Here is a 143,516-nt window from a genome sequence, read left to right as displayed (position 1 = left end):
CCATGGCAGAAGCAAGTTTCCAACATAAGTTTATAAAAATTTTGAGCAATAAGGAATTCTTGAGTGGCAGGTTGATCTAATAGCCGGGTACCATTGACTGCGACCACAATCTCCCTTCCTTCCCAAATCACAGGATGTAACACAGGTGGATCAGGAACACAGGCCCAATAGGTCTCTTACTCTGGCACCTCTGGATGTCCATCAGCAATATCAGGACCAGCATTTCTCTGTTCCATATATCACATTAAACACTCAGGCAGTGAGTGTTTATTTTCTTCCTGTGAAAAACATAAGCATGCCCTCATCCCCACATTAAAACAGTGTTGAGCCTCTTCATTGATTAAAAAAAAAAACCAGCTACTGATCTCAAATGTTTCACACTGATTCAGGTTTTTATATATTCATGCAAATGTAAGTTTTTATTATGATATATGCATACCTATTTATGCATGAAATGTTATACCTATACAATGTTTTAAACTGCTGGAAAGAAACCACAAGAAAAAGGACTTTGATGAAAATTTGCATGTATTCTAAAAAGCAAGAGAAGTCAAAAGACTAAAATTTTAAAAAAATTGTTTATGTCTGGCTGATCCAAAAGAACATGGAAAAAGGCCTAGCCTAAAGATACATGAAAATTACAGAAGGCCAAAGGAGATATAAACTGTACTAACTTCAAAGGAAAACTATAAGATATGTTGGAGATTTAACCACATTAGGTTAATTCTGGTTGGTTTTTAATTCAAAAAATAACTGAAGATTCTGCCTTTTTAATATTTAGAATATATATTATATCCTGAAAAACTAACGCATCAAAAATTTAAAAAAAGGTTAAAAACTTTAAATAAAATCCAGAAGTTATTAGGGGATATTCAATGATTGCAATCTTATTTAAAAATTATCTACTGATGATTTAGAACCTTTAAATAATATTTTAAAGGAGATAATGATCCTAATTCGCCTAGACAATTAACTAAAAAAAAAAAAGACAGGTTCTTTTACAGGTTGAAAGTGTTATTCGGTATCAACAAATACATTACATTGATTACAATCAACCTTGACAAACATATATCCTACCCACTAGACTTACACCTACAGCAATATTATGACAAAACAGTTCTCCTTTATGGCTGCATCTTCCTCTTTCATCAGTTAAAATGTTAAATTCATATTAACAACCTGTAACATGTCTAATACAAAAGAGTCAAATTAAATCTAAAAAATACTTTGGCAAAGAGCCTGAGATTATTAATATGCCATTCACTCAACAACAAATTAATTGGCTATTTCAAAATAATGATTCTTGAGCAATTGCTTTTGCTCAAGTTTTAGGTCAAATTGATAATCATTTTCCTGCTGGTAAATTATTACACTTTGCATAGATACATTCTTTAATTTTCCCTAAAATAATAATACAAATTCCAATAAAAGATGCTGCTTTGATTTTTACTAATGGATCATCTAATAGAAAATCAGCCTATGTAATCAATAAAAAAGGATATATAATCTAGACTACTACTGCTTCAACTCAATTTTTTTGTTGTTGTTGTTGTTTTGTTTTGTTTTTCGAGACAGGGTTTCTCTGTGTAGCTTTGCGCCTTTCCTGGAACTCACTTGGTAGCACAGGCTGGCCTCGAACTCACAGAGATCCGCCTGGCTCTGCCTCCCGAGTGCTGGGATTAAAGGCTTGCGCCACCACCGCCCAGCTCAACTCAAATATTAAAAAAAGAGGAACTGTGGGAGCCCACAGTGACTTAGTTTCCCAATTTGAATCTGAAGTCTATTTGAGTCATTAGAGTTCAGGCTTGCTTGCTCCAGGGCTGTGAGAAAGTCCTGAGTAGCCCATGGGAAGGAACACACTGTCTAGCTAGACACAAGCTGCTGCTGCTGGCCTCAGGCTGCTGACATCCATCTGGGAGGTACATCAAGATAGAAAATGATACAGCCTGCTCCTTGACCCAAGGACAGGGTAAACAATGGTTGAATGCCTGTGCTATGCACTGTTCTACTTCTGCCCTGCAAGTTTGTATATAAGCTGGCTGTGAAATCAACTCAGGCACTGTCCGGCATTGACTGGCCGTCCTCTCGACTCTGTTCTGTCTTCTTCATTGTCTCCACAATCCACAGGCCTCCACACAGCTGCCTGGTCAACTCTGGAGGTGAGGATTGGCTCTAGCTCTCTCTTAATGCCTTCCATTTTGTCTCCCTTTCTTCAGAGACACAAGGCAATCAGAGGTTAAGGGCAGGGTGGAAATCCAGGACATCATCAGGGGTGAGTAGGGTTATGGCTCCTGGGCTTCCTTAGCATGCCCTGGCTGTGCCCACCTCCTGTGGCTTATCTACTTAGAAGATTCACTGATCTTCCTTACCCATGTCTCTTGCTCTTCACTTTGGTCTGAGCTAACCCACTCAGGGCTGGAATGCCCAGGCTTGGGAAGGGCTGATACCCCTCATAAGAGAGGCACATGGGGAGGGACTTTGGGATCAGAAGTGATCATAGAAGCTGGAAGGTCTCTCTTCCAGTTAAGTCTGGTGGCCTTAGGGCCTCTTGGTAGTGACAGAAACTGCTCATGTGAGCTGAGAGCTTTGCAGACCCCAGGTGTGCAGACCCTTTCTTTGGACCTTTGCTCTGCTCCAGAGGCCAACCAGTCCCCTGGGACAGGCCAGATTTTGACTGTCCTCATCAGTGTCCACCTCTAGGGCTCTGCCTTTCTCCTACAGCACCCTAAGGATCTTGGGATCTTGGGTTACTGTTGCCAAGTTTGTCAAATACAAGCACAGTCCCCCAGGTCAATCAAATTGCAGACAAACAGTGAACACTCTTGAAAGGTGTCTTGGCCTGTACAATGTTTAGCATATCCTTATTCTTTAAAAACTGAATATGGGGTACTGAGGAGATAGTTGAGTGAGTAAAAGTGCTTGCTGTGCAGTGTAAGGCCCTAAGTTTGAATTCCCGGCACCCACATAATTCTAGCCCAAATACAAAGCTCCAGGTTCAGTGACCCTGTCTCAAAAAATAAGGTTGGGGAGCAGGCGAGAAGGCCCCACGAGTAAGAGCACTTCCTCCACAAACCTGAGGACCTGAGTTGGGATACCCAGCACTCAGGTTAAAAAAAAAAATCCTGAATGGCTATGAGTATCTATAACCTCAGTATGGGACATGGCAGGCAAAGAGGCAGGCAGATATCAAGAGCGCTTTGGCCAGCCAGGCAGCCCAGGGGAAAACTGGAAGGCCAGTGAGAGACATGTCACCAGGCACTAAGGTAGACAGAGATAAAAGAAGAAACTCTGTGTCCTGCTCTGACCTCTGCATAGTCACATGCATATGTAACATGCATGTGCTCCCACACATGCTCGAACACGTGCATTCATACACACACTTCAGTAATGACAACAGAAGCATATTTTAATTCTGTGCTATGTCTACAGGGTCTCACTATGTAGCCCAGGCTAGCCTTAAGCCTGGATTGTCCATCTCTTCCTCACAAGTGCTGGAGATCACAGACAGGCAACACCACACTCAGCTATAGTTAGACTTTAAAAATGAAACGTTTGGAGCCTGGTTTGTGGTCCAGTCCTGCAATCCCAGGAGGTTGGCACAAGAGGATCACAAATCCAGACCAATCTGGCTACAGAGTCACTTCAAGGTCAACTTGGACAGCTTAGTGGAACTCTGTCTCAAAATATAAAGTAAAAAGAGGATTGGAGCCCGGCATGGAGGCTCATGCCCATAATGTCAGGACTCAGGAGGCTGAGGCAGGAAGGTTTCCACCATGAAGAAGGTCAAGGCCAATCTGTTTAATCTCAATCTGTGAGACCCTGTTTAAAAAACAAGTTAAGTAGGTACATAGATAGATAGATAGATAGATAGATAGATAGATAGATAGATAGATAGATAGATATAGACTGAAAGACAGACTGAAAGACAAACAGAGAGACAAATAGCATATGTCAGGCTCTATTCAACTCTCAGAACTTCCAAATAAGTAGGTGATGGCCTGGAATTACTCTGCAGGTAAGGGTCTTGCTGCCAAGCTTGGCAGTCTGAGGTTGGTCCCTGAGCTTACCCAAGGGAAAGAGAGAACTGACTTCAACAAACTGTTCTCTGACCTCTGCAAGCATGCCATGGCACAAGGTACTCCCCATTCAATAAACAATGTCCAACAAGTAAAAAATCGGTAAATGCCTGGGCTATACTTCCACAAAAATATTATGCATTGGTTATCTAAAATCAAATTGAATTGGATATCCTTTCTGCATTTCCTGTGGAGGCTGGCTGATTTGGGATGCATCTTAGCAAGTACGAACAACAAACCTGGGGTTAAGAATAGTCTAGACGACGTGGAGAGGGGACTTCTCCTCTTTGCTTAGTACAACAGCTGCCAGAGACCTCCAGCTCCCACTGAACAACACCAGGAGAGGAGGTTCTGTCTTGCTGGTCCCAGAGAACGCCCACTGAGGTCAAGGTCCATCTCTGGTCTACTTGCCTGAGCAGAGGGGTCTCACTGTGGCTGGTGCCTCCTTTGGGGTGAAAGGGGAAGAGGCTCCAGATGGGAAACTGTGAGCTGGACAGAGCCTGCAAAAGATTCAAGCTCAGGAGGGTGCTATGGTAGAGTTGGCCACCTCCATACAACTGTCCACCTGGGGCCAGACTTCCTGGGAACTAGAGGATGAGGCATGTGTCCCAGAGAGGTGGAGGCAGAAAGAATCTGTGGGTCCCAAGGAGAGGCTGACACACCAGGGCTAAACCACTTGGTACCTCCTTTTCTTAGGTTATAAAATGGGCACCGTATTGATGCCAGCCTCAGGCTGCCTGGAGAACTGAGGGCTATGTTGAGAACTCTGTCTGCTCAGTTGGTGGGAGCTGCTATGAGCAGTGTGTGGAAGGGATATGCATGGCGCAGGTGTTTTAAGTGAAAACTCTGAAAAGATCTTAGGTAACAACCCATAAAAGGAAGGGCGGTGGGACCTATGCGGCACATTCTCCCAGTACAGACCTGGACCCATTTTTCCCTGAGAAGCCATGAGCAGGATGCATCTGATTTCCCCTCACATATGCTCAGGACTCTGCATATCTCATATGCTGGAGACAATCATATTTCTTGGCTGTAGGAACCTGCTTAGTCTGGATTTATGGAAATCAACAGTGTAACCACATTCTCCCACTTTCAGTTCTGAAACTTCTGTGCCTTGGTGGGATTCAACAGGATGTCCTCTGCAAATGCAGAGGACAGCATGGACTGTGAGGTTCATTTGTTCAAAAGCAGAGATGAGGAACACAAATAGTGTCCCAGGATGTCCCGGATATATACCCATATTCTTGCAGGAAACCCTGCCAAGGGCGGGACTGTGGAGGTCCCACAGGTACAATAGTTAAGTGGTGTCGATATAAAGGAACCACCCAAGGGGCTCAGACCACACAGCACAGGTAAGGAAGGAGCAACAGTCCAGCCTGGTGCAGCAGGAGAGGCCAGAGGGGAAATGGAGGATGGGTTGAGCCAGATAGAGACTGAACCATGAGGGACAGATGGAGGGGTTTGGAACATGGTGTTTCTCCAGGAGTAGCTTTAGACTTTGGGGAGCCCAGTGTGATATGACATCATGGGATCTCTTGCTAAGAGCTGAGTTGGAATGGAAGCACAGTGACATTGGGGGGTTGCAGTGTGGGCATGTGGGGGAAACCATCCCTGGGCCCTTCTGAAGCCTTTAGAGATGTGGAAAAAGAGGGTTCTCAAATGTTCCCTTGTCTCAATCTGGGGTATGGAGGTCCCTTAAATCTGAGTCTTTTCCTCAGAGCCTTTCTGAAGTCTTGTCATCTCCCTGTGGCTCTAAGCACCGGACTTGTGCCCCAAACCCTCAGGAGCCATGCTGCTGTTGCTGACCTTGGCTGTCCTTGCTGGTGCCACCTGCAGAGCCCAGAGTGAGTACCTTACCTCCTTTGTGGCCCTCACCTCCTGTGTCCTGTCCTAGGCATAAGGGCCTCTGAGTGAGAGAGTGGCCCTGAGTGTTTTCTGCCTCACTTTCCCCAGATATACTGGGCAATACAATCGGCAGCTATTTCTACATTCATGGTGAAGAGCAGGGGGAAATCAAGGCCATCCGGATCTTCTATACACTGGCCAGACGCCTCAAGGGGTGAGTAGGGTTCTGGCTCCTTGGCTTCCTGTAGCACTCCCCAGTTGTGCCTGCTCCTGTGGCTTGTCTAGAACCCTCACCTGAGCTAGCCCACTCAGATCTGGAATGCCCAGGCTAGGCCCAGACTAGACAATCCTCAGGGAGGCAGGTGGAGAGGTACCTCCAACTTTATGATTCAGAAAGGATCATAGAGGCTGAAGGGTCTCTCCTCCCATAGTTCTGGTGGTCCTAGTGCTCCTTGGAGGTCACAGGAACTGCTTACATGGTCTGAGAGATGTCCTGGCTTTCACAGGACATGAAATGACCTTCACAGGACATGAAATGATGTGCAGTTCACCCTGCCATTCTGGACCTTTGCTCTGCTCTAGAAAGGCCAGCCATTCCCTAGGGACAGACCAGAGCTTGACTGTCCTCACCAGCTTCTGCCTCATGAGGTCTGCTGTTCTCCTAGAATGCCTCAAAGGCCTTGTGCTATTGTTGCCAAGCTTGTTAAATGCAAGCACAGTCCCCAAGGTTAATAGAATTTCAGATGTGTAGATGGAAGTTTCTCAGTCCTGCCAGGTCCTGCAGGAGCCGTTTTTATAATAATCATTCAGAGGCTTTACATTAATTACAAACTGTTTGGTCAATGGCTCAGGCTTATTGCTAGCTAGCTATTAAATCTTAAATCAACCCATTTCTGTTCATCTATGTATCGCCTTGAGTCTCGTGTCTTTACTGTGTTCTGGTACATCTTGCTCCCTTGGCGGCTTGGAGCATCTCCCCTCACTCTGTCTTTCTTCTCCCTGTATCTCTGCTTTGATTTCCTCCTGGCTATAACCTGTCTTACCACAGGCCAAAGCAGTCTCTTTATTAACCAATGGCAGCAACACATATTCACAGCATACAGAAAGACAGCCCACAGCACAGATGATCAATGGATGTTCTTTTACTGTGTCTCCTGTGTAATACTGAGGTCATCTTAATCCTTTAAACATTTGAAGTTGTGAGACAGGGAGAAGGCTGAGCAGATAAAATGTTTGCTGTGCAAGTGCGAGGCCCTAAGTTTGGGTCCCCAGGACCTGTGTGAAAGCTGAGAACAGCAGCACAAGTCTGTAAACCTAAAGCTGCGGGAGCAGACAGGGAGATCCTGCTGGACTCAGCTGGCCAGAGTCTTACCCAAAATGCAATTCCAGGGTCACTTGGAGACTCTGCCTAGGAAAAATAAGGTGGCATACCTGGAAAAATGGCAGAAAGTAAGCAAGAGTATTTGCTCTGCAAACACGAAGACCTGAGTTGGATTCCCAGAACCCATGCAAAAGGAAGATGGAGGGACTGTGAGTTAAGCACTGGGGCAGCCACAGGAACATCTCAGGAGCTCTTGGGCTGTCATTCTAGCTGCCACACTTAACTTCCGTTCAGTGAGAGACCTTGTCACCAAGCAATAAGGCAGATAGCCAGAGAGAAAGATAGTCAGTGCCCTGCTCTAGCCTCTGCATGCTCAAAACATGCATCACAGACAGACAGACAGACAGACACACACACACACACTCCACCACCACTACAACAACACACACATCACCACACCACACACATCACACACCACAAACATCACATACCACATCACAAGCAAACACACACACACATACCACCACAACACCACACAAACACACCACACACACACACACACACACAAACACACGACACACACACACAGGGACAGTGATCAGGAAAGACACCCAACCCCTAACTTTGGCCTCCACAACACAGGCAAACAGACATGTATACACTGCCAACACACACAATTCAGAACTGACAACATGTTTATACAAATCCCATACCACTTTTGTGGTATTGGAGGTTGAAATCAAGACATACCACTGTGTTTTGTCTATAGCCATCAATTTCATGAGGCAGGGTGTCCCTATGGATCCCAGGCTGGCATTAAGCCTAGAGTCCTCGCTCCTCATCCTCACAACTGCTGGAGAGTCTATGGCCATGCTTTTAAAATCCAATATTGGAGCCTGGCCTGGTGGTGCAGTCCTGTAATCTCAGCTACCTAAGATGCTGATGCTAGACAATATCAAATGTGAGGCCAAATGGTGCTTCAGGGCCCCTCAGGGTCAACCTGGACACCTTAGTAAACCCTGTCTCAGAGTAGAAAGCAGACAGAGGGTTGTAGACCACCATGGTGGCTCATGTAAATAATGTCACAACTCAGGAGGCTGAGGCAGGAGGTTTTCCACCATGAAGAAGTTTAAGGAAATCCTGGCCACAGAGTGAGATCCTGTTTCAAATAAAGTAAAAATGAAAGAAAGAATGGATGGGGAAATGGTACTATGCTTAGTGGCTTACCTAGTACATGAGTGACCCTAGGTTCAGTCTCCAGTACCACTATAGAAGTAAAGGCTGGCAAGATGGCTCTGGCAGGTAAAGGTGCTTGCTGGCCAATCTGACCTGAGTCTGAACCATGGTACCCACACAGTGGAAGGAGAAAACAACATCCAATAGTTCTCCTCTCACCTCCACTAAGGCCTTGGCACATGTGAGCCTGCATGGATAGACATACACAAATACACACACACACACACACACACACACACACACACACACACGTGCACAAAATAAATAATAAATCAATTTCAGTAATAAGCAAATAAACCATGCAACACAAAATCTGCTTACACTGGAAATTACTCCAGTGTAATTATCTTTATAATTAGGGTTATCTGAAATTCTAGTTCAATGGGATATCCTTCAGGCATTTTACCTGTGGTATGATTTGGTATGTATTTTACATTGCAAGAGAAGGAAGTTGGCATTAGCAATAGTGTAGAAGACTTCTTTGCTTGGTAGAACAGCTCCCAGGGCTCTCCTGTTCCCTCCTGACAACACTAGGAGAGATGACCCTGTCTCCCTGGACTCTGCCTGTAAGGTCTGCTGACCTGAGCAGAGGGGTCTCATTGTGGCTGCTGCCTCATTTGGGTCAGACAGGGGAGGAGGCTCCAGATGGGAAACTAATTTGGGCAGACCCTGCAAAAGATTCAGGCTCAGAATGACCTGCAGTGGTAGATCTATCCACCCAGGCACAGATACATGACCTGAGCCAGACTCTATGAGGACCTGTGAGAAGGGTTGTGTGTGGAAGAGGTAGAGGAGGAAGGACTCCAGGCTTCCATATCACAGCTGGGCACCTCTGGAGACTGTATTGTGAACCAGAACGAGGAGAGGGCACACTTATGAGTAAGAACAGGAATTCACCGCCGGGTGGTGGTGGCGGCGGCGGCGCACGCCTTTAATTTCAGCACTTGGGAGGCAGAGCCAGGCGGATCTCTGTGAGTTTGAGGCCAGCCTGGGCTACCAAGTGAGTTCCAGGAAAGGCGCAAAGCTACACAGAGAAACCCTGTCTCGAAAAACCGAAAAAAAAAAAAAAAAAAAAAAGAACAGGAATTCTTGAGGTTGTAATGACTTGATTTGTCTCCAGCATCCAGCTGCAGTTTCAAAATAACTGGAGTGATATCAAAGGAGTCCGTTCAAGCCGTTATGAAGAGTTTCTTCTGAATGATGACGAGTATGTAATAAAGGTTCTTGGCACTGTGGGATTGTGCCTGAACTCCCTGACCTTCATTACCAACAAGGGGACTGAGTTTTCCTTTGGTAAAAAAAAAGGACGTCCAATTGTAGAGAGTGGAGGTCCAGACCAGCATCTACAGACTGTCAATGGGATGCACTCACCTGTCTGCCTCCAAGGGATCGGCTTCAAATGGACCTATAACACAGTGATGCGTCCAGGAGAACCAGTGCCCATCTCTAACACTAACAAAGTGAAGGAAGATATCAAAGACAAATACAAAGTTGAAGACGATGATGATGATGATGATGATGATGATGAGGATGATCATAACATTGATGAGGAGTAGAAAGATGAGAAAAGGTAGTAGAGAGCTCAGATCTCAGTCCTGTATCGCCACATCGTATGACCTCCTCTCAGCCAAGCTCACCCATCTGGAGGGACCAGTGTACCAGGTGACCCTGGGCTGGAGGAGGCAAAGCCTCAAAGACCCTGTATCTCTGTCCAATAAACTCTGTGCATCCATATGAGCCTGAGTGGTCCTTGTCACCAAATGGGGTGGTTTGAGGTCCCCCAGAGCCTCCTGTACCTCTTCACTTTTTGGACCTACACCCGTGCACTGAGTTAGGGTTTACACAGAAAGACCCTTGGTCAACTCAGCAGGCCTGAGGTCCCCAGAACGAGGCCAGCATCCAGCCCTGCCTGTCTTAAAGCCACACAGGGCCTGCAGGAAGAGCTCAATGTGTGTTGACCAAGCTGACGGGGCCTCGCTTTGCAGTGGTCCCATGTAACTGTATTGAGCAGGTGCCATTGTCTCCTATTCCTCTCCAGACCCTCCCATTCTCCAGCCACCTCTTCCCTTCCCTTCTCCTGTCCTGGTCACTATCCTCCCTCACAAAGCTAGGCTGCCTGTGTAAGTGGTAAGTTGTTACCACTCATTTTCATATGTGGTGCACTCAGAGTTCATCAGTTACAGACAAGCAGGAGGTACTGAGCCCCTCTCTCCCTAGCTAGGAGCAGGAAAGTTCCAGGCTGTCTGCTATGTGACTGTACCCAGGGCCATTTAAGGGGCCATCTCAAGCCCCAAATTATTCATCAGATAAGGCTCTGTGTCCTAAACCAGTAGGACAGGAAACTGGGGATGGGCCAAGTCCTAGCCTATGGGAGAAGAGGACAGGAGTTTCCCAAGACTGGAGGACTTTAAGAACCATTGTCCGGGCTGGAGAGATGGCTCAGCGGTTAAGAGCACTGGCTGTTCTTCCAGAGGTCATGAGTTCGATTCCCAGCAACCACATGGTGGCTCACAGCCATCTGTAATGAGATCTGGCGCCCTCTTCTGGCATGCAGGCAGAACACTATGTATTAATAAAAAAAAAAAAAAACAAAAAACAAAAAACAACCATTGTCCTTACAGGCAGGACAAAGGCCTTGTGGTTGGGTTGGTGTCCCAGTCTCCCCACTGAAAAGACTTGCCTGACTACAGAAGATGACCTGTTCAGGTTCCATATCCCCCATATTAGGAGTCTTTGCTAGGGTCACCCTCATAGACTCCTTGGAGGGAGTTTCCACTGCACTAGGTTTCCACATTCCATATTCCATAGACTCCCCCTCCCAATTTCAGTCATCTCTCTATGCACTTTCTCCCTCCACCCCACCCCTGGCTTGATCCCTCCTGTATTCATCTCCACAAGCCCCTAGTCCACCTGCAAAATCTATTCTATTTCCCCCTCCCAGGGAGATCAACATGTCCCCCCTTAAGCCCTTCTTGTAACTTAACCTCTCTGTGTCTGTGGATTTTCTCATGGGTATCCTTTACTTTATAGCTAATATTTACTTATAAGTGAGTTTATACCATGTTTATCTTTCTGGTTCTGGGTTACCTCATTCAGGATGATTTTTTCTAGTTCCATTCATATGTCTGCAAATTTCATGATGTCTTTTTTTTCTTTTTAACTGCTGAGTACTACTCCATTTTGTAAAGTGCCACATTTTCTTTATCCTTTATTTGGTTGACGCACATTTAGGTCATTTGCAACATCTGGGTGTTATTAATAAAGCCACAATGAACATAGCTGAGCAAGTGTCCTTGCAGTAGGATGGAGTTTCTTCTGGGTATATGCCCAGGAGTGGCATAGCTGGGTCTTGAGGTAGATTGATTCCCAATTTTCTGAGAAACCACCATATTGATTTCCTCAGTGGCCATGAAGATTGTACTCTTGCCAGCAATGAAGAAGTGTTCCCCTTGCTCCACATCCTCTCCAGCATGGGCTGTCACTTGTATTTGTATTTTAGCCATTCTGACAGATATAAGATGGAATAACAAAGTAGTTTTGATCTGCATTTCCATGATAGCTTAGAACGTTGAACATTTTTTCAAGTGTTTCAGCCATTTAGGAACCCCCTTGGAGGGAGAACAAGGATTGTAGAAGCCAGAGGGTTTGAGGACACCAGGAGAACACAGTTCACAGAATCAACTAAGCAGGGCTCATGGTGGCTCCCAGAGACTGAAGTGACAATCACAGATCCTGTATGGGTCTTAGCTAGGTCTTCTTTATGTATGTTTTTCTTTAGTTTTGTTTTGTTTTGTTGTGTTTTGGTTTGGTTTTTCAAGACAGAGTTTCTCTGTGTAGCTTTGTGCCTTTCCTGGAACTCAACTCTGTAGCCCAGGCTGGCCTCGAACTGAAAGAGATTCACCTGCCTCCACCTCCTGAGTGCTGGGGTTAAATGTGTGTTTCACCACCACCCAACCTGCTTCTTGGTGCTCTTGTGGGACTCCTAACAGTGGGAGTGGGGCTGTCTCTAGTTCTTTTGCCTGTTCTTGGGACCCTTTTCCTCCTACTGGGTGGCCTTGTCCAGCCTTGATATGAGGGTTTGTTCCTAGTCTTGTTGTAACTTGCTGTGCTGTATTCCACTGATATCCCTGGGAGGTCAGCTCTTTTCTGAAGGGAAACAGAGGAGTGAATCTGGAGCAGAGGGGTGGTGGTAGGTGGTAGGGAGGGGAGTGGAGGGTTGGGAAACTGCCATGATGTAATGTAGCTGGAGTTTTGTCCTGTCCCACCTGGGCCTGCAGACACTCAGACCCAAATAAACACACAATAATTAAAACTGCTTGGCCATTTGCTCAGTCTAACTACTGACTAGCTCTTACACTTAAACTCAGCCCGTTTCTGTTAATCTATATGTCACCACATGTTCAGAGCCTTTAGCTGTATGCCATTACATGCTGTGCCCTGGACTGTATGTTGGCATCTCCTGAATCAGCCTTCCTCTTCCCAGAATTTTCCTTGTCTGCTTATCCTGCCTGTACTTCCTGTCTGGTTAATGGCCAATCAGCATTTTATTAAACCAATGTACAAAAGCATTATCCCACAACAATGTGATATACATGAGAAGAAGATTTTGAAAGTTTGACAATATGTATATAGGTGATCTTACTTCCTTAAACTTTACCATGTGGCTTGGTGGTGATGGTGGATGCCTTTAATCCTAGCACTCAGGAGGCAGAGGCAATGTATTCTGTGAATTTGAGGTCAGCCTTGTCTACAGAATGAGTTCCAGGACAGCCAGACCTACACAGAGAAACCCTGTCTCAAAAAGAACTAAAAAAAAGTATCATGTATTTAATTTGGAGCCAATGCTTGTTTACAGAAATGAAATAATAATTGTGTAAATGAGATAAAAGTTCTTAGAAGGAGATAGGTAAAATATGTTTTTAAAAAATAAAAATGAATTTTATATAATAATATAAGATTTTTACAGAGACTAAAAATCAAAGATGAAAACACAACGAAGAAAAGTTAAAGCTAAAAGCTACGCTCAGAAGATCTGAGCGAGTTATGCAAGGTTTTGGAAATTGACCTAAGAATGGTCTGTGTTTATGATAAAATTCCTAAGATTATACTTGTCCACTTGTGGTAATATTAGCAGAGTCTTTTGTTTTGTTTTGCTTTATTTTTGAGAAAAGATTTCTGTATGTAACAGCTCTGGCTATCCTGAAACTCACTCTGTAGACCAGGCTGGCCTCAAACTCACAGAGATCTGCCAACCTCTGTGAGTCTGGGATTAAAGGTTTGCACTACCACAGCCTAATGACAAAGAGTCTTAAAAGACAATGAATGTATGTCTAATTAATACAATGTCTTGCCTTTTGGTCAATCTTTCTGTTTGTTTTTTTGAGAAAAGGTTACCCTACATAGCCCTGGCTGTCCTTGAACTCACTATGTATACCAAGTTGGCCTCAAATTCAAAGAGATCCACCTGCCTCTATTTCTTGAGTGTTAGGATTAAGGTGTGTGCCAAAACACCTGACCATGTTTTTTGTTAACTATATTAGACTTTAACCACTTGGGGAAATTGAGTCATAACAAAATAAGAATGTAGTGGTTTGAATGAAAATGGCCCTCAAGGTGTGGCCTTGTTGGAGGAAGTAGGTCACTGTGGGTGGGCTTTGGAGTTTCAGAAGCTGAAGCCAGGCCCAGTGGCTCTCTCTCTTCCTGCTGCCTGCCCATCCAGATGTAGAACTCTCAGCTCCTTCTCTAGCACCATTTCTGCCTGATGTTGCCATGTTTCCTGCCATGACAATAATGGACTAAACCTCTGGACTGTTAGACAGCCCCAGTGAAATGTTTTCCTTATAAGAGTTATTGTGGTTGTGACGTCTCTTCACAGCAATACAAACCTTAATTAAGACAAAGAGTTTCCTTAAATTTTTTAAAGTTTTTATTAGTTTAGGTGTGTGAGTGGTTTGCTTGCCCATTTATATGTGCACTGTATGTGTGCCTGGTGCCTTCAGAAGCCAGAAAAAGGTGTCAGAAGCCCCAGAACTGGAGTTACAGATGGTTGTGTGTGGTGATATTTTATTTGTACTGAAATGTGATTTTATTTGTATATTAATAAATAAAGTTGCCCCGGGGTCAGAGCTATTAGCAAGCCATAGAGAAAGTTGGGCGGTGGTGGTGCACGCCTTTAATTCCAGCACTTGGTAGACAGAGCTAGGTAGCTCTCTGTGTGTTCAAGGGTACAGACAGCATTGGAGACACATGCCTTTAATCTCAATACCTACCATAGAAAACCTGGAGGTCTGTACAGACGGCAGTGATGAGGTGGTCATGTGATTAGATTTACAACCAATGAAAAGGCAGAACAGTAACTCTATAAAAAGGACAGACACAGGAAGTAGGTCTCTTTCGGAGAGGTAGGACAACAGCGAAAGTGAAGGGTAAGGTTTTTAGCTCTTAGCTATTGCTCTGACCTCTTGGCTTTCATCTCTGTATTGGCTCTGTGTTTCTTATTTAATAAGACAGTTGGTTACATCTACATTTGGCGCCCACGTGACAAGAATCCATTAAAAACCATTTGGCTTGGCTTGGCAGCAGGTCCGGTTCCCTGCCTGGGCGGCCCAGCTCCCTAGCTTGGGCCCAGGTTGGCTTAGGTCTCAGGCCGAACTGACCCCAAGGGGTTACCCGCAGCTGGAGCTACTTGCTTAAAGCTGGTGCTGCAAACAACTCAGGCCTGCCCTGCCGAACAGGGCCCCTGCCTATAAAGCCAAGGCACGTGGTTGGAGCTTAAGGAAGCTGGAGCCCAGGCTTGACTAGACTGAAGCGGGAACATGTGGCTGATTTAAGCTTTTAGCCAGAACTTGTGGCTATGCTTTCTTGCTCTCTCTCTCTCTCTCTCTCTCTCTCTCTCTCTCTCTCTCTGTCTCTCTCTTTGGATTCACACCTTGGACACTAGATGTCTGTTTTGAAAATCTCTCGGATTTCTACTGTTCTACGCAGACTTGGTAAGTCAATTAAGGTATCAGATATTTTAAAGGAAACTATTTAAAAGAGAATTTTTTTCCACATTAAAAAAATGGGTTTTATGTGTACATTGGAAGAAAATTGGGCTTTGTTTGAAATTTTAGGCAGTCTGACAATGGAACAACTGTATGAGAAGATTAATGTTGATCAAATTATGCACTTTATTACTTTTCTTATCCTCATTTTACTATTTAAAAAGATAGTCAATTTAAGTGCCAGGATAACAGTCTTAGAAAAACCTGTTAAACCTGTTGAAATGAATTATAGAGAAATTCAGATTCAGACAGAGAAATTAATAGTGAAGTTGTTTCAAGATTGGATCATAAGGTTACAGAAAGAAAGCCTGTTTTCACACTATCACCCTTAATTTATCTGGTAGCCGTACAGCAGCTACCTAGTGAAGAGAATGTACAAAATACTTGGATTCCAGTTGAAATGTTAGACTTACGAAGATTTAAGGAGGCAATAGTATCTTATGGCATGCATTCCCCATATGTAAAGCAAATGTTAAACTCCTGGTCAACATATAATAGGATTCTACCACAGGACTGGCGGGAGCTGGCACAGGCTGTTCTGGAACCTGGACAACAGCTCCAGTGGAAAATGTGGTTCAAGGAGGAGGCTAAAAATATAGAAAAACAATGGAGGGATAAAGGAATACAAGTCTTCCAGGATCAGCTTATTGGAGAAGACCAATATGCTTCAGTACAAACACAACGTTTATATGATGTCCAAACCCTAATTCTATGTTGAACGGCAGCCTTGAATGCATGGGACAGAGCTGAGGAACTAGGAAAAAAAACTGAGTCATTTACAAAGGTTATACAGGGCCCAAAAGAATCTTTCACAGATTTCTTACAAAGATTGACTTCAGCAGTACAGAGAATGGTCCCGAATTCAGAGGCTAGTCAGATAATAATCGAATCGTTGGCCTTTGAGAATGCGAATGCAGCATGCAAAATAATAATCAGGCCATTAAAGGCAAGATCTGCACCCTTGGAAGATTGGATTAGAGACACGGTTAATGTTGAGGCTCATGCCATGATAGTATATGGGTAGGAGAAGCAATTTCAAAAGGTTTGAGGAATGTTAGATGTTTTGGATATGGAAAGCAAGGTCATTTGAAAAGGGACTGTAAACAGGTCATCCCCAGAAACAATGTTTCTTCAAGGAACAATGGCAACAGAATGCCCCTTCCTTCTGGAGTATGCAGAAGGTGTGGTAAGGGAAAACACTGGACCAACGAATGTAGATCAACAAGGGACAGACAGAGTAATCCTTTGCCTCGGGCTTCAGGAAACTCCCAGAGGGGCATCAGGCAGGCCCCCACAACAAATCTAGTTCAAAACTTTCCTGCAGTCGTAGAGGAAACACCTACTCAGAGCAATTAAATAACCAAATGCCTATTGGAATAAATCATGCTGGTCAGGATGATGAAACAGAGAGAATAGGAAATTCAGGAAAAAACATAAAGAAAAATTTTTGGCAAACCTCTATTAATGAACAAAGACCAAAATTAACAATAAAAATAAATGGTGTTTTGTTGTCTGGTCTGGTAGACACAGGTGCGGACATTACCATAATTGCACCAGAATTTTGGCATCCAACTTGGCTTCTTGAGGAGGTAAACATTCAACTCTTAGGATTTGGGACATTATCTCAAGTGAAACAGAGTGCAAGATGGCTGGAATGTATAGGTCCAGAAGGACAGAAATGAAAATTAAAACCATATGTGGCTAACATAGCTATGAACCTGTGGGGTTGAGACCTGTTACAACAATGGAATACTCAGATTAACATCCCTCAATCTCAGAAACAAATCATAAACTAGCACATGTTTCTGAGAGAAATATTAGAAGATATTATTCTAATGAGTGCTCACCAGCCATCCATATTATACAAGAACAAGGCACAACAACTGCTGATCTTCCAAAGACACCAACAGCTCTACCTTTAAAATGGTCAACAGACAAGCCTGTGTGGGTTTATCAATGGCCTTTAACAACAGAGAAACTCCAGGCTTTAGAAGAGCTGGTAGAAGAACAGTTAAATGCTCAGCATATTGAAGAATCAACCAGCCCTTGGAATTCTCCTGTATTTGTTATTAAAAAGAAATCTGGTAAATGGAGAATGGTAACAGACCTTAGAGCAATTAACAAAGTAATTCAGCCAATGGGCTCTTTACAATCTGGAATTCCTTTGCCTACTCTGTTACCAAAAGGATGGCCTCTCATAGTTATTGATTTAAAAGACTGTTTCTTTTCAATACCCTTACAAGAAAAAGACAGAGAAAGATTTGCTTTCATGGTACCTACTTATAATAATTCTCAACCGGTTAAAAGATTTCAATGGAGGGTTCTCCCACAGGGAATGTTGAATAGCCCAACTTTGTGCCAATATTTTGTACAACAGTCATTAGAAGTGGTACGTAAAAAATTTCCTAAATCTATAATTTATCATTATATGGATGATATTTTACTAGCTGACTCAAATGCAGATACTTTAGAAAGAATGTTTGAAGAAGTAAAGAAAATTTTGCCTTGCTGGGGATTACAAATTGCTCTTGAAAAGATACAAAGAGGACATTCTATTAATTATTTAGGATATAAAATAGAGCTACAAAAAATTAGACCCCAAAAGGTGCAAATTAGGAGAGATAGACTACAGACTCTTAATGACTTTCAAAGATTATTTGGAGATATTTCTCATCTATGAACCATTGTTGAGGTAAAAAATGATGAACTGAATAATTTGTTTAAAACCTTAGAAGGTAACAAGGACTTAAATAGTCCAAGAGAATTATCACCTGAAGCAGAGAAAGAATTGGCCTTGGTAGAAAAGAAAGTACATGAAGGGCACGTGGATCGTATTGATCCAAAGCTGGATTGCATTTTGGTTATTTTACCTTCTAGGCATTCCCCTACAGGAATATTAATGCAGAGGGAAGATATTATATTGGAATGGATATTTTTACCAAATAAACCAAATAAAAAATTAAAAACTTATGTGGAAAAAATCTCTGACTTGATTTGGAAAGGAAATTTGAGACTTCATCAATTAGCAGGAATAGACCCAGCAGAAATTGTCGTACCTTTAACTAAAGAGGACATTGAAAAATTATGGACAGAAAGTGAACCTTGGCAAAGAGCTTGCAGTAATTTTTTGGGAGAAATTAACAGCAAATATCCCAAAAGCGATAGAATTGGTCTTATAAGGAGCACTGATTGGATCTTGCCTCAAATTGTACGGGAAAAACCCATATCTGGAGTTCGTACATTTTATACAGATGCCAACAAATAAGGGAAGGCAGGTTAAAAATCAGAAAATTTAAGTAAAGTGGTTCAAAGTCCTTATAATTCAGTTCAAAAATCAGAATTGTATGCTATTCTGTTGGTATTAATGGATTTTTCAGAACCTCTCAACATAGTAACTGACTCTCAGTATGCTGAAAGAGTGGCATTACATATTGAGACTGCAGAATTCATCCCTGATGCTTCAGAATTAACTTCACTATTTATTCAGTTACAAGATACAATCAAGAAAAGGAGTCATCCTTTATCTATAACTCATATCTGATCCCATACTGGTCTGCCAGGCCCTCTAGCACAAGGCAATGATGAGATTGATAAATTATTGATAGGAAATGTGCTGGAGGCCTCAGAATTTCATAAAAACATCATGTCAATAGTAAAGGTTTAAAAAAGAATTTTTCCATAACCTGGCAACAAGCCAAAGAAGTAGTAAAGAAATGTCCTACTTGTTCCTTCTACAATCAAACGCCATTACCAGCAGGATGTAACCCAAAGGGTACTCAGAGGAATGAAATCTGGCAGATGGATGTGTTTCACTTTGCAGAATTTGGAAAGTTGAAATATGTACACCGTATCATCGATACTTATTCAGGATTTCAATGGGCAACTGCTTTGAGTTCTGAAAAATCTAATTCTGTAATCACTCATTTGCTAGAAGTTATGGCCATCATCGGTATACCTGCACAAATTAAAACTGACAATGCTCCATCATATGTCTGTGTTAAAATGAAACAGTTTTTTGCTTATTACAATATAAAGCATATTACAGGCATACCACATAATCCTACAGGTCAAGCAGTTATAGAAAGATCAAACAGAACTCTATAGGTTATGCTAAATAAACAGAAAGAGGTAACAAAAAACCCCAGAAATAGACTACATAATGCTCTATTAACTTTGAATTTTCTCAATGCCAATGAGAAAGGAACAACAGCTGCAGAGAGACATTGGATAATAGAAAAAACTACAGAATTAAATCAGCCTATATACTTTAAGGATGTGCTGACCTCAGAATGGAAACCAGGATATGTGTTACATTGGGGACGAGGTTTTGCTTTTGTTTCTACAGGAGAAGATAAGCTGTGGATACCATCAAAATTGATAAAGGTTCTATTTGAATAAGAGACCTCTTAATTAGAGGAGCTGACAGTTCATCAACCAGCATAACCATCACTTTAAAGTAACTTATACCATTAACACATGCCTTTTCATTTAATCAGATAATAACTTGCTGAAAGGGAACATCCCCAAAATTAGTCTTGGGGAAAGGTTTTTGTTTTTGTCTTTTAGGAGAATGAAGGCTAAGGAATCTGAAGAACACTGGACAAATGAGACAACTGAAGAAAAAGGACAAATCATCTATCCCAGGAAACAGAGTAAAATGGCCTATTGGTATATAATAAAATTTTATAAGTCTTCCTAAATGTTTGTTTCTGCTCTTCTCTAAAGACATTTAACACTATTGGTCTTCTTGCAGTCCCAGTTCAATTAAAATTTAAAGCTGGCTTTGGAGTTGGAGAATGACTCTCTCCTTCTTTAAACTCAAGCATGTTGTTAAAAGGAAAATGCAAACTCCCTGTATCATGCCAGAAGTAAAGAGCCATCTTCTGCTATGGGACAGGAGAAAAACCAAATTAATTAAGGGACTATTCTATTACTAATATCAACTCTTTGATTCTATTCTGATTCTTTAAACTTTTCTTAAAGTATGAATTTTATATCAGAATTTATAAGATTAATATATATAGATATATATACACTTTAAACTTTGTTAAGATATGAATATTCATATAGAATACTAACTAATTCTAGAAAGAAAAAAGGCTTCAATTAGCTGCATATATATGTCTTTGTGTTTGAGTCTCTTATCAGTTTTTTTTTTAAAGACTTATTTATTTATTATGTATACAGTGTTCTGCCTGCATGTATGCTTGCAGGCCAGAAGAGGGCACCAGATCTCATTACACATGGTTGTGAGCCACCATGTGGTTGCTGGGAATTGAACTCAGGACCTCTGGAAGAACAAGCAGTGCTCTTAACCTCTGAGCCATCTCTCCAGCCCTCTTATCAGTTTTCTGCAGGAATTCACGGCCAGGCCTAACATCAACTGAAGTCTCCAGGAAGAAATGGGGCCCCACAACAACAACAATTCCACGTGGACAATAATAACATCACTAAGCTGACAAACATCATCTACAGATCAGCTTTGAACTACAAAGTGCTCAGGGCAATTTTGAGAGGGCTAGCTGAGATGATCCAGTCTCAAAGACTACTTGAATAAGGATTTGAGATAAACCCTGAACTTTGGCGTTATACACAGACTGGATAACGAAGGATATAGTTACCTTTCCTAGAATTTGACAATTAACCTAAAATTTTTCTTTTCAGGATAAAGATACCTTCGTCCATATCCAGCAGGAAGCAATTTTAAGAATACGACACCCACATTCCCAAAGAGGTGGGGTGGGTGGGTTTTTTTTTTTTTTTTTTGATCTTTTAATGGGTTTTGGGTCTGGGATAATTTTCATTAATTAAGGGGGTTGGTTACAAGTTGTTGTCAAGGGTTAGGAAAAGGGATAAGCAAAGGAGATTAGATTTAATGTTCTTGTTTAAAAAAAAGAAAGAAAAGAAAAGAAAATGTAAGTACTTTACATTGGATTGGATTGTTTTATATTGTATACAAATTATATATATTGAAATTGATATTGTTAGAAAATGCTGTATGTATATTTCTAATTGTACTTATACCATTCATTTAACAATGTAATGCAATTTTCTGATCCTTGAATGTTATTATTACCAACTATTAGGATATAAAGAAATGAAAGTCAGTAGTTAGACATTATAATAGAACTTGTAGTCATATTAGGTAGGTTTTCAAGATTGAGCAGATATATTTTAGATAGACAGGTCATCTTCAACCCCTTCAGAGATCTACAGAATATGGCATTTAAAATGTTTTAATAACTTAGAAAATTTTTCTTTTTTGTTATGACTATGAGACATGTCGGCTCCTGGCAGTACCAATCTACTTCAGAGAAAATATGGGCATTGAAAAAACTGCAATTGGAGTTAACTTTCATTGTGGCAAAAGTTAGCCACTGGACAACAAAGTATCCTCGAATCAACTGCTGACAACAGGACAGACAGGACACAAAACAAAGCACTACTGATTCTTGCCAAAACAAGTGTGGTTATGGCTTTATCAAAAGGCATCTTCTGAGGCCAGGACAATATGGCACCATCCCTGAAGTGGCCTTCGCAATCCGGAAAAGGTACAGTGCCCTTTTCTTCGAAGGCAGTGGAACAGGCAGTGGGCGGAGGCTCCCAATGTGCAATGGAACAGCAGCTGAAACAGTTATTCTTGAAGAGTAACTGAGCTCACACCTCTCAATGGTAGACTGGCATTTAATAAAGGGATATGGAGAAGAACGGGATGCTGAGATGAAGCCACATATATACAGCCAAGAAGAATGGACAGCTGAATTCAAAAACCATCAACAATTTCCAGAATTTAAAATCCTGAATCATGACATGACACTAGTGGAATTCAGGTGTTTCTGGTACATGGACTGCTCTCACCCAATGTGAGGTTGAACTATTGACCTTGTGTACAGCATACTTCACAAATGAGTCTGTCAGATACGCTAAGCCTATAGGCTGAAGATGATGCCCCAACACTGAGGAGAAACCTCGGTGACTGTCCAGGCAGCTGGCTGTTTCTGTCAACTCACATTTTTTTTTTTGGAGGCTTCTTGCATGCACTTCCTGTTTTTATTTTTTACTAGGTAATATTATTTCCTTCTTTGGTCTCTGAGGGAGTTGAAGATTAGTTAGTTAGATTTGAAGATTAGTTAGTTATAGTTGAAGGTTAGTTAGTTATAGTTGAAGATTAGTTAGTTATAATTGACGATTAGTTAGGATAGAAAGTGAATTAGGTACATTTTGGACTTACCAAAATAGGATAAATAATGGAATTATTTTCTCTGAATTTGTCAAATACAAATAGATTAGACATTGTTTAGGTATTTATTACTTGTATATATGGTATATAGTTATTATACTTTTGTATATAGTTTTTCTTATGTTAGTTATCAGCTTTTTCCTTTTTTCTTTTTATTAAAATAGAAAAGGGGAAATATGGTGATATTTTATCTGTACTGAAATGTGATTTTATTTGTATTTTAACAAATAAAGTTGCCCCGGTGTCAGAGCTATTAGCAAGCCATAGAGAAAGCTGGGCAGTGGTGGTGCACGCCTTTAATCCCAGCACTTGGTACGCAGAGCTAGGTAGCTCTCTGTGTGTTCAAGAATACAGACAGTATGGAGACACATGCCTTTAATCTCAATACCTACCATAGAAGACCTGGAGGTCTGTACAGACAGGCAGTGACTAGGAGGTCATGTGGTTGGGTTTACAACCAATGAGAAGGCAGAACAGAAACTCTATAAAAAGACAGACACACAGGAAGTGGGTCTCTTTTGGAGAGGTAGGACAACAGCGAAAGTGAAGGGTAGGGTTTTTAGCTCTTAGCTATTGCTCTGACCTCTTGGCTTTCATCTCTGTATTGGCTCTGTGTTTCTTATTTAATAAGACGGTTGGTTACATCTACAGTTGTGAGCCACTATTTTGGAGCTGGAAGCCAAACCAAGTCTCAACTTGTTTCTCCTTCAGGTTGAGTCTGGTGGCCAGGACTTTTCAAGACTCAAGGTTCGTGTGTGGCTCCATCCTGAAATATTTTTTGAGTTTCCAATACTATTCCCAACTTACTCCTAGTCAAAAGGACCCAGGATCCAGAAACCCAGAGATGGTTCCATCTTGCCTCTGGCTCACTTCAGATGTTGGAAGATATTTGAATATTTTTTTTTTAACATTTCAATATGTGTAGGTGTGTGACTGCATGTGGGTATGTGCACCCTGGAGCTGGAGTTACAGACAGTTCTGAGCCACTTGAATTGGGTGTTGGGAGCTGAACTTGGGTCTTCTAGAGGAAGAACTGTAAGTGCTCTTACTACTTAGCCATCTCTCTAGCACTTGGGAGGCAGAGCAGGTGGATCTCTGTGAGCACATGGATGCTGGGGACCAAACAGTTCCTCTGAAAGAGCAGCCAGTGCTCTTATCCACTTATCCACTGAGCCAACACTTCAGCCCCTCTGTTCTCTCTCTCTCTCTCTCTCTCTCTCTCTCTCACTCTCTCTTCCTTCATTCCTCCCCTCTTTTCTTCCTTCCTTTAATTAAAAAAATTTTTGAAGCAGGCAGACATATACCCAGATAATACACACATGCATGTAAAAAATAAAAATTAATAAATATTTTTTAAACTGCTAAACATAACCGTGTTTAAAAATTTTTGGAGGCAAAGTTCCTTAGCCAGGTTGTGAACTCTAAGTTTTTCCTCAGTGTCCCAAGTAGCTTGGATTACAGGCCTGTGACACCTAGACCAGCTTATTTCATTTTAGATGCTGATCAAAGGTTCTGGTAGCCTGGAATTGGTGGACAAAAGTCAGGGAATACATTTAACTGGGATGGAAAAAAATTCATTTTATTTGGATCACCCTCTTCTGAAAACTTCCCTCGATATTAATGTCATATTACACATCTCACAAAGACTACCACATCTGTAACAACTGCATGGGCATCTTCAAATTTATACTCATTGACTTAAAATACATGATTCCCGTTAACTTACCCTGGGAGGTATTATATCTAAATTGGGGTATCTAGGAGACTCATTTTTTTTAAAAATAATTCTGCAAAGTGTGTACCTGCTACTTTTGCAGAGAGAGAGAGAGAGAGAGAGAGAGAGAGAGAGAGAGAGAGAGAGAGAGAGAGAGAGAAGAATCCATGGGAATTGGCTGGAGACCTCCCCTGATCATGGCAGTAGTCCACTTAGCTGCTGACTAAATCTGGTATTGGTGATCTCCTGATCTTGGCTTGATGAAACTTACTTTCTATGCTAAGCAGGCTTGCAATTCTTCCTTGTAGACCAGCTAGGGCTATGTGAGACCCTGTCTCATTCATTCATTCATTCATTCATTCATTCATGACTAATAACTAAATAAATGCAAGCTAAGTATATGGCTCAGTGCTATAGTACTTGCTAAGTATTCATGAGGCCCTAGATTTAATCCTCAACTGCTTAGGAGATGCATTTCAGGCAGCCTAGCTTTGTGAGGGAGGATAGTGACCAGGACAGGAGAAAGGAAGGGAAGAGGTGGCTGGAGAATGGGAGGGTCTGGAGAGGAACAGGAGACAATGGCACCTGCTCAATACAGTTACATGGGACCACTGCAAAGCCAGGCCCCGTCAGCTTGGTCAACACACATTGAGCTCTTCCTGCAGGCCCTGTGTTGCTTTAAGACAGGCAGGGCTGGATGCTGGCCTCATTCTGGGGACCTCAGGCCTGCTGAGTTGACCAAGGGTCTTTCTGTGTAAACCCTAACTCAGTGCACGGGTGTAGGTCCTAAACTGGGGAGGTAAAGAAGGCTCTCGGTGACCTCAAACCACCCCATTTGGTGACAAGGACCACTCAGGCTCATGGATGCATGGAGTTTATTGGACACAGAGATACAGGGTCTTTTGAGCTTTGCCACCTCCAGCCCAGGGTCGCCTGGTACATTGGTCCCTCCAGATGGGTGAGATTAGCTGAGAAGAGTTCATAAAATATGGGGATGCAGGACTGAGATCTGAGCTCACTACTACTCTCTCTCATCTTTCTACTTCTCATCATTGTTATGATCATCATCTTCTTCTTCATCATCATCGTCTTCATCTTTGTATTTATTTTTGCTATCTTCCTTCTCTTTGTCAGTGTCAGGGATGGTCGTTGGTTCTCTTGGAGGCTTCTCTGGTCCATGATTCCACATAAAGCCTATCCCATGGAGGCAGATGGGTGAGTACACGACACTGATCATCTGTAGACGTTGGTCTGGACCTCCACTCTTTTCAAATGTATGTCCCTATTTTTTTTTTACCAAAGGAAAACTCAGTCCTCTTGTTGGTAATGAAGGTCAGGGAGTTCAGGCACGATCCCACAGTGCCAAGAACCTTTATTACATGCTCGTCATCATTCAGCAGAAACTCTTCATAATATTTTGAACGTCGTCCATGGATATCACTCCAGTTATTTTGAAACTGCAGCTGGATGCTGGAGAGAAATCAAGTCACTGCAACCTCAGGAATGCCTGTTCTTTCTCAAAACTGTGCCCTCCTGGATCTTGGTTCACAGGTCAGTCTCCGGAAGTGCCCAGCTCTGATATGGAAGCCTGGAGTCCTTCCTCCTTCTGCCTCTTCCACACACGTCCCTTCTCACAGGTCCCCATAGAGTCTGGCTCAGATCATGCTACTGTGCCTGGGTGGCTATATTTACCACTGCAGGTCATTCTGAGCCTGAATCCTTTGCAGGGTCTGCCCAAGTCACAGTTTCCCATCTGGAGCCTCCTCCCCTGTCTGACCCAAATGAGGCAGCAGCCACAATGACACCCCTCTGCTCAGGTCAGCAGACCTTACAGGCAGAGTCCAGGGAGACAGGGTCATCTCTCCTAGTGTTGTCAGAAGGGAACAGGAGAGCCCTGGGAGCTGTTCTACCAAGCAAAGAAGTCTTCTACACTATTGCTAATGCCAACTTCCTTCTCTTGCAATGTAAAATACATACCAAATCATACCACAGGTAAAATGCCTGAAGGATATCCCATTGAACTAGAATTTCAGATAACCCTAATTATAAAGATAATTACACTGGAGTAATTTCCAGTGTAAGCAGATTTTGTGTTGCATGGTTTATTTGCTTATTACTGAAATTGATTTATTATTTATTTTGTGCACGTGTGTGTGTGTGTGTGTGTGTGTGTGTGTGTGTGTGTATTTGTGTATGTCTATCCATGCAGGCTCACATGTGCCAAGGCCTTAGTGGAGGTGAGAGGAGAACTATTGGATGTTGTTTTCTCCTTCCACTGTGTGGGTTCCATGGTTCAGACTCAGGTCAGATTGGCCAGCAAGCACCTTTACCTGCCAGAGCCATCTTGCCAGCCTTTACTTCTATAGTGGTACTGGAGACTGAACCTAGGGTCACTCATGTACTAGGTAAGCCACTAAGCATAGTACCATTTCCCCACCCATTCTTTCTTTCCTTTTTACTTTATTTGAAACAGGATCTCACTCTGTGGCCAGGATTTCCTTGAACTTCTTCATGGTGAAAAACCTCCTGCCTCAGCCTCCTGAGTTGTGACATTGACATGAGCCACCATGCTGGTCTCCAACCTTCTGTCTGCTTTCGACTCTGAGACAGGGTTTACTAAGTTGTCCAGGTTGACCTGAGGAGCCCTGAAGCACCATTTGGCCTCACATTTGATATTGTCTAGCATCAGCATCCTGGATAGCTGAGATTACAGGACTGCACCACCAGGCCAGGCTCCAATATTGCATTTTAAAAGCATGGCCATAGACTCTCCTATCGAAGACTTTGGGGGTCCAGCCCCTTGATAGTCTCCTCCCAGGATCCAGGAATAATCTATAACCAGATACTAATTAATCTTTGATGAAAAATTGAATCTATGTTCTTGAAATTCCTTAGTCCATATACTTTATTTTTCTGTGTCAATTCTCTCTCTACAAGCTTATATTCTGCTCTCATATTTAGCTCCTTTCTTGCCTGTTTTCTCTCTTCAGTTATCTGCGGACTCCTCTAGGTTCTGTCTTAATTCCTTCATTTTGTTCTGCCAGTTCTAGGTTCTCATGCATCTTGTTCTTTCCCATATCAGCTCCTCTCCCATCTCCTTCTCTTTCATCTGTTTCTTCCTCATCTTGTTCTTCTCTATCTGGCTCTTTCTCATCTTCCATCTTGTTCCTCTAGTCCTCTCTTGTAGCCGTTCAATCTAGTTCTTCCCCATCTCAGTTTGTTCCTCTCAAGTTCTTACCCATCTAGTTCTTCCATTCTCTTTTCTCCATCCTCCTGTGCCCCGGAAGTCCCGGTATACATACACTTACAAACAGTATTCCCTTAGCAGTGCAAAGACAGGCTTCCAGGGTCAAACGAAGGGGTGATAAGAATCACATAGAGAGGGGCTGGAGAGATGGCTCAGAGGTTAAGAGCACTGGCTGCTCTTTCAGAGGTCCTGAGTTCAATTCCCAGCAACCACATGATGGCTCACAACCATCTGTAAGGAGATCTGGTGCCCTCTTCTGGCCTGCAAGGACACATGCAGGCAGAACACTGTATACATAATAAATAAATAAACCTTTAAAAAAAAAAAAAAAGAATCACATAGAGAGGCAGTAACCGTTAATTATCATTTGCAACCCAAAAGGGAAGTGACTAATGAGGAAATGAATTAGCTAAAGGCTAAATTCGGGTAATATCTAAAAAGAGGGATCTTATGTGCTCAACTATAACCTTAAACACGATTGGTAGAAAATGTTAAGACTCTATAAGTGGCTAGGTCAATGAGATAAAATAAAACTGCCTTCTTTTTTCCTGTGGCTCTTATCTGTCCAAGCTATCTCCATTTTTTCTGTGAGGGAAAGTGTGCTCGGTTTCTAGGCAACCTGTGTACAGCTAGATGCCTCTGATGGTAGTTAAAGGGAGACCTGGAACTAGAGGTAAGGTTTGGGAAAGGATGAAGTTAAGCTTAATTGGCACATCCGCCAGGCCTGCTCAAATAGGTAGCCTGGATGCTTAAGTCTGTTCGTAGAGAGTACAGAGGTATCTTTGATAAGGTACATTCCTCCATCTGGGTTGGACATGGCCAGATGCTGCCAATGGAGTATGAACTGGGGTTTGGGCTCAGCATACCTGTCAGCACAGAAAGTTATCTAAATATTCCTAGAAGTGGTTAGGTAAGGAGTTAAAGGTCTATAAAATTAGAAAGGCTGTAAGAAAGGAGGGTCCGAGCTAAATTGTGTAAAGCTATTACTTAACATACACCTGACCTAGGTGGTGTCTCCTTGTGGAATTTATCTTAAATCAGGAGACTTGCATGTGGACTGTTATTACTGTTAGTCCTTGAAAATGGTTAAGAAAGATATCTGATTCCAGAAGAAGAATATCCTAAGGCTGTTCTCCAAATACCTGGATTGTGTATGTCCAGAGAGTGAACAGTCCACACTGTTAGCCCTTCTTAGGGAAAAATCAATTGGGAAAACTATGAAGGCACACATGATTTTCATAACAGAAGACAGCTGATATATAACAAGCCAAATAAAACCAAAAGCTCCTTGGAATTTGGCTTCCTCTGGAGGAACTCCTTGATCCCTCCAGGTAGTGACTTTGTCATAACCAGCTGAGTTCTTATAATGTATTCCTGTGGCACACAACACTCCCCAGCAGTTGTGAGGATGAGGTGCAAGGACTCTAAGCTTAATGCCATCCTGGGATCCATAGGGACACCCTGTCTCATGAAATTGATGGTTATAGATAAAACACAGTGATATGTCTTGATTTCAACCCTCAATACCCCAAAAGTGGTAGGGGAAGTATAACCATGTCGTCAGTTCTGAATTGTGTGTGTAGGCTATGTATACATGTCTGTTTGTCCCTGTTGTGGTGTTGGTGATATTCCCTGATCATTCTCCTTGAGTGTGTGTGTGTGTGTGTGTGTGTGTGTGTGTGTGTGTGGTGTGGTGGTGTGTGTTGTATGTGATGTGTGGTATGTGATGTGTGGTTTGGTGGTACGTGTAGAGTGGTGGTTTGTGTGGTATGGTGGTGTGTTTGTTGTTGTTATGGTGGTGGTGGTGGTGGTGTGTGTGTGTCTGTAGAGGCTAGAGCAGGGCACTGACTATCTTTCTATCTGCCTTATTGCTTGGAGACAGTGTTGCAGCTAGACTGGCTGGCCCAAGAGCTCCTGAGATGTTCCTGTGGCTGCCCCAGTGCTTAACTCACAGTCCCTCCATCTTCCTTTTGCATGGGTTCTGGGAATCCAACTCAGGTCTTCGTGTTTGCAGAGCAAATGCTCTTTCTTACTTTCTCTGCCATTTTCCCATGTGTACCATTTTATTTTTCTTAGGCAGAATGTCCAAGTGACCCTGGAATTGCATTTGGGGTAAGACTCTTGCCAGCCAGAGCAAGCAAGCCTGAACTCTATTGACTCAGAATAGACTTCAGATTCAAACTGGGAAACTAAGTCAGTTGTGGGCTCCCACAATTCCTCCTTTTTTAGTTATTTTAAGACTCCATTGAGTCCTTAGATGACTGTGCCTGTCTTAGGTGTTTCCAATCTTACCAATCATGGGAGCATGAGTTCCATCATTCATGTACTTACTGTCTTAGGTTGAAAGGGGGCAAAAAAACTTTCCTGTCTTTGGTTGTCATCCTCTGGTATCATAAGTCAGGGGAATATGTGGAGTTTTACTCCATGAAGTTCTGAGCCCAATTTTCATAGCAAGTTTGTAATCAGCTTGAAAACCATAGGCAAACAGATTAATCCTATTAAGACATATATCCCAATAATTATAATGTAACTTGAGAGTGAAGTAAATGGTGAGCATGATGGAATAACCTTTTTAAATTGTTCCAACATTTTTTCAGCTGTTTTAGCCATATAAAAATCTAATTTAGCCTTTTTTATTTTTGTAATCTCTTGATGCAATTTAGCCAAATCTCAAGATTCATTATAATCGTGCCAACTTCCTTTAATATGTGCCTTAACACTTTCCCATCCAACAACATTTTCATTATATATAGAAAATGTAATATAATTCCATTCATTATTAGCATAACATTTTAAATGTATTCCAGTTTTAGGCTTTGGAGCTCATCTCCCGAAAATTGTGCCATCTCATATAAGGCATTCAATTTATGTTCCATTCTTATATCTATATCTTATTGTGTTTTTAATGTCATAGAAACATTCTTAGATAACTGATTAACAAAACCCACTGTCTGAATGGACTGAGACAAAGCCTTAATAGTACATAATAGAAACAATCATAGTAGTAACCAGCATGGTAACAAGGGCTGCAATTTCTGCTATAACTAATCCAACAACATGCTCTTATCTATCTAAAGCTTTTTAAATCATTTGTAACCATTTATCATCAAATCATGGATCATTTATATATATTGTCTTTATTATAAAAGAAGGTTGTTTGAACATTATTATATGAGTATGACTGTCTATTTGAGAAATATAATTAGTGAAAATGCAATTAAAACATGATATAGTAAACATAGAACTATTTATAAAAGTATTTACCTCTCCAACTAAAAAGACATAGGGCAATGTAACATAAGCTGAAACCGTCTCAATCAAAGGACAAACAGGTTTTTTTTTTTTTTAATGTTTTTTGGTTTTGAAAGACCCTAACCCTTCAGGCTTACACCCCACAAGCCCCAGGAAATGAGAAACTAAAAATCTAGTTCCAAGGGCAGCCTGACTCAGCCATTATTCAACCTGTAACAATGTAACAATGTAAAAAGATTCCTGTTAAGAGAAGTGCTCAACTGTAACTTGGATAGTTGCAAGTGTTCCAGGAAGGACCACTGTGACCTTTGTGTAAACTCCACTCCCGTCCTGATACCCCCCTTGAGGTTTCAGGAAGAATATACATGTGGATGTGACTATACCCACTCTGTGATCAGACCATGATCTTGTGAAACGAAGTTGTATGGGAATTGTAATCTTATGGCTTTTGTGGGTTTTTCCTTTAAAAGCCCCCATGGGGCTGCAGTAAGATGTAGTTCTTGCTCTCAGGACAAGAGTTTGCCTGTCTGTACAGTCGCTTCTTAAATAAACACCTCTTGCTGTTGCATCAACTAGACCTGAGTCTGGGTTCTTGGGGCGCCCACTCGAGACCCTAGATTTTGGGGTCCAACAGTTTTTCGAGATATGGTTTCTGTATAGTTTTGGAGCCTGTCCTGGTTCTTGCTCTGTATACCAGGCAGGCCTCAAACTCACAGAGATCCATCTGGCTCTGCCACCCTAGTGCTAGGATTAAAGGCATGCACCACTGATGCCTGGCGACAAATGGGTTTTGAAGAACTAGAATGTCCTGTCATTGTCCCCATGGCAGGATCAAGTTTCCAACATAAGTTTGTGAAAATCCTGTACTGGAATACCAAATTCCAGCTGACAGTCCTTGGTCCCAAGATTCAGCTGTAGACATAGAATAAGAGTCATTATAATCATCTTGATTTCCAGACCAGTCAAGAATATATTGTTGTGTCCATGTGATGTTGTATTTTAAAGGAACAATGCCTGTACATCACCTCCATAACAAAGTTCTGTTAGACTCTCATAATTCTTTTGTGCATGGAGGAAATCATTGAAGGAGTGAAATATTACTTCCCCAATTACTTTGGGGGAGCAATAACTTTGTATAACCGGTACATAGTTTATCATGCCCCGTTATTTGTTTTGAAAACTTTCCAAGACATCCATCTAAAGTAGTATTTCTTTTGCAAAACATAAATGAATTCTTTTATCATATCCAAAATAACAAAAATTTTGAGCAATCAGGAATTCTTGAATGGCAAGTTGATCTAATCACTGGGTATCATTGACTGTGACCACAATCTCCCTTCCTTCCTTCCTAAATCACAGGATGTAACACAGGAGGATCAGAAATATAGGGCCAATAGGTCTCACTCTGGCACTTCTGGATGACCATCAGCAACATCAGGACCAGCATTTCTCTGTTCCATATATCATATTAAACGCTCAGGCAGCCAATGAGCTTCATTTTCTTCCTGTGAAAACACATAAACATGCTCTCATCCCCATATTAAAACAGGGTTGGGTCCCTTCATTGATTAAGATTAAAAAAAAAGTGCTACTAATCTCAAATGTTTCACATTGATTCAGGTTTTTATATCTTCATGCAAATGTAAGTTTTTATTATGATATATGCATATATATTTATATGATTCTATTTTTTTTGAAATGTTATACCTATACAATGTTTTAAACTGCTGGAAAGAAACCACAAGAAAAAGGACTTTAATGAAAATTTGCATGTTTACTAAAAAGCAAGAGATGTCAAAAGACTATAATTAAAAAAAATTGTTCATGTCTGACTTATCCAAAAGAACATAGAAAAAGGCCTAGCCTAAAGGTACATAAAAATTACAGAAGGCCAAAGTAGATATAAACTATACTAAATTCAAAGGAAAATTATAAGATATGTGGGAGATTTAACAATATCAGGTTAATTCTGGTTGGTATTTAATTTAAAAAATAGCTGAAGATTCTGCCTTTTCAATATTTAAATTATATATTATATTCCAAAAAGCTAAAGCCTCAACAATTAAAGATAAAAAAGATAGGTTGAGGCTGGCTGGTGGTTGAGCACGCCTTTAATCCCAGCACTCAGGAGGCAGAGGCAGGCGGATCTTTGTGAGTTCGAGGTCTAGAGAGCAAGATCAAGGAAAGACACAAAGCTACACAGAGAAAACCTGTCTTGAAAAAACCAAAAAATAAATAAATAAATAAATAATAAAAAAGATAGGTTGAAAACATTAAATAATTTTCAGAAGTTATTAAGGGATATTCAATGTTTACAATTTTATTGAAAAATTATCTACAGATGATTTAGAAACTTTATGTGATATTTTAACAAGAGATAATGATCCTAATTAGCCTAGACAATTAATTAAAAAAAAAAAAAGAGAGGGCCAGGCGGTGGTGGCTCATGCCTTTAATCCCAACACTCGGGAGGCAGAGCCAGGCAGATCTCTGTGAGTTCGAGGCCAGCCTGGGCTACCAAGTGAGTTCCAGGAAAAGGCGCAAAGGTACACAGACAAACCCTGTCTCGAAAAACCAAAAAAAAAAAAAAAAAAAAAAAGACATGTTTTTTTCACAGGTTGAAAATGCTATTCAGTGTCAACAAATACATTACATTGATTAGGATCAACCTTGACAAACATATATCCTGCCCACCAGACTTACTCCTACAGCAATATTATGACAAAACAGTCCTCTTTTATGGTTACATCTTCCTCTTCCATCAGTTAAAATGTTAAATTCATATTAACAACCTGTAACATGTCTAATACAAAAGAGTCAAATTAAATCTAAAAAATATTTTGGCAAAGAGCCTGAGATTATTAATATGCCATTCACTCAACAACAAATTGATTGGCTATTTCAAAATAATGATTCTTGAGCAATTGCTTTTGCTCAAGTTTTAGGTCAAATTGATAATCATTTTCCTGCTGGTAAATTATTACACTTGGGCTGGAGAGATGGCTCAGAGGTTAAGAGCACTGACTGCTCTTCCAGAGGTCCTGAGTTCAACTCCTAGCAACCACATGGTGGCTCACAACCACCTGTAATGAGATCTGGTGCCCTCTTCTGGTCATACATGCTGTATACAAAATAAATAAATAAATCTTTAAAAAAAAAAACTTAAGTTGGCATCTAATAGTGTGCAGTGCCCAAGTGAATCACTATGGCAACCAAGAGTAGAATAAAATGAAAGTCAGATGTTAAAAAAAAATTATTACACTTTGCATAGATACATTCTTTAATTTTCCCTAAAATAATAATACAAATTCCAATAAAAGATGCTGCTTTGATTTCTACTAATGGCTCATCTAATGGAAAATCAGCCTATGTAATCAATAAAAAAGAATATATAATCTAGACTACTACTGCTTCAACTCAAATATTAAAAAGGGAGGAATTGTGGGAGCCCACAGTGACTCAGTTTCCCAGTTTGAATCTGAAGTCTATTCTGAGTCATTGGAGTTCAGGCTTGCTTGCTCCAGGGCTGTGAGAAAGTCCTGATTAGCCCATGGGAAGGAACACACTGTCTAGCTAGACACAAGCTGCTGCTGCTGGCCTCAGGCTGCTGACATCCATCTGGGAGGTACATCAAGATAGAAAATGATACAGCCTGCTCCTTGACCCAAGGACAGGGTAGACAATGGTTGAATGCCTGTGCTATGCACTGTTCTACTTCTGCCCTGCAAGTTTGTATATAAGCTGGCTGTGAAATCAACTCAGGCACTGTCCGGCATTGACTGGCCGTCCTCTCGACTCTGTTCTGTCTTCTTCATTGTCTCCACAATCCACAGGCCTCCACACAGCTGCCTGGTCAACTCTGGAGGTGAGGATTGGCTCTAGCTCTCTCTTAATGCCTTCCATTTTGTCTCCCTTTCTTCAGAGACACAAGGCAATCAGAGGTTAAGGGCAGGGTGGAAATCCAGGACATCATCAGGGGTGAGTAGGGTTATGGCTCTTGGGCTTCCTTAGCATGCCCTGGCTGTGCCCACCTCCTGTGGCTTATCTACTTAGAAGATTCACTGATCTTCCTTACCCATGTCTCTTGCTCTTCACTTTGGTCTGAGCTAACCCACTCAGGGCTGGAATGCCCAGGCTTGGGAAGGGCTGATACCCCTCATAAGGGAGGCACATGGGGAAGGACTTTGGGATCAGAAGTGATCATAGAAGCTGGAAGGTCTCTCTTCCAGTTAAATCTGGTAGCCTTAGGGCCTCTTGGTAGTGACAGAAACTGCTCATGTGAGCTGAGAGCTTTGCAGACCCCAGGTGTGCAGACCCTTTCTTTGGACCTTTGCTCTGCTCCAGAGGCCAACCAGTCCCCTGGGACAGGCCAGATTTTGACTGTCCTCATCAGTGTCCACCTCTAGGGCTCTGCCTTTCTCCTACAGCACCCTAAGGATCTTGGGATCTTGGGTTACTGTTGCCAAGTTTGTCAAATACAAGCACAGTCCCCCAGGTCAATCAAATTGCAGACAAACAGTGAACACTCTTGAAAGGTGTCTTGGCCTGTACAATGTTTAGCATATCCTTATTCTTTAAAAACTGAATATTGGGGTACTGAGGAGATAGTTGAGTGAGTAAAAGTGCTTGCTGTGCAGTGTAAGGCCCTAAGTTTGAATTCCCGGCACCCACATAATTCTAGCCCAAATACAAAGCTCCAGGTTCAGTGACCCTGCCTCAAAAAATAAGGTTGGGGAGCTGGCGAGAAGGCCTCACGAGTAAGAGCACTTCCTCCACAAACCTGAGGACCTGAGTTGGGATACCTAGCACTCAGGTTAAAAAAAAAAATCCTGAATGGCCATGAGTATCTATAACCTCAGTATGGGACATGGCAGGCAAAGAGGCAGGCAGATATCAAGAGCGCTTTGGCCAGCCAGGCAGCCCAGGGGAAAACTGGAAGGCCAGTGAGAGACATGTCACCAGGCACTAAGGTAGACAGAGATAAAAGAAGAAACTCTGTGTCCTGCTCTGACCTCTGCATAGTCACATGCATATGTAACATGCATGTGCTCCCACACATGCTCGAACACGTGCATTCATACACACACTTCAGTAATGACAACAGAAGCATATTTTAATTCTGTGCTATGTCTACAGGGTCTCACTATGTAGCCCAGGCTAGCCTTAAGCCTGGATTGTCCATCTCTTCCTCACAAGTGCTGGAGATCACAGACAAGCAACACCACACTCAGCTATAGTTAGACTTTAAAAATGAAACGTTTGGAGCCTGGTTTGTGGTCCAGTCCTGCAATCCCAGGAGGTTGGCACAAGAGGATCACAAATCCAGACCAATCTGGCTACAGAGTCACTTCAAGGTCAACTTGGACAGCTTAGTGGAACTCTGTCTCAAAATATAAAGTAAAAAGAGGATTGGAGCCTGGCATGGAGGCTCATGCCCATAATGTCAGGACTCAGGAGGCTGAGGCAGGAAGGTTTCCACCATGAAGAAGGTCAAGGCCAATCTGTTTAATCTCAATCTGTGAGATCCTGTTTAAAAAACAAGTTAAGTAGGTACATAGATAGATAGATAGATAGATAGATAGATAGATAGATAGATAGATAGATATAGACTGAAAGACAGACTGAAAGACAGATTGAAAGACAAACAGAGAGACAAATAGCATATGTCAGGCTCTATTCAACTCTCAGAACTTCAAAATAAGTAGGTGATGGCCTGGAATTACTCTGCAGGTAAGGGTCTTGCTGCCAAGCTTGGCAGTCTGAGGTTGGTCCCTGAGCTTACCCAAGGGAAAGAGAGAACTGACTTCAACAAACTGTTCTCTGACCTCTGCAAGCATGCCATGGCACAAGGTACTCCCCATTCAATAAACAATGTCCAACAAGTAAAAAATTGGTAAATGCCTGGGCTATACTTCCACAAAAATATTATGCATTGGTTATCTAAAATCAAATTGAATTGGATATCCTTTCTACATTTCCTGTGGAGGCTGGCTGATTTGGGATGCATCTTAGCAACGAACAACAAACCTGGGGTTAAGAATAGTCTAGACGACGTGGAGAGGGGACTTCTCCTCTTTGCTTAGTACAACAGCTGCCAGAGACCTCCAACTCCCACTGAACAACACCAGGAGAGGAGGTTCTGTCTTGCTGGTCCCAGAGAACGCCCACTGAGGTCAAGGTCCATCTCTGGTCTACTTGCCTGAGCAGAGGGGTCTCACTGTGGCTGGTGCCTCCTTTGGGGTGAAAGGGGAAGAGGCTCCAGATGGGAAACTGTGAGCTGGACAGACCCTGCAAAAGATTCAAGCTCAGGAGGGTGCTATGGTAGAGTTGGCCACCTCCATACAACTGTCCACCTGGGGCCAGACTTCCTGGGAACTAGAGGATGAGGCATGTGTCCCAGAGAGGTGGAGGCAGAAAGAATCTGTGGGTCCCAAGGAGAGGCTGACACACCAGGGCTAAACCACTTGGTACCTCCTTTTCTTAGGTTATAAAATGGGCACCGTATTGATGCCAGCCTCAGGCTGCCTGGAGAACTGAGGGCTATGTTGAGAACTCTGTCTGCTCAGTTGGTGGGAGCTGCTATGAGCAGTGTGTGGAAGGGATATGCATGGCGCAGGTGTTTTAAGTGAAAACTCTGAAAAGATCTTAGGTAACAACCCATAAAAGGAAGGGCGGTGGGACCTATGCGGCACATTCTCCCAGTACAGACCTGGACCCATTTTTCCCTGAGAAGCCATGAGCAGGATGCATCTGATTTCCCCTCACATATGCTCAGGACTCTGCATATCTCATATGCTGGAGACAATCATATTTCTTGGCTGTAGGAACCTGCTTAGTCTGGATTTATGGAAATCAACAGTGTGACCACATTCTCCCACTTTCAGTTCTGAAACTTCTGTGCCCTGGTAGGATTCAACAGGATGTCCTCTGCAAATGCAGAGGACAGCATGGACTGTGAGGTTCATTTGTTCAAAAGCAGAGATGAGGAACACAAATAGTGTCCCAGGATGTCCCGGATATATACCCATATTCTTGCAGGAAACCCTGCCAAGGGCGGGACTGTGGAGGTCCCACAGGTAGAACAGTTAAGTGGTGTCGGTGTAAAGGAACCACTCAAGGGGCTCAGACCACACAGCACAGGTAAGGAAGGAGCAGCAGTCCAGCCTGGTGCAGCAGGAGAGGCCAGAGGGGAAATGGAGGATGGGTTGAGCCAGATAGAGACTGAACCATGAGGAACAGATGGAGGGGTTTGGAACATGGGGTTTCTCTAGGAGTAGCTTTAGACTTTGGAGAGCCCAGTGTGATATGACATCATGGGATCTCTTGCTAAGAGCTGAGTTGGAATGGAAGCACAGTGACATTGGGGGGTTACAGTGTGGGCATGTGGGGGAAACCATCCCTGGGCCCTTCTGAAGCCTTTAGAGATGTGGAAAAAGAGGGTTCTCAAATGTTCCCTTGTCTCAATCTGGGGTATGGAGGTCCCTTAAATCTGAGTCTTTTCCTCAGAGCCTTTCTGAAGTCTTGTCATCTCCCTGTGGCTCTAAGCACCAGACTTGTGCCCCAAACCCTCAGGAGCCATGCTGCTGTTGCTGACCTTGGCTGTCCTTGCTGGTGCCACCTGCAGAGCCCAGAGTGAGTACCTTACCTCCTTTGTGGCCTTCACCTCCTGTGTCCTGTTCAAAGAGGAAGGGGCTCTGAGTGAGAGAGTGGCCCTGAGTGTTTTCTGCCTCACTTTCCCCAGATATACTGGGCAATACAATCGGCAGCTATTTCTACATTCATGGTGAAGAGCAGGGGGAAATCAAGGCCATCCGGATCTTCTATACACTGGCCAGACGCCTCAAGGGGTGAGTAGGGTTCTGGCTCCTTGGCTTCCTGTAGCAGTCCCCAGTTGTGCCTGCTCCTGTGGCTTGTCTAGAACCCTCACCTGAGCTAGCCCACTCAGATCTGGAATGCCCAGGCTAGGCCCAGACTAGACAATCCTCAGGGAGGCAGGTGGAGAGGTACCTCCAACTTTATGATTCAGAAAGGATCATAGAGGCTGAAGGGTCTCTCCTCCCATAGTTCTGGTGGTCCTAGTGCTCCTTGGAGGTCACAGGAACTGCTTACATGGTCTGAGAGATGTCCTGGCTTTCACAGGACATGAAATGACCTTCACAGGACATGAAATGATGTGCAGTTCACCCTGCCATTCTGGACCTTTGCTCTGCTCTAGAAAGGCCAGCCATTCTCTAGGGACAGACCAGAGCTTGACTGTCCTCACCAGCTTCTGCCTCATGAGGTCTGCTGTTCTCCTAGAATGCCTCAAAGGCCTTGTGCTACTGTTGCCAAGCTTGTTAAATGCAAGCACAGTCCCCAAGGTTAATAGAATTTCAGATGTGTAGATGGAAGTTTCTCAGTCCTGCCAGGTCCTGCAGGAGCCGTTTTTATAATAATCATTCAGAGGCTTTACATTAATTACAAACTGTTTGGTCAATGGCTCAGGCTTATTGCTAGCTAGCTATTACATCTTAAATCAACCCATTTCTATTCATCTGTGTATTGCTATGAGTCTCGTGTCTTTACTGTGTTCTGGTACATCTTGCTCCCTTGGCGGCTTGGAGCATCTCCCCTCACTCTGTCTTTCTTCTCCCTGTATCTCTGCTTGCATTTCCTCCTGGCTATAACCTGTCTTACCACAGGCCAAAGCAGTCTCTTTATTAACCAATGGTAGCAACACATATTCACAGCATACGGAAAGACAACCCACAGCACAGATGATCAATGGATGTTCTTTTACTGTGTCTCCTGTGTAATATTGAGGTCATCTTAATCCTTTAAACATTTGAAGTTGTGAGACAGGGAGAAGGCTGAGCAGATAAAATGTTTGCTGTGCAAGTACGAGGCCCTAAGTTTGGGTCCCCAGGACCCGTGTGAAAGCTGAGAACAGCAGCACAAGTCTGTAAACCTAAAGCTGCGGGAGCAGACAGGGAGATCCTGCTGGACTCAGCTGGCCAGAGTCTTACCCAAAATGCAATTCCAGGGTCACTTGGAGACTCTGCCTAGGAAAAATAAGGTGGCATACCTGGAAAAATGGCAGAGAAAGTAAGAAAGAGCATTTGCTCTGCAAACACGAAGACCTGAGTTGGATTCCCAGAACCCATGCAAAAGGAAGATGGAGGGACTGTGAGTTAAGCACTGGGGCAGCCACAGGAACATCTCAGGAGCTCTTGGGCTGTCATTCTAGCTGCCACACTGAACTTCCGTTCAGTGAGAGACCTTGTCTCCAAGCAATAAGGCAGATAGCCAGAGAGAAAGATAGTCAATGCCCTGCTCTAGCCTCTGCATGCTCAAAACATGCATCACAGACAGACAGACAGACAGACACACTCCACCACCACTACAACAACACACACATCACCACACCACACACATCACACACCACAAACATCACATACCACATCACAAGCAAAACACACACACACACACACACACACACACGTGCACAAAATAAATAATAAATCAATTTCAGTAATAAGCAAATAAACCATGCAACACAAAATCTGCTTACACTGGAAATTACTCCAGTGTAATTATCTTTATAATTAGGGTTATCTGAAATTCTAGTTCAATGGGATATCCTTCAGGCATTTTACCTGTGGTATGATTTGGTATGTATTTTACATTGCAAGAGAAGGAAGTTGGCATTAGCAATAGTGTAGAAGACTTCTTTGCTTGGTAGAACAGCTCCCAGGGCTCTCCTGTTCCCTTCTGACAACACTAGGAGAGATGACCCTGTCTCCCTGGACTCTGCCTGTAAGGTCTGCTGACCTGAGAAGAGGGGTGTCATTGTGACTGCTGCCTCATTTGGGTCAGACAGGGGAGGAGGCTCCAGATGGGAAACTAATTTGGGCAGACCCTGCAAAAGATTCAGGCTTAGAATGACCTGCAGTGGTAGATCTATCCACCCAGGCACAGATACATGACCTGAGCCAGACTCTATGGGGACCTGTGAGAAGGGATGTGTGTGGAAGAGGTAGAGGAGGAAGGACTCCAGGCTTCCATATCACAGCTGGGCACCTCTGGAGACTGTATTGTGAACCAGGAACGAGGAGAGGGCACACTTATGAGTAAGAACAGGAATTCACCGCCGGGTGGTGGTGGCGCACGCCTTTAATTTCAGCACTCGGGAGGCAGAGCCAGGCGGATCTCTGTGAGTTTGAGGCCAGCCTGGGCTACCAAGTGAGTTCCAGGAAAGGCGCAAAGCTACACAGAGAAACCCTGTCTCGAAAAACCGAAAAAAAAAAAAAAAAAAAAAGAACAGGAATTCTTGAGGTTGTAATGACTTGATTTGTCTCCAGCATCCAGCTGCAGTTTCAAAATAACTGGAGTGATATCAAAGGAGTCCGTTCAAGCCGTTATGAAGAGTTTCTTCTGAATGATGACGAGTATGTAATAAAGGTTCTTGGCACTGTGGGATTGTGCCTGAACTCCCTGACCTTCATTACCAACAAGGGGACTGAGTTTTCCTTTGGTAAAAAAAAAGGACGTCCAATTGTAGAGAGTGGAGGTCCAGACCAGCATCTACAGACTGTCAATGGGATGCACTCACCTGTCTGCCTCCAAGGGATCGGCTTCAAATGGACCTATAACACAGTGATGCGTCCAGGAGAACCAGTGCCCATCTCTAACACTAACAAAGTGAAGGAAGATATCAAAGACAAATACAAAGTTGAAGACGATGATGATGATGATGATGATGATGAGGATGATCATAACATTGATGAGGAGTAGAAAGATGAGAAAAGGTAGTAGAGAGCTCAGATCTCAGTCCTGTATCGCCACATCGTATGACCTCCTCTCAGCCAAGCTCACCCATCTGGAGGGACCAGTGTACCAGGTGACCCTGGGCTGGAGGAGGCAAAGCCTCAAAGACCCTGTATCTCTGTCCAATAAACTCTGTGCATCCATATGAGCCTGAGTGGTCCTTGTCACCAAATGGGGTGGTTTGAGATCCCCCAGAGCCTCCTGTACCTCTCCACTTTTTGGACCTACACCCGTGCACTGAGTTAGGGTTTACACAGAAAGACCCTTGGTCAACTCAGCAGGCCTGAGGTCCCCAGAACGAAGCCAGCATCCAGCCCTGCCTGTCTTAAAGCAACACAGGGCCTGCAGGAAGAGCTCAATGTGTGTTGACCAAGCTGATGGGGCCTGGCTTTGCAGTGGTCCCATGTAACTGTATTGAGCAGGTGCCATTGTCTCCTATTCCTCTCCAGACCCTCCCATTCTCCAGCCACCTCTTCCCTTGCCTTCTCCTGTCCTGGTCACTATCCTCCCTCACAAAGCTAGGCTGCCTGTGTAAGTGGTAAGTTGTTACCACTCATTTTCATATGTGGTGCACTCAGAGTTCATCAGTTACAGACAAGCAGGAGGTACTGAGCCCCTCTCTCCCTAGCTAGGAGCAGGAAAGTTCCAGGATGTCTGCTATGTGACTGTACCCAGGGCCATTTAAGGGGCCATCTCAAGCCCCAAATTATTCATCAGATAAGGCTCTGTGTCCTAAACCAGTAGGACAGGAAATTGGGGATGGGCCAAGTCCTAGCCTATGGGAGAAGAGGACAGGAGTTTCCCAAGACTGGAGGACTTTAAGAACCATTGTCCGGGCTGGAGAGATGGCTCAGCGGTTAAGAGCACTGGCTGTTCTTCCAGAGGTCATGAGTTCGATTCCCAGCAACCACATGGTGGCTCACAGCCATCTGTAATGAGATCTGGCGCCCTCTTCTGGCATGCAGGCAGAACACTATGTATTAATAAAAAAAAAAACAAAAACAAAAAACAACCATTGTCCTTACAGGCAGGACAAAGGCCTTGTGGTTGGGTTGGTGTCCCAGTCTCCCCACTGAAAGACTTGCCTGACTACAGAAGATGACCTGTTCAGGTTCCATATCCCCCATATTAGGAGTCTTTGCTAGGGTCACCCTCATAGACTCCTTGGAGGGAGTTTCCACTGCACTAGGTTTCCACATTCCATATTCCATAGACTCCCCCTCCCAATTTCAGTCATCTCTCTATGCACTTTCTCCCTCCACCCCACCCCTGGCTTGATCCCTCCTGTATTCATCTCCACAAGCCCCTAGTCCACCTGCAAAATCTATTCTATTTCCCCCTCCCAGGGAGATCAACATGTCCCCCCTTAAGCCCTTCTTGTAACTTAACCTCTCTGTGTCTGTGGATTTTCTCATGGGTATCCTTTACTTTATAGCTAATATCTACTTATAAGTGAGTTTATACCATGTTTATCTTTCTGGTTCTGGGTTACCTCATTCAGGATGATTTTTTCTAGTTCCATTCATATGTCTGCAAATTTCATGATGTCTTTTTTTTCTTTTTAACTGCTGAGTACTACTCCATTTTGTAAAGTGCCACATTTTCTTTATCCTTTATTTGGTTGACGCACATTTAGGTCATTTGCAACATCTGGGTGTTATTAATAAAGCCACAATGAACATAGCTGAGCAAGTGTCCTTGCAGTAGGATGGAGTTTCTTCTGGGTATATGCCCAGGAGTGGCATAGCTGGGTCTTGAGGTAGATTGATTCCCAATTTTCTGAGAAACCATCATATTGATTTCCTCAGTGGCCATGAAGATTGTACTCTTGCCAGCAATGAAGAAGTGTTCCCCTTGCTCCACATCCTCTCCAGCATGGGCTGTCACTTGTATTTGTATTTTAGCCATTCTGACAGATATAAGATGGAATAACAAAGTAGTTTTGATCTGCATTTCCATGATAGCTTAGAACGTTGAACATTTTTTCAAGTGTTTCAGCCATTTAGGAACCCCCTTGGAGGGAGAACAAGGATTGTAGAAGCCAGAGGGTTTGAGGACACCAGGAGAACACAGTTCACAGAATCAACTAAGCAGGGCTCATGGTGGCTCCCAGAGACTGAAGTGACAATCACAGATCCTGTATGGGTCTTAGCTAGGTCTTCTTTATGTATGTTTTTCTTTAGTTTTGTTTTGTTTTGTTGTGTTTTGGTTTGGTTTTTCAAGACAGAGTTTCTCTGTGTAGCTTTGTGCCTTTCCTGGAACTCAACTCTGTAGCCCAGGCTGGCCTCGAACTGAAAGAGATTCACCTGCCTCCACCTCCTGAGTGCTGGGGTTAAATGTGTGTTTCACCACCACCCAACCTGCTTCTTGGTGCTCTTGTGGGACTCCTAACAGTGGGAGTGGGGCTGTCTCTAGTTCTTTTGCCTGTTCTTGGGACCCTTTTCCTCCTACTGGGTGGCCTTGTGCAGCCTTGATATGAGGGTTTGTTCCTAGTCTTGTTGTAACTTGCTGTGCTGTATTCCACTGATATCCCTGGGAGGTCAGCTCTTTTCTGAAGGGAAACAGAGGAGTGAATCTGGAGCAGAGGGGTGGTGGTAGGTGGTAGGGAGGGGAGTGGAGGGTTGGGAAACTGCCGTGATGTAATGTAGCTGGAGTTTTGTCCTGTCCCACCTGGGCCTGCAGACACTCAGACCCAAATAAACACACAATAATTAAAACTGCTTGGCCATTTGCTCAGTCTAACTACTGACTAGCTCTTACACTTAAACTCAGCCCGTTTCTGTTAATCTATATGTCACCACATGTTCAGAGCCTTTAGCTGTATGCCATTACATGCTGTGCCCTGGACTGTATGTTGGCGTCTCCTGAATCAGCCTTCCTCTTCCCAGAATTTTCCTTGTCTGCTTATCCTGCCTGTACTTCCTGTCTGGTTAATGGCCAATCAGCATTTTATTAAACCAATGTACAAAAGCATTATCCCACAACAATGTGATATACATGAGAAGAAGATTTTGAAAGTTTGACAATATGTATATAGGTGATCTTACTTCCTTAAACTTTACCATGTGGCTTGGTGGTGATGGTGGATGCCTTTAATCCTAGCACTCAGGAGGCAGAGGCAATGTATTCTGTGAATTTGAGGTCAGCCTTGTCTACAGAATGAGTTCCAGGACAGCCAGACCTACACAGAGAAACCCTGTCTCAAAAAGAACTAAAAAAAAGTATCATGTATTTAATTTGGAGCCAATGCTTGTTTACAGAAATGAAATAATAATTGTGTAAATGAGATAAAAGTTCTTAGAAGGAGATAGGTAAAATATGTTTTTAAAAAATAAAAATGAATTTTATATAATAATATAAGATTTTTACAGAGACTAAAAATCAAAGATGAAAACACAACGAAGAAAAGTTAAAGCTAAAAGCTACGCTCAGAAGATCTGAGCGAGTTATGCAAGGTTTCGGAAATTGACCTAAGAATGGTCTGTGTTTATGATAAAATTCCTAAGATTATACTTGTCCACTTGTGGTAATATTAGCAGAGTCTTTTGTTTTGTTTTGCTTTATTTTTGAGAAAAGATTTCTGTATGTAACAGCTCTGGCTATCCTGAAACTCACTCTGTAGACCAGGCTGGCCTCAAACTCACAGAGATCTGCCAACCTCTGTGAGTCTGGGATTAAAGGTTTGCACTACCACAGCCTAATGACAAAGAGTCTTAAAAGACAATGAATGTATGTCTAATTAATACAATGTCTTGCCTTTTGGTCAATCTTTCTGTTTGTTTTTTTGAGAAAAGGTTACCCTACATAGCCCTGGCTGTCCTTGAACTCACTATGTATACCAAGTTGGCCTCAAATTCAAAGAGATCCACCTGCCTCTATTTCTTGAGTGTTAGGATTAAGGTGTGTGCCAAAACACCTGACCATGTTTTTTGTTAACTATATTAGACTTTAACCACTTGGGGAAATTGAGTCATAACAAAATAAGAATGTAGTGGTTTGAATGAAAATGGCCCTCAAGGTGTGGCCTTGTTGGAGGAAGTAGGTCACTGTGGGTGGGCTTTGGAGTTTCAGAAGCTGAAGCCAGGCCCAGTGTCTCTCTCTCTTCCTGCTGCCTGCCCATCCAGATGTAGAACTCTCAGCTCCTTCTCTAGCACCATTTCTGCCTGATGTTGCCATGTTTCCTGCCATGACAATAATGGACTAAACCTCTGGACTGTTAGACAGCCCCAGTGAAATGTTTTCCTTATAAGAGTTATTGTGGTTGTGACGTCTCTTCACAGCAATACAAACCTTAATTAAGACAAAGAGTTTCCTTAAATTTTTTAAAGTTTTTATTAGTTTAGGTGTACGAGTGGTTTGCTTGCCCATTTATATGTGCACTGTATGTGTGCCTGGTGCCTTCAGAAGCCAGAAAAAGGTGTCAGAAGCCCCAGAACTGGAGTTACAGATGGTTGTGTGTGGTGATATTTTATTTGTACTGAAATGTGATTTTATTTGTATATTAATAAATAAAGTTGCCCCGGGGTCAGAGCTATTAGCAAGCCATAGAGAAAGTTGGGCGGTGGTGGTGCACGCCTTTAATTCCAGCACTTGGTAGACAGAGCTAGGTAGCTCTCTGTGTGTTCAAGGGTACAGACAGCATTGGAGACACATGCCTTTAATCTCAATACCTACCATAGAAAACCTGGAGGTCTGTACAGACGGCAGTGATGAGGTGGTCATGTGATTAGATTTACAACCAATGAAAAGGCAGAACAGTAACTCTATAAAAAGGACAGACACAGGAAGTAGGTCTCTTTCGGAGAGGTAGGACAACAGCGAAAGTGAAGGGTAAGGTTTTTAGCTCTTAGCTATTGCTCTGACCTCTTGGCTTTCATCTCTGTATTGGCTCTGTGTTTCTTATTTAATAAGACAGTTGGTTACATCTACATTTGGCGCCCACGTGACAAGAATCCATTAAAAACCACTTGGCTTGGCTTGGCAGCAGGTCCGGTTCCCTGCCTGGGCGGCCCAGCTCCCTAGCTTGGGCCCAGGTTGGCTTAGGTCTCAGGCCGAACTGACCCCAAGGGGTTACCCGCAGCTGGAGCTACTTGCTTAAAGCTGGTGCTGCAAACAACTCAGGCCTGCCCTGCCGAACAGGGCCCCTGCCTATAAAGCCAAGGCACGTGGTTGGAGCTTAAGGAAGCTGGAACCCAGGCTTGACTAGACTGAAGCGGGAACATGTGGCTGATTTAAGCTTTTAGCCAGAACTTGTGGCTATGCTTTCTTGCTCTCTCTCTCTCTCTCTCTCTCTCTCTCTCTCTCTCTCTCTGTCTCTGTCTCTCTCTTTGGATTCACACCTTGGACACTAGATGTCTGTTTTGAAAATCTCTCGGATTTCTACTGTTCTACGCAGACTTGGTAAGTCAATTAAGGTATCAGATATTTTAAAGGAAACTATTTAAAAAAGAATTTTTTTCCACATAAAAAAATGGGTTTTATGTGTACATTGGAAGAAAATTGGGCTTTGTTTGAAATTTTAGGCAGTCTGACAATGGAACAACTGTATGAGAAGATTAATGTTGATCAAATTATGCACTTTATTACTTTTCTTATCCTCATTTTACTATTTAAAAAGATAGTCAATTTAAGTGCCAGGATAACAGTCTTAGAAAAACCTGTTAAACCTGTTGAAATGAATTATAGAGAAATTCAGATTCAGACAGAGAAATTAATAGTGAAGTTGTTTCAAGATTGGATCATAAGGTTACAGAAAGAAAGCCTGTTTTCACACTATCACCCTTAATTTATCTGGTAGCCGTACAGCAGCTACCTAGTGAAGAGAATGTACAAAATACTTGGATTCCAGTTGAAATGTTAGACTTACGAAGATTTAAGGAGGCAATAGTATCTTATGGCATGCATTCCCCATATGTAAAGCAAATGTTAAACTCCTGGTCAACATATAATAGGATTCTACCACAGGACTGGCGCGAGCTGGCACAGGCTGTTCTGGAACCTGGACAACAGCTCCAGTGGAAAATGTGGTTCAAGGAGGAGGCTAAAAATATAGAAAAACAATGGAGGGATAAAGGAATACAAGTCTTCCAGGATCAGCTTATTGGAGAAGACCAATATGCTTCAGTACAAACACAATGTTTATATGATGTCCAAACCCTAATTCTATGTTGAACGGCAGCCTTGAATGCATGGGACAGAGCTGAGGAACTAGGAAAAAAAAACTGAGTCATTTACAAAGGTTATACAGGGCCCAAAAGAATCTTTCACAGATTTCTTACAAAGATTGACTTCAGCAGTACAGAGAATGGTCCCGAATTCAGAAGCTAGTCAGATAATAATCGAATCGTTGGCCTTTGAGAATGCGAATGCAGCATGCAAAATAATAATCAGGCCATTAAAGGCAAGATCTGCACCCTTGGAAGATTGGATTAGAGACACGGTTAATGTTGAGGCTCATGCCATGATAGTATATGGGTAGGAGAAGCAATTTCAAAAGGTTTGAGGAATGTTAGATGTTTTGGATATGGAAAGCAAGGTCATTTGAAAAGGGACTGTAAACAGGTCATCCCCAGAAACAATGTTTCTTCAAGGAACAATGGCAACAGAATGCCCCTTCCTTCTGGAGTATGCAGAAGGTGTGGTAAGGGAAAACACTGGACCAACGAATGTAGATCAACAAGGGACAGACAGAGTAATCCTTTGCCTCGGGCTTCAGGAAACTCCCAGAGGGGCATCAGGCAGGCCCCCACAACAAATCTAGTTCAAAACTTTCCTGCAGTCGTAGAGGAAACACCTACTCAGAGCAATTAAATAACCAAATGCCTATTGGAATAAATCATGCTGGTCAGGATGATGAAACAGAGAGAATAGGAAATTCAGGAAAAAACATAAAGAAAAATTTTTGGCAAACCTCTATTAATGAACAAAGACCAAAATTAACAATAAAAATAAATGGTGTTTTGTTGTCTGGTCTGGTAGACACAGGTGCGGACATTACCATAATTGCACCAGAATTTTGGCATCCAACTTGGCTTCTTCAGGAGGTAAACATTCAACTCTTAGGATTTGGGACATTATCTCAAGTGAAACAGAGTGCAAGATGGCTGGAATGTATAGGTCCAGAAGGACAGAAATGAAAATTAAAACCATATGTGGCTAACATAGCTATGAACCTGTGGGGTTGAGACCTGTTACAACAATGGAATACTCAGATTAACATCCCTCAATCTCAGAAACAAATCATAAACTAGCACATGTTTCTGAGAGAAATATTAGAAGATATTATTCTAATGAGTGCTCACCAGCCATCCATATTATACAAGAACAAGGCACAACAACTGCTGATCTTCCAAAGACACCAACAGTTCTACCTTTAAAATGGTCAACAGACAAGCCTGTGTGGGTTTATCAATGGCCTTTAACAACAGAGAAACTCCAGGCTTTAGAAGAGCTGGTAGAAGAACAGTTAAATGCTCAGCATATTGAAGAATCAACCAGCCCTTGGAATTCTCCTGTATTTGTTATTAAAAAGAAATCTGGTAAATGGAGAATGGTAACAGACCTTAGAGCAATTAACAAAGTAATTCAGCCAATGGGCTCTTTACAATCTGGAATTCCTTTGCCTACTCTGTTACCAAAAGGATGGCCTCTCATAGTTATTGATTTAAAAGACTGTTTCTTTTCAATACCCTTACAAGAAAAAGACAGAGAAAGATTTGCTTTCATGGTACCTACTTATAATAATTCTCAACCGGTTAAAAGATTTCAATGGAGGGTTCTCCCACAGGGAATGTTGAATAGCCCAACTTTGTGCCAATATTTTGTACAACAGCCATTAGAAGTGGTACGTAAAAAATTTCCTAAATCTATAATTTATCATTATATGGATGATATTTTACTAGCTGACTCAAATGCAGATACTTTAGAAAGAATGTTTGAAGAAGTAAAGAAAATTTTGCCTTGCTGGGGATTACAAATTGCTCTTGAAAAGATACAAAGAGGACATTCTATTAATTATTTAGGATATAAAATAGAGCTACAAAAAATTAGACCCCAAAAGGTGCAAATTAGGAGAGATAGACTACAGACTCTTAATGACTTTCAAAGATTATTTGGAGATATTTCTCATCTATGAACCATTGTTGAGGTAAAAAATGATGAACTGAATAATTTGTTTAAAACCTTAGAAGGTAACAAGGACTTAAATAGTCCAAGAGAATTATCACCTGAAGCGGAGAAAGAATTGGCCTTGGTAGAAAAGAAAGTACATGAAGGGCACGTGGATCGTATTGATCCAAAGCTGGATTGCATTTTGGTTATTTTACCTTCTAGGCATTCCCCTACAGGAATATTAATGCAGAGGGAAGATATTATATTGGAATGGATATTTTTACCAAATAAACCAAATAAAAAATTAAAAACTTATGTGGAAAAAATCTCTGACTTGATTTGGAAAGGAAATTTGAGACTTCATCAATTAGCAGGAATAGACCCAGCAGAAATTGTCGTACCTTTAACTAAAGAGGACATTGAAAAATTATGGACAGAAAGTGAACCTTGGCAAAGAGCTTGCAGTAATTTTTTGGGAGAAATTAACAGCAAATATCCCAAAAGCGATAGAATTGGTCTTATAAGGAGCACTGATTGGATCTTGCCTCAAATTGTACGGGAAAAACCCATATCTGGAGTTCGTACATTTTATACAGATGCCAACAAATAAGGGAAGGCAGGTTAAAAATCAGAAAATTTAAGTAAAGTGGTTCAAAGTCCTTATAATTCAGTTCAAAAATCAGAATTGTATGCTATTCTGTTGGTATTAATGGATTTTTCAGAACCTCTCAACATAGTAACTGACTCTCAGTATGCTGAAAGAGTGGCATTACATATTGAGACTGCAGAATTCATCCCTGATGCTTCAGAATTAACTTCACTATTTATTCAGTTACAAGATACAATCAAGAAAAGGAGTCATCCTTTATCTATAACTCATATCTGATCCCATACTGGTCTGCCAGGCTCTCTAGCACAAGGCAATGATGAGATTGATAAATTATTGATAGGAAATGTGCTGGAGGCCTCAGAATTTCATAAAAACATCATGTCAATAGTAAAGGTTTAAAAAAGAATTTTTCCATAACCTGGCAACAAGCCAAAGAAGTAGTAAAGAAATGTCCTACTTGTTCCTTCTACAATCAAACGCCATTACCAGCAGGATGTAACCCAAAGGGTACTCAGAGGAATGAAATCTGGCAGATGGATGTGTTTCACTTTGCAGAATTTGGAAAGTTGAAATATGTACACTGTATCATCGATACTTATTCAGGATTTCAATGGGCAACTGCTTTGAGTTCTGAAAAATCTAATTCTGTAATCACTCATTTGCTAGAAGTTATGGCCATCATCGGTATACCTGCACAAATTAAAACTGACAATGCTCCATCATATGTCTCTGTTAAAATGAAACAGTTTTTTGCTTATTACAATATAAAGCATATTACAGGCATACCACATAATCCTACAGGTCAAGCAGTTATAGAAAGATCAAACAGAACTCTATAGGTTATGCTAAATAAACAGAAAGAGGTAACAAAAAACCCCAGAAATAGACTACATAATGCTCTATTAACTTTGAATTTTCTCAATGCCAATGAGAAAGGAACAACAGCTGCAGAGAGACATTGGATAATAGAAAAAACTACAGAATTAAATCAGCCTATATACTTTAAGGATGTGCTGACCTCAGAATGGAAACCAGGATATGTGTTATATTGGGGACGAGGTTTTGCTTTTGTTTCTACAGGAGAAGATAAGCTGTGGATACCATCAAAATTGATAAAGGTTCTATTTGAATAAGAGACCTCTTAATTAGAGGAGCTGACAGTTCATCAACCAGCATAACCATCACTTTAAAGTAACTTATACCATTAACACATGCCTTTTCATTTAATCAGATAATAACTTGCTGAAAGGGAACATCCCCAAAATTAGTCTTGGGGAAAGGTTTTTGTTTTTGTCTTTTAGGAGAATGAAGGCTAAGGAATCTGAAGAACACTGGACAAATGAGACAACTGAAGAAAAAGGACAAATCATCGATCCCAGGAAACAGAGTAAAATGGCCTATTGGTATATAATAAAATTTTATAAGTCTTCCTAAATGTTTGTTTCTGCTCTTCTCTAAAGACATTTAACACTATTGGTCTTCTTGCAGGCCCAGTTCAATTAAAATTTAAAGCTGGCTTTGGAGTTGGAGAATGACTCTCTCCTTCTTTAAACTCAAGCATGTTGTTAAAAGGAAAACGCAAACTCCCTGTATCATGCCAGAAGTAAAGAGCCATCTTCTGCTATGGGACAGGAGAAAAACCAAATTAATTAAGGGACTATTCTATTACTAATATCAACTCTTTGATTCTATTCTGATTCTTTAAACTTTTCTTAAAGTATGAATTTTATATCAGAATTTATAAGATTAATATATATAGATATATATACACTTTAAACTTTGTTAAGATATGAATATTCATATAGAATACTAACTAATTCTAGAAAGAAAAAAGGCTTCAATTAGCTGCATATATATGTCTTTGTGTTTGAGTCTCTTATCAGTTTTTTTTTAAAGACTTATTTATTTATTATGTATACAGTGTTCTGCCTGCATGTATGCTTGCAGGCCAGAAGAGGGCACCAGATCTCATTACACATGGTTGTGAGCCACCATGTGGTTGCTGGGAATTGAACTCAGGACCTCTGGAAGAACAAGCAGTGCTCTTAACCTCTGAGCCATCTCTCCAGCCCTCTTATCAGTTTTCTGCAGGAATTCACGGCCAGGCCTAACATCAACTGAAGTCTCCAGGAAGAAATGGGGCCCCACAACAACAACAATTCCACGTGGACAATAATAACATCACTAAGCTGACAAACATCATCTACAGATCAGCTTTGAACTACAAAGTGCTCAGGGCAATTTTGAGAGGGCTAGCTGAGATGATCCAGTCTCAAAGACTACTTGAATAAGGATTTGAGATAAACCCTGAACTTTGGCGTTATACACAGACTGGATAACGAAGGATATAGTTACCTTTCCTAGAATTTGACAATTAACCTAAAATTTTTCTTTTCAGGATAAAGATACCTTCGTCCATATCCAGCAGGAAGCAATTTTAAGAATACGACACCCACATTCCCAAAGAGGTGGGGTGGGTGGGTTTTTTTTTTTTTTTGATCTTTTAATGGGTTTTGGGTCTGGGATAATTTTCATTGATTAAGGGGGTTGGTTACAAGTTGTTGTCAAGGGTTAGGAAAAGGGATAAGCAAAGGAGATTAGATTTAATGTTCTTGTTTAAAAAAAAGAAAGAAAAGAAAAGAAAATGTAAGTACTTTACATTGGATTGGATTGTTTTATATTGTATACAAATTATATATATTGAAATTGATATTGTTAGAAAATGCTGTATGTATATTTCTAATTGTACTTATACCATTCATTTAACAATGTAATGCAATTTTCTGATCCTTGAATGTTATTATTACCAACTATTAGGATATAAAGAAATGAAAGTCAGTAGTTAGACATTATAATAGAACTTGTAGTCATATTAGGTAGGTTTTCAAGATTGAGCAGATATATTTTAGATAGACAGGTCATCTTCAACCCCTTCAGAGATCTACAGAATATGGCATTTAAAATGTTTTAATAACTTAGAAAATTTTTCTTTTTTGTTATGACTATGAGACATGTCGGCTCCTGGCAGTACCAATCTACTTCAGAGAAAATATGGGCATTGAAAAAACTGCAATTGGAGTTAACTTTCATTGTGGCAAAAGTTAGCCACTGGACAACAAAGTATCCTCGAATCAACTGCTGACAACAGGACAGACAGGACACAAAACAAAGCACTACTGATTCTTGCCAAAACAAGTGTGGTTATGGCTTTATCAAAAGGCATCTTCTGAGGCCAGGACAATATGGCACCATCCCTGAAGTGGCCTTCGCAATCCGGAAAAGGTACAGTGCCCTTTTCTTCGAAGGCAGTGGAACAGGCAGTGGGCGGAGGCTCCCAATGTGCAATGGAACAGCAGCTGAAACAGTTATTCTTGAAGAGTAACTGAGCTCACAACTCTCAATGGTAGACTGGCATTTAATAAAGGGATATGGAGAAGAACGGGATGCTGAGATGAAGCCACATATATACAGCCAAGAAGAATGGACAGCTGAATTCAAAAACCATCAACAATTTCCAGAATTTAAAATCCTGAATCATGACATGACACTAGTGGAATTCAGGTGTTTCTGGTACATGGACTGCTCTCACCCAATGTGAGGTTGAACTATTGACTTTGTGTACAGCATACTTCACAAATGAGTCTGTCAGATACGCTAAGCCTATAGGCTGAAGATGATGCCCCAACACTGAGGAGAAACCTCGGTGACTGTCCAGGCAGCTGGCTGTTTTTGTCAACTCACATTTTTTTTTTTTTTGGAGGCTTCTTGCATGCACTTCCTGTTTTTATTTTTTACTAGGTAATATTATTTCCTTCTTTGGTCTCTGAGGGAGTTGAAGATTAGTTAGTTAGATTTGAAGATTAGTTAGTTATAGTTGAAGGTTAGTTAGTTATAGTTGAAGATTAGTTAGTTATAATTGACGATTAGTTAGGATAGAAAGTGAATTAGGTACATTTTGGACTTACCAAAATAGGACAAATAATGGAATTATTTTCTCTGAATTTGTCAAATACAAATAGATTAGACATTGTTTAGGTATTTATTACTTGTATATATGGTATATAGTTATTATACTTTTGTATATAGTTTTTCTTATGTTAGTTATCAGCTTTTTCCTTTTTTCTTTTTATTAAAATAGAAAAGGGGAAATATGGTGATATTTTATCTGTACTGAAATGTGATTTTATTTGTATTTTAACAAATAAAGTTGCCCCGGTGTCAGAGCTATTAGCAAGCCATAGAGAAAGCTGGGCAGTGGTGGTGCACGCCTTTAATCCCAGCACTTGGTACGCAGAGCTAGGTAGCTCTCTGTGTGTTCAAGAATACAGACAGTATGGAGACACATGCCTTTAATCTCAATACCTACCATAGAAGACCTGGAGGTCTGTACAGACAGGCAGTGACTAGGAGGTCATGTGGTTGGGTTTACAACCAATGAGAAGGCAGAACAGAAACTCTATAAAAAGACAGACACACAGGAAGTGGGTCTCTTTTGGAGAGGTAGGACAACAGCGAAAGTGAAGGGTAGGGTTTTTAGCTCTTAGCTATTGCTCTGACCTCTTGGCTTTCATCTCTGTATTGGCTCTGTGTTTCTTATTTAATAAGACGGTTGGTTACATCTACAGTTGTGAGCCACTATGTTGGAGCTGGAAGCCAAACCAAGTCTCAACTTGTTTCTCCTTCAGGTTGAGTCTGGTGGCCAGGACTTTTCAAGACTCAAGGTTCGTGTGTGGCTCCATCCTGAAATATTTTTTGAGTTTCCAATACTATTCCCAACTTACTCCTAGTCAAAAGGACCCAGGATCCAGAAACCCAGAGATGGTTCCATCTTGCCTCTGGCTCACTTCAGATGTTGGAAGATATTTGAATATTTATTTTTTTTAACATTTCAATATGTGTAGGTGTGTGAATGCATGTGGGTATGTGCACCCTGGAGCTGGAGTTACAGACAGTTCTGAGCCACTTGAATTGGGTGTTGGGAGCTGAACTTGGGTCTTCTAGAGGAAGAACTGTAAGTGCTCTTACTACTTAGCCATCTCTCTAGCACTTGGGAGGCAGAGCAGGTGGATCTCTGTGAGCACATGGATGCTGGGGACCAAACAGTTCCTCTGAAAGAGCAGCCAGTGCTCTTATCCACTTATCCACTGAGCCAACACTTCAGCCCCTCTGTTCTCTCTCTCTCTCTCTCTCTCACTCTCTCTTCCTTCATTCCTCCCCTCTTTTCTTCCTTCCTTTAATTAAAAAAATTTTTGAAGCAGGCAGACATATACCCAGATAATACACACATGCATGTAAAAAATAAAAATTAATAAATATTTTTTAAACTGCTAAACATAAACGTGTTTAAAAATTTTTGGAGGCAAAGTTCCTTAGCCAGGTTGTGAACTCTAAGTTTTTCCTCAGTGTCCCAAGTAGCTTGGATTACAGGCCTGTGACACCTAGACCAGCTTATTTCATTTTAGATGCTGATCAAAGGTTCTGGTAGCCTGGAATTGGTGGACAAAAGTCAGGGAATACATTTAACTGGGATGGAAAAAAATTCATTTTATTTGGATCACCCTCTTCTGAAAACTTCCCTCGATATTAATGTCATATTACACATCTCACAAAGACTACCACATCTGTAACAACTGCATGGGCATCTTCAAATTTATACTCATTGACTTAAAATACATGATTCCCGTTAACTTACCCTGGGAGGTATTATATCTAAATTGGGGTATCTAGGAGACTCATTTTTTTAAAAAAAATTCTGCAAAGTGTGTACCTGCTACTTTTGCAGAGAGAGAGAGAGAGAGAGAGAGAGAGAGAGAGAGAGAGAGAGAGAGAGAGAGAGAAGAATCCATGGGAATTGGCTGGAGACCTCCCCTGATCATGGCAGTAGTCCACTTAGCTGCTGACTAAATCTGGTATTGGTGATCTCCTGATCTTGGCTTGATGAAACTTACTTTCTATGCTAAGCAGGCTTGCAATTCTTCCTTGTAGACCAGCTAGGGCTATGTGAGACCCTGTCTCATTCATTCATTCATTCATTCATTCATTCATGACTAATAACTAAATAAATGCAAGCTAAGTATATGGCTCAGTGCTATAGTACTTGCTAAGTATTCATGAGGCCCTAGATTTAATCCTCAACTGCTTAGGAGATGCATTTCAGGCAGCCTAGCTTTGTGAGGGAGGATAGTGACCAGGACAGGAGAAAGGAAGGGAAGAGGTGGCTGGAGAATGGGAGGGTCTGGAGAGGAACAGGAGACAATGGCACCTGCTCAATACAGTTACATGGGACCACTGCAAAGCCAGGCCCCGCCAGCTTGGTCAACACACATTGAGCTCTTCCTGCAGGCCCTGTGTGGCTTTAAGACAGGCAGGGCTGGATGCTGGCCTCATTCTGGGGACCTCAGGCCTGCTGAGTTGACCAAGGGTCTTTCTGTGTAAACCCTAACTCAGTGCACGGGTGTAGGTCCTAAACTGGGGAGGTAAAGAAGGCTCTCGGTGACCTCAAACCACCCCATTTGGTGACAAGGACCACTCAGGCTCATGGATGCATGGAGTTTATTGGACACAGAGATACAGGGTCTTTTGGGCTTTGCCACCTCCAGCCCAGGGTCGCCTGGTACATTGGTCCCTCCAGATGGGTGAGATTAGCTGAGAAGAGTTCATAAAATATGGGGATGCAGGACTGAGATCTGAGCTCACTACTACTCTCTCTCATCTTTCTACTTCTCATCATTGTTATGATCATCATCTTCTTCTTCATCATCATCGTCTTCATCTTTGTATTTATTTTTGCTATCTTCCTTCTCTTTGTCAGTGTCAGGGATGGTCGTTGGTTCTCTTGGAGGCTTCTCTGGTCCATGATTCCACATAAAGCCTATCCCATGGAGGCAGATGGGTGAGTACACGACACTGATCATCTGTAGACGTTGGTCTGGACCTCCACTCTTTTCAAATGTATGTCCCTATTTATTTTTACCAAAGGAAAACTCAGTCCTCTTGTTGGTAATGAAGGTCAGGGAGTTCAGGCACGATCCCACAGTGCCAAGAACCTTTATTACATGCTCGTCATCATTCAGCAGAAACGCTTCATAATATTTTGAACGTCGTCCATGGATATCACTCCAGATATTTTGAAACTGCAGCTGGATGCTGGAGAGAAATCAAGTCACTGCAACCTCAGGAATGCCTGTTCTTTCTCAAAACTGTGCCCTCCTGGATCTTGGTTCACAGGTCAGTCTCCGGAAGTGCCCAGCTCTGATATGGAAGCCTAGAGTCCTTTCTCCTCTACCTCTTCCACACACATCCCTTCTCACAGGTCCCCATAGAGTCTGGCTCAGATCATGCTACTGTGCCTGGGTGGCTATATTTACCACTGCAGGTCATTCTGAGCCTGAATCCTTTGCAGGGTCTGCCCAAGTCACAGTTTCCCATCTGGAGCCTCCTCCCCTGTCTGACCCAAATGAGGCAGCAGCCACAATGAGACCCCTCTGCTCAGGTCAGCAGACCTTACAGGCAGAGTCCAGGGAGACAGGGTCATCTCTCCTAGTGTCGTCAGAAGGGAACAGGAGAGCCCTGGGAGCTGTTCTACCAAGCAAAGAAGTCTTCTACACTATTGCTAATGCCAACTTCCTTCTCTTGCAATGTAAAATACATACCAAATCATACCACAGGTAAAATGCCTGAAGGATATCCCATTGAACTAGAATTTCAGATAACCCTAATTATAAAGATAATTACACTGGAGTAATTTCCAGTGTAAGCAGATTTTGTGTTGCATGGTTTATTTGCTTATTACTGAAATTGATTTATTATTTATTTTGTGCACGTGTGTGTGTGTGTGTGTGTGTGTGTGTGTGTGTGTGTATTTGTGTATGTCTATCCATGCAGGCTCACATGTGCCAAGGCCTTAGTGGAGGTGAGAGGAGAACTATTGGATGTTGTTTTCTCCTTCCACTGTGTGGGTTCCATGGTTCAGACTCAGGTCAGATTGGCCAGCAAGCACCTTTACCTGCCAGAGCCATCTTGCCAGCCTTTACTTCTATAGTGGTACTGAAGACTGAACCTAGGGTCACTCATGTACTAGGTAAGCCACTAAGCATAGTACCATTTCCCCACCCATTCTTTCTTTCCTTTTTACTTTATTTGAAACAGGATCTCACTCTGTGGCCAGGATTTCCTTGAACTTCTTCATGGTGAAAAACCTCCTGCCTCAGCCTCCTGAGTTGTGACATTGACATGAGCCACCATGCTGGTCTCCAACCTTCTGTCTGCTTTCGACTCTGAGACAGGGTTTACTAAGTTGTCCAGGTTGACCTGAGGAGCCCTGAAGCACCATTTGGCCTCACATTTGATATTGTCTAGCATCAGCATCCTGGATAGCTGAGATTACAGGACTGCACCACCAGGCCAGGCTCCAATATTGCATTTTAAAAGCATGGCCATAGACTCTCCTATCGAAGACTTTGGGGGTCCAGCCCCTTGATAGTCTCCTCCCAGGATCCAGGAATAATCTATAACCAGATACTAATTAATCTTTGATGAAAAATTGAATCTATGTTCTTGAAATTCCTTAGTCCATATACTTTATTTTTCTGTGTCAATTCTCTCTCTACAAGCTTATATTCTGCTCTCATATTTAGCTCCTTTCTTGCCTGTTTTCTCTCTTCAGTTATCTGCGGACTCCTCTAGGTTCTGTCTTAATTCCTTCATTTTGTTCTGCCAGTTCTAGGTTCTCATGCATCTTGTTCTTTCCCATATCAGCTCCTCTCCCATCTCCTTCTCTTTCATCTGTTTCTTCCTCATCTTGTTCTTCTCTATCTGGCTCTTTCTCATCTTCCATCTTGTTCCTCTAGTCCTCTCTTGTAGCCGTTCAATCTAGTTCTTCCACATCTCAGTTTGTTCCTCTCAAGTTCTTACCCATCTAGTTCTTCCATTCTCTTTTCTCCATCCTCCTGTGCCCCGGAAGTCCCGGTATACATACACTTACAAACAGTATTCCCTTAGCAGTGCAAAGACAGGCTTCCAGGGTCAAACGAAGGGGTGATAAGAATCACATAGAGAGGGGCTGGAGAGATGGCTCAGAGGTTAAGAGCACTGGCTGCTCTTTCAGAGGTCCTGAGTTCAATTCCCAGCAACCACACGATGGCTCACAACCATCTGTAAGGAGATCTGGTGCCCTCTTCTGGCCTGCAAGGACACATGCAGGCAGAACACTGTATACATAATAAATAAATAAACCTTTAAAAAAAAAAAAAAGAACCACATAGAGAGGCAGTAACCGTTAATTATCATTTGCAACCCAAAAGGGAAGTGACTAATGAGGAAATGAATTAGCTAAAGGCTAAATTCGGGTAATATCTAAAAAGAGGGATCTTATGTGCTCAACTATAACCTTAAACACGATTGGTAGAAAATGTTAAGACTCTATAAGTGGCTAGGTCAATGAGATAAAATAAAACTGCCTTCTTTTTTCCTGTGGCTCTTATCTGTCCAAGCTATCTCCATTTTTTCTGTGAGGGAAAGTGTGCTCGGTTTCTAGGCAACCTGTGTACAGCTAGATGCCTCTGATGATAGTTAAAGGGAGACCTGGAACTAGAGGTAAGGTTTGGGAAAGGATGAAGTTAAGCTTAATTGGCACATCCGCCAGGCCTGCTCAAATAGGTAGCCTGGATGCTTAAGTCTGTTCGTAGAGAGTACAGAGGTATCTCTGATAAGGTACATTCCTCCATCTGGGTTGGACATGGCCAGATGCTGCCAATGGAGTATGAACTGGGGTTTGGGCTCAGCATACCTGTCAGCACAGAAAGTTATCTAAATATTCCTAGAAGTGGTTAGGTAAGGAGTTAAAGGTCTATAAAATTAGAAAGGCTGTAAGAAAGGAGGGTCCGAGCTAAATTGTGTAAAGCTATTACTTAACATACACCTGACCTAGGTGGTGTCTCCTTGTGGAATTTATCTTAAATCAGGAGACTTGCATGTGGACTGTTATTACTGTTAGTCCTTGAAAATGGTTAAGGAAGATATCTGATTCCAGAAGAAGAATATCCTAAGGCCGTTCTCCAAATACCTGGAATGTGTATGTCCAGAGAGTGAACAGTCCACACTGTTAGCCCTTCTTAGGGAAAAATCAATTGGGAAAACTATGAAGGCACACATGATTTTCATAACAGAAGACAGCTGATATATAACAAGCCAAATAAAACCAAAAGCTCCTTGGAATTTGGCTTCCTCTGGAGGAACTCCTTGATCCCTCCAGGTAGTGACTTTGTCATAACCAGCTGAGTTCTTATAATGTATTCCTGTGGCACACAACACTCCCCAGCAGTTGTGAGGATGAGGTGCAAGGACTCTAAGCTTAATGCCATCCTGGGATCCATAGGGACACCCTGTCTCATGAAATTGATGGTTATAGATAAAACACAGTGATATGTCTTGATTTCAACCCTCAATACCCCAAAAGTGGTAGGGGAAGTATAACCATGTCGTCAGTTCTGAATTGTGTGTGTAGGCTATGTATACATGTCTGTTTGTCCCTGTTGTGGTGTTGGTGATATTCCCTGATCATTCTCCTTGAGTGTGTGTGTGTGTGTGTGTGTGTGTGTGTGTGTGTGTGGTGTGGTGGTGTGTGTTGTATGTGATGTGTGGTATGTGATGTGTGGTTTGGTGGTACGTGTAGAGTGGTGGTTTGTGTGGTGTGGTGGTGTGTTTGTTGTTGTTATGGTGGTGGTGGTGGTGGTGTGTGTGTGTCTGTAGAGGCTAGAGCAGGGCACTGACTATCTTTCTATCTGCCTTATTGCTTGGAGACAGTGTTGCAGCTAGACTGGCTGGCCCAAGAGCTCCTGAGATGTTCCTGTGGCTGCCCCAGTGCTTAACTCACAGTCCCTCCATCTTCCTTTTGCATGGGTTCTGGGAATCCAACTCAGGTCTTCGTGTTTGCAGAGCAAATGCTCTTTCTTACTTTCGCTGCCATTTTCCCATGTGTACCATTTTATTTTTCTTAGGCAGAATGTCCAAGTGACCCTGGAATTGCATTTTGGGTAAGACTCTTGCCAACCAGAGCAAGCAAGCCTGAACTCTATTGACTCAGAATAGACTTGAGATTCAAACTGGGAAACTAAGTCAGTTGTGGGCTCCCACAATTCCTCCTTTTTTAGTTATTTTAAGACTCCATTGAGTCCTTAGATGACTGTGCCTGTCTTAGGTGTTTCCAATCTTACCAATCATGGGAGCATGAGTTCCATCATTCATGTACTTACTGTCTTAGGTTGAAAGGGGGCAAAAAAACTTTCCTGTCTTTGGTTGTCATCCTCTGGTATCATAAGTCAGGGGAATATGTGGAGTTTTACTCCATGAAGTTCTGAGCCCAATTTTCATAGCAAGTTTGTAATCAGCTTGAAAACCATAGGCAAACAGATTAATCCTATTAAGACATATATCCCAATAATTATAATGTAACTTGAGAGTGAAGTAAATGGTGAGCATGATGGAATAACCTTTTTAAATTGTTCCAACATTTTTTCAGCTGTTTTAGCCATATAAAAATCTAATTTAGCCTTTTTTATTTTTGTAATCTCTTGATGCAATTTAGCCAAATCTCAAGATTCATTATAATCGTGCCAACTTCCTTTAATATGTGCCTTAACACTTTCCCATCCAACAACATTTTCATTATATATAGAAAATGTAATATAATTCCATTCATTATTAGCATAACATTTTAAATGTATTCCAGTTTTAGGCTTTGGAGCTCATCTCCCGAAAATTGTGCCATCTCATATAAGGCATTCAATTTATGTTCCATTCTTATATCTATATCTTTTTGTGTTTTTAATGTCATAGAAACATTCTTAGATAACTGATTAACAAAACACACTGTCTGAATGGACTGAGACAAAGCTTTAATAGTACATAATAGAAACAATCATAGTAGTAACCAGCATGGTAACAAGGGCTGCAATTTCTGCTATAACTAATCCAACAACATGCTCTTATCTATCTAAAGCTTTTTAAATAATTTGTAACCATTTATCATCAAATCATGGATCATTTATATATATTGTCTTTATTATAAAAGAAGGTTGTTTGAACATTATTATATGAGTATGATTATTTGAGAAATATAATTAGTGAAAATGCAATTAAAACATGATATAGTAAACATAGAACTATTTATAAAAGTATTTACCTCTCCAACTAAAAAGACATAGGGCAACGTAACATAAGCTGAAACCGTCTCAATCAAAGGACAAACAGGTTTTTTTTTAAAATGTTTTTTGGTTTTGAAAGACCCTAACCCTTCAGGCTTACACCCCACAAGCCCCAGGAAATGAGAAACTAAAAATCTAGTTCCAAGGGCAGCCTGACTCAGCCATTATTCAACCTGTAACAATGTAACAATGTAAAAAGATTCCTGTTAAGAGAAGTGCTCAACTGTAACTTGGATAGTTGCAAGTGTTCCAGGAAGGACCACTGTGACCTTTGTGTAAACTCCACTCCCGTCCTGATACCCCCCTTGAGGTTTCAGGAAGCATATACATGTGGATGTGACTATACCCACTCTGTGATCAGACCATGATCTTGTGAAACGAAGTTGTATGGGAATTGTAATCTTATGGCTTTTGTGGGTTTTTCCTTTAAAAGCCCCCATGGGGCTGCAGTAAGATGTAGTTCTTGCTCTCAGGACAAGAGTTTGCCTGTCTGTACAGTCGCTTCTTAAATAAACACCTCTTGCTGTTGCATCAACTAGACCTGAGTCTGGGTTCTTGGGGCGCCCACTCGAGACCCTAGATTTTGGGTCCAACAGTTTTTCGAGATATGGTTTCTGTATAGTTTTGGAGCCTGTCCTGGTTCTTGCTCTGTATACCAGGCAGGCCTCAAACTCACAGAGATCCATCTGGCTCTGCCACCCTAGTGCTAGGATTAAAGGCATGCACCACTGATGCCTGGCGACAAATGGGTTTTGAAGAACTAGAATGTCCTGTCATTGTCCCCATGGCAGGATCAAGTTTCCAACATAAGTTTGTGAAAATCCTGTACTGGAATACCAAATTCCAGCTGACAGTCCTTGGTCCCAAGATTCAGCTGTAGACATAGAATAAGAGTCATTATAATCATCTTGATTTCCAGACCAGTCAAGAATATATTGTTGTGTCCATGTGATGTTGTATTTTAAAGGATCAATGCCTGTACATCACCTCCATAACAAAGTTCTGTTAGACTCTCATAATTCTTTTGTGCATGGAGGAAATCATTGAAGGAGTGAAATATTACTTCCCCAATTACTTTGGGGGAGCAATAACTTTGTATAACCGGTACATAGTTTATCATGCCCCGTTATTTGTTTTGAAAACTTTCCAAGACATCCATCTAAAGTAGTATTTCTTTTGCAAAACATAAATGAATTCTTTTATCATATCCAAAATAACAAAAATTTTGAGCAATCAGGAATTTTTGAATGGCAAGTTGATCTAATCACTGGGTATCATTGACTGTGACCACAATCTCCCTTCCTTCCTTCCTAAATCACAGGATGTAACACAGGAGGATCAGAAATATAGGGCCAATAGGTCTCACTCTGGCACTTCTGGATGACCATCAGCAACATCAGGACCAGCATTTCTCTGTTCCATATATCATATTAAACGCTCAGGCAGCCAATGAGCTTCATTTTCTTCCTGTGAAAACACATAAACATGCTCTCATCCCCATATTAAAACAGGGTTGGGTCCCTTCATTGATTAAGATTTAAAAAAAAGTGCTACTAATCTCAAATGTTTCACATTGATTCAGGTTTTTATATCTTCATGCAAATGTAAGTTTTTATTATGATATATGCATATATATTTATATGATTCTATTTTTTTTGAAATGTTATACCTATACAATGTTTTAAACTGCTGGAAAGAAACCACAAGAAAAAGGACTTTAATGAAAATTTGCATGTTTACTAAAAAGCAAGAGATGTCAAAAGACTATAATTAAAAAAAATTGTTCATGTCTGGCTTATCCAAAAGAACATAGAAAAAGGCCTAGCCTAAAGGTACATAAAAATTACAGAAGGCCAAAGTAGATATAAACTATACTAAAGTCAAAGGAAAATTATAAGATATGTGGGAGATTTAACCATATCAGGTTAATTCTGGTTGGTATTTAATTTAAAAAATAGCTGAAGATTCTGCCTTTTCAATATTTAAATTATATATTATATTCCAAAAAGCTAAAGCCTCAACAATTAAAGATAAAAAAGATAGGTTGAGGCTGGCTGGTGGTTGAGCACGCCTTTAATCCCAGCACTCAGGAGGCAGAGGCAGGCGGATCTTTGTGAGTTCGAGGTCTAGAGAGCAAGATCAAGGAAAGACATAAAGCTACACAGAGAAAACCTGTCTTGAAAAAAACCAAAAAATAAATAAATAAATAAATAATAAAAAAGATAGGTTGAAAACATTAAATAATTTTCAGAAGTTATTAAGGGATATTCAATGTTTACAATTTTATTGAAAAATTATCTACAGATGATTTAGAAACTTTATGTGATATTTTAACAAGAGATAATGATCCTAATTAGCCTAGACAATTAATTAAAAAAAAAAAAGAGAGGGCCAGGCGGTGGTGGCTCATGCCTTTAATCCCAACACTCGGGAGGCAGAGCCAGGCAGATCTCTGTGAGTTCGAGGCCAGCCTGGGCTACCAAGTGAGTTCCAGGAAAAGGCGCAAAGGTACACAGACAAACCCTGTCTCGAAAAACCAAAAAAAAAAAAAAAGACATGTTTTTTTCACAGGTTGAAAATGCTATTCAGTGTCAACAAATACATTACATTGATTAGGATCAACCTTGACAAACATATATCCTGCCCACCAGACTTACTCCCAATATTATGACAAAACAGTCCTCTTTTATGGTTACATCTTCCTCTTCCATCAGTTAAAATGTTAAATTCATATTAACAACCTGTAACATGTCTAATACAAAAGAGTAAAATTAAATCTAAAAAATATTTTGGCAAAGAGCCTGAGATTATTAATATGCCATTCACTCAACAACAAATTGATTGGCTATTTCAAAATAATGATTCTTGAGCAATTGCTTTTGCTCAAGTTTTAAGTCAAATTGATAATCATTTTCCTGCTGGTAAATTATTACACTTGGGCTGGAGAGATGGCTCAGAGGTTAAGAGCACTGACTGCTCTTCCAGAGGTCCTGAGTTCAACTCCTAGCAACCACATGGTGGCTCACAACCACCTGTAATGAGATCTGGTGCCCTCTTCTGGTCATACATGCTGTATACAAAATAAATAAATAAATCTTTAAAAAAAAAACTTAAGTTGGCATCTAATAGTGTGCAGTGCCCAAGTGAATCACTATGGCAACCAAGAGTAGAATAAAATGAAAGTCAGATGTTTAAAAAAAAATTATTACACTTTGCATAGATACATTCTTTAATTTTCCCTAAAATAATAATACAAATTCCAATAAAAGATGCTGCTTTGATTTCTACTAATGGCTCATCTAATGGAAAATCAGCCTATGTAATCAATAAAAAAGGATATATAATCTAGACTACTACTGCTTCAACTCAAATATTAAAAAAGGAGGAATTGTGGGAGCCCACAGTGACTCAGTTTCCCAGTTTGAATCTGAAGTCTATTCTGAGTCATTAGAGTTCAGGCTTGCTTGCTCCAGGGCTGTGAGAAAGTCCTGATTAGACCATGGGAAGGAACACACTGTCTAGCTAGACACAAGCTGCTGCTGCTGGCCTCAGGCTGCTGACATCCATCTGGGAGGTACATCAAGATAGAAAATGATACAGCCTGCTCCTTGACCCAAGGACAGGGTAGACAATGGTTGAATGCCTGTGCTATGCACTGTTCTACTTCTGCCCTGCAAGTTTGTATATAAGCTGGCTGTGAAATCAACTCAGGCACTGTCCGGCATTGACTGGCCGTCCTCTCGACTCTGTTCTGTCTTCTTCATTGTCTCCAAATCCACAGGCCTCCACACAGCTGCCTGGTCAACTCTGGAGGTGAGGATTGGCTCTAGCTCTCTCTTAATGCCTTCCATTTTGTCTCCCTTTCTTCAGAGACACAAGGCAATCAGAGGTTAAGGGCAGGGTGGAAATCCAGGACATCATCAGGGGTGAGTAGGGTTATGGCTCCTGGGCTTCCTTAGCATGCCCTGGCTGTGCCCACCTCCTGTGGCTTATCTACTTAGAAGATTCACTGATCTTCCTTACCCATGTCTCTTGCTCTTCACTTTGGTCTGAGCTAACCCACTCAGGGCTGGAATGCCCAGGCTTGGGAAGGGCTGATACCCCTCATAAGGGAGGCACATGGGGAAGGACTTTGGGATCAGAAGTGATCATAGAAGCTGGAAGGTCTCTCTTCCAGTTAAATCTGGTAGCCTTAGGGCCTCTTGGTAGTGACAGAAACTGCTCATGTGAGCTGAGAGCTTTGCAGACCCCAGGTGTGCAGACCCTTTCTTTGGACCTTTGCTCTGCTCCAGAGGCCAACCAGTCCCCTGGGACAGGCCAGATTTTGACTGTCCTCATCAGTGTCCACCTCTAGGGCTCTGCCTTTCTCCTACAGCACCCTAAGGATCTTGGGATCTTGGGTTACTGTTGCCAAGTTTGTCAAATACAAGCACAGTCCCCCAGGTCAATCAAATTGCAGACAAACAGTGAACACTCTTGAAAGGTGTCTTGGCCTGTACAATGTTTAGCATATCCTTATTCTTTAAAAACTGAATATTGGGGTACTGAGGAGATAGTTGAGTGAGTAAAAGTGCTTGCTGTGCAGTGTAAGGCCCTAAGTTTGAATTCCCGGCACCCACATAATTCTAGCCCAAATACAAAGCTCCAGGTTCAGTGACCCTGCCTCAAAAAATAAGGTTGGGGAGCTGGCGAGAAGGCCCCACGAGTAAGAGCACTTCCTCCACAAACCTGAGGACCTGAGTTGGGATACCTAGCACTCAGGTTAAAAAAAAAATCCTGAATGGCCATGAGTATCTATAACCTCAGTATGGGACATGGCAGGCAAAGAGGCAGGCAGATATCAAGAGCGCTTTGGCCAGCCAGGCAGCCCAGGGGAAAACTGGAAGGCCAGTGAGAGACATGTCACCAGGCACTAAGGTAGACAGAGATAAAAGAAGAAACTCTGTGTCCTGCTCTGACCTCTGCATAGTCACATGCATATGTAACATGCATGTGCTCCCACACATGCTCAAACACGTGCATTCATACACACACTTCAGTAATGACAACAGAAGCATATTTTAATTCTGTGCTATGTCTACAGGGTCTCACTATGTAGCCCAGGCTAGCCTTAAGCCTGGATTGTCCATCTCTTCCTCACAAGTGCTGGAGATCACAGACAAGCAACACCACACTCAGCTATAGTTAGACTTTAAAAATGAAACGTTTGGAGCCTGGTTTGTGGTCCAGTCCTGCAATCCCAGGAGGTTGGCACAAGAGGATCACAAATCCAGACCAATCTGGCTACAGAGTCACTTCAAGGTCAACTTGGACAGCTTAGTGGAACTCTGTCTCAAAATATAAAGTAAAAAGAGGATTGGAGCCTGGCATGGAGGCTCATGCCCATAATGTCAGGACTCAGGAGGCTGAGGCAGGAAGGTTTCCACCATGAAGAAGGTCAAGGCCAATCTGTTTAATCTCAATCTGTGAGATCCTGTTTAAAAAACAAGTTAAGTAGGTACATAGATAGATAGATAGATAGATAGATAGATAGATAGATAGATAGATAGATAGATAGATATAGACTGAAAGACAGACTGAAAGACAGATTGAAAGACAAACAGAGAGACAAATAGCATATGTCAGGCTCTATTCAACTCTCAGAACTTCCAAATAAGTAGGTGATGGCCTGGAATTACTCTGCAGGTAAGGGTCTTGCTGCCAAGCTTGGCAGTCTGAGGTTGGTCCCTGAGCTTACCCAAGGGAAAGAGAGAACTGACTTCAACAAACTGTTCTCTGACCTCTGCAAGCATGCCATGGCACAAGGTACTCCCCATTCAATAAACAATGTCCAACAAGTAAAAAATCGGTAAATGCCTGGGCTATACTTCCACAAAAATATTATGCATTGGTTATCTAAAATCAAATTGAATTGGATATCCTTTCTGCATTTCCTGTGGAGGCTGGCTGATTTGGGATGCATCTTAGCAAGTACGAACAACAAACCTGGGGTTAAGAATAGTCTAGACGACGTGGAGAGGGGACTTCTCCTCTTTGCTTAGTACAACAGCTGCCAGAGACCTCCCACTCCCACTGAACAACACCAGGAGAGGAGGTTCTGTCTTGCTGGTCCCAGAGAACGCCCACTGAGGTCAAGGTCCATCTCTGGTCTACTTGCCTGAGCAGAGGGGTCTCACTGTGGCTGGTGCCTCCTTTGGGGTGAAAGGGGAGGAGGCTCCAGATGGGAAACTGTGAGCTGGACAGACCCTGCAAAAGATTCAAGCTCAGGAGGGTGCTATGGTAGAGTTGGCCACCTCCATACAACTGTCCACCTGGGGCCAGACTTCCTGGGAACTAGAGGATGAGGCATGTGTCCCAGAGAGGTGGAGGCAGAAAGAATCTGTGGGTCCCAAGGAGAGGCTGACACACCAGGGCTAAACCACTTGGTACCTCCTTTTCTTAGGTTATAAAATGGGCACCGTATTGATGCCAGCCTCAGGCTGCCTGGAGAACTGAGGGCTATGTTGAGAACTCTGTCTGCTCAGTTGGTGGGAGCTGCTATGAGCAGTGTGTGGAAGGGATATGCATGGCGCAGGTGTTTTAAGTGAAAACTCTGAAAAGATCTTAGGTAACAACCCATAAAAGGAAGGGCGGTGGGACCTATGCGGCACATTCTCCCAGTACAGACCTGGACCCATTTTTCCCTGAGAAGCCATGAGCAGGATGCATCTGATTTCCCCTCACATATGCTCAGGACTCTGCATATCTCATATGCTGGAGACAATCATATTTCTTGGCTGTAGGAACCTGCTTAGTCTGGATTTATGGAAATCAACAGTGTGACCACATTCTCCCACTTTCAGTTCTGAAACTTCTGTGCCTTGGTGGGATTCAACAGGATGTCCTCTGCAAATGCAGAGGACAGCATGGACTTTGAGGTTCATTTGTTCAAAAGCAGAGATGAGGAACACAAATAGTGTCCCAGGATGTCCCGGATATATACCCATATTCTTGCAGGAAACCCTGCCAAGGGCGGGACTGTGGAGGTCCCACAGGTACAATAGTTAAGTGGTGTCGATATAAAGGAACCACCCAAGGGGCTCAGACCACACAGCACAGGTAAGGAAGGAGCAACAGTCCAGCCTGGTGCAGCAGGAGAGGCCAGAGGGGAAATGGAGGATGGGTTGAGCCAGATAGAGACTGAACCATGAGGGACAGATGGAGGGGTTTGGAACATGGTGTTTCTCCAGGAGTAGCTTTAGACTTTGGGGAGCCCAGTGTGATATGACATCATGGGATCTCTTGCTAAGAGCTGAGTTGGAATGGAAGCACAGTGACATTGGGGGGTTGCAGTGTGGGCATGTGGGGGAAACCATCCCTGGGCCCTTCTGAAGCCTTTAGAGATGTGGAAAAAGAGGGTTCTCAAATGTTCCCTTGTCTCAATCTGGGGTATGGAGGTCCCTTAAATCTGAGTCTTTTCCTCAGAGCCTTTCTGAAGTCTTGTCATCTCCCTGTGGCTCTAAGCACCAGACTTGTGCCCCAAACCCTCAGGAGCCATGCTGCTGTTGCTGACCTTGGCTGTCCTTGCTGGTGCCACCTGCAGAGCCCAGAGTGAGTACCTTACCTCCTTGTGGCCCTCACCTCCTGTGTCCTGTCCTAGGCATAAGGGCCTCTGAGTGAGAGAGTGGCCCTGAGTGTTTTCTGCCTCACTTTCCCCAGATATACTGGGCAATACAATCGGCAGCTATTTCTACATTCATGGTGAAGAGCAGGGGGAAATCAAGGCCATCCGGATCTTCTATACACTGGCCAGACGCCTCAAGGGGTGAGTAGGGTTCTGGCTCCTTGGCTTCCTGTAGCAGTCCCCAGTTGTGCCTGCTCCTGTGGCTTGTCTAGAACCCTCACCTGAGCTAGCCCACTCAGATCTGGAATGCCCAGGCTAGGCCCAGACTAGACAATCCTCAGGGAGGCAGGTGGAGAGGTACCTCCAACTTTATGATTCAGAAAGGATCATAGAGGCTGAAGGGTCTCTCCTCCCATAGTTCTGGTGGTCCTAGTGCTCCTTGGAGGTCACAGGAACTGCTTACATGGTCTGAGAGATGTCCTGGCTTTCACAGGACATGAAATGACCTTCACAGGACATGAAATGATGTGCAGTTCACCCTGCCATTCTGGACCTTTGCTCTGCTCTAGAAAGGCCAGCCATTCCCTAGGGACAGACCAGAGCTTGACTGTCCTCACCAGCTTCTGCCTCATGAGGTCTGCTGTTCTCCTAGAATGCCTCAAAGGCCTTGTGCTATTGTTGCCAAGCTTGTTAAATGCAAGCACAGTCCCCAAGGTTAATAGAATTTCAGATGTGTAGATGGAAGTTTCTCAGTCCTGCCAGGTCCTGCAGGAGCCGTTTTTATAATAATCATTCAGAGGCTTTACATTAATTACAAACTGTTTGGTCAATGGCTCAGGCTTATTGCTAGCTAGCTATTACATCTTAAATCAACCCATTTCTATTCATCTGTGTATTGCTATGAGTCTCGTGTCTTTACTGTGTTCTGGTACATCTTGCTCCCTTGGCAGCTTGGAGCATCTCCCCTCACTCTGTCTTTCTTCTCCCTGTATCTCTGCTTTGATTTCCTCCTGGCTATAACCTGTCTTACCACAGGCCAAAGCAGTCTCTTTATTAACCAATGGCAGCAACACATATTCACAGCATACAGAAAGACAGCCCACAGCACAGATGATCAATGGATGTTCTTTTACTGTGTCTCCTGTGTAATACTGAGGTCATCTTAATCCTTTAAACATTTGAAGTTGTGAGACAGGGAGAAGGCTGAGCAGATAAAATGTTTGCTGTGCAAGTACGAGGCCCTAAGTTTGGGTCCCCAGGACCGGTGTGAAAGCTGAGAACAGCAGCACAAGTCTGTAAACGTAAAGCTGCGGGAGCAGACAGGGAGATCCTGCTGGACTCAGCTGGCCAGAGTCTTACCCAAAATGCAATTCCAGGGTCACTTGGAGACTCTGCCTAGGAAAAATAAGGTGGCATACCTGGAAAAATGGCAGAGAAAGTAAGAAAGAGCATTTGCTCTGCAAACAAGAAGACCTGAGTTGGATTCCCAGAACCCATGCAAAAGGAAGATGGAGGGACTGTGAGTTAAGCGCTGGGGCAGCCACAGGAACATCTCAGGAGCTCTTGGGCTGTCATTCTAGCTGCCACACTGAACTTCCGTTCAGTGAGAGACCTTGTCTCCAAGCAATAAGGCAGATAGCCAGAGAGAAAGGTAGTCAGTGCCCTGCTCTAGCCTCTGCATGCTCAAAACATGCATCACAGACAGACAGACAGACAGACACACACACACACACTCCACCACCACTACAACAACACACACATCACCACACCATACACATCACACACCACAAACATCACATACCACATCACAAGCAAACACACACACACCACCACAACACCACACAAACACACCACACACACACACACACACAAACACACGACACACACACACAGGGACAGTGATCAGGAAAGACACCCAACCCCTAACTTTGGCCTCCACAACACAGGCAAACAGACATGTATACACTGCCAACACACACAATTCAGAACTGACAACATGTTTATACAAATCCCATACCACTTTTGTGGTATTGGAGGTTGAAATCAAGACATACCACTGTGTTTTGTCTATAGCCATCAATTTCATGAGGCAGGGTGTCCCTATGGATCCCAGGCTGGCATTAAGCCTAGAGTCCTCGCTCCTCATCCTCACAACTGCTGGAGAGTCTATGGCCATGCTTTTAAAATCCAATATTGGAGCCTGGCCTGGTGGTGCAGTCCTGTAATCTCAGCTACCTAAGATGCTGATGCTAGACAATATCAAATGTGAGGCCAAATGGTGCTTCAGGGCCCCTCAGGGTCAACCTGGACACCTGAGTAAACCCTGTCTCAGAGTAGAAAGCAGACAGAGGGTTGTAGACCACCATGGTGGCTCATGTAAATAATGTCACAACTCAGGAGGCTGAGGCAGGAGGTTTTCCACCATGAAGAAGTTTAAGGAAATCCTGGCCACAGAGTGAGATCCTGTTTCAAATAAAGTAAAAATGAAAGAAAGAATGGGTGGGGAAATGGTACTATGCTTAGTGGCTTACCTAGTACATGAGTGACCCTAGGTTCAGTCTCCAGTACCACTATAGAAGTAAAGGCTGGCAAGATGGCTCTGGCAGGTAAAGGTGCTTGCTGGCCAATCTGACCTGAGTCTGAACCATGGTACCCAGACAGTGGAAGGAGAAAACAACATCCAATAGTTCTCCTCTCACCTCCACTAAGGCCTTGGCACATGTGAGCCTGCATGGATAGACATACACAAATACACACACACACACACACACACACACACACACACACACACACGTGCACAAAATAAATAATAAATCAATTTCAGTAATAAGCAAATAAACCATGCAACACAAAATCTGCTTACACTGGAAATTACTCCAGTGTAATTATCTTTATAATTAGGGTTATCTGAAATTCTAGTTCAATGGGATATCCTTCAGGCATTTTACCTGTGGTATGATTTGGTATGTATTTTACATTGCAAGAGAAGGAAGTTGGCATTAGCAATAGTGTAGAAGACTTCTTTGCTTGGTAGAACAGCTCCCAGGGCTCTCCTGTTCCCTTCTGACAACACTAGGAGAGATGACCCTGTCTCCCTGGACTCTGCCTGTAAGGTCTGCTGACCTGAGCAGAGGGGTGTCATTGTGGCTGCTGCCTCATTTGGGTCAGACAGGGGAGGATGCTCTAGATGGGAAACTAATTTGGGCAGACCCTGCAAAGGATTCAGGCTCAGAATGACCTGCAGTGGTAAATATAGCCACCCAGGCACAGATACATGACCTGAGCCAGACTCTATGAGGACCTGTGAGAAGGGATGTGTGTGGAAGAGGTAGAGGAGGGACTCCAGGCTTCCATATCACAGCTGGGCACCTCTGGAGACTGTATTGTGAACCAGAACGAGGAGAGGGCACACTTATGAGTAAGAACAGGAATTCACCGCCGGGTGGTGGTGGCGGCGGCGCACGCCTTTAATTTCAGCACTTGGGAGGCAGAGCCAGGCGGATCTCTGTGAGTTTGAGGCCAGCCTGGGCTACCAAGTGAGTTCCAGGAAAGGCGCAAAGCTACACAGAGAAACCCTGTCTCGAAAAACCGAAAAAAAAAAAAAAAAAAAAAGAACAGGAATTCTTGAGGTTGTAATGACTTGATTTGTCTCCAGCATCCAGCTGCAGTTTCAAAATAACTGGAGTGATATCAAAGGAGTCCGTTCAAGCCGTTATGAAGAGTTTCTTCTGAATGATGACGAGTATGTAATAAAGGTTCTTGGCACTGTGGGATTGTGCCTGAACTCCCTGACCTTCATTACCAACAAGGGGACTGAGTTTTCCTTTGGTAAAAAAAAAGGACGTCCAATTGTAGAGAGTGGAGGTCCAGACCAGCATCTACAGACTGTCAATGGGATGCACTCACCCGTCTGCCTCCAAGGGATCGGCTTCAAATGGACCTATAACACAGTGATGCGTCCAGGAGAACCAGTGCCCATCTCTAACACTAACAAAGTGAAGGAAGATATCAAAGACAAATACAAAGTTGAAGACGACGATGATGATGATGATGATGATGATGAGGATGATCATAACATTGATGAGGAGTAGAAAGATGAGAAAAAGTAGTAGAGAGCTCAGATCTCAGTCCTGTATTGCCACATCGTATGACCTCCTCTCAGCCAAGCTCACCCATCTGGAGGGACCAGTGTACCAGGTGACCCTGGGCTGGAGGAGGCAAAGCCTCAAAGACCCTGTATCTCTGTCCAATAAACTCTGTGCATCCATATGAGCCTGAGTGGTCCTTGTCACCAAATGGGGTGGTTTGAGATCCCCCAGAGCCTCCTGTACCTCTCCACTTTTTGGACCTACACCCGTGCACTGAGTTAGGGTTTACACAGAAAGACCCTTGGTCAACTCAGCAGGCCTGAGGTCCCCAGAACGAAGCCAGCATCCAGCCCTGCCTGTCTTAAAGCAACACAGGGCCTGCAGGAAGAGCTCAATGTGTGTTGACCAAGCTGGCGGGGCCTCGCTTTGCAGTGGTCCCATGTAACTGTATTGAGCAGGTGCCATTGTCTCCTGTTCCTCTCCAGACCCTCCCGTTCTCCAGCCACCTCTTCCCTTGCCTTCTCCTGTCCTGGTCACTATCCTCCCTCACAAAGCTAGGCTGCCTGTGTAAGTGGTAAGTTGTTACCACTCATTTTCATATGTGGTGCACTCAGAGTTCATCAGTTACAGACAAGCAGGAGGTACTGAGCCCCTCTCTCCCTAGCTAGGAGCAGGAAAGTTCCAGGCTGTCTGCTATGTGACTGTACCCAGGGCCATTTAAGGGGCCATCTCAAGCCCCAAATTATTCATCAGATAAGGCTCTGTGTCCTAAACCAGTAGGACAGGAAATTGGGGATGGGCCAAGTCCTAGCCTATGGGAGAAGAGGACAGGAGTTTCCCAAGACTGGAGGACTTTAAGAACCATTGTCCGGGCTGGAGAGATGGCTCAGCGGTTAAGAGCACTGGCTGTTCTTCCAGAGGTCATGAGTTCGATTCCCAGCAACCACATGGTGGCTCACAGCCATCTGTAATGAGTTCTGGCGCCCTCTTCTGGCATGCAGGCAGAACACTATGTATTAATAAAAAAACAAAAAAAAAACAAAAAAAAACAACCATTGTCCTTACAGGCAGGACAAAGGCCTTGTGGTTGGGTTGGTGTCCCAGTCTCCCCACTGAAAGACTTGCCTGACTACAGAAGATGACCTGTTCAGGTTCCATATCCCCCATATTAGGAGTCTTTGCTAGGGTCACCCTCATAGACTCCTTGGAGGGAGTTTCCACTGCACTAGGTTTCCACATTCCATATTCCATAGACTCCCCCTCCCAATTTCAGTCATCTCTCTATGCACTTTCTCCCTCCACCCCACCCCTGGCTTGATCCCTCCTGTATTCATCTCCACAAGCCCCTAGTCCACCTGCAAAATCTATTCTATTTCCCCCTCCCAGGGAGATCAACATGTCCCCCCTTAAGCCCTTCTTGTAACTTAACCTCTCTGTGTCTGTGGATTTTCTCATGGGTATCCTTTACTTTATAGCTAATATTTACTTATAAGTGAGTTTATACCATGTTTATCTTTCTGGTTCTGGGTTACCTCATTCAGGATGATTTTTTCTAGTTCCATTCATATGTTTGCAAATTTCATGATGTCTTTTTTTTCTTTTTAACTGCTGAGTACTACTCCATTTTGTAAAGTGCCACATTTTCTTTATCCTTTATTTGGTTGACGCACATTTAGGTCATTTGCAACATCTGGGTGTTATTAATAAAGCCACAATGAACATAGCTGAGCAAGTGTCCTTGCAGTAGGATGGAGTTTCTTCTGGGTATATGCCCAGGAGTGGCATAGCTGGGTCTTGAGGTAGATTGATTCCCAATTTTCTGAGAAACCACCATATTGATTTCCTCAGTGGCCATGAAGATTGTACTCTTGCCAGCAATGAAGAAGTGTTCCCCTTGCTCCACATCCTCTCCAGCATGGGCTGTCACTTGTATTTGTATTTTAGCCATTCTGACAGATATAAGATGGAATAACAAAGTAGTTTTGATCTGCATTTCCATGATAGCTTAGAACGTTGAACATTTTTTCAAGTGTTTCAGCCATTTAGGAACCCCCTTGGAGGGAGAACAAGGATTGTAGAAGCCAGAGGGTTTGAGGACACCAGGAGAACACAGTTCACAGAATCAACTAAGCAGGGCTCATGGTGGCTTCCAGAGACTGAAGTGACAATCACAGATCCTGTATGGGTCTTAGCTAGGTCTTCTTTATGTATGTTTTTCTTTAGTTTTGTTTTGTTTTGTTGTGTTTTGGTTTGGTTTTTCAAGACAGAGTTTCTCTGTGTAGCTTTGTGCCTTTCCTGGAACTCAACTCTGTAGCCCAGGCTGGCCTCGAACTGAAAGAGATTCACCTGCCTCCACCTCCTGAGTGCTGGGGTTAAATGTGTGTTTCACCACCACCCAACCTGCTTCTTGGTGCTCTTGTGGGACTCCTAACAGTGGGAGTGGGGCTGTCTCTAGTTCTTTTGCCTGTTCTTGGGACCCTTTTCCTCCTACTGGGTGGCCTTGTCCAGCCTCGATATGAGGGTTTGTTCCTAGTCTTGTTGTAACTTGCTGTGCCGTATTCCACTGATATCCCTGGGAGGTCAGCTCTTTTCTGAAGGGAAACAGAGGAGTGAATCTGGAGCAGAGGGGTGGTGGTAGGTGGTAGGGAGGGGAGTGGAGGGTTGGGAAACTGCCATGATGTAATGTAGCTGGAGTTTTGTCCTGTCCCACCTGGGCCTGCAGACACTCAGACCCAAATAAACACACAATAATTAAAACTGCTTGGCCATTTGCTCAGTCTAACTACTGACTAGCTCTTACACTTAAACTCAGCCCGTTTCTGTTAATCTATATGTCACCACATGTTCAGAGCCTTTAGCTGTATGCCATTACATGCTGTGCCCTGAACTGTATGTTGGCGTCTCCTGAATCAGCCTTCCTCTTCCCAGAATTTTCCTTGTCTGCTTATCCTGCCTGTACTTCCTGTCTGGTTAATGGCCAATCAGCATTTTATTAAACCAATGTACAAAAGCATTATCCCACAACAATGTGATATACATGAGAAGAAGATTTTGAAAGTTTGACAATATGTATATAGGTGATCTTACTTCCTTAAACTTTACCATGTGGCTGGGTGGTGATGGTGGATGCCTTTAATCCTAGCACTCAGGAGGCAGAGGCAATGTATTCTGTGAATTTGAGGTCAGCCTTGTCTACAGAATGAGTTCCAGGACAGCCAGACCTACACAGAGAAACCCTGTCTCAAAAAGAACTAAAAAAAAGTATCATGTATTTAATTTGGAGCCAATGCTTGTTTACAGAAATGAAATAATAATTGTGTAAATGAGATAAAAGTTCTTAGAAGGAGATAGGTAAAATATGTTTTTAAAAAAAAATGAATTTTATATAATAATATAAGATTTTTACAGAGACTAAAAATCAAAGATGAAAACACAACGAAGAAAAGTTAAAGCTAAAAGCTACGCTCAGAAGATCTGAGCGAGTTATGCAAGGTTTTGGAAATTGACCTAAGAATGGTCTGTGTTTATGATAAAATTCCTAAGATTATACTTGTCCACTTGTGGTAATATTAGCAGAGTCTTTTGTTTTGTTTTGCTTTATTTTTGAGAAAAGATTTCTGTATGTAACAGCTCTGGCTATCCTGAAACTCACTCTGTAGACCAGGCTGGCCTCAAACTCACAGAGATCTGCCAACCTCTGTGAGTCTGGGATTAAAGGTTTGCACTACCACAGCCTAATGACAAAGAGTCTTAAAAGACAATGAATGTATGTCTAATTAATACAATGTCTTGCCTTTTGGTCAATCTTTCTGTTTGTTTTTTTGAGAAAAGGTTACCCTACATAGCCCTGGCTGTCCTTGAACTCACTATGTATACCAAGTTGGCCTCAAATTCAAAGAGATCCACCTGCCTCTATTTCTTGAGTGTTAGGATTAAGGTGTGTGCCAAAACACCTGACCATGTTTTTTGTTAACTATATTAGACTTTAACCACTTGGGGAAATTGAGTCATAACAAAATAAGAATGTAGTGGTTTGAATGAAAATGGCCCTCAAGGTGTGGCCTTGTTGGAGGAAGTAGGTCACTGTGGGTGGGCTTTGGAGTTTCAGAAGCTGAAGCCAGGCCCAGTGTCTCTCTCTCTTCCTGCTGCCTGCCCATCCAGATGTAGAACTCTCAGCTCCTTCTCTAGCACCATTTCTGCCTGATGTTGCCATGTTTCCTGCCATGACAATAATGGACTAAACCTCTGGACTGTTAGACAGCCCCAGTGAAATGTTTTCCTTATAAGAGTTATTGTGGTTGTGACGTCTCTTCACAGCAATACAAACCTTAATTAAGACAAAGAGTTTCCTTAAATTTTTTAAAGTTTTTATTAGTTTAGGTGTGCGAGTGGTTTGCTTGCCCATTTATATGTGCACTGTATGTGTGCCTGGTGCCTTCAGAAGCCAGAAAAAGGTGTCAGAAGCCCCAGAACTGGAGTTACAGATGGTTGTGTGTGGTGATATTTTATTTGTACTGAAATGTGATTTTATTTGTATATTAATAAATAAAGTTGCCCCGGGGTCAGAGCTATTAGCAAGCCATAGAGAAAGTTGGGCGGTGGTGGTGCACGCCTTTAATTCCAGCACTTGGTAGACAGAGCTAGGTAGCTCTCTGTGTGTTCAAGGGTACAGACAGCATTGGAGACACATGCCTTTAATCTCAATACCTACCATAGAAAACCTGGAGGTCTGTACAGACGGCAGTGATGAGGTGGTCATGTGATTAGATTTACAACCAATGAAAAGGCAGAACAGTAACTCTATAAAAAGGACAGACACAGGAAGTAGGTCTCTTTCGGAGAGGTAGGACAACAGCGAAAGTGAAGGGTAAGGTTTTTAGCTCTTAGCTATTGCTCTGACCTCTTGGCTTTCATCTCTGTATTGGCTCTGTGTTTCTTATTTAATAAGACAGTTGGTTACATCTACATTTGGCGCCCACGTGACAAGAATCCATTAAAAACCACTTGGCTTGGCTTGGCAGCAGGTCCGGTTCCCTGCCTGGGCGGCCCAGCTCCCTAGCTTGGGCCCAGGTTGGCTTAGGTCTCAGGCCGAACTGACCCCAAGGGGTTACCCGCAGCTGGAGCTACTTGCTTAAAGCTGGTGCTGCAAACAACTCAGGCCTGCCCTGCCGAACAGGGCCCCTGCCTATAAAGCCAAGGCACGTGGTTGGAGCTTAAGGAAGCTGGAGCCCAGGCTTGACTAGACTTAAGCGGGAACATGTGGCTGATTTAAGCTTTCAGCCAGAACTTGTGCCTATGCTTTCTTGCTCTCTCTCTCTCTCTCTCTCTCTCTCTCTCTCTCTCTCTCTCTGTCTCTGTCTCTCTCTTTGGATTCACACCTTGGACACTAGATGTCTGTTTTGAAAATCTCTCGGATTTCTACTGTTCTACGCAGACTTGGTAAGTCAATTAAGGTATCAGATATTTTAAAGGAAACTATTTAAAAGAGAATTTTTTTCCACATTAAAAAAATGGGTTTTATGTGTACATTGGAAGAAAATTGGGCTTTGTTTGAAATTTTAGGCAGTCTGACAATGGAACAACTGTATGAGAAGATTAATGTTGATCAAATTATGCACTTTATTACTTTTCTTATCCTCATTTTACTATTTAAAAAGATAGTCAATTTAAGTGCCAGGATAACAGTCTTAGAAAAACCTGTTAAACCTGTTGAAATGAATTATAGAGAAATTCAGATTCAGACAGAGAAATTAATAGTGAAGTTGTTTCAAGATTGGATCATAAGGTTACAGAAAGAAAGCCTGTTTTCACACTATCACCCTTAATTTATCTGGTAGCCGTACAGCAGCTACCTAGTGAAGAGAATGTACAAAATACTTGGATTCCAGTTGAAATGTTAGACTTACGAAGATTTAAGGAGGCAATAGTATCTTATGGCATGCATTCCCCATATGTAAAGCAAATGTTAAACTCCTGGTCAACATATAATAGGATTCTACCACAGGACTGGCGCGAGCTGGCACAGGCTGTTCTGGAACCTGGACAACAGCTCCAGTGGAAAATGTGGTTCAAGGAGGAGGCTAAAAATATAGAAAAACAATGGAGGGATAAAGGAATACAAGTCTTCCAGGATCAGCTTATTGGAGAAGACCAATATGCTTCAGTACAAACACAACGTTTATATGATGTCCAAACCCTAATTCTATGTTGAACGGCAGCCTTGAATGCATGGGACAGAGCTGAGGAACTAGGAAAAAAAAACTGAGTCATTTACAAAGGTTATACAGGGCCCAAAAGAATCTTTCACAGATTTCTTACAAAGATTGACTTCAGCAGTACAGAGAATGGTCCCGAATTCAGAGGCTAGTCAGATAATAATCGAATCGTTGGCCTTTGAGAATGCGAATGCAGCATGCAAAATAATAATCAGGCCATTAAAGGCAAGATCTGCACCCTTGGAAGATTGGATTAGAGACACGGTTAATGTTGAGGCTCATGCCATGATAGTATATGGGTAGGAGAAGCAATTTCAAAAGGTTTGAGGAATGTTAGATGTTTTGGATATGGAAAGCAAGGTCATTTGAAAAGGGACTGTAAACAGGTCATCTCCAGAAACAATGTTTCTTCAAGGAACAATGGCAACAGAATGCCCCTTCCTTCTGGAGTATGCAGAAGGTGTGGTAAGGGAAAACACTGGACCAACGAATGTAGATCAACAAGGGACAGACAGAGTAATCCTTTGCCTCGGGCTTCAGGAAACTCCCAGAGGGGCATCAGGCAGGCCCCCACAACAAATCTAGTTCAAAACTTTCCTGCAGTCGTAGAGGAAACACCTACTCAGAGCAATTAAATAACCAAATGCCTATTGGAATAAATCATGCTGGTCAGGATGATGAAACAGAGAGAATAGGAAATTCAGGAAAAAACATAAAGAAAAATTTTTGGCAAACCTCTATTAATGAACAAAGACCAAAATTAACAATAAAAATAAATGGTGTTTTGTTGTCTGGTCTGGTAGACACAGGTGCGGACATTACCATAATTGCACCAGAATTTTGGCATCCAACTTGGCTTCTTCAGGAGGTAAACATTCAACTCTTAGGATTTGGGACATTATCTCAAGTGAAACAGAGTGCAAGATGGCTGGAATGTATAGGTCCAGAAGGACAGAAATGAAAATTAAAACCATATGTGGCTAACATAGCTATGAACCTGTGGGGTTGAGACCTGTTACAACAATGGAATACTCAGATTAACATCCCTCAATCTCAGAAACAAATCATAAACCAGCACATGTTTCTGAGAGAAATATTAGAAGATATTATTCTAATGAGTGCTCACCAGCCATCCATATTATACAAGAACAAGGCACAACAACTGCTGATCTTCCAAAGACACCAACAGCTCTACCTTTAAAATGGTCAACAGACAAGCCTGTGTGGGTTTATCAATGGCCTTTAACAACAGAGAAACTCCAGGCTTTAGAAGAGCTGGTAGAAGAACAGTTAAATGCTCAGCATATTGAAGAATCAACCAGCCCTTGGAATTCTCCTGTATTTGTTATTAAAAAGAAATCTGGTAAATGGAGAATGGTAACAGACCTTAGAGCAATTAACAAAGTAATTCAGCCAATGGGCTCTTTACAATCTGGAATTCCTTTGCCTACTCTGTTACCAAAAGGATGGCCTCTCATAGTTATTGATTTAAAAGACTGTTTCTTTTCAATACCCTTACAAGAAAAAGACAGAGAAAGATTTGCTTTCATGGTACCTACTTATAATAATTCTCAACCGGTTAAAAGATTTCAATGGAGGGTTCTCCCACAGGGAATGTTGAATAGCCCAACTTTGTGCCAATATTTTGTACAACAGCCATTAGAAGTGGTACGTAAAAAATTTCCTAAATCTATAATTTATCATTATATGGATGATATTTTACTAGCTGACTCAAATGCAGATACTTTAGAAAGAATGTTTGAAGAAGTAAAGAAAATTTTGCCTTGCTGGGGATTACAAATTGCTCTTGAAAAGATACAAAGAGGACATTCTATTAATTATTTAGGATATAAAATAGAGCTACAAAAAATTAGACCCCAAAAGGTGCAAATTAGGAGAGATAGACTACAGACTCTTAATGACTTTCAAAGATTATTTGGAGATATTTCTCATCTATGAACCATTGTTGAGGTAAAAAATGATGAACTGAATAATTTGTTTAAAACCTTAGAAGGTAACAAGGACTTAAATAGTCCAAGAGAATTATCACCTGAAGCGGAGAAAGAATTGGCCTTGGTAGAAAAGAAAGTACATGAAGGGCACGTGGATCGTATTGATCCAAAGCTGGATTGCATTTTGGTTATTTTACCTTCTAGGCATTCCCCTACAGGAATATTAATGCAGAGGGAAGATATTATATTGGAATGGATATTTTTACCAAATAAACCAAATAAAAAATTAAAAACTTATGTGGAAAAAATCTCTGACTTGATTTGGAAAGGAAATTTGAGACTTCATCAATTAGCAGGAATAGACCCAGCAGAAATTGTCGTACCTTTAACTAAAGAGGACATTGAAAAATTATGGACAGAAAGTGAACCTTGGCAAAGAGCTTGCAGTAATTTTTTGGGAGAAATTAACAGCAAATATCCCAAAAGCGATAGAATTGGTCTTATAAGGAGCACTGATTGGATCTTGCCTCAAATTGTACGGGAAAAACCCATATCTGGAGTTCGTACATTTTATACAGATGCCAACAAATAAGGGAAGGCAGGTTAAAAATCAGAAAATTTAAGTAAAGTGGTTCAAAGTCCTTATAATTCAGTTCAAAAATCAGAATTGTATGCTATTCTGTTGGTATTAATGGATTTTTCAGAACCTCTCAACATAGTAACTGACTCTCAGTATGCTGAAAGAGTGGCATTACATATTGAGACTGCAGAATTCATCCCTGATGCTTCAGACTTAACTTCACTATTTATTCAATTACAAGATACAATCAAGAAAAGGAGTCATCCTTTATCTATAACTCATATCTGATCCCATACTGGTCTGCCAGGCCCTCTAGCACAAGGCAATGATGAGATTGATAAATTATTGATAGGAAATGTGCTGGAGGCCTCAGAATTTCATAAAAACATCATGTCAATAGTAAAGGTTTAAAAAAGAATTTTTCCATAACCTGGCAACAAGCCAAAGAAGTAGTAAAGAAATGTCCTACTTGTTCCTTCTACAATCAAACGCCATTACCAGCAGGATGTAACCCAAAGGGTACTCAGAGGAATGAAATCTGGCAGATGGATGTGTTTCACTTTGCAGAATTTGGAAAGTTGAAATATGTACACTGTATCATCGATACTTATTCAGGATTTCAATGGGCAACTGCTTTTAGTTCTGAAAAATCTAATTCTGTAATCACTCATTTGCTAGAAGTTATGGCCATCATCGGTATACCTGCACAAATTAAAACTGACAATGCTCCATCATATGTCTCTGTTAAAATGAAACAGTTTTTTGCTTATTACAATATAAAGCATATTACAGGCATACCACATAATCCTACAGGTCAAGCAGTTATAGAAAGATCAAACAGAACTCTATAGGTTATGCTAAATAAACAGAAAGAGGTAACAAAAAACCCCAGAAATAGACTACATAATGCTCTATTAACTTTGAATTTTCTCAATGCCAATGAGAAAGGAACAACAGCTGCAGAGAGACATTGGATAATAGAAAAAACTACAGAATTAAATCAGCCTATATACTTTAAGGATGTGCTGACCTCAGAATGGAAACCAGGATATGTGTTACATTGGGGACGAGGTTTTGCTTTTGTTTCTACAGGAGAAGATAAGCTGTGGATACCATCAAAATTGATAAAGGTTCTATTTGAATAAGAGACCTCTTAATTAGAGGAGCTGACAGTTCATCAACCAGCATAACCATCACTTTAAAGTAACTTATACCATTAACACATGCCTTTTCATTTAATCAGATAATAACTTGCTGAAAGGGAACATCCCCAAAATTAGTCTTGGGGAAAGGTTTTTGTTTTTGTCTTTTAGGAGAATGAAGGCTAAGGAATCTGAAGAACACTGGACAAATGAGACAACTGAAGAAAAAGGACAAATCATCTATCCCAGGAAACAGAGTAAAATGGCCTATTGGTATATAATAAAATTTTATAAGTCTTCCTAAATGTTTGTTTCTGCTCTTCTCTAAAGACATTAAACACTATTGGTCTTCTTGCAGTCCCAGTTCAATTAAAATTTAAAGCTGGCTTTGGAGTTGGAGAATGACTCTCTCCTTCTTTAAACTCAAGCATGTTGTTAAAAGGAAAACGCAAACTCCCTGTATCATGCCAGAAGTAAAGAGCCATCTTCTGCTATGGGACAGGAGAAAAACCAAATTAATTAAGGGACTATTCTATTACTAATATCAACTCTTTGATTCTATTCTGATTCTTTAAACTTTTCTTAAAGTATGAATTTTATATCAGAATTTATAAGATTAATATATATAGATATATATACACTTTAAACTTTGTTAAGATATGAATATTCATATAGAATACTAACTAATTCTAGAAAGAAAAAAGGCTTCAATTAGCTGCATATATATGTCTTTGTGTTTGAGTCTCTTATCAGTTTTTTTTTTAAAGACTTATTTATTTATTATGTATACAGTGTTCTGCCTGCATGTATGCTTGCAGGCCAGAAGAGGGCACCAGATCTCATTACACATGGTTGTGAGCCACCATGTGGTTGCTGGGAATTGAACTCAGGACCTCTGGAAGAACAAGCAGTGCTCTTAACCTCTGAGCCATCTCTCCAGCCCTCTTATCAGTTTTCTGCAGGAATTCACGGCCAGGCCTAACATCAACTGAAGTCTCCAGGAAGAAATGGGGCCCCACAACAACAACAATTCCACGTGGACAATAATAACATCACTAAGCTGACAAACATCATCTACAGATCAGCTTTGAACTACAAAGTGCTCAGGGCAATTTTGAGAGGGCTAGCTGAGATGATCCAGTCTCAAAGACTACTTGAATAAGGATTTGAGATAAACCCTGAACTTTGGCGTTATACACAGACTGGATAACGAAGGATATAGTTACCTTTCCTAGAATTTGACAATTAACCTAAAATTTTTCTTTTCAGGATAAAGATACCTTCGTCCATATCCAGCAGGAAGCAATTTTAAGAATACGACACCCACATTCCCAAAGAGGTGGGGTGGGTGGGTTTTTTTTTTTTTTTATCTTTTAATGGGTTTTGGGTCTGGGATAATTTTCATTGATTAAGGGGGTTGGTTACAAGTTGTTGTCAAGGGTTAGGAAAAGGGATAAGCAAAGGAGATTAGATTTAATGTTCTTGTTTAAAAAAAAGAAAGAAAAGAAAAGAAAATGTAAGTACTTTACATTGGATTGGATTGTTTTATATTGTATACAAATTATATATATTGAAATTGATATTGTTAGAAAATGCTGTATGTATATTTCTAATTGTACTTATACCATTCATTTAACAATGTAATGCAATTTTCTGATCCTTGAATGTTATTATTACCAACTATTAGGATATAAAGAAATGAAAGTCAGTAGTTAGACATTATAATAGAACTTGTAGTCATATTAGGTAGGTTTTCAAGATTGAGCAGATATATTTTAGATAGACAGGTCATCTTCAACCCCTTCAGAGATCTACAGAATATGGCATTTAAAATGTTTTAATAACTTAGAAAATTTTTCTTTTTTGTTATGACTATGAGACATGTCGGCTCCTGGCAGTACCAATCTACTTCAGAGAAAATATGGGCATTGAAAAAACTGCAATTGGAGTTAACTTTCATTGTGGCAAAAGTTAGCCACTGGACAACAAAGTATCCTCGAATCAACTGCTGACCACAGGACAGACAGGACACAAAACAAAGCACTACTGATTCTTGCCAAAACAAGTGTGGTTATGGCTTTATCAAAAGGCATCTTCTGAGGCCAGGACAATATGGCACCATCCCTGAAGTGGCCTTCGCAATCCGGAAAAGTTACAGTGCCCTTTTCTTCGAAGGCAGTGGAACAGGCAGTGGGCGGAGGCTCCCAATGTGCAATGGAACAGCAGCTGAAACAGTTATTCTTGAAGAGTAACTGAGCTCACACCTCTCAATGGTAGACTGGCATTTAATAAAGGGATATGGAGAAGAACGGGATGCTGAGATGAAGCCACATATATACAGCCAAGAAGAATGGACAGCTGAATTCAAAAACCATCAACAATTTCCAGAATTTAAAATCCTGAATCATGACATGACACTAGTGGAATTCAGGTGTTTCTGGTACATGGACTGCTCTCACCCAATGTGAGGTTGAACTATTGACCTTGTGTACAGCATACTTCACAAATGAGTCTGTCAGATACGCTAAGCCTATAGGCTGAAGATGATGCCCCAACACTGAGGAGAAACCTCGGTGACTGTCCAGGCAGCTGGCTGTTTCTGTCAACTCACATTTTTTTTTTTTTGGAGGCTTCTTGCATGCACTTCCTGTTTTTATTTTTTATTAGGTAATATTATTTCCTTCTTTGGTCTCTGAGGGAGTTGAAGATTAGTTAGTTAGATTTGAAGATTAGTTAGTTATAGTTGAAGGTTAGTTAGTTATAGTTGAAGATTAGTTAGTTATAATTGACGATTAGTTAGGATAGAAAGTGAATTAGGTACATTTTGGACTTACCAAAATAGGATAAATAATGAAATTAGTTTCTCTGAATTTGTCAAATACAAATAGATTAGACATTGTTTAGGTATTTATTACTTGTATATATGGTATATAGTTATTATACTTTTGTATATAGTTTTTCTTATGTTAGTTATCAGCTTTTTCCTTTTTTCTTTTTATTAAAATAGAAAAGGGGAAATATGGTGATATTTTATCTGTACTGAAATGTGATTTTATTTGTATTTTAACAAATAAAGTTGCCCCGGGGTCAGAGCTATTAGCAAGCCATAGAGAAAGCTGGGCAGTGGTGGTGCACGCCTTTAATCCCAGCACTTGGTACGCAGAGCTAGGTAGCTCTCTGTGTGTTCAAGAATACAGACAGTATGGAGACACATGCCTTTAATCTCAATACCTACCATAGAAGACCTGGAGGTCTGTACAGACAGGCAGTGACTAGGAGGTCATGTGGTTGGGTTTACAACCAATGAGAAGGCAGAACAGAAACTCTATAAAAAGACAGACACACAGGAAGTGGGTCTCTTTTGGAGAGGTAGGACAACAGCGAAAGTGAAGGGTAGGGTTTTTAGCTCTTAGCTATTGCTCTGACCTCTTGGCTTTCATCTCTGTATTGGCTCTGTGTTTCTTATTTAATAAGACGGTTGGTTACATCTACAGTTGTGAGCCACTATGTTGGAGCTGGAAGCCAAACCAAGTCTCAACTTGTTTCTCCTTCAGGTTGAGTCTGGTGGCCAGGACTTTTCAAGACTCAAGGTTCGTGTGTGGCTCCATCCTGAAATATTTTTTGAGTTTCCAATACTATTCCCAACTTACTCCTAGTCAAAAGGACCCAGGATCCAGAAACCCAGAGATGGTTCCATCTTGCCTCTGGCTCACTTCAGATGTTGGAAGATATTTGAATATTTTTTTTTTTAACATTTCAATATGTGTAGGTGTGTGACTGCATGTGGGCATGTGCACCCTGGAGCTGGAGTTACAGACAGTTCTGAGCCACTTGAATTGGGTGTTGGGAGCTGAACTTGGGTCTTCTAGAGGAAGAACTGTAAGTGCTCTTACTACTTAGCCATCTCTCTAGCACTTGGGAGGCAGAGCAGGTGGATCTCTGTGAGCACATGGATGCTGGGGACCAAACAGTTCCTCTGAAAGAGCAGCCAGTGCTCTTATCCACTTATCCACTGAGCCAACACTTCAGCCCCTCTGTTCTCTCTCTCTCTCTCTCTCTCTCTCTCTCTCTCTCTCACTCTCTCTTCCTTCATTCCTCCCCTCTTTTCTTCCTTCCTTTAATTAAAAAATTTTTTGAAGCAGGCAGACATATACCCAGATAATACACACATGCATGTAAAAAATAAAAATTAATAAATATTTTTTAAACTGCTAAACATAAACGTGTTTAAAAATTTTTGGAGGCAAAGTTCCTTAGCCAGGTTGTGAACTCTAAGTTTTTCCTCAGTGTCCCAAGTAGCTTGGATTACAGGCCTGTGACACCTAGACCAGCTTATTTCATTTTAGATGCTGATCAAAGGTTCTGGTAGCCTGGAATTGGTGGACAAAAGTCAGGGAATACATTTAACTGGGATGGAAAAAAATTCATTTTATTTGGATCACCCTCTTCTGAAAACTTCCCTCGATATTAATGTCATATTACACATCTCACAAAGACTACCACATCTGTAACAGCTGCATGGGCATCTTCAAATTTATACTCATTGACTTAAAATACATGATTCCCGTTAACTTACCCTGGGAGGTATTATATCTAAATTGGGGTATCTAGGAGACTCATTTTTTTAAAAAAAATTCTGCAAAGTGTGTACCTGCTACTTTTGCAGAGAGAGAGAGAGAGAGAGAGAGAGAGAGAGAAGAATCCATGGGAATTGGCTGGAGACCTCCCCTGATCATGGCAGTAGTCCACTTAGCTGCTGACTAAATCTGGTATTGGTGATCTCCTGATCTTGGCTTGATGAAACTTACTTTCTATGCTAAGCAGGCTTGCAATTCTTCCTTGTAGACCAGCTAGGGCTATGTGAGACCCTGTCTCATTCATTCATTCATTCATTCATTCATGACTAATAACTAAATAAATGCAAGCTAAGTATATGGCTCAGTGCTATAGTACTTGCTAAGTATTCATGAGGCCCTAGATTTAATCCTCAACTGCTTAGGAGATGCATTTCAGGCAGCCTAGCTTTGTGAGGGAGGATAGTGACCAGGACAGGAGAAAGGAAGGGAAGAGGTGGCTGGAGAATGGGAGGGTCTGGAGAGGAACAGGAGACAATGGCACCTGCTCAATACAGTTACATGGGACCACTGCAAAGCCAGGCCCCGTCAGCTTGGTCAACACACATTGAGCTCTTCCTGCAGGCCCTGTGTTGCTTTAAGACAGGCAGGGCTGGATGCTGGCCTCATTCTGGGGACCTCAGGCCTGCTGAGTTGACCAAGGGTCTTTCTGTGTAAACCCTAACTCAGTGCAGGGGTGTAGGTCCTAAACTGGGGAGGTAAAGAAGGCTCTCGGTGACCTCAAACCACCCCATTTGGTGACAAGGACCACTCAGGCTCATGGATGCATGGAGTTTATTGGACACAGAGATACAGGGTCTTTTGGGCTTTGCCACCTCCAGCCCAGGGTCGCCTGGTACATTGGTCCCTCCAGATGGGTGAGATTAGCTGAGAAGAGTTCATAAAATATGGGGATGCAGGACTGAGATCTGAGCTCACTACTACTCTCTCTCATCTTTCTACTTCTCATCATTGTTATGATCATCATCTTCTTCTTCATCATCATCGTCTTCATCTTTGTATTTATTTTTGCTATCTTCCTTCTCTTTGTCAGTGTCAGGGATGGTCGTTGGTTCTCTTGGAGGCTTCTCTGGTCCATGATTCCACATAAAGCCTATCCCATGGAGGCAGATGGGTGAGTACACGACACTGATCATCTGTAGACGTTGGTCTGGACCTCCACTCTTTTCAAATGTATGTCCCTATTTTTTTTTTTACCAAAGGAAAACTCAGTCCTCTTGTTGGTAATGAAGGTCAGGGAGTTCAGGCACGATCCCACAGTGCCAAGAACCTTTATTACATGCTCGTCATCATTCAGCAGAAACTCTTCATAATATTTTGAACGTCGTCCATGGATATCACTCCAGTTATTTTGAAACTGCAGCTGGATGCTGGAGAGAAATCAAGTCACTGCAACCTCAGGAATGCCTGTTCTTTCTCAAAACTGTGCCCTCCTGGATCTTGGTTCACAGGTCAGTCTCCGGAAGTGCCCAGCTCTGATATGGCAGCCTAGAGTCCTTTCTCCTCTACCTCTTCCACACATGTCCCTTCTCACAAGTCTTCATAGAGTCTGGCTCAGATCATGCTACTGTGCCTGGGTGGCTATATTTACCACTGCAGGTCATTCTGAGCCTGAATCCTTTGCAGGGTCTGCCCAAGTCACAGTTTCCCATCTGGAGCCTCCTCCCCTGTCTGACCCAAATGAGGCAGCAGCCACAATGACACCCCTCTGCTCAGGTCAGCAGACCTTACAGGCAGAGTCCAGGGAGACAGGCTCATCTCTCCTAGTGTTGTCAGGAGGGAACAGGAGAGCCCTGGGAGCTGTTCTACCAAGCAAAGAAGTCTTCTACACTATTGCTAATGTGAACTTCCTTCTCTTGCAGGATAAGATACCAAATCAGACTCCAGATAAAACTCAGGAAGAATATCCAATTCAACTGGAATTTCAGATAATCATGAGTAATTTCCATTGTAAGCACATTTTGTGTTGCATGGTTTATTTGCTTATTACTGAAATTGATTTATTATTTATTTTGTGCACGTGTGTGTGTGTGTGTGTGTGTGTGTGTGTGTGTGTGTGTGTATTTGTGTATGTCTATCCATGCAGGCTCACATGTGCCAAGGCCTTAGTGGAGGTGAGAGGAGAACTATTGGATGTTGTTTTCTCCTTCCACTGTGTGGGTTCCATGGTTCAGACTCAGGTCAGATTGGCCAGCAAGCACCTTTACCTGCCAGAGCCATCTTGCCAGCCTTTACTTCTATAGTGGTACTGGAGACTGAACCTAGGGTCACTCATGTACTAGGTAAGCCACTAAGCATAGTACCATTTCCCCACCCATTCTTTCTTTCCTTTTTACTTTATTTGAAACAGGATCTCACTCTGTGGCCAGGATTTCCTTGAACTTCTTCATGGTGAAAAACCTCCTGCCTCAGCCTCCTGAGTTGTGACATTGACATGAGCCACCATGCTGGTCTCCAACCTTCTGTCTGCTTTCGACTCTGAGACAGGGTTTACTAAGTTGTCCAGGTTGACCTGAGGAGCCCTGAAGCACCATTTGGCCTCACATTTGATATTGTCTAGCATCAGCATCCTGGATAGCTGAGATTACAGGACTGCACCACCAGGCCAGGCTCCAATATTGCATTTTAAAAGCATGGCCATAGACTCTCCTATCGAAGACTTTGGGGGTCCAGCCCCTTGATAGTCTCCTCCCAGGATCCAGGAATAATCTATAACCAGATACTAATTAATCTTTGATGAAAAATTGAATCTATGTTCTTGAAATTCCTTAGTCCATATACTTTATTTTTCTGTGTCAATTCTCTCTCTACAAGCTTATATTCTGCTCTCATATTTAGCTCCTTTCTTGCCTGTTTTCTCTCTTCAGTTATCTGCGGACTCCTCTAGGTTCTGTCTTAATTCCTTCATTTTGTTCTGCCAGTTCTAGGTTCTCATGCATCTTGTTCTTTCCCATATCAGCTCCTCTCCCGTCTCCTTCTCTTTCATCTGTTTCTTCCTCATCTTGTTCTTCTCTATCTGGCTCTTTCTCATCTTCCATCTTGTTCCTCTAGTCCTCTCTTGTAGCCGTTCAATCTAGTTCTTCCCCATCTCAGTTTGTTCCTCTCAAGTTCTTACCCATCTAGTTCTTCCATTCTCTTTTCTCCATCCTCCTGTGCCCCAGAAGTCCCGGTATACATACACTTACAAACAGTATTCCCTTAGCAGTGCAAAGACAGGCTTCCAGGGTCAAACGAAGGGGTGATAAGAATCACATAGAGAGGGGCTGGAGAGATGGCTCAGAGGTTAAGAGCACTGGCTGCTCTTTCAGAGGTCCTGAGTTCAATTCCCAGCAACCACATGATGGCTCACAACCATCTGTAAGGAGATCTGGTGCCCTCTTCTGGCCTGCAAGGACACATGCAGGCAGAACACTGTATACATAATAAATAAATAAACCTTTAAAAAAAAAAAAAAAGAATCACATAGAGAGGCAGTAACCGTTAATTATCATTTGCAACCCAAAAGGGAAGTGACTAATGAGGAAATGAATTAGCTAAAGGCTAAATTCGGGTAATATCTAAAAAGAGGGATCTTATGTGCTCAACTATAACCTTAAACACGATTGGTAGAAAATGTTAAGACTCTATAAGTGGCTAGGTCAATGAGATAAAATAAAACTGCCTTCTTTTTTCCTGTGGCTCTTATCTGTCCAAGCTATCTCCATTTTTTCTGTGAGGGAAAGTGTGCTCGGTTTCTAGGCAACCTGTGTACAGCTAGATGCCTCTGATGATAGTTAAAGGGAGACCTGGAACTAGAGGTAAGGTTTGGGAAAGGATGAAGTTAAGCTTAATTGGCACATCCGCCAGGCCTGCTCAAATAGGTAGCCTGGATGCTTAAGTCTGTTCGTAGAGAGTACAGAGGTATCTCTGATAAGGTATATTCCTCCATCTGGGTTGGACATGGCCAGATGCTGCCAATGGAGTATGAACTGGGGTTTGGGCTCAGCATACCTGTCAGCACAGAAAGTTATCTAAATATTCCTAGAAGTGGTTAGGTAAGGAGTTAGAGGTCTATAAAGTTAGTAAGGCTGTAAGAAAGGAGGGTCCGAGCTAAATTGTGTAAAGCTATTACTTAACATACACCTGACCTAGGTGGTGTCTCCTTGTGGAATTTATCTTAAATCAAGAGACTTGCATGTGGACTGTTATTACTGTTAGTCCTTGAAAATGGCTAAGGAAGATATCTGATTCCAGAAGAAGAATATCCTAAGGCCGTTCTCCAAATACCTTGAATGTGTATGTCCAGAGAGTGAACAGCCCACACTGTTAGCCCTTCTCAGGGAAAAATCAATTGGGAAAACTATGAAGGCACACATGATTTTCATAACAGAAGACAGCTGATATATAACAAGCCAAATAAAACCAAAAGCTCCTTGGAATTTGGCTTCCTCTGGAGGAACTCCTTGATCCCTCCAGGTAGTGACTTTGTCATAACCAGCTGAGTTCTTATAATGTATTCCTGTGGCACACAACACTCCCCAGCAGTTGTGAGGATGAGGTGCAAGGACTCTAAGCTTAATGCCAGCCTGGGATCCATAGGAACACCCTGTCTCATGAAATTGATGGTTATAGATAAAACACAGTGATATGTCTTGATTTCAACCCTCAATACCCCAAAAGTGGTAGGGGAAGTATAACCATGTCATCAGTTCTGAATTGTGTGTGTAGGCTATTATACATGTCTGTTTGTCCCTGTTGTGGTGTTGGTGATATTCCCTGATCATTCTCCTTGAGTGTGCATGTGTGTGTGTGTGTGTGTGTGTGTGTGTGTGTGTGTGTGTGTGGTGTGGTGGTGTGTGTTGTATGTGATGTGTGGTATGTGATGTGTGGTTTGGTGGTACGTGTAGAGTGGTGGTTTGTGTGGTGTGGTGGTGTGTTTGTTGTTGTTGTTATGGTGGTGGTGGTGGTGATGGTGGTGGTGGTGTGTGTGTGTCTGTAGAGGCTAGAGCAGGGCACTGACTATCTTTCTATCTGCCTTATTGCTTGGAGACAGTGTTGCAGCTAGACTGGCTGGCCCAAGAGCTCCTGAGATGTTCCTGTTGCTGCCCCAGTGCTTAACTCACAGTCCCTCCATCTTCCTTTTGCATGGGTTCTGGGAATCCAACTCAGGTCTTCGTGTTTGCAGAGCAAATGCTCTTTCTTACTTTCTCTGCCATTTTCCCAGGTATGCCATTTTATTTTTCTTAGGCAGAATGTCCAAGTGACCCTGGAATTGCATTTGGGGTAAGACTCTTGCCAGCCAGAGCAAGCAAGCCTGAACTCTATTGACTCAGAATAGACTTCAGATTCAAACTGGGAAACTAAGTCAGTTGTGGGCTCCCACAATTCCTCCTTTTTTAGTTATTTTAAGACTCCATTGAGTCCTTAGATGACTGTGCCTGTCTTAGGTGTTTCCTTACCACACACCAATCTTACCCATCATGGGAGCATGAGTTCCATCATTCATGTACTTACTGTCTTAGGTTGAAAGGGGACAAAAAAACTTTCCTGTCTTTGGTTGTCATCCTCTGGTATCATAAGTCAGGGGAATATGTGGAGTTTTACTCCATGAAGTTCTGAGCCCAATTTTCATAGCAAGTTTGTAATCAGCTTGAAAACCATAGGCAAACAGATTAATCCTATTAAGACATATATCCCAATAATTATAATGTAACTTGAGAGTGAAGTAAATGGTGAGCATGATGGAATAACCTTTTTAAATTGTTCCAACATTTTTCAGCTGTTTTAGCCATATAAAAATCTAATTTAGCCTTTTTTATTTTTGTAATCTCTTGATGCAATTTAGCCAAATCTCAAGATTCATTATAATCATGCCAACTTCCTTTAATATGTGCCTTAACACTTTCCCATCCAACAACATTTTCATTATATATAGAAGATGTAATATAATTCCATTCATTATTAGCATAGCATTTTAAATGTATTCCAGTTTTAGGCTTTGGAGCTCATCTCCCAAAAATTGTGCCATCTCATATAAGGCATTCAATTTATGTTCCATTCTTATATCTATATCTTATTGTGTTTTTAATGTCATAGAAACATTCTTAGATAACTGATTAACAAAATCCACTGTCTGAATGGACTGAGACAAAGCCTTAATAGCACATAGTAGAAACAATCATAGTAGTAACCAGCATGGTAACAAGGGCTGCAATTTCTGCTATAACTAATCCAACAACATGCTCTTATCTATCTAAAGCTTTTTAAATCATTTGTAACCATTTATCATCAAATCATGGATCATTTATATATATTGTCTTTATTATAAAAGAAGGTTGTTTGAACATTATTATATGAGTATGATTATTTGAGAAATATAATTAGTGAAAATGCAATTAAAACATGATATAGTAAACATAGAACTATTTATAAAAGTATTTACCTCTCCAACTAAAAAGACATAGGGCAATGTAACATAAGCTGAAACCGTCTCAATCAAAGGACAAACAGGTTTTTTTTTAAATGTTTTTTGGTTTTGAAAGACCCTAACCCTTCAGGCTTACACCCCACAAGCCCCAGGAAATGAGAAACTAAAAATCTAGTTCCAAGGGCAGCCTGACTCAGCCATTATTCAACCTGTAACAATGTAACAATGTAAAAAGATTCCTGTTAAGAGAAGTGCTCAACTGTAACTTGGATAGTTGCAAGTGTTCCAGGAAGGACCACTGTGACCTTTGTGTAAACTCCACTCCTGTCCTGATACCCCCCTTGAGGTTTCAGGAAGAATATATATGTGGATGTGACTAAACCCACTCTGTGATCAGACCATGATCTTGTGAAATGAAATTGTATGAGAATTGTAATCTTATGGCTTTCGTGGGTTTTTCCTTTAAAAGCCCCCATGGGGCTGCAGTAAGATGCAGTTCTTGCTCTCAGGACAAGAGTTTGCCTGTCTGTACAGTCGCTTCTTAAATAAATACCTCTTGCTGTTGCATCAACTGGACCTGAGTCTGGGGTCTTGGGGCGCCCACTCGAGACCCTAGATTTTGGGGTCCAACAGTTTTTCGAGATATGGTTTCTGTATAGTTTTGGAGCCTGTCCTGGTTCTTGCTCTGTATACCAGGCTGGCCTCAAACTCACAGAGATCCATCTGGCTCTGCCACCCTAGTGCTAGGATTAAAGGCATGCACCACTGATGCCTGGCGACAAATGGGTTTTGAAGAACTAGAATGTCCTGTCATTGTCCCCATGGCAGGATCAAGTTTCCAACATAAGTTTGTGAAAATCCTGTACTGGAATACCAAATTCCAGCTGACAGTCCTTGGTCCCAAGATTCAGCTGTAGACATAGAATAAGAGTCATTATAATCATCTTGATTTCCAGACCAGTCAAGAATATATTGTTGTGTCCATGTGATGTTGTATTTTAAAGGAACAATGCCTGTACATCACCTCCATAACAAAGTTCTGTTAGACTCTCATAATTCTTTTGTGCATGGAGGAAATCATTGAAGGAGTGAAATATTACTTCCCCAATTACTTTGGGGGAGCAATAACTTTGTATAACCGGTACATAGTTTATCATGCCCCGTTATTTGTTTTGAAAACTTTCCAAGACATCCATCTAAAGTAGTATTTCTTTTGCAAAACATAAATGAATTCTTTTATCATATCCAAAATAACAAAAATTTTGAGCAATCAGGAATTCTTGAATAGCAAGTTGATCTAATCACTGGGTATCATTGACTGTGACCACAATCTCCCTTCCTTCCTTCCTAAATCACAGGATGTAACACAGGAGGATCAGAAATATAGGGCCAATAGGTCTCACTCTGGCACTTCTGGATGACCATCAGCAACATCAGGACCAGCATTTCTCTGTTCCATATATCATATTAAATGCTCAGGCAGCCAATGAGCTTCATTTTCTTCCTGTGAAAACACATAAACATACTCTCATCCCCATATTAAAACAGGGTTGGGCCCCTTCATTGATTAAGATTAAAAAAAAAGTGCTACTAATCTCAAATGTTTCACATTGATTCAGGTTTTTATATCTTCATGCAAATGTAAGTTTTTATTATGATATATGCATATATATTTATATGATTCTATTTTTTTTGAAATGTTATACCTATACAGTGTTCTAAACTGCTGAAAAGAAACCACAAGAAAAAGGACTTTAATGAAAATTTGCATGTTTACTAAAAAGCAAGAGATGTCAAAAGACTATAATTAAAAAAAATTGTTCATGTCTGGCTTATCCAAAAGAACATAGAAAAAGGCCTAGCCTAAAGGTACATAAAAATTACAGAAGGCCAAAGTAGATATAAACTATACTAAATTCAAAGGAAAATTATAAGATATGTGGGAGATTTAACCATATCAGGTTAATTCTGGTTGGTATTTAATTTAAAAAATAGCTGAAGATTCTGCCTTTTCAATATTTAAATTATATATTATATTCCAAAAAGCTAAAGCCTCAACAATTAAAGATAAAAAGATAGGTTGAGGCTGGCTGGTGGTTGAGCACGCCTTTAATCCCAGCACTCAGGAGGCAGAGGCAGGCGGATCTTTGTGAGTTCGAGGTCTAGAGAGCAAGATCAAGGAAAGACACAAAGCTACACAGAGAAAACCTGTCTTGAAAAAAACAAAAATAAATAAATAAATAAAAAATAAAAAAGATAGGTTGAAAACATTAAATAATTTTCAGAAGTTATTAAGGGATATTCAATGTTTACAATTTTATTGAAAAATTATCTACAGATGATTTAGAAACTTTATGTGATATTTTAACAAGAGATAATGATCCTAATTAGCCTAGACAATTAATTTAAAAAAAAAAAAAGAGAGGGCCAGGCGGTGGTGGCTCATGCCTTTAATCCCAACACTCGGGAGGCAGAGCCAGGCAGATCTCTGTGAGTTCGAGGCCAGCCTGGGCTACCAAGTGAGTTCCAGGAAAAGGCACAAAGGTACACAGACAAACCCTGTCTCGAAAAACCAAAAAAAAAAAAAAAAAAAAAAAAGACATGTTTATTTCACAGGTTGAAAATGCTATTCAGTGTCAACAAATACATTACATTGATTAGGATCAACCTTGACAAACATATATCCTGCCCACCAGACTTACTCCTACAGCAATATTATGACAAAACAGTCCTCTTTTATGGTTACATCTTCCTCTTCCATCAGTTAAAATGTTAAATTCATATTAACAACCTGTAACATGTCTAATACAAAAGAGTCAAATTAAATCTAAAAAATATTTTGGCAAAGAGCCTGAGATTATTAATATGCCATTCACTCAACAACAAATTGATTGGCTATTTCAAAATAATGATTCTTGAGCAATTGCTTTTGCTCAAGTTTTAGGTCAAATTGATAATCATTTTCCTGCTGGTAAATTATTACACTTTGCATAGATACATTCTTTAATTTTCCCTAAAATAATAATACAAATTCCAATAAAAGATGCTGCTTTGATTTCTACTAATGGCTCATCTAATGGAAAATCAGCCTATGTAATCAATAAAAAAGGATATATAATCTAGACTACTACGGCTTCAACTCAAATATTAAAAAAGGAGGAACTGTGGGAGCCCACAGTGACTTAGTTTCCCAATTTGAATCTGAAGTCTATTCTGAGTCATTAGAGTTCAGGCTTGCTTGCTCAAGGGCTGTGAGAAAGTCCTGAGTAGCCCATGGGAAGGAACACACTGTCTAGCTAGACACAAGCTGCTGCTGCTGGCCTCAGGCTGCTGACATCCATCTGGGAGGTACATCAAGATAGAAAATGATACAGCCTGCTCCTTGACCCAAGGACAGGGTAGACAATGGTTGAATGCCTGTGCTATGCACTGTTCTACTTCTGCCCTGCAAGTTTGTATATAAGCTGGCTGTGAAATCAACTCAGGCACTGTCCGGCATTGACTGGCCGTCCTCTCGACTCTGTTCTGTCTTCTTCATTGTCTCCACAATCCACAGGCCTCCACACAGCTGCCTGGTCAACTCTGGAGGTGAGGATTGGCTCTAGCTCTCTCTTAATGCCTTCCATTTTGTCTCCCTTTCTTCAGAGACACAAGGCAATCAGAGGTTAAGGGCAGGGTGGAAATCCAGGACATCATCAGGGGTGAGTAGGGTTATGGCTCCTGGGCTTCCTTAGCATGCCCTGGCTGTGCCCACCTCCTGTGGCTTATCTACTTAGAAGATTCACTGATCTTCCTTACCCATGTCTCTTGCTCTTCACTTTGGTCTGAGCTAACCCACTCAGGGCTGGAATGCCCAGGCTTGGGAAGGGCTGATACCCCTCATAAGAGAGGCACATGGGGAGGGACTTTGGGATCAGAAGTGATCATAGAAGCTGGAAGGTCTCTCTTCCAGTTAAGTCTGGTGGCCTTAGGGCCTCTTGGTAGTGACAGAAACTGCTCATGTGAGCTGAGAGCTTTGCAGACCCCAGGTGTGCAGACCCTTTCTTTGGACCTTTGCTCTGCTCCAGAGGCCAACCAGTCCCCTGGGACAGGCCAGATTTTGACTGTCCTCATCAGTGTCCACCTCTAGGGCTCTGCCTTTCTCCTACAGCACCCTAAGGATCTTGGGATCTTGGGTTACTGTTGCCAAGTTTGTCAAATACAAGCACAGTCCCCCAGGTCAATCAAATTGCAGACAAACAGTGAACACTCTTGAAAGGTGTCTTGGCCTGTACAATGTTTAGCATATCCTTATTCTTTAAAAACTGAATATGGGGTACTGAGGAGATAGTTGAGTGAGTAAAAGTGCTTGCTGTGCAGTGTAAGGCCCTAAGTTTGAATTCCCGGCACCCACATAATTCTAGCCCAAATACAAAGCTCCAGGTTCAGTGACCCTGTCTCAAAAAATAAGGTTGGGGAGCTGGCGAGAAGGCCCCACGAGTAAGAGCACTTCCTCCACAAACCTGAGGACCTGAGTTGGGATACCCAGCACTCAGGTTAAAAAAAAAATCCTGAATGGCTATGAGTATCTATAACCTCAGTATGGGACATGGCAGGCAAAGAGGCAGGCAGATATCAAGAGCGCTTTGGCCAGCCAGGCAGCCCAGGGGAAAACTGGAAGGCCAGTGAGAGACATGTCACCAGGCACTAAGGTAGACAGAGATAAAAGAAGAAACTCTGTGTCCTGCTCTGACCTCTGCATAGTCACATGCATATGTAACATGCATGTGCTCCCACACATGCTCGAACACGTGCATTCATACACACACTTCAGTAATGACAACAGAAGCATATTTTAATTCTGTGCTATGTCTACAGGGTCTCACTATGTAGCCCAGGCTAGCCTTAAGCCTGGATTGTCCATCTCTTCCTCACAAGTGCTGGAGATCACAGACAGGCAACACCACACTCAGCTGTAGTTAGACTTTAAAAATGAAACGTTTGGAGCCTGGTTTGTGGTCCAGTCCTGCAATCCTAGGAGGTTGGCACAAGAGGATCACAAATCCAGACCAATCTGGCTACAGAGTCACTTCAAGGTCAACTTGGACAGCTTAGTGGAACTCTGTCTCAAAATATAAAGTAAAAAGAGGATTGGAGCCTGGCATGGAGGCTCATGCCCATAATGTCAGGACTCAGGAGGCTGAGGCAGGAAGGTTTCCACCATGAAGAAGGTCAAGGCCAATCTGTTTAATCTCAATCTGTGAGACCCTGTTTAAAAAACAAGTTAAGTAGGTACATAGATAGATAGATAGATAGATAGATAGATAGATAGATAGATAGATAGATAGATAGATATAGACTGAAAGACAGACTGAAAGACAGATTGAAAGACAAACAGAGAGACAAATAGCATATGTCAGGCTCTATTCAACTCTCAGAACTTCCAAATAAGTAGGTGATGGCCTGGAATTACTCTGCAGGTAAGGGTCTTGCTGCCAAGCTTGGCAGTCTGAGGTTGGTCCCTGAGCTTACCCAAGGGAAAGAGAGAACTGACTTCAACAAACTGTTCTCTGACCTCTGCAAGCATGCCATGGCACAAGGTACTCCCCATTCAATAACAATGTCCAACAAGTAAAAAATCGGTAAATGCCTGGGCTATACTTCCACAAAAATATTATGCATTGGTTATCTAAAATCAAATTGAATTGGATATCCTTTCTACATTTCCTGTGGAGGCTGGCTGATTTGGGATGCATCTTAGCAACGAACAACAAACCTGGGGTTAAGAATAGTCTAGACGACGTGGAGAGGGGACTTCTCCTCTTTGCTTAGTACAACAGCTGCCAGAGACCTCCAGCTCCCACTGAACAACACCAGGAGAGGAGGTTCTGTCTTGCTGGTCCCAGAGAACGCCCACTGAGGTCAAGGTCCATCTCTGGTCTACTTGCCTGAGCAGAGGGGTCTCACTGTGGCTGGTGCCTCCTTTGGGGTGAAAGGGGAAGAGGCTCCAGATGGGAAACTGTGAGCTGGACAGACCCTGCAAAAGATTCAAGCTCAGGAGGGTGCTATGGTAGAGTTGGCCACCTCCATACAACTGTCCACCTGGGGCCAGACTTCCTGGGAACTAGAGGATGAGGCATGTGTCCCAGAGAGGTGGAGGCAGAAAGAATCTGTGGGTCCCAAGGAGAGGCTGACACACCAGGGCTAAACCACTTGGTACCTCCTTTTCTTAGGTTATAAAATGGGCACCGTATTGATGCCAGCCTCAGGCTGCCTGGAGAACTGAGGGCTATGTTGAGAACTCTGTCTGCTCAGTTGGTGGGAGCTGCTATGAGCAGTGTGTGGAAGGGATATGCATGGCGCAGGTGTTTTAAGTGAAAACTCTGAAAAGATCTTAGGTAACAACCCATAAAAGGAAGGGCGGTGGGACCTATGCGGCACATTCTCCCAGTACAGACCTGGACCCATTTTTCCCTGAGAAGCCATGAGCAGGATGCATCTGATTTCCCCTCACATATGCTCAGGACTCTGCATATCTCATATGCTGGAGACAATCATATTTCTTGGCTGTAGGAACCTGCTTAGTCTGGATTTATGGAAATCAACAGTGTGACCACATTCTCCCACTTTCAGTTCTGAAACTTCTGTGCCCTGGTAGGATTCAACAGGATGTCCTCTGCAAATGCAGAGGACAGCATGGACTGTGAGGTTCATTTGTTCAAAAGCAGAGATGAGGAACACAAATAGTGTCCCAGGATGTCCCGGATATATACCCATATTCTTGCAGGAAACCCTGCCAAGGGTGGGACTGTGGAGGTCCCACAGGTACAATAGTTAAGTGGTGTCGATATAAAGGAACCACCCAAGGGGCTCAGACCACACAGCACAGGTAAGGAAGGAGCAGCAGTCCAGCCTGGTGCAGCAGGAGAGGCCAGAGGGGAAACGGAGGATGGGTTGAGCCAGATAGAGACTGAACCATGAGGGACAGATGGAGGGGTTTGGAACATGGTGTTTCTCCAGGAGTAGCTTTAGACTTTGGGGAGCCCAGTGTGATATGACATCATGGGATCTCTTGCTAAGAGCTGAGTTGGAATGGAAGCACAGTGACATTGGGGGGTTGCAGTGTGGGCATGTGGGGGAAACCATCCCTGGGCCCTTCTGAAGCCTTTAGAGATGTGGAAAAAGAGGGTTCTCAAATGTTCCCTTGTCTCAATCTGGGGTATGGAGGTCCCTTAAATCTGAGTCTTTTCCTCAGAGCCTTTCTGAAGTCTTGTCATCTCCCTGTGGCTCTAAGCACCAGACTTGTGTCCCAAACCCTCAGGAGCCATGCTGTTGTTGCTGACCTTGGCTGTCCTTGCTGGTGCCACCTGCAGAGCCCAGAGTGAGTACCTTACCTCCTTGTGGCCCTCACCTCCTGTGTCCTGTTCAAAGAAGAGGGGCCTCTGAGTGAGAGAGTGGCCCTGAGTGTTTTCTGCCTCACTTTCCCCAGATATACTGGGCAATACAATCGGCAGCTATTTCTACATTCATGGTGAAGAGCAGGGGGAAATCAAGGCCATCCGGATCTTCTATACACTGGCCAGACGCCTCAAGGGGTGAGTAGGGTTCTGGCTCCTTGGCTTCCTGTAGCAGTCCCCAGTTGTGCCTGCTCCTGTGGCTTGTCTAGAACCCTCACCTGAGCTAGCCCACTCAGATCTGGAATGCCCAGGCTAGGCCCAGACTAGACAATCCTCAGGGAGGCAGGTGGAGAGGTACCTCTAACTTTGTGATTCAGAAAGGATCATAGAGGCTGAAGGGTCTCTCCTCCCATAATTCTGGTGGTCCTAGTGCTCCTTGGAGGTCACAGGAACTGCTTACATGGTCTGAGAGATGTCCTGGCTTTCACAGGACATGAAATGACCTTCACAGGACATGAAATGATGTGCGGTTCACCCTGCCATTCTGGACTTTTGCTCTGCTCTAGAAAGGCCAGCCATTCCCTAGGGACAGGCCAGAGCTTGACTGTCCTCACCAGCTTCTGCCTCATGAGGTCTGCTGTTCTCCTAGAATGCCTCAAAGGCCTTGTGCTATTGTTGCCAAGCTTGTTAAATGCAAGCACAGTCCCCAAGGTTAATAGAATTTCAGATGTGTAGATGGAAGTTTCTCAGTCCTGCCAGGTCCTGCAGGAGCCGTTTTTATAATAATCATTCAGAGGCTTAATATTAATTACAAACTGTTTGGTCAATGGCTCAGGCTTATTGCTAGCTAGCTATTACATCTTAAATCAATCTATTTCTGTTCATCTATGTATCGCCTTGAGTCTCGTGTCTTTACTGTGTTCTGGTACATCTTGCTCCCTTGGCGGCTTGGAGCATCTCCCCTCACTCCGTCTTTCTTCTCCCTGTATCTCTGCTTTGATTTCCTCCTGGCTGTAACCACAGGCCAAAGCAGTCTCTTTATTAACCAATGGTAGCAACACATATTCACAGCATACGGAAAGACAGCACAGATGATCAATGGATGTTCTTTTACTGTGTCTCCTGTGTAATATTGAGGTCATCTTAATTCTTTAAACATTTGAAGTTGGGAAACAGGGAGAAGGATGGGCAGATACGGTGTTTGCTGTGCAAGTGCAAGGCCCTAAGTTTGGGGCCCAGGACACGTGTGAAAGCTGAGAACAGCAGCACAAGTCTGTAAACCTAAAGCTGTGGGAGCAGAGACAGGGAGATCCTGCTGGACTCAGCTGGCCAGAGTCTTACCCAAAATGCAATTCCAGGGTCACTTGGAGACTCTGCCTAGGAAAAATAAGGTGGCATACCTGGAAAAATGGCAGAAAGTAAGAAAGAGCATTTGCTCTGCAAACACGAAGACCTGAGTTGGATTCCCAGAACCCATGCAAAAGGAAGATGGAGGGACTGTGAGTTAAGCACTGGGGCAGCCACAGGAACATCTCAGGAGCTCTTGGGCCAGCCAGTCTAGCTCCAACACTGAACTTCCATTCAGTGAGAGACCTTGTCTCCAAGCAATAAGGCAGATAGCCAGAGAGAAAGATAGTCAGTGCCCTGCTCTAGCCTCTGCATGCTCAAAACATGCATCACAGACAGACAGACAGACACACACACACACACACACTCCACCACCACTACAACAACACACACATCACCACACCACACACATCACACACCACACACTTCACACACAACAAACATCACTTACCACATCACAAGCAAACACACACACACACACCACCACAACACCACACAAACACACCACACACACACACACACACAAACACACGACACACACACACAGGGACAGTGATCAGGAAAGACACCCAACCCCTAACTTTGGCCTCCACAACACAGGCAAACAGACATGTATACACTGCCAACACACACAATTCAGAACTGACAACATGTTTATACAAATCCCATACCACTTTTGTGGTATTGGAGGTTGAAATCAAGACATACCACTGTGTTTTGTCTATAGCCATCAATTTCATGAGGCAGGGTGTCCCTATGGATCCCAGGCTGGCATTAAGCCTAGAGTCCTCGCTCCTCATCCTCACAACTGCTGAAGAGTCTATGGCCATACTTTTAAAATGCAATATTGGACCCTGGCCTGGTGGTGCAGTCCTGTAATCTCAGCTACCTAAGACGCTGATGCTAGACAATATCAAATGTGAGGCCAAATTATGTTACAGGGCCTTTCAGGTCAACCTGGAAAACTTAGTAAACCCTGTCTCAGAGTAGAAAGCAGACAGAGGATTGGAGACCAGCATGGTGGCTCATGTCAATGTCACAACTCAGGAGGCTGAGGCAGGAGGGTTTCCACCATGAAGAAGTTCAAGGAAATCCTGGCCACAGAGTGAGATCCTGTTTCAAATAAAGTAAAAAGGAAAGAAAGAATGGGTGGGGAAAATGGTAGTGGCTTACCTAGTACATGTGTGACCCTAGGATCAGTCTCCAGTACCACTATAGAAGTAAAGGCTGGCAAGATGGCTCTGGCAGGTAAAGGTGTTTGCTGGCCAATCTGACCTGAGTCTGAACCATGGAACCCAGACAGTGGAAGGAGAAAACAACATCCAATAGTTCTCCTCTCACCTCCACTAAGGCCTTGGCACATGTGAGCCTGCATGGATAGACATACACAAATACACACACACACACACACACACACACACACACACACACACACGTGCACAAAATAAATAATAAATCAATTTCAGTAATAAGCAAATAAACCATGCAACACAAAATGTGCTTACAATGGAAATTACTCATGATTATCTGAAATTCCAGTTGAATTGGATATTCTTCCTGAGTTTTATCTGGAGTCTGATTTGGTATCTTATCTTGCAAGAGAAGGAAGTTCACATTAGCAATAGTGTAGAAGACTTCTTTGCTTGGTAGAACAGCTCCCAGGGCTCTCCTGTTCCCTCCTGACAACACTAGAAGAGATGAGCCTGTCTCCCTGGACTCTGCCTGTATGGTCTGCTGACCTGAGCAGAGGGGTCTCATTGTGGCTGCTGCCTCATTTGGGTCGGACAGGGGAGGAGGCTCCAGATGGGAAACTGTGACTTGGGCAGACCCTGCAAAGGATTCAGGCTCAGAATGACCTGCAGTGGTAGATCTAGCCACCCAGGCACAGATACATGACCTGAGCCCGACTCTATGAGGACCTGTGAGAAGGGACGTGTGTGGAAGAGGCAGAAGGAGGAAGGACTCTAGGCTGCCATATCAGAGCTGGGCACTTCTGGAGACTGAATTGTGAACCAGAACGAGTAGAGGGCACAGTTATGGGTAAGAACAAGAATTCTTGAGGTTGCACTGACTTGATTTCTCTCCAGCATCCAGCTGAATTTTCAAAATAACTGGAGTGATATTGAAGGAGTCCGTTCTCGCCGTTATGAAGAGTTTCTTCTGAATGATGACGAGCATGTAATAAAGGTTCTTGGCACTGTGGGATCGTGCCTGAACTCCCTGACCTTCATTACCAACAAGGGGACTGAGTTTTCATTTGGTAGAAAAAAGGGACGTACATTTGAAGAGAGTAGAGGTCCAGACCAATATCTACAGACTGTCAATGGCGTGCAATCACCCTTCTGCCTCCAAGGGTTAGGCTTCAAATGGAATCATGGACCAGAGAACCCTCAAAAAGAACCAACGACCATCCCTGGCCCTGACAAAGAGAAGACAGCAAAGATAAAGACAAAGACAAAGAAAGATAAACACAAAGATGAAGATGAACACAAAGACAAAAACAAAAGATGATGACCATGATGAGCAGAAGGAAGATAAGAAAGAGTAGTAGTGAGCTCAGATCTCAGTCCTGCATCCCCATATTGTATGACCTCCTCTCAGTCAAGCTCACCCACCTGGAGGGACCAGTGTACCAGGTGACTTGGGCTTGAGGTGGCAAAGCCTCAAAGACCCTGTATCTCTGTCCAATAAACTCCGTGCATCCATATGAGCCTGAGTGGTCCTTGTCACCAAATGGGGTGGTTTGAGGTCCCCCAGAGCCTCCTGTACCTCTTCACTTTTTGGACCTACACCCATGCACTGAGTTAGGGTTTACACAGAAAGACCCTTGGTCAACTCAGCAGGCCTGAGGTCCCCAGAACGAGGCCAGCATCCAGCCCTGCCTGTCTTAAAGCCACACAGGGCCTGCAGGAAGAGCTCAATGTGTGTTGACCAAGCTGATGGGGCCTGGCTTTGCAGTGGTCCCATGTAACTGTATTGAGCAGGTGCCATTGTCTCCTGTTCCTCTCCAGACCCTCCCGTTCTCCGTTCTCCCAGCCACCTCTTCCCTTCCCTTCTCCTGTCCTGGTCACTATCCTCCCTCATAAAGCTAGGCTGCCTGTGTAAGTAGTAAGTTGTTACCACTCATTTTCATATGTGGTGCACTCAGAGTTCATAAGAGTTACAGATGAGCTGAGCAGTGGTGGCCCATGCCTTTAATCCCAGCACTCTGGAGGCAGAGGCAGGCGGATCTCTGTGAGTTCAAGGGTAGCCTGGTCTACAGAGCGATCTCCAGGACAGGAAACAAACTACACAGAGAAACCCTGTCTTGAAAAATCAAAAAAAAAAAAAAAAAAAGAGTTACAGATGAACAGAGCAGGAAGTACTGAGCCCATCTCTCCCTAGTTAGGAGCAGGAAAGTTCCAGGCTGTCTGCTATGTGACTGTACCCAGGGCCATTTAAGGGGCCATCTCAAGCCCCAAATTATTCATCAGATAAGGCTCTGTGTCCTAAATCATTAGGACAGGAAACTGGGGATGGGACAAGTTCTAGCCTATGGGAGAAGAGGACAGGAGTTTCCCAAGACTGGAGGACTTTAAGAACCATTGTCCTTACAGGCAGGACAAAGGCCTTGTGGTTGGCTTGGTGTCCCAGTCTCCCCACTGAAAGACTTGCCTGACTACAGAAGATGACCTGTTCAGGTTCCATATCCCCCATATTAGGAGTCTTTGCTAGGGTCACCCTCATAGACTCCTTGGAGGGAGTTTCCACTGCACTAGGTTTCCACATTCCATATTCCATAGACTCCCCCTCCCAATTCCAGTCGTCTCTCTATGCACTCTCTCCCTCCACCCCACCCCTGGCTTGATCCCTCCTGTATTCATCTCCACAAGCCCCTAGTCCACCTACAAAGTCTATTCTATTTCCCCCTCCCAGGGAGATCAACATGTCCCCTCTTGAGCCCTTATTGTAACTTAACCTCTCTGTGTCTGTGGATTTTCTCATGGGTATCCTTTACTTTATAGCTAATATCTACTTATAAGTGAGTTTATACCATGTTTATCTTTCTGGTTCTGGGTTACCTCATTCAGAATGTTTTTTTTCTAGTTCCATCCATTTGCCTGCAAATTTCATGATGTCTTTTTTTTTAAACTGCTGAGTACTACTCCATTATGTAATGTGCCATATTTTCTTTATCCATTATTTGGTTGAGGCACATCTAGGTTATTTCCAATGTCTGGATGTTATTGATAGGGCCACAATGAACATAGCTGAGGGAGTGTCCTTGCAGTAGGATGGAGTGTCCTCTGGGTATGTGCACAGAAGTGGCATAGCTGGGTCTTGAGGTAGATCGATTCTCAGTTTTCTGAGAAACCACCATATTGATTTCCACAGCGGCTGTGAAGATAGTACTCTTGCCAGCAATGAAGAAGTGTTCCCCTTGCTCCACATCCTCTCCAGCATGGGCTATCACTTGTAATTTTTATTTTATCCATTCTAACAGATATAAGATGGAATAACAAAGTAGTTTTGATCTGTATTTCCATGATAGCTTAGGATGTTGGACATTTCTTCAAGTGTTTCTCAGCCATTTAGGAATCCCTTGGAGGGAGAGGAAGAATTGTAGAAGCCAGAGGGTTTGAGGAAACCAGGAGAACATAGTTCACAGAATCAACTAAGCAGGGCTCATGGGGGCTCCCAGAGACTGAAGGGACAGTTACAGATCCTGTATGGGTCTGAGCTAGGTCCTCTTTATGTATGTTTTTATTTGGTTTGGTTTGGTTTGGGGGTTTTTTTGTTGTTTTTTTTTGTTTGGTTGGTTTGGTTTGGTTTGGTTTGGTTTTTCAAGACAGAGTTTCTCTGTGTAGCTTTGTACCTTTCCTGGAACTCATTCTGTAGCCCAGGCTGGCCTTGAACTCACAGAGATTCACCTGCCTCCACCTCTTGAGTGCTGGGATTAAATATGTGTACCACCACCACCCAGCCTGCTTCTTGGTGCTCTTGTGGGACTCCTAACAGTGGGAGTGAGGCTGTCTCTGGCTCTTTTGCCTGTTCTTGGGACCCTTTTCCTCCTACTGGGTTGCTTTGTCCAGACTTGATATGAGGGTTTGTTCCTAGTCTTGTTGTAACTTGCTGTGATGTATTCCACTGATATCCCTGGGAGTTCAGCTCTTTTCTGAAGGGAAACAGAGGAGTGAATCTGGGGCAGAGGGGTGGTGGTAGGTGGTAGGGAGGGGAGTGGAGGGAGGGGAAACTGCCAGGATATAATGTCGATGGAGATTACTCTGGTCCACCTGGGCCTGCAGACACTCAGACCTAAATAAACACACAGAGGCTTATATTAATTAAAACTGTTTGGCCATTAGCTCAGGCTAACTACTGACTAGCTCTTACACTTAAACTGATCCCATTTCTGTTCATCTATATGTCACTATGTGTTCCAAGGCTTTACCTGAATGCCATTACATGCTGCACTCTGGAGCGGTGGGCTGGTGTCTCCTGAATCAGCCTTCCTTTCCCAGAATTCTAATTGTCTGCTTATCTTGCCTATACTTCCTGTCTGGCTACTGTCTGGTCAGCATTTTATTAAACCAATATACAAAAGCATTATCCCACAACAATGTAATATATGAGAGAAGAAGGTTTTCAAAGCTTGACAATGCATATATAGCTGATCTTACTTTGTTAAAATGTACCATGCAGCTGGATGGTGATGGTTGAATTCTTTAATCCTAGAACTCAGGAGGCAGAGGCAGGTGGATTCTGTGAGTTTGAGGTCAGCCTTGTCTACAGAATGAGTTCCTGGAAAGCCAGACCTACACAGACAAACCATGTCTCAAAAAGAACTAAAAAAAGTAATATATATATATATATATATATATATATATATATATACACACACACACACACACACACACACACACACACACTTTGGAGCCAATGCTTGTTTACAGAAATAAAATAATAATGAGATAAAAGTTCTTAGAATGAGATAGGTAAAATATGTTTTTAAAAAATAAAAATGGCCGGGCGGTGGTGGCGCACGCCTTTAATCCCAGCACTCGGGAGGCAGAGGCAGGCGGATCTCTGTGAGTTCAAGGCCAGCCTGGTCTACAAAGCGACTTCCAGGAAAGGCACAAAGCTACACAGAGAAACCCTGTCTCGAAAAACCAAAAAAATAAATAAATAAATAAATAAAAAATAAAAATGAATTTTATATAATAAAATAAGATTTTTCTAGAGACTAAAAATCAAAGATGAAAATAATACTAAGAAAAGCTTAAAGCTAAAAGCTAAGCTCAGTAGATCTGAGTGAGTTGTGCAAGGTTTCTGGAAAATGACATAAGAATTGTCTGTGTTTATGATAAAATTTCTAAGATTATACATGTCCACTTGTGGTAATATTGACAGAGTCTTTTGCTTCGTTTTGTTTTGTTTTGTTTTTGAGACAGCTTTTCTCTGTGTAACAGCTCTGGCTGTCCTGGAACTCACTCTATAGACCAGGCTGGCCTCAAACTCACAGAGATCTGCCAACCTCTGTGAGTCTGAGATTAAAGGTTTGTACCACCACAGCCCAATGACATAGATCTTAAAAGACAATGAATATAAGTCTAATCAATATAATATCTTGCATTTTGTCAATCTTTCTGTTTGTTTTGTTGAGACAAGGTTACCCTACATAGTTCTGGCTCTCCTAGAACTCACTATGTATAACAAGTTGGTCTCAAATTCAAAGAGATCCACCTGCCTCTATTTCTTGAGTGTTAGGATTAAGGTATGTGCCAAAACACCTGGCCATGTTTTTTGTTAACTATATTAGACTTTAACCACTTGGGGAAATTGAGTCATAACAAAATAAGAATGTAGTGGTTTGAATGAAAATGGCCCTCAAGGTGTGGCCTTGTTGGAGGAAGTAGGTCACTGTGGGTGGGCTTTGGAGTTTCAGAAGCTGAAGCCAGGCCCAGTGGCTCTCTCTCTTCCTGCTGCCTGCCCATCCAGATGTAGAACTCTCAGCTCCTTCTCTAGCACCGTTTCTGCCTGATGTTGCCATGTTTCCTGCCATGACAATAATGGACTAAACATCTGGACTGTTAGACAGCCCCAGTGAAATGTTTTCCTTTATAAGCGTTATTGTGGATGAGATGTCTCTTCACAGCAATACAAACCTTAATTAAGACAAAGAGTTTCTTTGAATTTTTTAAAGTTTTTATTAGTTTAGATGTGTGAGTGTTTTGCTTGCATATATATAAGTATCATTCATTCATTCATTTATTCATGAAAACTAAAAAATAAGTGCAAGCTAAGAATACGGTTCAGTGCTAGAGTACTTGCCGAGCATTCATGAGGCCTTAGATTTAATCCCCAACTGCTTAAAAGATGCATTTCAGGCAGCCTAGCTTTGTGAGGGAGGATAGTGACCAGGACAGGAGAAGGGAAGGGAAGAGGTGGCTGGAGAATGGGAGGGTCTGGAGAGGAACAGGAGACAATGGCACCTGCTCAATACAGTTACATGGGACCACTGCAAAGCCAGGCCCCGCCAGCTTGGTCAACACACATTGAGCTCTTCCTGCAGGCCCTGTGTGGCTTTGAGACAGGCAGGGCTGGATGCTGGCCTCGTTCTGGGGACCTCAGGTCTGCTGAGTTGACCAAGGGTCTTTCTGTGTAAACCCTAACTCAGTGCACGGGTGTAGGTCCAAAAAGTGAAGAGGTACAGGAGGCTCTGGGGGACCTCAAACCACCCCATTTGGTGACAAGGACCACTCAGGCTCATATGGATGCACAGAGTTTATTGGACACAGAGATACAGGGCCTATTGGTCTTTGCCTCCTCCAGCCCAGGGTCACCTGGTACACTGGTCCCTCCAGGTGGGTGAGCTTGGCTGAGAGGAGGTCATACAATGTGGTGATGCAGGACTGAGATCTGAGCTCACTACTAATCTTACTCATCTTCCTTCTGCTAATCATCATCATCATCATCATCATCATCATTATATCTCTTTTTTTCACGTTTGCCTTTGTCTTTCACTTTTTTACCTTCCCTCTCATTGTCAGCGTCAGGGACGGGCATTGGTCCTCTTTGAGGCTTCTCTGGGTAATTAGACCATTTCAAGCCTATCCCTTGGAGGCAAAAGGGTGAGTGCACACCACTAACAGTCTGTAGACGCTGGTCTGGACCTCCACTCCCTTCAATTGGACGGCCCTTTTTTATACCAAAGGAAAACTGAATCCCTTTATTGGTAGTGAAGGTCAGATTCCCACGTAGCCATGCACCTTTATGAATCCTTCAGAAGAAACTCTTCATAACTTGTTGAATGGCCTCCATAAACATCACTCCAGTGATTCTGAAACTGCAGCTGGATGCTAGAGAGAAATCAAGTCAGTGCAACCTGAAGAATTCCTGTTCTTTCTCAAAACTGTTCCCCCTCCTAGTTCACACAGGTCAGTCTCCAGAAGTGCCCATCTCTGATATGGAAGCCTGGAGTCCCTCCTCTACCTCTTCCACACACGTCCCTTCTCACAGGTCCCATAGAGTCTGGCTCAGGTCATGTATCTGTGCCTGGGTGGCTATATTTACCACTGCAGGTCATTCTGAGCCTGAATCTTTTGCAGGGTCTGCCCTAGTCACAGTCTCCCATCTGGAGCCTCCTCCCCTGTCTGACCCAAATGAGGCAGCAGTCACAATGAGACCCCTCTACTCAGGTCAGCAGACCTTACAGGCAGAGTCCAGGGAGACAGGGTCATCTCTCCTAGTGTTGTCAGGAGGGAACAGGAGAGCCCTGGGAGCTGTTCTACCAAGCAAAGAAATCTTCTAAACTATTGCTAATGTGAACTTCCTTCTCTTGCAATATAAAAGGCATACAAAATCAGATTCCAGATAAAAGGCAGGAAGGATATCCAATGCAACAAGAATTTCAGATGCTCATGAGTATTTTCCAGTGCAAGTAGATTTTGTGTTGTATGGTTCATTTCCTCATTTTTTGACATTGATTTATTATTTATTTTTTGCATGTGACTGTGTGTGTGTGTCTGTCTGTCTCTCTGTCTGACTCTGTGTCTGTCTGTGATGCATGTTTTGAGAATGCAGAGGCTAGAGCAGGGCACTGACTACCTTTCTCTCTGGCTATCTGCCTTATTGCTTGGAGACAAGGTCTCTCACTGAACGGAAGTTAAGTGTGGCAGCTAGACTGGCTGGCCCAAGAGCTCCTGAGATGTTCCTGTTGCTGCCCCAGTGCTTAACTCACAGTCCCTCCATCTTCCTTTTGCATGGGTTCTGGGAATCCAACTCAGGTCTTCGTGTTTGCAGAGCAAATACTCTTTCTTACTTTCTGCCATTTTTCCAGGTATGCCACCTTATTTTTCCTAGGCAGAGTCTCCAAGTGACCCTGGAATTGCATTTTGGGTAAGACTCTGGCCAGCTGAGTCCAGCAGGATCTCCCTGTCTGCTCCCGCAGCTTTAGGTTTACTACTTGTGCTGCTGTTCTCAGCTTTCACACAGGTCCTGGGGACCCAAACTTAGGGCCTCGTACTTGCACAGCAAACATTTTATCTGCTCAGCCTTCTCCCTGTCTCACAACTTCGAATGTTTAAAGGATTAAGATGACCTCAATATTACACAGGAGACACAGTAAAAGAACATCCATTGATCATCTGTGCTTTCTTTCCGTATGCTGTGAATATGTGTTGCTACCATTGGTTAATAAAGAGACTGCTTTGGCCTGTGGTTACAGCCAGGAGGAAATGCAAGCAGAGATACAGGGAGAAGAAAGACGGAGTGAGGGGAGATGCTCCAAGCCGCCAAGGGAGCAAGATGTACCAGAACACAGTAAAGACACGAGACTCAAGGCGATACATAGATGAACAGAAATAGATTGATTTAAGATGTAATAGCTAGCTAGCAATAAGCCTGAGCCATTGACCAAACAGTTTGTAATTAATATTAAGCCTCTGAATGATTATTATAAAAACGGCTCCTGCAGGACCTGGCAGGACTGAGAAACTTCCATCTACACATCTGAAATTCTATTAACCTTGGGGACTGTGCTTGCATTTAACAAGCTTGGCAACAGTAGCACAAGGCCTTTGAGGCATTCTAGGAGAACAGCAGACCTCATGAGGCAGAAGCTGGTGAGGACAGTCAAGCTCTGGCCTGTCCCTAGGGAATGGCTGGCCTTTCTAGAGCAGAGCAAAAGTCCAGAATGGCAGGGTGAACCGCACATCATTTCATGTCCTGTGAAAGTCATTTCATGTCCTGTGAAAGCCAGGACATCTCTCAGACCATGTAAGCAGTTCCTGTGACCTCCAAGGAGCACTAGGACCACCAGAACTATGGGAGGAGAGACCCTTCAGCCTCTATGATCCTTTCTGAATCACAAAGTTAGAGGTACCTCTCCACCTGCCTCCCTGAGGATTGTCTAGTCTGGGCCTAGCCTGGGCATTCCAGATCTGAGTGGGCTAGCTCAGGTGAGGGTTCTAGACAAGCCACAGGAGCAGGCACAACTGGGGAGTGCTACAGGAAGCCAAGGAGCCAGAACCCTACTCACCCCTTGAGGCGTCTGGCCAGTGTATAGAAGATCCGGATGGCCTTGATTTCCCCCTGCTCTTCACCATGAATGTAGAAATAGCTGCCGACTGTATTGCCCAGTATATCTGGGGAAAGTGAGGCAGAAAACACTCAGGGCCACTCTCTCACTCAGAGGCCCTTATGCCTAGGACAGGACACAGGAGGTGAAGGCCACAAAGGAGGTAAGGTACTCACTCTGGGCTCTGCAGGTGGCACCAGCAAGGACAGCCAAGGTCAGCAACAGCAGCATGGCTCCTGAGGGTTTGGGGCACAAGTCCGGTGCTTAGAGCCACAGGGAGATGACAAGACTTCAGAAAGGCTCTGAGGAAAAGACTCAGATTTAAGGGACCTCCATACCCCAGATTGAGACAAGGGAACATTTGGGAACCTTCTTTTTCCACATCTCTAAAGGCTTCAGAAGGGCCCAGGGATGGTTTCCCCCACATGCCCACACTGCAACCCCCCAATGTCACTGTGCTTCCATTCCAACTCAGCTCTTAGCAAGAGATCCCATGATGTCATATCACACTGGGCTCCCCAAAGTCTAAAGCTACTCCTGGAAACCCCATGTTCCAAACCCCTCCATCTGTCCCTCATGGTTCAGTCTCTATCTGGCTCAACCCATTCTCTGTTTCCCCTCTGGCCTCTCCTGCTGCACCAAGCTGGACTGCTGCTCCTTCCTTACCTGTGCTGTGTGGTCTGAGCCCCTTGGGCGGTTCCTTTATACCCTGACACCACTTTACTATAGTACCTGTTGGACCTCCACAGTCCTGCCCTTGGCAAGGTTTCCTGCAAGATGATGGTTTCAGCCCTTCCCAAGCCTGGTCATTCTATCCCTGAGTGGGTTAGCTCAGACCAAAGTGAAGAGCAAGAGACATGGGTAAGGAAGATCAGTGAATCTTCTAAGTAGATAAGCCTGGGCACAGCCAGGGCATACTAAGGAAGCCCAGGAGCCATAACCCTAGTCACCCCTGATGATGTCCTGGATTTCCACCCTGCTCTTAACATCTGATTGCCTTGTGTCTCTGAAGAAAGGGAGACAAAATGGAAGGCATTAAGAGAGAGCTCAGAGACAGTTCCTCACCTCCAGAGGTCCTTTGCCTAGATCAGTGTCAGAGCCAGCCAACAAGTTGACCAGGCAGCTGTGTGGAGGCCTGTGGATTGTGGAGACAATGAAGAAGACAGAACAGAGTCAAGAGGACGGCCAGTCAATGCCGGACAGTGCCTGAGTTGATTTCACAGCCAGCTTATACATAAACTTGAAGGGCAGAAGTAGAACAGTGCATAGCACAGGCTTTCCACCATTATCTACCCTGTCCTTGGGTCAAGGAACAGGCTGTATCATTTTCTATCTTGATGTACCTCCCAACTGGATGTCAGCAGCCTGAGGCCAGCAGCAGCAGCTTGTGTATAGCTAGACAGTGTGTTCCTTCCCATGGGCTAATCAGGACTTTCTCACAGCCCTGAGCAAGCAAGCCTGAACTCTAATGACTCAGAATAGACTTCAGATTCAAACTGGGAAACTGAGTCACTGTGGGCTCCCACAATTCCTCCTTTTTTAATATTTGAGTTGAAGCAGTAGTAGTCTAGATTATATATCCTTTTTTATTGATTACATAGGCTGATTTTCCATTAGATGAGCCATTAGTAGAAATCAAAGCAGCATCTTTTATTGGAATTTGTATTATTATTTTAGGGAAAATTAAAGAATGTATCTATGCAAAGTGTAATAATTTACCAGCAGGAAAATGATTATCAATTTGACCTAAAACTTGAGCAAAAGCAATTGCTCAAGAATCATTATTTTGAAATAGCCAATCAATTTGTTGTTGAGTGAATGACATATTAATAATCTCAGGCTCTTTGCCAAAATATTTTTTTAGATTTAATTTGACTCTTTTGTATTAGACATGTTACAGGTTGTTAATATGACTGTAATATTTTAACTGGTAAAACAGGAAGATGTAACCATAAAAGAGGACCATTTTGTCATAAAAATGCTGTAGGAGTAAGTCTAGTGGGTAGGATATATGTTTGTCAAGGCTGATCACAATCAATGTAATGTATTTGTTGATACTGAACAGCATTTTCAACCTGTGAAAGAACCTGTCTTTTTTTTTAGTTAATTGTCTAGGCGAATTAGGATCATTATCTCTTGTTAAAATATCCCTTAAAGATTCTAAATCATGAGTAGATAATTTTTAAATAAGATTGAAAAAATTGAATATCACCTAATAGATTCTGAAAATTATTTAAAGTTTTCAACCTATCTTTTTATCTTTAATTTTTGAGGCTTTAGCTTTTCTGGGAGATATAATATATATTCTAAATATTGAAAAGACAGAATATTCAGCTTTTTTTAAAATTAAATACCAACAAGAATTAACCTGATATAGTTAAATCTCCCACATATCTTATAGTTTTTCTTTGAATTTAGTATAGTTCGTATCTCCTTTGGCCTTCTGTAATGTTCGTGTACCTTTAGGCTAGGCCTTTTTCTTTGTTCTTTTGGATCAGCTAGACATAAACAATTTTTTTTTTTAATTTTAGTCTTTTGACTTCTCTTGCTTTTTAGAGTACATGTAAATTTTCATCAAAGTCCTTTTTCTTGTGGTTTCTTTCCAGCAGTTTAAAACATTGTATAGGTATAACATTTCAAAAAAAATAGAATCATATAAATATATATGCATATATCATAATAAAAACTTACATTTGCATGAAGATATAAAAACCTGAATCAATGTGAAACATTTGAGATTAGTAGCACTTTTTTTTATCTTAATCAATGAAGGGGCCCAACCCTGTTTTAATATGGGGATGAGAGCATGTTTATGTGTTTTCACAGGAAGAAAATGAAGCTCATTGGCTGCCTGAGCGTTTAATATGACATATGGAACAGAGAAATGCTGGTCCTGATGTTGCTGATGGTCATCCAAAGGTGCCAGAGTGAGCCCTATTGGCCCTATATTTCTGATCCTCCTGTGTTACATCCTGTGATTTAGGAAGGAAGGGAGATTGTGGTCACAGTCAATGATACCCAGTGATTAGATCAACTTGCCATTCAAGAATTCCTGATTGCTCAAAATTTTTGTTATTTTGGATATGATAAAAGAATTCATTTATGTTTTGCAAAAGAAATACTACTTTAGATGGATGTCTTGGAAAGTTTTCAAAACAAATATTGGGGCATGATAAACTATGTACCGGTTATACAAAGTTATTACTTCCCCAATTACTTTGGGAAAGCAATATTTCACCCCCTCAATGATTTCCTCCATGCACAAAAGAATTATGAGAGTCTAACAGAACTTTGTTATGGAGGTGATGTACAGGCATTGTTCCTTTAAAATACAATATCACAGGGACACAACAATATATCCTTGACTGGTCTGGAAATCAAGATGATTATAATGACTCTTATTCTATGTCTACAGCTGAATCTTGGGACTATCAGCTGGAATTTGGTATTCCAGTACAGGATTTTCACAAACTTATGTTGGAAACTTGCTCCTGCCATGGGGACACTGGCAGGGCATTCCAGTTCACCAAAACACGTTTGTCACCAGGCAGCAGTGGTGCATGCCTTTAATCCTAGCACTAGGGAGGCAGAGCCAGATGGATCTCTGTGAGTTTGAGGCCAGCATGTTATATAGATCGAGATCCAGGACAGGCACCAAAACTATACAGAGAAACCCTGTCTCCAAAAACCAAGCAAAAACCAAACAAACAAAAAACCTGTTTGTCCTTTGATTGAGACGGTTTCAGCTTATGTTACATTGCCCTATGTCCTTGTAGTTAGAGAGGTAAATACTTTTATAAATAGTTCTATATTTACTATACCATGTTTTAATTGCATTTTCACTAATTATATTTCTCAAATAGACAGTCATACTCATATAATAATGTTCAAACAACCTTCTTTTATAATAAAGACAATATATATAAATGATCCATGATTTGATGATAAATGGTTACAAATGATTTAAAAAGCTTTAGATAGATAAGAGCATGTTGTTGGATTAGTTATAGCAGAAATTGCAGCCCTTGTTACCATGCTGGTTACTACTATGATTGTTTCTACTATGTACTATTAAGGCTTTGTCTCAGTCCATTCAGACAGTGGGTTTTGTTAATCAGTTATCTAAGAATGTTTCTATGACATTAAAAACACAAAAAGATATAGATATAAGAATGAAACATAAATTGAATGCCTTATATGAGATGGCACAATTTTCGGGAGATGAGCTCCAAAGCCTAAAACTGGAATACATTTAAAATGTTATGCTAATAATGAATGGAATTATATTACATCTTCTATATATAATGAAAATGTTGTTGGATGGGAAAGTGTTAAGGCACATATTAAAGGAAGTTGGCACGATTATAATGAATCTTGAGATTTGGCTAAATTGCATCAAGAGATTACAAAAATAAAAAAGGCTAAATTAGATTTTTATATGGCTAAAACAGCTGAAAAAATGTTGGAACAATTTAAAAAGGTTATTCCATCATGCTCACCATTTACTTCACTCTCAAGTTACATTATAATTATTGGGATATATGTCTTAATAGGATTAATCTGTTTGCCTATGGTTTTCAAGCTGATTACAAACTTGCTATGAAAATTGGGCTCAGAACTTCATGGAGTAAAACTCCACATATTCCCCTGACTTATGATACCAGAGGATGACAACCAAAGACAGGAAAGTTTTTTTGCCCCCTTTCAACCTAAGACAGTAAGTACATGAATGATGGAACTCATGCTCCCATGATGGGTAAGATTGGAAACACCTAAGACAGGCACAGTCATCTAAGGACTCAATGGAGTCTTAAAATAACTAAAAAAGGAGGAATTGTGGGAGCCCACAACTGACTTAGTTTCCCAGTTTGAATCTGAAGTCTATTCTGAGTCAATAGAGTTCAGGCTTGCTTGCTCTGGCTGGCAAGAGTCTTACCCCAAATGCAATTCCAGGGTCACTTGGACATTCTGCCTAAGAAAAATAAAATGGTACACATGGGAAAATGGCAGAGAAAGTAAGAAAGAACATTTGCTCTGTAAACTCGAAGACCTGAGTTGGATTCCCAGAACCCATGCAAAAGGAAGATGGAGGGACTGTGAGTTAAGCACTGGGGCAGCCACAGGAACATCTCAGGAGCTCTTGGGCCAGCCAGTCTAGCTGCAACACTGAACTTCCGTTTAGTGAGAGACCTTGTCTCCAAGCAATAAGGCAGATAGCCAGAGAGAAAGATACTTGGTGCCTTGTTCTATCCTCTGCATGCTCAAAACATGCAGCACAGACAGACAAACAGACACACACACACACACACACACACACACACACACACACACGCATACACACGCATACACACACAGACACACACACACACACACGCATACACACGCATACACACACATACACACACACACACACAGACACACACACACACACACACACACACACACACACACACACACAGAATGATCAGGGAATATACTCAACCCCTAACTTTGGCCTCCACAACACAGGCAAACAGACATGTATACACTGCCAACACACACAATTCAGAACTGACAACATGGTTATACTTCCCCTACCACTTTTGTGGTATTGGAGGTTGAAATCAAGACATACCACTGTGTTTTGTCTATCGCCATCAATTTCATGAGGCAGGGTGTCCCTATGGATCCCAGGCTGGCATTAAGCCTAGAGTCCTTGCTCCTCATCCTCACAACTGCTGGAGAGTCTATGGCCATGCTTTTAAAATGCAATATTGGACCCTGGCCTGGTGGTGCAGTCCTGTAATCTCAGCTACCCAGGATGCTGATGCTAGACAATATCAAATGTGAGGCCAAATTATGTTACAGGGCCTTTCAGGTCAACCTGGAAAACTTAGTAAACCCTGTCTCAGAGTAGAAAGCAGACAGAGGGTTGGAGACCAGCATGGTGGCTCATGTCAATGTCACAACTCAGGAGGCTGAGGCAGGAGGTTTTCCACCATGAAGAAATTCAAGGAAATCCTGGCCACAGAGTGAGATTCTGTTTCAAATAAAGTAAAAATGAAAGAAAGAATGGGTGGGTAAAATGGTACTATAGCTTAGTGGCTTACCTAGTACATGTGTGACCCTAGGTTCAGTCTCCAGTACCACTATAGAAGTAAAGGCTGGCAAGATGGCTCTGGCAGGTAAAGGTGCTTGCTGGCCAATCTGACCTGAGTCTGAACCATGGAACCCAGACAGTGGAAGGAGAAAACAACATCCCAATGGTTCTCCTCTCACCTCCACTAAGGCCTTTGCACATGTGAGCCTGCATGGATAGATATATACAAACACACACACACACACACACACACACACATGCACGCACAAAATAAATAATAAATCAATGTCAAAAATAAGCAAATAAACCATGCAACACAAAATCTGCTTACACTGGAAATTATTCCAGTGTAATTATCTTTATAATTAGGGTTATCTAAAATTCTAGTTGAATGGGATATCCTTCAGGCATTTTACCTGTGGTATGATTTGGTATGTATTTTACATTGCAAGAGAAGGAAGTTGGCATTAGCAATAGTGTAGAAGACTTCTTTGCTTGGTAGAACAGCTCCCAGGGCTCTCCTGTTCCCTTCTGACAACACTAGGAGAGATGTCTGTCTCCCTGGACTCTGCCTGTAAGGTCTGCTGACCTGAGCAGAGGGGTGTCATTGTGGCTGCTGCCTCATTTGGGCCAGACAGGGGAGGAGGCTCTAGATGGGAAAACTGATTTGGGAAGACCCTGCAAAAGATTCAGGCTCAGAATGACCTGCAGTGGTAGATCTAGCCACCCAGGCACAGATACATGACCTGAGCCCGACTCTGTGAGGACCTGTGAGAAGGGACGTGTGTGGAAGAGGCAGAAGGAGGAAGGATTCCAGGCTTCCATATCAGAACTGGGCACTTCTGGAGACTAAACTGTGAACCAGGAACCAGGACTGGGTAAAGTTTTGAGAAAGAACAGGCATTCCTGAGGCTGCACTGACTTGGTTTCTCTCCAGAATCCAGCTACAGTTTCACAATCACTGGACTGATATCCATGGAGTCCATTCAACATGTTACAAAGAGTTTCTGCTGAATGATGGTGAGCATGTAATAAAGATTCATGCTAATGTGGGACTCTGCCTGAACTCCCTGACCTTCATTACCAAGAAGGGGACTCAGTTTTCCTTTAGTATAAAAGAGGCCCGTCCAATTTTAGAGAGTGGAGGTCCAGACCAGCATCTACAGACTGTCAATGGCATGTACTCACCCATCTGCCTCCAAGGGATAGGCTTGAAATGGACCTATAACACAGCGAAGCCTCCAAGAGAACCAACGACAATTCCTGACCCTGATAAAGAGAAGGAAGATAGCAAAGATGAAGACAATGATGATGATGACGATGATGATGAGCAGAAGGAAGATGAGAGAGAGTAGCAATGAGCTCAGATCTCAGTCCTGCACCCCACATTGTATGACCTCCTCTCAGCCAAGCTCACCCACCTGGAGGGACCAGTGTCCCAGGTGACCCTGGGTTGGAGGAGGCAAAGCCCCAAAGACCCTGTATCTCTGTGTCCAATAAACTTCGTGCATCCATATGAGCCTGAGTGGTCCTTGTCACCAAATGGGATGGTTTGAGGTCCCCGAGAGCCTCCTTTACTATCGGGGACTATGGGGGTCCAGCCCCTCGATAGTCCCCTCCCAGGGTCCGGGAAGAATCTACAACCAGCTGATAATTAATCTTTGATGGAAAGAAGTGAATCTATGTACACAAAACTCCTTAGTTCATACACTTTATTATTCTGTGATAGTTCTCTCTCTGCACAGCTTCTATTCTGCTCTCATGTCTAGCTCCTTTCTTGCCTGATTTCTCTCTATATTTATCTACTGTCCCCTCTTGGTTCTATCTTAATTCCTTCGTCTAGTTCTGTCCCTTCTAGGTTCTCATCTATCTAGTTCTTTCCCCTATCAGCTCCTCTCCCGTCTCCTTCTCTCTCATCTGGGTTGTCCTCATCTTGTTCTTCCCCATCTGGCTCTTCCTCATATTCCATCTCGTTCCTCTAGTCCTCTCTTCTAGCCCTTCAATCTAGTTCTTCCCTGCCACACCAACTCCAGTGTCGTCCGTGTGACATGAACAATTATGTTAATAATAGCAGACGGGAGATACGTGTCCCACGGGACTAAGGTCCCTGGAGGTCCCTGGCAGAGTGCCCGTGTTATGCCTCCTTCTCAACGGAGACGTGCTTCACAGATCATGAGCTCCCTGGGCTATGGGTTCTGTATAACTGTTTTTTGATAATGTTCTAATTAATCTATAAAGCACAGCAAAAATTAATGAATGCTTGGGTTGTGAACTATGGAGGAAAGGGGTAGCTGGACATGGATCTTAATTAAATATAGCAGAATGAGCTATTTTTTAAGACCTCAAGCCGCTAGATAAGGAAAGTATAATAGTTCAGGCACTTCTAGGGAATGAACACTCACCCACTAGGAATCCTTTAGGAATCCCAACTAAAGTGGTTTATGGCAGAAAACGTTATCTCATAGGAGGCAGATGGTGGGCCCCTCTGTTGAGGAAGTTCAGCATGGGAAACTTAAGGACTACAGCAGAACTCTTTCCCCTTACAGGCATAAAAGTATGAGTCCATATTCCAACAGGTAAAAAGGTTTTATATTAGAAGAGATATATGGTGAAAAAACTGAAGAAAGACTTAGAGAGGGTCTGCAGCATCTAAATTGGCTAAGTGGGTCATGAGAACCAGAAAAGCAGAAGTGCATAATAAACTAGATAAGATGAAGGACACAGCTGCAGCCGCAAAGAAGTCTACACTAGGGACTGTACTAAGTTTAAAAAACACAGACTGCTCTTTGGGTCATAAAGTTCTTGTGGGTGAAGGGATATGTCTAGCGCTGATTAATAATTGTGTGCTTGCTTTTTTTTAAAAGATGATGTAATTGAATTATTGCCAAGCTCTTGTTGATTCCTGTATGACTTGATAGTTTTCTTTTCTGTATATAAACTACTGATTTGCAGAAGCAAAATTGCAGCAGATTCAAACCACTTCTGAGTGTGTTGTCTGTCTGTCATTTGCCGAATCCTTGCCTCCCTTACTACCCAAGCCCTGGTCCTCCTACAGTCGTGGTACCCCCGATGAGCCAGTCTGTGGCAATTCCCCATCTCAGTTTGATCCTCTCAAGTTCCTACCCATCTAGTTCTTTCATTCTCTTTTCTCTTTTCCGTCCTGTGCCCTGGAAGCCCCGGTATATAAAGGGAGAGTCTGAGCTAAATTGTGTAAAGCTATTACTTAATGTCCACCTCTCCTAGGCGGTGTCTCCTTGTGGAAGTTAAGTCAGGAGACTTGTGCGTGGGCTGTTATCATTGTTATCCTCGGAAGTTGGGCGCCCACCTGGGTGGTATTTCCTTGAAGGTGGCTAAGGGAGATATCTGATTCCAGAGAAAGCCTTTCCCAAGGCTGTTCTCCAAATATCTGGAATGTGTATGTCTAAAGAGTGATCAGTCCACACTGTTAGCCCTTCTTAGGGAAAAGTCAATTGGGAAAACTATGAAGGCACACATGATTTTCATAACAGAATACAGCTGATATATAACAAGCCAAGTAACACCAAAAACTCCTTGGGATTTGGCTTCCTCTGGAGGAAATCCTTGATCCTTCCAGGTAGTGACTTTGCCATAACCAGCTGAGTTCTTATGATATATTCCTGCGGCCTGCAGCACTGTACCTCTCCACTTTTTGGACCTACACCCGTGCACTGAGTTAGGGTTTACACAGAAAGACCCTTGGTCAACTCAGCAGGCCTGAGGTCCCCAGAACGAGGCCAGCATCCAGGCCCTTCCTGTCTTAAAGCAACACAGGGCCTGCAGGAAGAGCTCAATGTGTGTTGATCAAGCTGACGGGGCCTGGCTTTGCAGTGGTCCCATGTAACTGTATTGAGCAGGTGCCATTGTCTCCTGTTCCTCTCCAGACCCTCCCATTCTCCAGCCACCTCTTCCCTTCCTTTCTCCTGTCCTGGTCACTATCCTCCCTCACAAAGCTAGGCTGCCTGAAATGCATCTCCTAAGCAGTTGAGGATTAAATCTAGGGCCTCATGAATGCTTAGCAAGTACTATAGCACTGAGCCATATACTTAGCTTGCATTTATTTAGTTATTAGTCATGAATAAATGAATGAATGAATGAATGAATGAGACAGGGTCTCACATAGCCCTAGCTGGTCTACAAGGAAGAATTGCAAGCCTGCTTAGCATAGAAAGTAAGTTTCATCAAGCCAAGATCAGGAGATCACCAATACCAGATTTAGTCAGCAGCTAAGTGGACTACTGCCATGATCTGGGGAGGTCTCCAGCCAATTCCCATGCCTTTCTCTCTCCTTCTCTCTGCAAAGTGGCAGGTACACACTTTGCAGAATTTTTAAAAAATGAGTCTCCTAGATACCCCAATTTAGATATAATACCTCCCAGGGTAAGTTAATGGGAATCATGTATTTTAAGTCAATGAGTGTAAATTTGAAGATGCCCATGCAGCTGTGACAGATATGGCCCTCTTTGCGAGGTGTGTAATATGACGTTAACATCAAGGGAAGTTTTCAGAAGGGGGTGATCAAAATAAAAGGAATGCTGTGGATATCGTTCTGTATAAATAAAACACTGATTGGCCAGTGGCCAGGCAGGAAGTATAGGCGGGACAAGGAGAGAGGAGAATTCTGAGAAGTGGAAGGCTGAGGGTGGGAGACACTTCCAGCTACCACCATGACAAACAGCATGTAAAGATGCCGGTAAGCCACGAGCCACATGGCAAGGTATAGATTTATAGAAATGGGATAATTTAAGATATAAGAACAGTTAGCAAGAAGCCTGCCACGGCCATACAGTTTTTAAACAATATAAGCATCTCTGTGTTTATTTTGTAAGTGGACAGGACCTGGAAAAAAACTCGAACTACAAAGGAATTTTTTTCACCCCAGTTAAATGTATTCCCTGACTTTTGTCCACCAATTCCAGGCTACTAGAACCTTTGATAAGCATCTAAAATGAAATAAGCTGGTCTAGGTGTCACAGGCCTGTAATCCAAGCTACTTGGGACACTGAGGAAAAACTTAGAGTTCACAACCTGGCTAAGGAACTTTGCCTCCAAAAATTTTTAAACACGTTTATGTTTAGCAGTTTAAAAAATATTTGTTAATTTTTATTTTTTACATGCACGTGTGTTTTGCCTGGGTATATGTCTGCCTGTTTCAAAATTTTATTTATTTTAAACTGAGAGAAAGAAAAAAAGAAAGAAAGGAAGGAAATGGGGAGAAATGAAGAGAGAAAGAGAGAAAAAAAGACAGAGAACAGAGGGGCTGAAGTGTTGGCTCAGTGGATAAGTGGATAAGAGCACTGGCTGCTCTTTCAGAGGAACTGTTTGGTCCCCAGCATCCATGTGCTCACAGAGATCCACCTGCTCTGCCTCCCAAGTGCTAGAGAGATGGCTAAGTAGTAAGAGCACTTACAGTTCTTCCTCTAGAAGACCCAAGTTCAGCTCCCAACACCCAATTCAAGTGGCTCAGAACTGTCTGTAAATCCAGCTCCAGGGTGCACATACCCACATGCAGTCACACACCTACACATATTGAAATGTTAAAAAAAAAATAAATATTCAAATATATTCCAACATCTGAAGTGAGCCAGAGGCAAGATGGAACCATCTCTGGGTTTCTGGATCCTAGGTCCTTTGATTAAGAGTAAGTTGGGGGCAGTATTGGGAGATTAAAAAATACATCAAGATGGAGCCACACACAAAACTTGAGTCTTGAAAGGTCCTGGCCAGCAGACTCAACCTGAAGGAGAAACAAGTTGAGACTTGGTTTGGCTTCCAGAACCAACACAGTGGTTCACAACCATCAGTAACTCCAGTTCTGGGGCTTTTGACACCTTTTTCTGGCTTCTGGAGGCACCAGGCACACATACAGTGCACATATAAATGGGCAAGCAAACCACTCACACACCTAAACTAGTAAAAACTTTAAAAAAATTTAAAGAAACTCTTTGTCTTAATTAAGGTTTGTATTGCTGTGAAGAGACATCTCATCCACAATAACGTTTATAAAGGAAAACATTTCACTGGGGCTGTCTAACAGTCCAGAGGTTTAGTCCATTATTGTCATGGCAGGAAACATGGCAATATCAGGCAGAAACGGTGCTAGAGAAGGAGCTGAGAGTTCTACATCTGGATGGGCAGGCAGCAGGAAGAGAGAGAGCCACTGGGCCTGGCTTCAGCTTCTGAAACTCCAAAGCCCACCCACAGTGACCTACTTCCTCCAACAAGGCCACACCTTGAGGGCCATTTTCATTCAAACCACTACATTCTTATTTTGTTATGACTCAATTTCCCCAAGTGGTTAAAGTCTAATATAGTTAACAAAAAACATGGCCAGGTGTTGTGGCACACACATTAATTCCAGCACTCAAGAAGCAGAGGCAGGTGGATCTCTTTGAATTTGAGGCCATCTTGGTATACATAGTGAGTTCAAGGACAGCCAGGGCTATATAGGGTAACCTTGTCTCAACAAAACAAAACAGAGGCCGGGCGGTGGTGGCGCACGCCTTTAATCCCAGCACTCGGGAGGCAGAGCCAGGCGGATCTCTGTGAGTTCGAGGCCAGCCTGGGCTACCAAGTGAGTTCCAGGAAAGGCGCAACGCTACACGGAGAAACCCTGTCTCAAAAAACCTAAAAAAAAAAAAATAAATAAATAAAAAAACCTAAAAAAAAAAAAAAAAAAACAGAAAGATTGACAAAAATGCAAGATATTATATTGATTAGACTTATATTCATTGTCTTTTAAGACTCTTTGTCATTGGGCTATGGTGGTACAAACCTTTAATCCTAGACTCACAGAGGTTGGCAGATCTCTGTGAGTTTGAGGCCAGCCTGGTCTACAAAGTGAGTTCCAGGACAGCCAGAGCTGTTACACAGAGAAAACTTCTCTCGAAAACAAAACAAAACAAAACAAAAGACTCTGTTAATATTACCACAAGTGGACAAGTAAAATCATAGAAATTTTATCATAAACACAGACCATCCTTAGGTCATTTTCCAGAAACCTTGCACAACTCACTCAGATCTTCTGAGCTTAGCTTTTAGCTTTAACTTTTCTTAGTTTTATTTTCATCTTTGATTTTCAGGCTCAGGGGTAAAATATAATTTTATTATATAAAATTCACTTTTATTTATTAAAAATATATTTTACCTATCTCCTTAAAGAACTTTTATCTCATTTACACTATTATTATTTCATTTCTGTAAACAAGCATTGGTTCCAAAGTAGATATATATGGTACATTTTTTTTAGTTCTTTTCTCTGTATAGGACTGGCTGTCCTGGAGCTCATTCTGTAGACTAGGCTGACCTCAGACTCACAGAATCCACCTGCCTCTGCCTCCTGGGTTCTAGGTTTAAAGGCATGGACCATCACCATACAGCTACATGGTACATTTTAACAAAGTAAGATCACCTATATACATATTTTCAAGCTTTGAAAACCTTCTTCTCTCATATATTACATTGTTGTGGGATAATGCTTTTGTATATTGGTTTAATAAAATGCTGACCAGACAGTAGCCAGACAGGAAGTATAGGCAGGATAAGCAGACAAGGAGAATTCTGAGAAGAGGAAGGCTGATTTGAGAGACACTAGCCCGCAGTCCAGGGTGCAGCATGTAATGGTATACAAGTAAAGCCTCAGAATACATGGTGACATATAGATTAACAGAAATGGGATCAGTTTAAGTGTAAGTGCTAGTCAGTAGTTAGCCTGAGCTAATGGCCAAACAGTTTTAATTAATATAAGCCTCTGTGTGTTTATTTGGGTCTGAGCGTCTGCAGGCCCAGGTGGGACCAGAGTAATCTCCATCGACATTATATCCTGGCAGTTTCCCCTCCCTCCACTCCCCTCCCTACCACCTACCACCACCCCTCTGTCCCAGAATCACTTCTCTGTTTCCCTTAAGAAAAGAGCTGACCTCCCAGGGATATCAGTGGAATACAGCACAGCAAGTTACAACAAGACTAGGAACAAACCCTCATATCAAGTCTGGACAAGGCAACCCAGTAGGAGGAAAAGTGTCCCAAGAACAGGCAAAAGATGTAGAGACAGCCCTACTCCCACTGTTAGGAGTCCCACAAGAGCACCAAGAAGCAGGCTGGGTGGTGGTGGCACACACATTTAATCCCAGCACTCGGGAGGCAGAGACAGGAGAATCTCTGTGAGTTCAAGGCCAGCCTGGGCTACAGAATGATTTCCAGGAAAGGCACAAAGCCACACAGAGAAACTCTGTCTTGAAAACCCAAAAACCAAACCAAAACAAAAACAAAAACAAAAACAAAACCTTACATAAAGAGGACCTAGCTCAGACCCATACAGGATCTGTAACTGTCCCTTCAGTCTCTGGGAGCCCCCATGAGCCCTGCTTAGTTGATTCTGTGAACTGTGTTCTCCTGGTTTCCTCAAACCCTCTGGCTTCTACAATTCTTCCTCTCCCTCCAAGGGGTTCCTAAATGGCTGAGAAACACTTGAAGAAATGTCCAACATCCTAAGCTATCATGGAAATACAGATCAAAACTACTTTGTTATTCCATCTTATATCTGTTAGAATGGATAAAATAAAAATTACAAGTCACAGCCCATGCTGGAGAGGATGTGGAGCAAGGGGAACACTTCTTCATTGCTGGCAAGAGTACTATCTTCACAGGCACTGTGGAAATCAATATGGTGGTTTCTCAGAAAACTGAGAATCGATCTACCTCAAGACGCAGCTATGCCACTTCTGTACACATACCCAGAGGACACTCCATCCTACTGCAAGGACACTTGCTCAGCTGTGTTCATTGTGGCCCTATCAATAACATCCAGACATTGGAAACTACCTTGATTTGCCTCAACCAAATAATGGATAAAGAAAATATGGCACATTACATAATGGAGTAGTACTCAGCAATTTAAAAAAAAGGACATCATGAAATTTGCAGGCAAATGGATGGAACTAGAAAAAAAACATTCTGAATGAGGTAACCCAGAACTAGAAAGATAAACATGGTATAAACTCACTTATAAGTAGATATTAGCTATAAAGTAAAGGATATCCATGAGAAAATCCACAGACACAGAGAGGTTAAGTTACAAGAAGGGCTTAAGGGGGGACATGTTGATCTCCCTGGGAGGGGGAAATATAATAGACTTTGCAGGTGGACTAGGGGCTTGTGGAGATGAATACAGGAGGGATCAAGCCAGGGGTGGGGTGGAGGGAGAGAGTGCATAGAGAGACGACTGGAATTGGGAGGGGGAGTCTATGGAATATGGAATGTGGAAACCTAGTGCAGTGGAAACTCCCTCCAAGGAGTCTATGAGGGTGACCCTAGCAAAGACTCCTAATATGGGGGATATGGAACCTGAACAGGTCATCTTCTGTAGTCAGGCAAGTCTTTCAGTGGGGAGACTGGGACACCAAGCCAACCACAAGGCCTTTGTCCTGCCTGTAAGGACAATGGTTCTTAAAGTCCTCCAGTCTTGGGAAACTCCTGTCCTCTTCTCCCATAGGCTAGGACTTGGCCCATCCCCAGTTTCCTGTCCTAATGATTTAGGACACAGAGCCTTATCTGATGAATAATTTGGGGCTTGAGATGGCCCCTTAAATGGCCCTGGGTATAGTCACATAGCAGACAGCCTGGAACTTTCCTGCTCCTAACGAGGGAGAGAGGGGCTCAGTACCTCCTGCTCTGTTCATCTGTAACTTTTTTTTTTTTTTTTTTTCAAGACAGGGTTTCTCTGTGTAGTTTTGTTTCCTGTCCTGGAGATCGCTCTGTAGACCAGGCTACCCTTGAACTCACAGAGATCCGCCTGCCTCTGCCTCCAGAGTGCTGGGATTAAAGGCATGGGCCACCACTGCTCGGCTCATCTGTAACTCTTATGAACTCTGAGTGCACCACATATGAAAATGAGTGGTAACAACTTACTACTTACACAGGCAGCCTAGCTTTATGAGGGAGGATAGTGACCAGGACAGGAGAAGGGAAGGGAAGAGGTGGCTGGAGAATGGGAGGGTCTGGAGAGGAACAGGAGACAATGGCACCTGCTCAATACAGTTACATGGGACCACTGCAAAGCCAGGCCCCATCAGCTTGGTCAACACACATTGAGCTCTTCCTGCAGGCCCTGTGTTGCTTTAAGACAGGCAGGGCCTGGATGCTGGCCTTGTTCTGGGGACCTCAGGCCTGCTGAGTTGACCAAGGGTCTTTCTGTGTAAACCCTAACTCAGTGCACGGGTGTAGGTCCTAAACTGGGAAGGTAAAGAAGGCTCTCGGGGACCTCAAACCATCCCATTTGGTGACAAGGACCACTCAGGCTCATATGGATGCACAGAGTTTATTGGACAGAGATACAGGGTCTTTGAGGCTTTGCCACCTCAAGCCCAAGTCACCTGGTACACTGGTCCCTCCAGGTGGGTGAGCTTTACTGAGAGGAGGTCATACAATGTGGAGATGCAAGACTGAGCTCTGAGCTCACTAGGACTCTTTCTCATCTTCCTTCTTGTCATCTTCATCATCATCATCATCATCATCATCTTCATCATCGTCATCATCTTTATGATCATTATCATCATCATCATCATCATCATTATCATCATCTTTGTCATCTTCATCTTTGTCTTTATCTTTGCTATCTTCTTTCTCTTTATCACGGTCAGGGATGGTCGTTGGTTCTCTTTGAGGCTTCTCTGGTCCACGAGTCCATTTGAAGCCTATCCCATGGAGGCAGAGGAGTGAGTACATGCCATTGACAGTCTTTAGATGCTGGTCGGGACCTCCACTCTCCTCAATTGGATGGCCCACTTTTTTTCCAAAGGTAAACTGAGTCCCCTTGTTGGTAATGAAGGTCAGGGAGTTCAGGCAGATTCCCACGTTGCCATGAACCTTTATCACATGCTCTCCATCCTTCAGATGAAACTCTTCATAACTTGTTGAATGGCCTCCATAAACACCACTCCAGCGTTTTTGAAACTGCAGCTGGATGCTGGAGACAAATCAAGTGTGTTCAACCTCAGGAATGCCTGTTCTCTCTCAAAACTGTTCCCCCTCCTGGTTCCTGGTTCACAGTTCAGTCTCCGGAAGTGCCCAGCTCTGATATGGCAGCCTGGAGTCCTTCCTCCTTCTACCTCTTCCCATGTACATTCCTTCTCACAAGTCTTCATAGAGTCTGGTTCAGGTCATGTATCTGTGCCTGGGTGGATAGATCTACCACTGCAGGTAATTCTGAGCCTGAATCCTTTGCAGGGTCTGCCCAAATTAGTTTCCCATCTAGAGCCTCCTCCCCTGTCTGGCCCAAATGAGGCAGCAGCCACAATGACACCCCTCTGCTCAGGTCAGCAGACCTTACAGGCAGAGTCAAGGGAGACAGGGTCATCTCTCCTAGTGTTGTCAGGAGGGAACAGGAGAGCCCTGGGAGTTGTTCTACCAAGCAAAGAAGTCTTCTACACTATTGCTAATGCCAACTTCCTTCTCTTGCAAGAAGATGCATACCAAATCATACCACAGGTAAAATGCCGGAAGGATACCCACTTAAACTAGAATTTCAGATAATCATGAGTAATTTCCAGTGTAAGCAGATTTTTTGTTGCATGGTTTATTTGCTTATTTTTGACATTCGTTTATTATTTATTGATTTATTTGTTTGGTGTGTGTGTGTGTATCTATCCATGCAGGCTCACATGTGCAAAGGCCTTAGTGGAGGTGAGAGGACAACCATTGGGATGTTGTTTTCTCCATCCACTGTATGGGTTGCAAAGGTCAACTCTGGTCAGTTTGTCAGCAAGAGCCATCTGGCCAGTCTTTACTTCTTCTACTTTTTTTTTTTTTTTTTGAGATAGGGTTTCTTCATGTAGTTTTGGTGCCTGTCCTGCATCTCCATCTGTAGACCAGGATGGACTCGAACTCACAGAGAATCACCTGTCTTTTCCTCCCGAGTGCTGGGATTAAAGGCACGTGCCACCACCGTCCAGCCAGCCTTTACTTCTTTAGTGGTACTGCAGACTGAACCTAGGGTCACACATGTACTAGGCAAGCCACTAAGCTACATTACTATTTCTCCACCCATTCTTTCTTTCCTTTTTACTTTATTTAAAACAGGATCTCACTCTGCGGCCAGGATTCCCTTGAAATTCCCTTGAACTTCCTCATGGTGGAAACCCTCCTGCCTCAGCCTCCTGAGTTCTCACATTACAGACATAGCCACCATGCTGGGCTCCAACCCTCTCTCTGCATTCTTTTCTGAGAAAACTTTGACTAAGTTGTCCAGGTTGACCCTGAGGGGCCCTGAAGCACCATTTGGCCTCACATTTGATATTGTCTAGCATCAGCATCCTAGGTAGCTGAGATTACAGGATTGTACCACCAGGCCAGGCTCCAATATTGCATTTTAAAAGCATGGCCATAGACTCTCCAGCAGTTGTGAGGATGAGGAGCAAGGACTCTAGGCTTAATGCCAGCCTGGGATCCATAGGGACACCCTGCCTCATGAAATTGATGGCAATAGACAAAACACAGTGGTATGTCTTGATTTCAACCTCCAATACCACAAAAGTGGTATGGGATTTGTATAAACATGTTGTCAGTTCTGAATTGTGTGTGTTGGCAGTGTATACATGTCTGTTTGCCTGTGTTGTGGAGGCCAAAGTTAGGGGTTGGGTGTCTTTCCTGATCACTGTCCCTGTGTGTGTGTGTCGTGTGTTTGTGTGTGTGTGTGTGTGTGTGGTGTGTTTGTGTGGTGTTGTGGTGGTGTGTGTGTGTTTGCTTGTGATGTGGTATGTGATGTTTGTGGTGTGTGATGTGTATGGTGTGGTGATGTGTGTGTTGTTGTAGTGGTGGTGGAGTGTGTGTGTGTCTGTCTGTCTGTCTGTCTGTCTGTGATGCATGTTTTGAGCATGCAGAGGCTAGAGCAGGGCACTGACTATCTTTCTCTCTGGCTATCTGCCTTATTGCTTGGTGACAAGGTCTCTCACTGAACGGAAGTTAAGTGTGGCAGCTAGAATGACAGCCCAAGAGCTCCTGAGATGTTCCTGTGGCTGCCCCACTGCTTAACTCACAGTCCCTCCATCTTCCTTTTGCATGGGTTCTGGGAATCCAACTCAGGTCTTCTTGTTTGCAGAGCAAATGCTCTTTCTTACTTTCTCTGCCATTTTTCCAGGTATGCCACCTTATTTTTCCTAGGCAGAGTCTCCAAGTGACCCTGGAATTGCATTTTGGGTAAGACTCTGGCCAGCTGAGTCCAGCAGGATCTCCCTGTCTGCTCCCGCAGCTTTACGTTTACAGACTTGTGCTGCTGTTCTCAGCTTTCACACGTGTCCTGGGCCCCAAACTTAGGGCCTCGCACTTGCACAGCAAACACCGTATCTGCCCATCCTTCTCCCTGTCTCACAACTTCGAATGTTTAAAGGATTAAGATGACCTCAATATTACACAGGAGACACAGTAAAAGAACATCCATTGATCATCTGTGCTGTCTTTCCGTATGCTGTGAATATGTGTTGCTGCCATTGGTTAATAAAGAGACTGCTTTGGCCTGTGGTAAGACAGGTTATAGCCAGGAGGAAATCAAAGCAGAGATACAGGGAGAAGAAAGACGGAGTGAGGGGAGATGCTCCAAGCCGCCAAGGGAGCAAGATGTACCAGAACACAGTAAAGACACGAGACTCAAGGCGATACACAGATGAACAGAAATGGGTTGATTTAAGATTTAATAGCTAGCTAGCAATAAGCCTGAGCCATTGACCAAACAGTTTGTAATTAATGTAAAGCCTCTGAATGATTATTATAAAAACGGCTCCTGCAGGACCTGGCAGGACTGAGAAACTTCCATCTACACATCTGAAATTCTATTAACCTTGGGGACTGTGCTTGCATTTAACAAGCTTGGCAACAGTAGCACAAGGCCTTTGAGGCATTCTAGGAGAACAGCAGACCTCATGAGGCAGAAGCTGGTGAGGACAGTCAAGCTCTGGTCTGTCCCTAGGGAATGGCTGGCCTTTCTAGAGCAGAGCAAAGGTCCAGAATGGCAGGGTGAACCGCACATCATTTCATGTCCTCTGAAAGTCATTTCATGTCCTGTGAAAGCCAGGACATCTCTCAGACCATGTAAGCAGTTCCTGTGACCTCCAAGGAGCACTAGGACCACCAGAACTATGGGAGGAGAGACCCTTCAGCCTCTATGATCCTTTCTGAATCACAAAGTTAGAGGTACCTCTCCACCTGCCTCCCTGAGGATTGTCTAGTCTGGGCCTAGCCTGGGCATTCCAGATCTGAGTGGGCTAGCTCAGGTGAGGGTTCTAGACAAGCCACAGGAGCAGGCACAACTGGGGAGTGCTACAGGAAGCCAAGGAGCCAGAATCCTACTCACCCCTTGAGGCGTCTTAATAGTGAATAGAAGATCCGGATGGCCTTGATTTCCCCCTGCTCTTCACCATGAATGTAGAAATAGCTGCCGACTTTATTGCCCAGTATATCTGGGGAAAGTGAGGCAGAAAACACTCAGGGCCACTCTCTCACTCAGAGCCCCCTCTTCTTTGAACAGGACACAAGAGGTGAAGGCCACAAAGGAGGTAAGGTACTCACTCTGGGCTCTGCAGGTGGCACCAGCAAGGACAGCCAAGGTCAGCAACAGCAGCATGGCTCCTGAGGGTTTGGGGCACAAGTCTGGTGCTTAGAGCCACAGGGAGATGACAAGACTTCAGAAAGGCTCTGAGGAAAAGACTCAGATTTAAGGGACCTCCATACCCCAGATTGAGACAAGGGAACATTTGGGAACCCTCTTTTTCCACATCTCTAAAGGCTTCAGAAGGGCCCAGCGATGGTTTCCCCCATATGCCCACACTGCAACCCCCCAATGTCACTGTGCTTCCATTCCAACTCAGCTCTTAGCAAGAGATCCCATGATGTCATATCACACTGGGCTCCCCAAAGTCTAAAGCTACTCCTGGAAACCCCATGTTCGAAACCCCTCCATCTGTCCCTCATGGTTCAGTCTCTATCTGGCTCAACCCATCCTCCGTTTCCCCTCTGGCTTCTCCTGCTGCACCAGGCTGGACTGTTGCTCCTTCCTTACCTGTGCTGTGTGGTCTGAGCTCCTTGGGCGGTTCCTTTATACCGACACCACTCAGTCATAGTGGCTGTGGGAATGATTTCTGGAAATGCCTCGTCAGCTGGCCTTCAGAAATTGAACTTTTGGCCAACTTTGCAACCATTTAAAAGTATGTACCCAGTATGCTTTTTTCCTGTGTACTCAACTTGTTTAAATTTATCTTGACTTTAAGAAAACAATGTAACCAACCTTACTGTTCCTGGGACTCCCATGTAATCACATTTTACTGGCTACACTGAACAAACTGTTCAAAGGGGCTAGGCCATATACAGCTAGGGGACTCAGAAGGGGACATCAGGTTAGGAATTATGAAGGAGAGAGGTGTTTCAGAGGAAGATAAAGAAAGGAGGGCCAGGAATGATAGAGAAGAGTTTCTTTCTTCCCCTTTCTCCTCCTCCCTGCCCTCCTCCTCCCCTTCCTCCTCCTGCTCCAGAAGATACGGACTTAGAAAAAAGGGAAGTTGCAGAACAGACTGTCACACAAAATCTGTTCTGAGAGCAAGCCAAGTTCCTCACACAAAAGCCACTGATCTAATCTATGTGTTTCCTGAAGGAACATATCACTTTAGCAATCTCAGCCCTTATTGTGCACTGTTTGCAGTACTCAATAATGCAAGACTTCCTGGTTTGCCAGGAACATCTTGTGACTAAAGTCATGCAAAGGTTGTAAAGCTCCTTCAGGAAAACAACCCTATCAATCACAGAAAACAATCACAGTTTTCTACAATGATCTTTTCAAGGTCTACGTACTTCCAAAACACAGCTACTTCATTTGTTGTTCACACCAGATACAATGACTATACTAAATTTCCCATTACACCCTTTCATCTCCTGACCCAGAATGATCTATGTGTATTTGCCTGTGATGATAACCTCATTTGCTGTGAGTAGCAGATTGAAGGCAACCTAGAAGATAACAAACACCCACCATAAATGTTGGAAGCATCATAGGAATTCAGGTTGCTAATATCTGTTTATTGTTTTGTTTTGTTTTTTTATGCTATACTTGGTTAGTAGGGGCCAGTAAAGAAATTCCTTCCCTTGTAAAAATCAAAGTCTGGTAAAAGATTCTTTTTGTTTGTTTGTTTCTTGAGGTGGGCTTTTTCTGTGTAGTCTCTCCCTGCCTGTCCGGCAACTCACTCTGGGATTAAAAGATTGTGCCACCACTGCCTGACATGGTAAAGGATTCTTAAGACAAAAATCCCACGTGCCTTTCCCTCCCTTGTTTCAATATGCTGACAAAACAAGCTGTGAGGGTAGTCTTCTGCTCAGCTGAATGGACAGATGAGGTCTGGTTTTCTCTTCTTTAAATGACTGTGCTAGAAATAGGTCCAGGGTTTCAAAAAGCTCCCCAACATGATACAAAGTCTCTTCTGACCAGAAGCATGTGTTGCTGTCAAAAGTAGGAGAGCAAGCACCCTCAAGCAGGGAATTCAATAGGTTTTTATCCAAGTGCAAGGCAATTGTGACTTTTACCCATTAGCTGGGGCAAAAGGCCTCACAGTTGTTGGTTGGTTTTTTGGTTGGTGGGTTAGTTTGAAAAGAATTGGTGCAAAAGAAATGAAGGAAAGCAGGAAGGGGTGGGCTGCTCAAGTTCTGGGACTGTAGCAACCTTCGAATAAACAAGAGTTGTATTGGGCTCTGCATAAGGGCTGGAGAGATGCATGGTGGTTAATAGCATGTGTTACTCTCAAAGAGGACCAGGGTTCAGTTCCCAGGACTTACATGATATCTCACAAGCATCTGTAACTCCAGGTCCCTGATATCCAATGCCCTCTTCTGTTCTCTGTGAGGACCAGTATGGTGATATTTTATTTGTATTAAAATGTTATTTATGCCGGGCGGTGGTGGCACACGCCTTTAATCCCAGCACTCGGGAGGCAGAGCCAGGCGGATCTCTGTGAGTTCGAGGCCAGCCTGGACTACCAAGTGAGTCCCAGGAAAGGTGCAAAGCTACACAGAGAAACCCTGTCTCGAAAAACCAAAAAAAAAAAAAATGTTATTTGTATGTTAATAAATAAAGTTGCCCAGGGTTCAGAGCTATTAGCAAGCCATAGGAAAGCCGGGCGGTGGTGGCGTATTCTTGTAATCCCAGCACTTGGTAGGCAGAGCTAGGTAAGTCTCTGTGTGTTCAGGGATACAGCCAGCATTGGATACACACGCCTTTAATCTCAATACCAACCATAGAAGACCTGGAGGTCTATACAGACAGGCAGTGACAAGGCCGTCATGTGGTTGGGTTTACAACCAATGAGAAGGCAGAACAGAAAGTCTATATAAAGACTTTAACACAGGAAGTAGCTATCTTTTGGAGAGGTAGGACCACCACAGGAGGAAGGGTAAGGTTTTAGCTCTTGGCTCTGACCTCTTGGCTTTCTTCTTTGCATTGGTTCTGTGTTTCTTATTTAATAAGACGGTTGGTTACATCCACAGACCAGTCACACATGTGATACACATGCATACTTTCAAACAAAACACTCATACATATAAAATAAAATAAAGCTCAAAATATTTTTTCAGTTTTCCATGCATCATACCAAATGGTAGAGATTTAAAAATTTGGGTAAATATCTTACAAGGTAGGGGTCATTAAAAGATTTACATAAACTTTTTGCAATGTGGAGGACACTGAATGCTATAAAATTATAGAAAATAAAAGTTCTATAGTGTATGATATAAAAGACTAATAATATTCCATGTTTCTTATAAATCAATCCTCTAATTTCTAAACATCCTTTTCTTCAAACTCATTAACAAGGCATTGGCTCTCTTTTTCTGTCTTATCATGGAATAAGAAACATGTGTGGTCGGGCAGTGGTGGTGCAAGCCTTTAATCTCAGCACTTGGGGAGGCAGAGGAAGGCGGATCTCTGAGTTGAAGGCCAGCCTGGTCTACAGAGTGAATTGCGGGACAACCAGGACTACACAGAGAAACCTTATCTCAGAAAAAAAAAAAAGTGTGTGTGTGTGTGTGTGTATATACATTCATATACACATTCTCATGTGCTTTTATTGTATTATACTTCTATGCCTTTGAATTAAACCTGTTATATAGCATTTATAGAAATTTTAGACATATAGCTATGTACATTTCAATTTATTTCTTCATCCTGTGAGGGTGCACATGTGCCGTTGTACATGCGTGCAGGTCAGAGGACAATTGACAGGAGTCAGCTCTCCAGCATATCCTTCCACCATGTCAGTCCCAGGGATTGAACTCAGGGCATCAGGCTTAGCAGCAAGCACCTTAACTTGCTGAGTCATCCTGTTGGCCCTACACACATTTTAAAGCTATTTTTCATTTATTATTATTTGTTATTTTATGTGTGCATACATTTTTAACCATAGCTACATTGGGCACTAAATGTACTTGAATCACTTTGAATGATAATTGTTTATAAAGTGGCCATTTAAAAGACTTCAATATAAACAGATACTTAAATGAACCTTTTCTAAGTACCCAAAATCCTTACCAAAACATCAGAAAACATAAGTAATTATCATTTTTTAATTTATTTTATTTTTAATTATGTATAGATATAAGATGTGTGTGCATATGTGTGTGTGCATATGTGTGTGTGCATGTGTGTGTGTGTGTGTGTGTGTCTGTCTGTCTGTCTGTCTGTCTGTCTTGGGGATCCTGAGCCAATACTGATCCCTTCCATAAGCTCCATGGATCCACCTGTGTGCCCCTCACCCCCTGGTTTGGGGGTTATAGCAGCAGGCTGCCCTGCCCAGCTTTTACTCAGGGATCCATAATTGGGTCCTCAGGCTTGCACAGCAGACACTTCCTCAAATGAGCCGTCTCCCCAAGAGGAAAGTTTTCTGCAGGTCTTGATCCATCTAACAACACAAGTGACACCCCAATGGCTGCCTAAGCTTCAAATAGCAGTGAGAATTTATTTCCTATAAATTTATGTTCCAAGGTGACTCAGGGTGACTCCAAATGAGCTTCACACACCAAATAGAGATAATGACTAGAACAACTAAAGCAAAAATGCCCAAGCAGGTGCACAGAAAAGCAAACACATGAACACACTAGCTCACTAAAAACACAGCCACTCAGGCTTGCTCTGCTACTAAAGTCAGACAAGCCCTAACCACCTCCCTTGAACCACATGTCAATGTCCTTTTAGGCAGTGGGTTAGCTTTACACGGCTGCTTAGTAGTTCAAGATGGAGTCTATGTTACTGGTAACAAAATTTGATATACTTTGTCAACAATTCGGAAACGAGAGTTTGATCTTAAGGGGACTATTCCTCCATTAAAGGCCCCGAGATCTCTTCAAATGAAGCTCATTCCTTTGTTCCCTAGATCACTCAGCCTCTACTGAAGTCTTTGGGAAATAGATATTATCATCGTTTGTCTTGGAAACTCAGTCCTCCAGATAGAAGAAACACGCTGATTACCACCTAAAATTATCTATTAAAAGGCTTTGCCAGGATATCTTGCCTGGAGAGAAGTATCACCATTCCTCCTTACAGTCCAAACTGGACCTAGTTCTTCTTTCAGATAAAGCCCTTCTGAAGTACTTTGTGAATTCCCTTTTCTTCTCTTAAAATTAAAAATAATGTATATAGGACTTAGGGGCTGACTTAGCAGTTCGAGGGCGTACTGACAAGCATGAGGACCAGGGTTCAGATCCCCAGCAGCCCACAGAAATGCCAGGTGGCTCTGAGGGGTCTGTCTGGAATTTCAGCTCCAGCAGGCAGATAGGATCCCCAGAAGGACCCAGCCATATCATTGACCTCTGGGTTTGACTGAAAGACCTGCCTCAATGAAGAAGGTAGAAGAACAATCAAGGTGATTCCCAACATCCATCATAGGGCCCCCGCATGCGCGCGCACACACACACACACACACACACACACACACACATACATATGTCCCTCCCAATACATGCAAAAAGCATGCATATTGGGCTGGAGAGAAGACTCAGTGTTTAAGAACCTTGGCTGCTCTGCTAGCCTTAGTTAGGATCTCAGCACCCACATGGAGGCTCACAACCATCTGTAACACCAATTCTCCAGGGCATCCAATGCCCTCTTCTGGCATCCCCAAGCATCAGGCACATACATGATGCACAGACTACATGCAGGCAAAACACCCATATAATATTTTAAAGCAGGCACACCTTTAATCCCTGCACTCTGGAGGCAGAGACAAGCAGATCCCTATGAGTTTGAAGCCAGCCCAGGCTACATAGTGAGCTCCAGGCCAACCAAAGCTACACAGTGAGACCTTGTCTCAAAAAATAAAATAGCAGCTGGGCGGTGGTGGCACACACCTTTAATCCCAGCACTCAGAAGGCAGAGGCAGGTGGATCTCTGTGACTTCGAGGCCAGCCTGGTCTACAGAACAAGTTCCAGGAAAGGCGCAAAGCTACACATGGAAACCATGTCTCGAAAAAATAAAAAACAAAACAAAACAAAATAGCAATAAATAAATAAGGCACTCACACACATGAACACCATACACATGAGAAACGTAAAAAGATGACTAGATTACTACTGTGTGTCTACATGATATGTGTGTGAAGGATGCATGCCATATTGTGCATATGGAGGTCAGAGGACAACTCTGTGGAGTTGGCTCTCCTTTCCTCCTTTGCATGGTTTGGGAGATTGAACTCAGGCTGCCAGGCTTTTGTGGCAAGCACTTTGACCCACTGAGCCATCTTCCTGTCCCATGGATTCTCTTTCCTATATCCACAGCAGTTCCTAAGACACCCCCCTCCGCCGCCGCCGCCGCCGCCGCCGCCGCCGCCGCCGTTCTTCAAGCCAAGTTGCCTCTGGACTCTGGATTCTGACAAGCTTCAGGGAACACGGGTTACAGAGACTTTCCTACAGAGAAACAAGATAAACTTTATTTTTCACCAGAAGAACAAGTGCACACTAATGCTTATAGAGAGTGCCCTCAGGGGCAGCTCCTCTCCCGATGTCCCCTTTTCTGTACTTTGGTGTGGAAAGAGCTTTTCAGTGGTCAAGAGATACAGCCCTTCGGGTATGCCAAGCCCTCCCTTTTCAATAGTACTCTCCCAGCTAGTGGAGAAACAGTTCTAGTGATCAGTATAAATACTTCAAATCCCGAATGAATATGGATTGACGATACCAACAGAAGCCCGTTTGAGTCAGTCAACCTCCTTACACTAAGAGCAGTAAACCACACTCATCCTGTGCCTCTCAGACATGTTCAGTACCTAACCTGGATCTCTCCTGAATTACATCAAACAGTACCATCTCTCAGAATGGTTTGCTGCTCATCCGCAGGCTGAGAATACTTTGGACAGGTCTTGATGGGAGCCAATGGCTCTGTGGTACTAACCCTTGGCCTTGGTTACCTCCAGAGTGGACTGACGGATGTAATCTAGAATTGCCTTGGCTGCAAGGTCGGCTGTTGTTCCAAGTTACCATCCCACTTCCTTCCATGTTGACTTTTCCTTGTATGCAATCACTTAGTTTACATTTTTATTATACCTATGGGGCTAGAGGATGTCATTTGGCATGCTGAGACTCTCTCTGAATATACTCAGAAAGCTTGAAGTGTCACTTTTACCAGAGTTTTTAAGACAAAGACTTTGACTCTCTCTGTCCCAGCAGACTAGGCCATCCATTCTCAGTATGTCAATTAAAGAGAGAAGTACTATTGAAAACTAGAGAGGAGAGATGTAGTCAGTGCGGTCACATTGGGATGAGAAAAAAATGAAGGGCTCCAGTGGCACCCCAACCCCCAAGTCCATCTTCAGGATCCTGACTTGAGTTTGAAGTCTACATAGAGGGCAAGTTGTGTGCATAATTAAAGTCTTGGTCAAAGTTAGTCCTACCAATGACCATGTGTGTCTCAGTTCTGGTCTGTCTTGCAAGGCTATCTAATGAGTTATCAAAATGATGTGAAATTACTTTCTGGTAGGTAAGTTCTAATTCTGGCCAGCACCAGAATTTCAGCCTGTCCATTCTCCCAGCCTGGGATTCCTGGGGTGCCAGTAGGAGCTACCCAATACCCTTTCCTCTTCATGGTCCACTTGATAGTAAACCATTCTGATGTACAATGTTTGATGTAAGTCATAAGAGATCCATTCTAGATACCAAACATCTCTGGAATACACTGAATGAGAATGGTTTTGCTGTTTCCATCATAACAGGGCCCAGCTGGCTGACTTTGGGATTTAATTGTTGCAATAGTCTGACAGCTGAAGGGAAGGGCAAAGCCCCTCTCTTTAGAACATTTCCTCACCTGCTTGTCAGTTACAACACAATGCAACCTCTCATCTTGATTCTGAAGTCCAATGGATGAGAAAAGCAGTTATACAAAATTGCACACTCTATATCCTCTTGGAGCCACATTAGGGACACTGCTATCAAGATTGAATGCTGTGTCTATAGTCCTGGCAGTTCCACTCATATCTACTTTGCATGATCTACAAAACTAGATTCAGACCAACCCAGACACCACCATCTGTTTTGGCAAGCAGCCTTGGAATTAGCTCCACAGATTTTATAGTGGAAATAGCTTAGACTTGCTATAATCTAAACAATAATCCTGTTAGTCTTTGGACTTTCTTGCTTTATTGCTGTCTCAATTTTGTCTACTCTTGCTTACAGCTAATCCACCTCAGATGGTTCTATGGCAAACTAGCGCTGTACATCTAGATAGCTAGATGGTACAATGAGGCTGGACAGTCAGCAACAGTGAAGACAACACACCCCATTTCAGCCAGAGGTAACCAGATTGGC

The 143,516-nt window shown here is 42.7% G+C and overlaps 5 protein-coding genes across 10 annotated transcripts; 4 read left to right on the top strand and 1 right to left on the bottom strand.

Moving 5' to 3' along the window:
- The first annotated feature begins 1,952 nt into the window (after positions 1–1,952).
- On the top strand, positions 1,953–10,212 carry LOC131916696 (prostatic spermine-binding protein-like). Of its 2 annotated transcripts, none has more exons than XM_059270152.1 (4): positions 1,953–2,159; positions 5,861–5,920; positions 6,030–6,135; positions 9,599–10,212. In XM_059270152.1, exons 1-4 carry the CDS (start codon positions 1,985–1,987, stop codon positions 10,032–10,034), a joined length of 777 nt encoding a protein of 258 aa, XP_059126135.1. In that variant the 5' UTR covers positions 1,953–1,984; the 3' UTR covers positions 10,035–10,212. The 2 variants fall into 2 exon arrangements, with proteins under 2 accessions (XP_059126135.1, XP_059126136.1); XM_059270153.1 differs by having other exon boundaries at positions 2,046–2,159; positions 5,795–5,920.
- A 24,437-nt stretch (positions 10,213–34,649) lies between these two features.
- LOC131916697 (prostatic spermine-binding protein-like) lies at positions 34,650–41,925 on the top strand. 3 transcript variants are annotated; one of them, XM_059270154.1, is made up of 4 exons: positions 34,650–34,839; positions 38,547–38,606; positions 38,716–38,821; positions 41,315–41,925. In XM_059270154.1, the coding sequence occupies exons 1-4, from the start codon at positions 34,665–34,667 to the stop codon at positions 41,745–41,747; spliced, it is 774 nt and encodes a 257-aa protein (XP_059126137.1). In that variant the 5' UTR covers positions 34,650–34,664; the 3' UTR covers positions 41,748–41,925. The 3 variants fall into 3 exon arrangements, with proteins under 3 accessions (XP_059126137.1, XP_059126138.1, XP_059126139.1); XM_059270155.1 differs by having other exon boundaries at positions 34,726–34,839; positions 38,481–38,606; XM_059270156.1 differs by having other exon boundaries at positions 34,839–34,952; positions 38,481–38,606.
- Positions 41,926–66,386: 24,461 nt separating this feature from the next.
- LOC131916699 (prostatic spermine-binding protein-like) lies at positions 66,387–74,574 on the top strand. 2 transcript variants are annotated; one of them, XM_059270159.1, is made up of 4 exons: positions 66,387–66,515; positions 70,167–70,292; positions 70,401–70,506; positions 73,961–74,574. In XM_059270159.1, exons 2-4 carry the CDS (start codon positions 70,238–70,240, stop codon positions 74,394–74,396), a joined length of 597 nt encoding a protein of 198 aa, XP_059126142.1. In that variant the 5' UTR covers positions 66,387–66,515; positions 70,167–70,237; the 3' UTR covers positions 74,397–74,574. The 2 variants fall into 2 exon arrangements, with proteins under 2 accessions (XP_059126142.1, XP_059126143.1); XM_059270160.1 differs by lacking the exon at positions 66,387–66,515 and adding an exon at positions 66,538–66,628.
- Positions 74,575–90,255: 15,681 nt separating this feature from the next.
- Positions 90,256–136,182, bottom strand: LOC131916698 (prostatic spermine-binding protein-like). 2 transcript variants are annotated; one of them, XR_009380586.1, is made up of 6 exons: positions 135,045–135,059; positions 121,871–121,951; positions 115,669–115,738; positions 114,780–114,905; positions 114,565–114,670; positions 90,256–90,286 (listed from the first exon to the last, which is right to left on the bottom strand). XR_009380586.1 is itself a non-coding variant. In XM_059270157.1 (4 exons), the coding sequence occupies exons 2-4, from the start codon at positions 135,312–135,314 to the stop codon at positions 131,159–131,161; spliced, it is 669 nt and encodes a 222-aa protein (XP_059126140.1). In that variant the 5' UTR covers positions 135,315–135,385; positions 135,750–136,182; the 3' UTR covers positions 131,003–131,158. The 2 variants fall into 2 exon arrangements, 1 of the variants encoding a protein (XP_059126140.1); XM_059270157.1 differs by lacking the exons at positions 90,256–90,286; positions 114,565–114,670; positions 114,780–114,905; positions 115,669–115,738; positions 121,871–121,951 and adding exons at positions 131,003–131,666; positions 135,260–135,385; positions 135,750–136,182 and having other exon boundaries at positions 135,045–135,150.
- LOC131916700 (prostatic spermine-binding protein-like) lies at positions 98,778–106,752 on the top strand. The gene is made up of 4 exons (XM_059270161.1): positions 98,778–98,910; positions 102,557–102,682; positions 102,791–102,896; positions 106,133–106,752. Exons 2-4 carry the CDS (start codon positions 102,628–102,630, stop codon positions 106,554–106,556), a joined length of 585 nt encoding a protein of 194 aa, XP_059126144.1. The 5' UTR covers positions 98,778–98,910; positions 102,557–102,627; the 3' UTR covers positions 106,557–106,752.
- Positions 136,183–143,516: the final 7,334 nt, after the last annotated feature.

Source organism: Peromyscus eremicus, chromosome 8a (genome assembly GCF_949786415.1).
Source record: "Peromyscus eremicus chromosome 8a, PerEre_H2_v1, whole genome shotgun sequence".
In the NCBI taxonomy this organism is placed as follows: Eukaryota; Metazoa; Chordata; class Mammalia; order Rodentia; family Cricetidae; genus Peromyscus; species Peromyscus eremicus.
Note: the sequence above shows the minus strand (reverse complement) of the source record. Positions and strands in the feature narration are given on the sequence as shown.

Excerpts from the sequence above, each read along its gene's own strand:
- LOC131916696 (XM_059270152.1), top strand. The coding sequence starts at position 1,985 with ATGCCTGTGCTATGCACTGTTCTACTTCTGCCCTGCAAGTTTGTATAT. Across the intron at positions 5,921-6,029 it reads TGCCACCTGCAGAGCCCAGA|ATATACTGGGCAATACAATC; the intron begins GTGAGTACCTTA and ends CACTTTCCCCAG. Across the intron at positions 6,136-9,598 it reads CTGGCCAGACGCCTCAAGGG|CATCCAGCTGCAGTTTCAAA; the intron begins GTGAGTAGGGTT and ends ATTTGTCTCCAG.
- LOC131916697 (XM_059270154.1), top strand. The coding sequence starts at position 34,665 with ATGCCTGTGCTATGCACTGTTCTACTTCTGCCCTGCAAGTTTGTATAT. Across the intron at positions 34,840-38,546 it reads CTGCCTGGTCAACTCTGGAG|GAGCCATGCTGCTGTTGCTG; the intron begins GTGAGGATTGGC and ends CCAAACCCTCAG. Across the intron at positions 38,822-41,314 it reads CTGGCCAGACGCCTCAAGGG|CATCCAGCTGCAGTTTCAAA; the intron begins GTGAGTAGGGTT and ends ATTTGTCTCCAG.
- LOC131916699 (XM_059270159.1), top strand. The coding sequence starts at position 70,238 with ATGCTGCTGTTGCTGACCTTGGCTGTCCTTGCTGGTGCCACCTGCAGA. Across the intron at positions 70,293-70,400 it reads TGCCACCTGCAGAGCCCAGA|ATATACTGGGCAATACAATC; the intron begins GTGAGTACCTTA and ends CACTTTCCCCAG. Across the intron at positions 70,507-73,960 it reads CTGGCCAGACGCCTCAAGGG|CATCCAGCTGCAGTTTCAAA; the intron begins GTGAGTAGGGTT and ends ATTTGTCTCCAG.
- LOC131916700 (XM_059270161.1), top strand. The coding sequence starts at position 102,628 with ATGCTGTTGTTGCTGACCTTGGCTGTCCTTGCTGGTGCCACCTGCAGA. Across the intron at positions 102,683-102,790 it reads TGCCACCTGCAGAGCCCAGA|ATATACTGGGCAATACAATC; the intron begins GTGAGTACCTTA and ends CACTTTCCCCAG. Across the intron at positions 102,897-106,132 it reads CTGGCCAGACGCCTCAAGGG|CATCCAGCTGAATTTTCAAA; the intron begins GTGAGTAGGGTT and ends ATTTCTCTCCAG.
- LOC131916698 (XM_059270157.1), bottom strand. The coding sequence starts at position 135,314 with ATGCTGCTGTTGCTGACCTTGGCTGTCCTTGCTGGTGCCACCTGCAGA. Across the intron at positions 135,151-135,259 it reads TGCCACCTGCAGAGCCCAGA|ATATACTGGGCAATAAAGTC; the intron begins GTGAGTACCTTA and ends CACTTTCCCCAG. Across the intron at positions 131,667-135,044 it reads CTATTAAGACGCCTCAAGGG|CATCCAGCTGCAGTTTCAAA; the intron begins GTGAGTAGGATT and ends ATTTGTCTCCAG.